General features: G+C 41.7%; 4 protein-coding genes across 32 annotated transcripts in view; 3 read left to right on the top strand and 1 right to left on the bottom strand.

Annotated features, from left to right (window-relative positions):
* CAMTA1 (calmodulin binding transcription activator 1) overlaps positions 1-45,265 on the top strand; it is a 975,709-nt gene extending 930,444 nt beyond the window's left edge. For 5 of the 21 annotated variants that reach the window (XM_032758772.2, XM_058443998.1, XM_058443999.1 and 2 more), the window contains 13 exons: positions 8,040-8,191; positions 12,245-12,441; positions 12,834-12,912; positions 13,157-13,472; positions 13,861-14,384; positions 20,425-20,612; positions 21,437-21,683; positions 23,299-23,370; positions 25,368-25,388; positions 26,793-26,986; positions 28,053-28,127; positions 31,246-31,276; positions 42,026-45,265. In XM_032758772.2, the coding sequence (XP_032614663.1) occupies positions 8,040-8,191; positions 12,245-12,441; positions 12,834-12,912; positions 13,157-13,472; positions 13,861-14,384; positions 20,425-20,612; positions 21,437-21,683; positions 23,299-23,370; positions 25,368-25,388; positions 26,793-26,986; positions 28,053-28,127; positions 31,246-31,276; positions 42,026-42,058 (2,129 nt within the window). In that variant the 3' untranslated portion in view covers positions 42,059-45,265. Of the gene's footprint in view, positions 1-8,038; positions 8,192-12,244; positions 12,442-12,833; positions 12,913-13,156; positions 13,473-13,860; positions 14,385-20,424; positions 20,613-21,436; positions 21,684-23,298; positions 23,371-25,367; positions 25,389-26,792; positions 26,987-28,052; positions 28,128-31,245; positions 31,277-42,025 lie in introns of those variants that run through there. The other 16 variants (XM_032758778.2, XM_032758780.2, XM_032758776.2 and 13 more) reach the window with 13 other exon arrangements.
* A 1,556-nt stretch (positions 45,266-46,821) lies between these two features.
* On the top strand, positions 46,822-56,707 carry VAMP3 (vesicle associated membrane protein 3). The gene is made up of 5 exons (XM_032758796.2): positions 46,822-46,927; positions 48,982-49,051; positions 52,687-52,845; positions 53,646-53,697; positions 55,148-56,707. Coding segments are annotated over exons 1-5 (303 nt in total). The 5' UTR covers positions 46,822-46,925; the 3' UTR covers positions 55,168-56,707.
* Positions 56,708-59,734: 3,027 nt separating this feature from the next.
* On the top strand, positions 59,735-121,612 carry PER3 (period circadian regulator 3). 9 transcript variants are annotated; one of them, XM_032758804.2, is made up of 22 exons: positions 59,735-59,892; positions 60,150-60,501; positions 60,943-61,088; positions 62,213-62,328; positions 63,538-63,739; positions 69,440-69,491; positions 74,278-74,426; positions 76,863-76,941; positions 78,839-78,945; positions 79,785-79,941; positions 85,174-85,279; positions 86,174-86,302; positions 86,713-86,863; positions 95,551-95,686; positions 96,375-96,499; positions 96,733-96,906; positions 102,735-102,965; positions 103,378-104,075; positions 106,144-106,363; positions 112,325-112,508; positions 113,566-113,716; positions 116,252-116,863. In XM_032758804.2, exons 2-22 carry the CDS (start codon positions 60,374-60,376, stop codon positions 116,297-116,299), a joined length of 3,489 nt encoding a protein of 1,162 aa, XP_032614695.1. In that variant the 5' UTR covers positions 59,735-59,892; positions 60,150-60,373; the 3' UTR covers positions 116,300-116,863. The 9 variants fall into 9 exon arrangements, with proteins under 9 accessions (XP_032614695.1, XP_058299906.1, XP_032614688.1 ...); XM_032758797.2 differs by lacking the exon at positions 116,252-116,863 and adding an exon at positions 119,188-121,612 and having other exon boundaries at positions 59,738-59,892; XM_032758799.2 differs by lacking the exon at positions 116,252-116,863 and adding an exon at positions 119,188-121,612 and having other exon boundaries at positions 59,738-59,892; positions 106,147-106,363.
* A 2,171-nt stretch (positions 121,613-123,783) lies between these two features.
* The window catches only part of UTS2 (urotensin 2), an 8,274-nt gene continuing 7,444 nt past the window's right edge, over positions 123,784-124,613 (bottom strand). Inside the window, exon 4 of the mRNA XM_032760894.2 lies at positions 123,784-124,202. Coding sequence (XP_032616785.1) covers positions 124,086-124,202 — 117 coding nt within the window. The 3' untranslated portion in view covers positions 123,784-124,085. The remainder of the gene's footprint in view (positions 124,203-124,613) is intronic.

Raw genomic sequence — 124,613 nt, forward strand, 5'->3', positions numbered from 1 at the left:
GCCATATTCCTTCAAAAGATTGCATATATGGGCTGGGCGCGGTGGCTCACGCCTGTAATCCTAGCACTTTGGGAGGCCGAGGTGGGCAGATCACAAGGTCAGGAGATCGAGACCATCCTGGCTAACACGGTGAAACTCCATCTGTATTAAAATACAAAAAATTAGCCGGGCATGGTGGTGGGCGCCTGTATTCCCAGCTACTTGGGAGGCTGAGGTAGGAGAATGGCATGAACCCGGGAGGTGGAGGTTGCAGTGAGCCGAGATGGCACCACTGCACTCCAGCCTGGGCGACAGAGACTCTGTCTCAAAAAAAAAAAAAAAGATTGCATGTATTAGTTTATTTCATCCTCACAAACAAGAAGAGAGAGATATATGTAAATATCCCCATTTTACAGATGAGAAAATTGAGGTGCAAAGTGGGAATTATTTTTCCAAAGTCACACAGTGACAGGATTAAACCTGGGGCTCTTATTTCTACTCCAGTGTTCTTTGCACTGTCTCAGAGCTGCCCAAGCTAAAACTGCTGCTTCCACAAAAAAGGAGTGCAGGGAGAAGAGGTTCATGAAGAGAAGCTTTGAATGAATCATGAGCCAGACGGTTGCTACAAAAGCCATCAGAATGACTGAGTTTTTGTCCGGGGATTTACATACGCGTGCATGTCTGGAAGGTAGCAGGAAGGAACTACTGCATGAAGGTGAATGTGTCCTTCCTCATTCCCTGGAACCATTCAGGAAAATAGACTGCTTTAGAGAAACATGAGAGGCGGAGACAGACACCTGGAAAGACAGCCCATGTTGTCAGCTGAGTAAAGGACAAAGTAATAAAGAGGTCAGATGCAATGGGAATGGCAGAGGAGTACTTGATCCATTGCAGACAGCAGTGCAGGTGGCTAGGTTTTAAATCGTTTTCAAGTATTGCCTGGTCTGAGTTGGTGGGGTGCTTGAGAAGAAAATGTGCACCCAGTTATTGTCGACAGAGCTACTGTGGATGGCTCTGGCACAGTTCACATGAGGTGATGCCTCACGTACCCATGCTGGGTAGGAGTCTCTGCTTCTGTTTGAGCAGGTGGTTCTGGGATCATTCTTTAACAGGCACTTGGGTGAAGGAGAGAGGAGTCATTCTTTTACTGTGGAAACAGGCCAGGGTCTTAGGGCAGCAGTTCTTGAATTGTGGCCCTAGACCAGAAGCATCAGCACTGCCTGGGACCTTGTTAGCAATGCAACTTCTGGGTCTCACTCAGACCTGCTGGACCAAAACTCTGGGAATAGGGCCCAGCAGTCTGTCTTAAGAAGCCCTCCTAAAGTTTGAGAACCTCTGGTCTAGAGGAATGGTCACTGGGATGAGCAGAAGCCCCCATCTAGGGCAGCACACAGCCTCCAGCCAGGAACAGGCAGGTGGGTCACACACACAGACTCACAGCACACAGCCTCCAGCCAGGAACAGGTGGGTGGGTCACACACACAGACTCACAGCACACGGCCTCCAGCCAGGAACAGGCGTGTGGGTCACACACACAGGCTCACGGCACACGGCCTCCAGCCAGGAACAGGCGGGTAGGTCACACACACAGACTCACAGCACACGGCCTCTAGCAGGGAACAGGCAGGTGGGTCACGCGCAGAGACTGCCACTGGAAGGGAAGCTGAGACTCACACCCAGAGGTTCTGCACCAGAAGTAAGACATTATTCAGAGCTCACTTTGCCTGAGTCTTTAGATCCAGGAGTTATGGGACTTACCCAGGGAGGTTAAGAGTTAGGGAGCCTCAGCCCAATTGACACTTTATTTTGTATCATTTGATACTTCCTTGTCTGTCAAAGGATTTTTTTTGCTTTTGCCTTTTCCTACTCTGCCCTGCTCTTCCATGCCCTCAGAAAGTTTATAGTTTCGCTGGGGAGGACATGGCTGATAGCTCAGTGTAGTTCTGGGTCTAACATTCACCTATACACCCCGCAGGACAGAAACTATATGTATTTATTTATAGCCTTCTATGTGGCCGCAAAAGTTCTACCATTTTTCCCACTTGAAGGTAGGGTATCATTGCAACTAACTTTGGTGAAGTTTATATTGATACCTAGAAGGCTCTAAGTAGGTGGCTCTTTATACTGTTTTTTACGAAGCATGTATATGTAGAAATGTTATGTAAATTTTTATTTTCTTGGGTGAAATGCTTAGAGTGGTTGTGTCTGTCTCTGGATTATGTGTCTGTCATCCTCATGTCTTCAACAGGAGGCCAAGCTGTGTTACTACAAACAGGCCTCTGTGCACCTCTTTTCCATACCCTTGCCCAGACTTCACTTGCCGCAGCAAATACAGAGTGTCTGTTCTGTGATGAAGCAGGAACTTGTTCTTCCGGTGCGACGGATATAGCCTAATATTTCAGGATAAGAACTAAAAATCTCAGAACTGCCAGGCAGGAAGCGGAGCTAGAGCAGCTGGCTTTCTTTGCTGGGACCTCTGGAGCCTCCTGTGGCCTTGAGCCACCTCTGAGCCTCATGTGCCCATGGAAACTTACACTTGTAACTTTCCTTCTGTGCAGAATTTTCTCCTGATGGAGTAGTTCAGCTGCTCCACTCAGACTGTCCTAAGGACATCCACTTGGAAGCCCTCAAAGCTGACCCTGTTGTCTTTGTTTTAAGCATCATGGGTGAGAACTAGGACCAAAGTCATCAGCTGCCTAAATCTATGCATTATTCCTACTCGCCTTTCTCTGCATTGTATTACTTTTTTTTTTTTTTTTTTTTTTTTTTTTGAGATGGAGTCTCGCTCTATCGCCTAGGGTGGAGTGCAGTGGTGCGATCTCGGCTCACTGCAAGCTCCACCTCCCGGGTTCTCCTGCCTCAGCCTCCTGAGTAGCTGGGACTACAGGCGCCCGCCACCACGCCCGGCTAATTTTTTGTGTTTTTAGTAGAGACAGGGGTTTCACCATGTTAGCCAGGATGGTCTCGATCTCCTGACCTTTTGATCCACCCGCCTCGGCCTCCCAAAGTGCTGGGATTACAGGTGTGAGCCACCACACCCGGCCTCTGCCTTGTATTAATTTAAAACTCCAGGTTTGTTCGGGCTGCAGAAATTACCTGTTGGTCAACAAAAGAGGGCAAGGATATTTTTACTGCTGTTCTAAGTACTCCCTACTGCCTGGTACATAGTAGGTGCTCCAGTGAATATTTGTGCATGAATAAGTGAATCTTTCAAATGTACTTTTTTACTCTAATATAATCAGAAATTCTTCTTTGCTTCTAAGTAATTATATTCCCTGTATCCCGTAATCACACACAGCATACAGTAAAAGCAATGCACAGCTCTCAATTTGCCAAATATTTCACAGTGTTTTAATTATCCTGATAAAGCTGTAAAACCAAAATAAGCATAAAGGTGTTGCTTTTGGTTTGCTAGTGTGGAGATGTAAAGACCATCATTGTATCCATCTAAGCCTTACAACCCCAAGAGCTGGGCCCTGCCCCTGTGCAGAGCAAAGGACATGTGAGGAGAAAGTCTCTCTGAACTTGAGCAGCACAGTTCAGCTGACCTCAGACCTCACTCCCTGGGTGCCAGCTCAGTCATTTGCATTTGAGATTGGTTTTTTATTTTAATTATCACTCCCTTCCCCTTTGGAATTGAGAGGCTCAGAGATGCCGTTATGCATGATATGATTTTGTTAAGAGGCGCATAATTGCTTCTGAGTATTTTCATGAAGTGCTTCTCAGAGCAGCTTAATATCATGCACTCATGGCATAGCAACAGGGAATGCAGCTGGGGAACAAAAGCCGGTCACCTCTGTGGCACACACAGAGTCACTGTGACTGTTGGAGGGGTTGACCGGGCGATGCCGTGGGCAGGGCCTGACTCAGTGATGTCAGGGAAGGTCTGTTTCTGCAGTGTCTGTGCTTGGCAGGGGGATGGGCAGGGGACAGCTGATGCGGGGACTGCACTGCAGCGCACTGCAGCACAAATCCACCTCCACGGGCAGCAGGCAGGCTCGCTCCAGGCTGACCACAGCTCAGAGAGCGCCTTTGGTGCTTTTCTGCCCCTTTGTCTGCTACAGGATGTTGATCTTGGCCACTCAGTTGCAGATTGGTTCCAGAGTGCTCTGGAACAAGTGAAATGGATACTGAAAACTCGTTAACCAGATGCAAGATTTGTAGACTTGCAGAAGAAATCACAGATCTGTGGCTATGGAGGTTTAAAATTCAGTCAAGTCATTTCAATGGGATGCATGACGGTCTCTGAATAGGTTCCGAGAAAAACGGTTGTCTGGCTTAGCAGCATTAGGAATGAGCAGGGGAGTTTATAATATCCCGCAAAGGGCAACTGCCATGCTGCTTGGAACTGAACTCTAACTGAAGAGTCAACTTCTTAGACTTGAGATGGAAGAGACCTGTGATCTGCAAGATTTCAGGTTTCTAACGGAGAGGCATGGCATCTGGGGTAAGGACACCAGCACCACCTCTGTAATCATCTTGTGTTTTCTGCTGGTGGTCACAGGATGAGAAGGGCCGTGTGCAGGTTACCCCACACAGCGTGTATTCAGTTACTTCCCTGCGGGGAGTTGCCACTGAGTGAGACACTTAGCGGCGGGATCCTCCAAGTCTGCCTGTGTCTGTCCATCCATAGTTGTGCAATTGGAAGGAAGATGTTATTTTTCGCTTTAAAAGAGGAAGTATCTTTCTTGCATCGTTGTTCCTGGAAGTAGTTTGTTAGAAAATAATATGAGGAATCTTTTTTTTTTTTTTTTTTTTGAGACAGAGTCTCACTCTGTCACCCAGGCTGGAGTGCAGTGGTGCCATCTCGGCTCACTGTAACCTCCACCTCCTGAGTTCAAGCGATTTTCCTGCATCAGCCTCCTGAGTAGCTGGGACTACAGGCGTACACCACCACACCCAGCTAGCTTTTTTGTATTTTTAGTAGAGACTGGGTTTCACCATGTTGGCCAGGCTGGTCTTGAACTCCTGACCTCAAGTGATCTGTCTCAGCCTCTCAAAGTGCTGGGATTACAGGTGTGAGCCACCGTGCCCGGTCAGAAAATAATATCAAGATTCTTAAAAAGCAGGCTTCCTCTTGCTTTTGTGTTTTAGTAAAGTAAAATCAGTTTGATCTGAAGTGAGGACTGAACTGCTGACTGTGTATTGACTGTCTTTTGAGTAGAGCTAAGCTTTCTGGAGAGTGAGAATATTGTCTCCTTCTGGTAAGGCTGCCTCATGCCTGTGCATCTTCTCTTCCCATCACCCTTCCTTCTTCTTGGCATATCTGGTTATACTCCCAGCCCTGGGGCCAGACAGATGGGTTATCTCCATGTGCCTTAGTTTTCTCATCTGGAAAATGAGGATAATAACACCTACCTCACATGATGGTTGTGAAGGGTAGATGAGTTAATATATGCACAGTGACGCAGTGGTGCCTGGTGTGCAGGAAGCATTCTGTGAGTGCTATCTCTGCCTGTTGTTTTCTGTCACATGGAACCGCCGTACGCTTTGCTCACTAGTCTTGGAATTTATAGTCAGGATGGTAAGGAGTGGTGATAAAATATTTCTTCTCCAGATTATCCCTTTGCATGATTCAGATGACTGTATTTTGAAAATAGTTATGTTCTCAACAGTTGGAGGAGAAATATGTGGTCACAGCTGTTCAGTCAGCTTCCACAGACATTGACTTCGTTTGTCTAAATATGATGGTGATGGCAAGCACACTAACCTAGGATTTATCATGTTCTGAGCACTTACATAGATTAACAGCCCTCTGAGGTAGGTATAACTACTGTCCCCATTTAAGGGTTGAGGAAACGGAGGCATGAAAGGTTTTGTTCTAAGTTCAAAGCTACACAGCAATTATATGGCAGAGCCAGGGCTCTGCACAGCCATTCACTGTCTGGCTCCTGCACACCTCCAGCTCTGTTGTCTCCTGCTCTCCCTCCCTCTGTGCTCCAGCCACCTGGTCTTCTGCTCCCTGAAAGCCCTGCCCCAGGGCCTTTGCATGTGCTATTACCAGGCCTCAGTTTTGGACATGTTTGGCTCCTTCTCATCATTCTGATTAAACTCGAAGTGTTACCTTTCCTGACTTATGTAAACTCTGTCCCCATCCCATCCCTCCTTATTACATTATCCTGTCTTCTTCACTTACCAAGGTCTGCCTGTGCTAGAGCAGGGAGAGACCTCCCCTCTTTTTTATTGAATATTTGGCACAGTGTTCCTTAAAATTTGTGAAGTGTGGCCAGGCGCGGGGTCTCACGCCTGTAATCCCAGCACTTTGGGAGGCTGAGGCGGGCAGATCACTTGAGGTCAGGAGTTCAAGACCAGCCTGGCCAACATGGTGAAACCCTGTCTCTACTAAAAATGCAAAAAATTTTAGCTGGGCATGGTGGCACGTGCCTGTAGTCCCAGTTACTCGGGTGGCTGTGGAAGGATAATCACTTAAACCCAGGAGGCAGAGGTTGCAGTGAGCCAAGATCATGCCACTGCATTCCAGCCTGGGCAACAGAGTGCGATTCCATCTCAAAGTCTCTCTCTTTCTTTCTCTCTCTCTCTCTCTATATATATAATATTTAACATATATATGATGTATATGTCATATATTATGACATATAAGTATATATATAGATAGATATATGAAGCGAGTATGGGCATGATTGATTTTAACATCGATTTAACTCCTCTTATGTACATGGATAGGTGACCCAGTTCTAACGTGTGTGCTTGTGTGTGCACGCACGTGTGTGTAAATGCAGGAATGTGGAGAGACGTGTTCTAATCTTAGTAAAGTGGTACAGAATCACAACGTGTTTTCTCTTTGAGTTTCAATCCTAGCTCCAACAGTAATTCCTGTTATTTCTCTGATGTAGAAGTGAAGTACCTATTTATGTTTGTCTCTGATGAGACATGTGGGGCTGGGCGCAGTGGTTCATGCCTGTAATCCCAGCAGTTTGGGAGGCTGAGGTGGGCAGATCACGAGGTCAGGAGTTCAAGACCAGCCTGGCCAACATAGTGAAACCCTATCTCTACTAAAAATACAAAAATTAGCCAGGTGTGGCTGCAGGCGTCTGTAGTCCCAGCTACTTGGGAGGCTGAGGCAGGAGAATCGCTTTAACCCAGGAGGCAGAGGTTGCAGTGAGCCGAGATTGCGCCATTGTACTCCAGCCTGGGCGACACCACGAGACTCTGTCTCAAAAAAAAAAAAAAGAAATGTGGCTGGGTGCGGTGGCTCACGCCTGTAATCCCAGCACTTTGATTCCTTGAGCCCAGGAGTTCGAGACCAACCTGGGCAACGTGGTGAAACTCCATCTCTACAAAAACAAAAACAAAAACAAAAATTAGCTGGGCATGGTGGTGCACACCTATGGTTCCACCTACTCGGGGGGCTGAGGTGGGAGGACGGCTTGAACCTGGGAAGTGAAAGTTGCAGGTAAGCCTAGATCACACCACTGCACTCCAGTCTGGGCAACAACGTGAGACTGTCTCAAAACAAAAAAGGGTGTAATAGTCTCAGGCACTGAATGATGCTATTCCTGAAATAAATTATAAAAGCTAGAGCTTGGCTCAGGAAATAAAGTTTTAAGAAAATTTGTTTATAAAAACTCAGTGTTTTGGTAAAAGATAGACTCCCCCTGTTTTTTTTTTTGTTGTTGTTGTTTTTGTCTAACATACCTTCCTTTCTTGCCGTGATTGCTTTCTTCTACTAGTTTAATTTAAATTGTATTTATTTATTTTGCTTGCTCTGGAGGGCTCTCTACCAGATCTCATGTCAGGGTTTCCACTGGGGAATTTGACAAAGAAACTGGGGGCCAGGAACCTGAACCTCTTTTTGATCTTTGACAAAAAGAGATTTTCTGGTCTTTTATCCGAGAACTTTGGGCTGCTGAAGATGCCACCATCCTGTGTGAGGTGACAGACTCACGATCGTGCTGGGGAATTCTGGCCTGCAGAGACCTCTCTGGTTTGGTGAAGTTACGGACAGCATTTGGATGCTGGTCCCGCAAGGCTGGCGAGGCCACATGTTGACTGCTTTTCTTCCAGAACACAACCTCACTCTTCCTCCTGTTCTGCCCTAGATAACCAGTTCAGGATGTCCATCCTGGAACGACTGGAGCAGATGGAGAGGAGGATGGCTGAGATGACGGGGTCCCAGCAGCACAAACAGGCGAGCGGAGGCGGCAGCAGTGGAGGCGGCAGCGGGAGCGGGAATGGAGGGAGCCAGGCGCAGGTACGAGGCGGTGCTGATGGTCAGCTCCCATTTCGCTTCATGTTTATGGATTGGCGAGGCAGTGGATGGATCACAGCCCTCTTCTCTGCTGCTGATGCTATCCCTGGATTCAGGCAGAAGGCCTGAGGGAGTACTTTATGGTACCTGTGCTTTTAAGCATTATAATCTGTGCAGTATGGAAGAAGCCTTGGAATGTGGAGCTTCTCAGTTGTTTACCCCCCTAATCCTTAAGTTATTTCTATTAATCTCAGAATTCGCTACTAAATTACAGGGCAGTGGGAGTTAAGGACAACCAGTTGAAAAATAGAGGCCGGCTGGGCGTGGTGGCTCACGCCTATAATCCCAGCTCTGTAGGAGGCCAAGACGGGAGGATTGCTTGAGCCCAGGAGTTCAAGACCAGCCTGGGCAACATACTGAGACCCTGTCTCTATACAAAAAAAAATTTTTTAATTAGCCAGGCGTGGTGGTACATCCCTGTGGTCCCAGCTACTCAGGAGGCTGAAGTGGGAGGATCACCTGAGCCCGGGAGGTTGAGGCTGCAATGAGCCATGATCACTCCACTGCACTCTGACCTGGTCAACAGAATAAGACCCTGTCTCAAAAAAAAAAAAAAAAAGGCCAGATGGTGACTTAGATCTGCTAGGGTTCAGAGTTAATTTAGAATCTTCCTACTTTCTATTCTGTATTTTATCCCTATCTTAAGTATAGGTATAAAACATAATTGAATTCAGTAATTCATAAGCCTTTTATAAACTCAAGGTCAGTATGAAAAGAGCCCAGAGAAAGTGTTTATGTAATGATTCAGTGTAGAATGACATTATACATTACAATGTCTTTCACAAACTTTCTGTAAGTTCCATGAAGAATGTATGATATTGCCAAGTACAAGTAAATTACCAAACATTGTTTCAGAGTCCCATTGGTCTTGAAGGCTTTATATACATTTCATTTAGGAAGTTCATTTTGGGGAAGTTTCCCAGGGAGAAATTATTTTTCAGGGGACCCTAGAGATAAATTTAAAGGAACTGATGGTATTTCTTATCTCCACTACTCAGTCGTTGCCAAAAAAAACCTCAAATAATGCCCCCTCTTTCTCTTCAAGATAAATGACGATTTCCTTTACACGGTTAAGTTTTTAGGTGAATATTTTTGGTTTTATGAACCTCATAAATATCAAGTTTAGTCATATTTTAAATAATAATAGGTTAAAAGAGCATCATATGCCACACCCAAAAAAGCTAGCCTCCTTCCTCCTCACGTTTTCATATTGCTCCCCTGTCTTCAGAAATCAGCAGGAAAGAAACGACTTGGCACACAGTAAAATATTATTAAGGCTAAGATAGGCTTCTTTTTTTTCTTTTTGACATGAAGTCTTGCTCTGTCGCCCAGGCTGCAGTGCAGTGACACAGTCTCGGCTCACTGCAGCCTCCGCCTCCCGGGTTCAAGCGATTCTCCAGCCTCAGCCTCCTGAGTAGCTGGGATTATAGGCATGGGCCACCACGCCCGGCTAATTTTGTATTTTTAGTAGAGATGGGGTTTCTCCACGTTGGTCAGGCTGGTCTCAAACTCGCGACCTCAGGTGATCTGCCCGCCTCAGCCTCCCAAAGTGCTGGGATTACAGGCATGAGCCACCATGCCCGGCCGATAGTACTGAGTTTTATAAAAGAAGTAATCATTGTTTAATTTACCTCATGGCTCACATAAGAGATCTCCTTAAAATACTTTTCCTTTCACCAACAAAAGTGGCATAAAAGGAATGGTATGTAATGTCATTTTAAAGCTCAACCACTGTGCAACTGGCTCAAACTCTACGCAACTGGCCTAGAATCTCATCCCATATTAACCACTACTGAATATCCTTTCATCAGTTTAAGTTGCCTTCAGTAAACGTCTGTGTTTGCCATGCAGGATAGAGACATGGCTGTTTTTGTTTAATACAAAAAAAAAAAAAATTCCCGTTTCGTTCACTCTGGCCATTTCCATGTGCTCATGAATGTGTCCGGTGCGTGTAGAATGGCTGTGCCTTGGCCTTTTGAGTCAAGGTCAGTTTGCGGCATGTTGGGATCACCTAACTCTGCTCCTGTAGGTGTTTTTTTTGTTTTTTGTTTTCTTGAGACAGAGTCTCGCTCTGTTGCCCAGGATGGAGTCCAGTGGCGCGATCTCAGCTCACTGCAAGCTCCGCCTCCCGGGTTCACGCCATTCTCCTGCCTCAGCCTCCCGAGTAGCTGGGACTACAGGCACCCGCCACCACGCCCGGCTAATTTTTTGTATATGTAGTAGAGACGGGGTTTCACCATGTTAGACAGGATGGTCTTGATCTCCTGACCTCGTGATTCGCCCGTCTCGGCCTCCCAAAGTGCTGAGATTACAGGCGTGAGCCACCGCGCCCGGCCTCCTGTAGGTGTTTTTACAGCTTTGATGAGGCTGAGATAACAATCCCATCATCTGCCTTTTTTATTTTGGGAGGCATTTTTCCACATTTAAAAATAAAAATCAGTGAGGAGCCATAGTATTTCTGTAGTAAGTAAAGCTTATGGAGTTTATTGCCAGAAAAAAAAAAGTGCTTTTTAAATAACACCAGAGATACAAATTAGCCTAGAAGTGCCATTTATTTGGGGGAGTGTTAAACATAAAACTGCTATCACAGAGACTCAGATAAGCTGTTGAAGTTACTTTGATTTTATTTTTCTTCCGTTACAACTGGTTCATAGGAAGTAACCCATGTGGTTAAAATTAGTAAACTTCTCTTTCCTATAGCCCTTATTGTTATTAATACACTTAAATTTCAAGATCTCTAAATGTTTTTCTCAGTATCCTTTTTACTTTACACAAAGGACTGGATTATTATTGGATACTTTTAGTCATTACTTTAAGGAAAAAACAATCCGCATCTAAGTGATCTAATTCTCCTTCAGAAGAAGCAAGAAGCTGGGCGCGGTGGCTCATGCCTGTAAACCTAGCACTTTGGGAGGCTGAGGCGGGCAGATCACTTGAGGTTGGGAGTTTGAGACCGGCCTGGCCAATATGGTGAAACACCATCTCCACTAAAAATACAAAAATTAGCTAGAAATCGCTTGAACCTAGGAGGCAGAGGTTGAAGTGAGCCAAGATCATGCCACTGCACTCCAGCCTGGGTGACAGAGCGAGACTCTGTCTCAAAAAAAAAAAAATTAAAAAAAGAAGAAGAAGCAAGAGAGTGAAAGAGCCGCTATACCCGCCAGTGGAAACATTAGGAAAGCTACTCTGCTCCACTGTCTCACAGCAGTTTACTGCCTACAGGAAGGCTAGAACCACTTTTTTTTTTTAAGGCTGTGTACACTTTCCCCAAGAAGAATTGGCATGAAGTTCCTAATCAGAGTGTCAGCCCTAATAGATAGACTCGTGTCTTCAGAGCGGTGGACTTCAGAGAAGCGCTACTGAGCTGAAGCTAAGCACATTCTAGTCTCAATTTCATGGATGGTTCTTGGGGGCTTGGGTTTTTTTGTTGTTGTTGTTGTTTGAGACAAGGTCTCGCTCTGTCACCCAGGCTGGAGTGCAGTGGCGCGATCACAGCTCACTATAGCCTCGACCTCTCCAGGCTCAGGTGATCTTCCCACCTCAGCCTCCCGAGTAGCTGGGATTATAGGCACCCACCACCACGCCTGGCTAATTTTTGTATTTTTAGTAGACATGGGGTTAGGGTTAGGGTTGGCCAGGCTGGTCCGGAACTCCTGACTGCATGTGATCTGCCCGCCTCAGCCTCCCAAAGTGCTGGGATTTCAGGCATGAGCCACCATGCCCAGCCTAAATTTTGTACTTTTTGTAGAGACAGGGTCTCACCATGTTGCCCAGGCTGGTCTCGAACTCCCGAGCAATCCTCCCACCTCGGCCTCCCAAAGTGCTAGGATTTTAGGCATGAGCCAGCATGCCCAGCCAATGTTTCTTTATTTTCAGTGTTTTATGTTTTCCGTTGTGAGTTTCTGATCGTAAAGCATTTGTTTCCCCTACATCGAAGCGCTGATGGGGTCGAGGGCCTTTAGTCCTGAGGTTGTAACGTGCGCTTTTTCGTGACAGTGTGCTTCTGGGACTGGGGCCTTGGGGAGCTGTTTTGAGAGCCGTGTGGTCGTGGTATGCGAGAAGATGATGAGCCGAGCCTGCTGGGCGAAGTCCAAGCACTTGATCCACTCAAAGACTTTCCGCGGAATGACCCTCCTCCACCTGGCCGCTGCCCAGGGCTATGCCACCCTAATCCAGACCCTCATCAAATGGCGGTAAGGCTGTGGTGCAGCTGGCTAGGGGTCAGCCTCCCACGTCCTCGCTCACATTCTTCCTGAGCACTGCCACCCGTGGAAGAAATCTACCCGTTCAGTCCGCTTTATAGCCAGTGAGCAAAGGGCGTTCTCCTTGGACAGTTTCCAAGGGAGTTTTATGAACTTCTTCCCAAGAAATACCCAGAAAGATAAGAATTAAATGTTGGACTTGTTATTTTCTTTGGACCCTTAGCCAAATGGAGCGTCCACACTGCCCTGGGACTCTCTGTTTCTTCACCATGGGGATCTTGTATGCCCAGCTGGGTTTCATCTTGGTGGGGTTTTATAATATTCTGGTGTTTCCTTTTAACGGTGATGAATAGTGTGGTAATTTCTGGTGCTCTCCCTTATAGTACAAAGCACGCGGATAGCATTGACCTGGAACTGGAAGTTGACCCCTTGAATGTGGACCACTTCTCCTGTACTCCTCTGGTAAGGAATGGGTTCCTGTAGCCCCCCTCACCGTTCTTCCAGTGTGGCATAGGATTTGCCTGGCTCCCACCGTTGTCTCTTGCTGACACATGGCATGTTTTGGAGATACTTTGGGATGGGAATCTTCAGTGGCCCCACTGAGATTGCCAGCAAGGACCAGTTTGTCATTTGGCAGCAATGGCAAAAGTCAGGTCTGGTCTTGACCTCCGATTGAGAACGCTTGCTGTGTCTCCCTGTCTTCTAGATGTGGGCGTGTGCCCTAGGGCACTTGGAAGCTGCCGTCGTGCTGTACAAGTGGGACCGTCGGGCCATCTCAATTCCTGACTCTCTAGGAAGGCTGCCTTTGGGAATTGCCAGGTCACGGGGTCATGTGAAATTAGCAGAGTGTCTGGAGCACCTGCAGAGAGATGAGCAGGCTCAGCTGGGACAGAACCCCAGAATCCACTGTCCTGCAAGTGAAGAGCCCAGCACAGAGAGCTGGATGGCCCAGTGGCACAGCGAAGCTATCAGCTCTCCAGAAATACCCAAGGGAGTCACTGTTATTGCAAGCACCAACCCAGGTAAGAATTCAGAATCATGACATCTCAGAGCTTGACAGAGATCCCGTTTGCTTTCATGCAGCTGCCCTCAGCAAAGTCCATAAGATAGTCACATACAGTTCAGATTTTTTGTTAATGTTTCTGATTTTTCTTTAATAATGCCTAGTGCTCCCCCCTCCCCCAGTACAGAAGAAAGTAGCAAAAGTTCTATGTTCATGAAAGAAGTACATAATTTTGGAGGAGGATGATCTGAATCTGATGTATGCTACTGGGGATATTTAAATGTTAGGGGCGTGTCTTGAGTTCCGGCTTTGCACTTTGTGTCTCTCAGGCATAGAGAAAGTGTTGATTCTTGAGGATTCCTAGTTGTATCTCCTGTCCTGACTATCCTTTCTACTGTACTTTTCAGAGCTGAGAAGACCTCGTTCTGAACCCTCTAATTACTACAGCAGTGAGAGCCACAAAGATTATCCGGCTCCCAAAAAGCATAAATTGAACCCTGAGTACTTCCAGACAAGGCAGGAGAAGCTGCTTCCCACTGCACTGAGTCTGGAAGAGCCAAATATCAGGAAGCAAAGCCCTAGTTCTAAGCAGTCTGTCCCCGAGACACTCAGCCCCAGTGAAGGAGTGAGGGACTTCAGCCGGGAACTCTCCCCTCCCACTCCAGAGACTGCAGCATTTCAAGCCTCTGGATCTCAGCCTGTAGGAAAGTGGAATTCCAAAGATCTTTACATTGGTGTGTCTACAGTACAGGTGACTGGAAATCCGAAGGGGACCAGTGTAGGAAAGGAGGCAGCACCTTCACAGGTGCGTCCACGGGAACCAATGAGTGTCCTGATGATGGCTAACAGAGAGGTGGTGAATACAGAGCTGGGGTCCTACCGTGATAGTGCAGAAAATGAAGAATGCGCCCAGCCCATGGATGACATACAGGTAAAAAGCAGGGACAGGGTAAGCCCGCAGAGGCCGGTGTCTTCCAGTTGCTGTGATCTTTACAGTCCGTTTCCGAAGGTTGTGTCATTTTCTTCCCCGCGAAGGCTTCGAAGTCTGGTCTTGTGCAGAACGTCGTTGGAGTATCTTCTTTCCTTGGGGCCACATTTTCATTCAGTGAATCGGGCACCGGGAATAGGGCCCGAATACCAGTGACCCCGGTCTCAGCAAAGCCTTCCCTCTTTGTACCACCTCCTCAGAACTCACTCAGGACCCTACAGTACGTCATCTGCTTCCTCCTTGCATTTAGGTTGATTGATTTCACTGTCTTAAGTATTAGTTAGAATATAGTCAAGGCCTAAAAATAGCTAGAACAGGAAGCCTGTGGATAGATTTTGAATTATCTGAGTGACCTTGATCAGCATAGCTATCATCTAGCCATTGTTAAGGGCATATATGGCATGAGGCTCTCACTAGGGCAGTGAAATATTCCTAAAGCTGATAACTGATTGCCCTTATAATAAATCTAAAAATTCTAGAATCCTTTTAGGACCTTACACTTGTTACGGACTAAGAGAATATGTACCAAAATAAACTTGACATTAGGCTAATAAGCAAATTCCATCTATTAAAATATGTAGGGGAGGACCATAAAGGCAGCCTAAAAACATGTTTAACTTCCTCTCTTTCCAACTTCCCATTGATGCAACCTAAAACAAACGTAAAAGGGAAAAAAAAACAACTCAGAATTCAACAGGGCACCCGTGCCTGTAGAAGTGATACAAGGAGAGGGAGGTGTGTAGAGGAGATCACATGTCCTGGTCAGCACATCTTGGGAGAGGCCTGGTTTCTGAGCCATTCCTGCTCATTGCATCCCAGGGGCCGCTTCATGCCAGCCCTCTGCTGTTTGCAGAGGATGAGAAAGAAGCTTGCATGCTCACCAATGTGTTCTCATTTCTGGGGAGTTGCTGGGGGCACCACTTCTGACCTACCATATTAGTCCATTCTCATGCTGCTGATAAGGACATACTCCAGACTGGAGAATTTATAAAGAAAAAGAGGTTTAATGGACTTGCAGTTCCACGTGGCTGGGGAGGCCTCACAATCATAGCAGAAGGCAAAAGTCACATCTTATATGGTGGCAGGCAAGAGAGAATGAGAGCTGAGCGAAAGAGGAAACCCCTTATAAAACCATCAGATCTCAAGAGACTTCTTCACCACCACGAGAACAGTATGGAGGAAACCACCCCCGTGATTCAGTTATCTCCCACTGGGTCCCTCCCACAATACGTGGGAATTATGGGAGCTACAGTTCAAGATGAGATTTGGGTGGGGACACAGCCAAACCATATCACCTACCGACCACTGCAGTTTCCCTACCACAACACATGGGAATTATGGGAGCTACAGTTCAAGATGAGATTTGGGTGGGGACACAGCCAAATCATATCACCTACTGACCACTGCAGTTTCCCTCCCACAACACATGGGAATTATGGGAGCTACAGTTCAAGATGAGATTTGGGTGGGGAAACAGCCAAACCATATCACCTACCGACCATCGCAGTCATGGGGAGGACTGACCAGAAAAATCAAATAATGTTTTAGACAAGAGGCTGGTACATTTCTTCTATAAAGAGCCAAGTAGTGAATATTTTTAGGCTCTGTAGGCCATACAGACTTTGTCCTAGCTACTTAATCAGCCCTAATAGCACCAAAGCAGCCTTAGCATTAAACGGAGGAGTGTGCTGTTTCCTAGTAAAACTTTATTTACGCAAACAGGCAGCTGGCTGAATTCAGCCTGCCATCGTTTGCCAAATCCTGTTTTACACAATTCCTGAAGGAACCCACACCAGACACCAAAACTGAGCAATCTAGAACTATATTTATAAATATCTAGGAATAAGTCAGATTACATCGAAAATCAGTAGCTCAAAAGAGGGGAACCAATTGAGCATCAAGAACAGTGCCATCCACTAGACCTTCCCACAGTGGTGGACATGCCCTGTATCCATGCCACCCACCATGGGAGACACTTGGTGCCACATGTGGAATCAGGCACTTGGTCAGCACAGCTGTTGTCTAGCCATTGTAAAGGGCATATATATGAAATATAGCCAGTGCAACTCAGGAACTGGGCTTCTAATTTTATTTCAGTTTAAATAGCCATTGGATAGCACAGCTTTTCAGAAAGTGGCCTTCACTGAAACAGAGTTCATGCAGGAAATAGAAAATAACCTTTAAAAAATCCACTTCCTATTTTCACAGATCTGTAAGAGAATAACATCTTGCCAAATTAAGAGCATGTGTCTATGAAAAAAGCAGCAGTCTAAAGAAAGTTTTGTAGCCAAATGAGAAGATAACACTTAAAAATGATGAAATAATTTTAGAAAATGGCAAAATCATTCATAGAGGAGTGAACAATCAAACCAGTAAAACTGAGCAATTATCGATAGTGTGGTATATGTGAGAGGCATTTTTAGGAAGGGACTCTTTAAATAGAAGACGAAAAATGTTTAATCTCCTAGAACTAAAATTCTAAATTATTTTAACAAAACCAGGGAGGGTAGGGAAATGAAGAGAGTAAAACTGTATTAAAGCTCTCTGGTTCAGGGACAGTAATAGATTTTGTTCCACTCGTGATATAGATAGATGTGCACTGGATAGGCTGAAATATGCTAATTAGAAATGTCAAGTTAGTAGCTAGCATAAAAACGGGCTACAGAAGGGCGGGTGCAGTGGCTCATGCCTGTATTCTTAGCATTTTGGGAGGCCAAGGTGGGAGGATCACCTGAGTTCAGGAGTTTGAGACCAGCCTGGCCAACATGGTGAAACTCTGTCTCTACTAAAAATACAAAAATTAGCCAGGTGTGGTGGCTGGTGCCTGTAATCCCAGCTACTCGGGAGGCTGAGGCACAAGAATTGCTTGAACCTGGGAGGTGAAGGTTGCAGTGAGCCGAGATTGCACCACTGCCTGCCTGGGTGACAGAGTAAGACTCCATCTCAGAAAGAAAACAAACAAACAAAAAACAGGCTACAGAATTTCTAAGTCATTGAAGGGGAAAAAAGAAAAATTTGGCCCATTTGGAAAAAGTTCAGGAATGGTAACAAAGGAAAACGTAACAATAGAAATCACAGGAAACAGAGGAAGGTTTTCCCATGTGATTCATTCACACTTTAGGAAGTGATAATTCTGTTAAACGGCAGATTCTTGGATTTGGTTGTTTTTGGTTTTGTTTTTGTTTTTGTTTGAGACAAAATCTCGCTTTGTCACCCAGGCTCGAGTGCAGTGGTGCCATCTGGGCTCACTGCAACCTCCGCCTCCCGGGTTCACGCCATTCTCCTGCCTCAGCCTCCCAAGTAGCTGGGACTACAGGCGCCCACCACCACGCCCGGCTCATTTTTTGTATTTTTAGTAGAGACGGGGTTTCACCGTGTTAGCCAGGATGGTCTTGATCTCCTGACCTCGTGATCTGCCCGTCTCAGCCTCCCAAAGTGCTGGGATTACAGACGTGAGCCACCATGCCCGGCCTCGGTTTTGTTTTGTTTTGTTTGTTTTGTTTTGTTTTAATAAAAGCAAGATATACTATATGCTACTTGTAAGAAATACAATTGAAAGAAAAACAATGAAAATGAAATGATAGATATAGCTATAACAGATAAACGAGTATAAAAAGAAAGATAAAAAGTACAATTCAAGGCAAATTATATATATGTGTGTGTATATATATACAGTTTATCAAGAAGATAATGACAGTTATAAACTATTGTGTACCTAGCACCATAACCTTGAAACATTACAGCAAATACTAGTAAATACAAAGAAATGTGGACCCACAATCACAGTGTGCTACTAACACACGTTGCTCAGAATTTTTCAGATCAAGCAGATATGAAAAGCATATGAACAAGTTGAACAACAAAATCAGAGGCTTGATTTAATATATATTTACTATATGATAGATTTAATATATGATACATATAACTATATGCATATATGTAGTTAATACACATAGCAACTACGTATGTAATTGTTCTTTTCAGATGTCCAAGGCACGTTTATGAAAACTGCTCATATACTAGGACACAAAGAAAATTTGAATAAAAATCCAAAGCTACTCATTTAAAGGCCATCTTCTCTGAGCACAATCCATGAAATTTAGAAATGAGTGACGTGACTTTTCGGGTCCAACTGCTGAGAATGTTACTGAAGATGTTTTTACATTGTTACATGTTTATAAAATGGAGGATTTAGGAAAGTGATTATAGAGTGATAACCTTTTAGGCTTCAGAAATTCCACCTTTTAATATATTTGATTTACTTTCATGGAAAAAGAATAAAGGCAAGATTTACTTCCTGCCGTTTGAGTCACAAATCAAGAAGGCCAACAGAAAAGGTGAAAGAAAGCTGCAATGTTTTTTTTTTTTTTGAGACAGAGTCTTGCTATGTCACCCAGGCTGGAGTGCAGTGGTGCCATCTTGGCTCACTGCAACTTCCATCTCCCGGGTTCAAGCAATTCTGCCTCGGCCTCTCTAGTATCTGGGATTACAGATACTGTAAGAAAGCGCTAGGCCTGCACCACCATGTCTGGCTAATTTTGGGGTTTTTTTTTGGGTAGAGACAGGGTTTCGCCATATTGCCCAGGCTGGGCTTGAACTCCTGAGCTCAGGCGATCTGCCCGCCTCGGCCTCCCAGAGTGCTGAGATTACAGGCGTGAGCCACCACGCCTGGCCCAATATGTTTTTCTTAAATGTTTTATTTTTATTATTATTACAAAAACTAATTATTGTTCTTTGATGAAAATTTATAAAATTATCCACAATAAACATTTTTAACAGCTTTATTGAGGTATAATTTACATATGATGAAATTGACCCATTTTAGGTGCTCAGGGGATAGCTTCTAGTAAATATATACATCTGAGCAACCATCGCCACAGTCCCTTTCTAGAACACTTCCATCTCATTCCACAGTGCCCTGTGCCCATCTGCAGTCCGTCTCTGCCCAGCCTTAGGCAACCACTGATCTGATTCTATCCCCAGAGGTTTGTTTTTTCTAGACATTTCATATAAGTGGAATCATACACCATGCAGCCTACTGTGGCTGTTTCCACTTAGCAGGATGTTTTTGAGGCTCCTTCATGTTGCAGCAGAAGCATTTTGTCACCTTGTATAGTTCCATCGAGAACATTTTCAGTTCGCTTAAGAACCCGAAGTGCTGTGTTTCCGTTACCACTCCTAAGAGGTATGCACAGACATTTTTAAGAATCAGTCCACATCTCTGATTCTCATAAAGAATATCTTAATCCAGACCAGCTTTGAGGATTCTTTTTTCTTTTTTTTTTTTTTTTTTTTTGAGTTGGAGTCCCGCGCTGTTGCCCAGGCTGGAGTGTAGTGGCGTAATCTCGGTTTGCTGCAACCTCCCACCTCCCGGGTTTAAGCGATTCTCCTGCCTCAGCCTCCCGTGTAGCTAGGATTATAGGCATGCGCCACCATGCCTGGCTAATTTTTGTATTTTTAGTAGAGACGGGGTTTCTCCATGTTGGTCAGGATGGTCTGGAACTCCTGACCTCAAGTGATCCACGCGTCTTGGACTCCCAAAGTGCTGGGATTACAGACATGAGCCACTGTTCCCAGCCTAGACTGGGGTTCTCTAGGCCAAGCAAAAGGGGGTGGTTAGATATTGGTTATGTTACTAATAGTGACACCTCATTAATATTACAGGTTACTCTAGAGCTGCCCAGTGTCATTAATTGGTTGACCCTGAGAGTAGGGAGTACATACAGGCCAGAAGTTCTCCAAGACTGGGCTAAAGGTTTGGGGCCAGACTATGACTTGGAGATAATCAGGTCTCAGGATCTCAGCACATTTCAGTGCTTTATGTTATAACCGTAAAACGATATTTGATTGCATTGGATTGAGGTGGAAGTCTGCCCTCCTGCCTTATTATTTTTTTCTCTCCAAGGCAAGGCAGGGGAGGTGGACCCGGATAACTTCTAAGGTTCCTTTCTAACCTGAGTGTTCTGTGAACTTCTGACTTCAGGTGAACATGATGACCTTGGCAGAACACATTATTGAAGCCACACCTGACCGAATCAAGCAGGAGAATTTTGTGCCCATGGAGTCCTCAGGATTGGAAAGAACAGACCCTGCCACCATTAGCAGTACAATGAGCTGGCTGGCCAGTTACCTAGCGGATGCTGACTGCCTGCCCAGTGCTGCCCAGATCCGGTGAGTAAAGTTACGGAGGTCCCTACCCAGCATAGATTCCCGGATGTAACTGAAGGCAGGGGTGGCTGATTGTATTTGATGAATGCCGTGTCATAGAAGACCATACCAAGGAAGGAAGGAAGCATTAGGACAAGCTCTGTTGCCACTTTCAAGGCCCAGCTCCTATTCCTACCTCTCCCATTATTTTTTTTACTGCTATGAGAGCACAAGAGATCATGTTAAGCTGGGCGCGGTGGCTCATGCCTGTAATCCCAGCACTTTTGGGAGGCCAAGGCGGGTGGATCACCTGAGATCAGGAGTTTGAGACCAGCCTGGCCAACATGGTAAAAGCCCGTCTCTACTAAAAATACAAAATTAGCCGGGCGTGGTGATAGGCGCCTGTAATCCCAGCTACTTGGGAGGCTGAGGCAGGAGAATTGCTTGAACCCAAGAGGTGGAGGTTACAGTCAGCTGAGATTGCACCACTGCACCCCAGTCTGCACAACAGAGCAAGATTCTGTCTCAAAAAAAAAAAAAAAAAAAAAGAGATAATGTAGCACAATGTTTCCCCCTAATTCAGCTGAAGTTTTCTAAGGGCAGTAGAGTGTACTGCTACTAGGTTTTAGTATTTAGCATAGTACTAAAGTCATGATAGCTGCTGAGTATGAACTTACTCAATCGAAGGACACTGGGTGTGTTTAGCAACTTGCCTAACTGAATGAAGGCATGTTCCTAATTGCACACAGTGGCTTCTGGCAGATACCATCTTGGCTCGTTCATTAATATCTAATGGATTGTGCAAATCAATCATTAATCTGTCTCTCCTTTTTCTCCTCTTGTTTCAGAAGTGCATATAACGAGCCTCTAACCCCTTCTTCTAATACCAGCTTGAGCCCTGTTGGCTCTCCCATCAGTGAAATCGCTTTCGAGAAACCTAACCTTCCCTCCGCCGCGGATTGGTCAGAATTCCTGAGTGCATCTACCAGTGAGAAGGTAGAGAACGAGTTTGCTCAGCTCACTCTGTCTGATCATGAACAGAGAGAACTCTATGAGGCTGCCAGGCTTGTCCAGACAGCTTTCCGGAAATACAAGGTAAACTAGAACAGAACCTTCATTTTGTGACATTCTTAAGATCAGGGAGGACAGATGAAAGAATCAAGCAAACGAAAACATTTACCATTTCTTTTTTTTCCTCTGAATTTGTAGAATTTTTTTGGAAGTCTCCAATTTATTAAGATTCACTATATAACATATCTGTGTGTGTATCTGCTTTGTAAACATATTGTGTAAAATATTCATAACAAAGTTTGCCATTTTGTCTATTTTAAAGTATGCAATGTGGGGGCATTAAGTATATTCACAGTGCTGTGCAACCGTCACTGCTGCCCATTTCCAGAACTTTCTCATTCTCCCAAACTGTTTGCTTTTAACCACCAATGTTTAAACAGTTAAACGTGAAATTTTTATCAAATGTTTACAGAGTTCCTAAAGCACCTTCATAGAAGAGTTTCAGAAGCGTGGTCTTCTCAGTTATCTGAGGCATAGAGAATTAACTGGCTGGGACAAGGGCCCATCCATGGTTAGGCCAGGGCAGGAATGGGGCTCTCCCGGCACAGAACAGTGCTGATTTTTCTTTTTCTTTTTTTGAAATGGAGTCTCATTCTGTTGCCCAGGCTGGAGAAGTGCAGTGGTGCAATCTCTGCTCACTGCAACCTCCACCTCCCAGTGCAGGTGATTCTCCTGCCTCAGCCTCCCAAGTAGCTGGAATTACTGGTGCGTGCCACCACACGCACCTAATTCTTGTATTTTTAGTAGAGACAGGTTTTCATAATGTTGGCCAGGCTGGTCTCGAACTCTTGACCTCCAGTGATCCGCCTGCCTTGGCCTCCCAAAGTGCTGGGATTACAGGCATGAGCCACCGCACCCGGCCTTGATTTTTCTATTCTACCTTGCCATCCCAAGTACAATGTCTCTTTATTATTCCTTAAAACAAATTTCATGAGTTTATAGAATTTTTAATTAAAGTTATTAATGTCACATTAAATAATTCTCAGAAGCTTTAGTAAAGTAATATTAGCCAACAATGTAATGGTTATCACCTTGTCAACATACTGTTAGTAGTGATAATGGATGCCTATTATTCAGTTAATATAAAGTAAGGTGACCCCTCTGCTGCTAGGAGGTCATGACCTAAAGCAGGAGTTTTCAACTGGAGGTCTGGGGACTGACTCCAGGCAGCCCCTGAACTCCTAAAATTAAGCAGTAAAGCTTTTTCTATGTGCATTTTTGGTGGGAAGGAGACCCATGGCTTTCTACAGATTCTCAAAGTGGTCTCTAACCGCTCCCAAAAAGGTGTTAAAAGCCATTAATCGTTGATCCAAAAGTAAAGTAGTTGGGGTTATCTTAGGAAAGATAGTTGAGATCTGGCAAGACAAACAGTACGATGCCTAACTTGTTAAATACTTTAAAAAGGAATATATTTTTAGTCTGCTTAACCTTCCAATATCATAGTTTTATTTAGAAGCAAGGATAGTCTGAGGTTTATTCTATAAATTCATTTTTCCTCATTTATAATTAATTACCAATATCTTTTGGTAAACCTGGGATCTCAACTCTGAGAAGGTGCATTAAATGAGTAGTAATAAAAAGCTGGCGTTTCTGGTAGTTAATCATTACTGATTTTTTTTCTCCTTACCTTACCCCTAAGGGCCGACCCTTGCGGGAACAGCAAGAAGTAGCTGCTGCTGTCATTCAGCGTTGTTACAGAAAATACAAACAGGTAAACCTCAGTTTTGCACCACAGAAGGAAACTGTGCCCCACCCAAGGTCGCTGAGGATCCTGGTATGCAGTTTGGCTAAAGAGCACTACATCTAGTACCTCATTACAGAGACTTAATTTGTTTTTTGGTTTTTTTTTTAAAAACGGAATCTGGCTGTGTCGCCCAGGCTGGAGTGCAGTGGCACTATCTGGGCTCACTGCAACCTCCACCTCCCAGGTTCAAGCGATTCTCCTGCCTCAGCCTCCTGAGTAGCTGGGACTACAGGCGTGTGCTACCATGCCCAGCTGATTTTTCTAGTTTTAGTAGAGTCAGGGTTTCACCATGTTGCCAGGCTGGTCTTGAACTCCTGACCTCAAGTGATCTGCCCGCCTTGGCCTCCCAAAGTGCTGGGATTACAAGCATGAGCCACGGTGCCCGGCCAGAGACTTAATTTGAACTGCCGTGATAAAACAAACAAACAAACAAACAAACAAAAAATCCCATGTGTGGGAAGCCACACATGATGGTTTGTGCCTGTAATCCCAGCTCCTCAAGAGGCTGAGGCCGGAGGATCTTCTTGAGCCCAGGTGTTGAAGTCCAGCTTGGGCCTTGTCTCTAAAAAAAAAAAAAAACACAAGAGGAAAACAAATTAAAACCATCTGCAGTTAGACTTGCACCGCAAATGAGTTTTTGTCCAAATTTTTGGCCTTTTAGTAATATTACCTACCTGAGATACTGGTCTGATCTAACACCAGTATCTTTGCAGTGAGGATCCGTGGTCCAATACTTTGATAAACTCACTAGTAATTAGAGAACTGTAGGGAATCCAGTGTGTGATATGGTGACTGGAGAAGGTAAATGCTGGCTATTTATTACCTTTGAGTTTGAATTATATAAGGTATTTAATCTTTGGCCATTTTCCTTTCAGCTTCTTATCCATTTTAAAATGAAGAATTGTTAAAATCTTTGAAAATCAGAAGAAGCTCAGAACATCTTAAACTGCTTTTGTGCACCTTAGTTAAAGGTGCAAGAAGATTATCTAAGTACTCTTTCATGCAGTATTTCTGTTTGCAAACCAACTTGTAGGGTTATGTAACTAGTCAGATGCGAAAGGGAAGTCATATTTTTGGGGCAGCTAGTATGTACTAGATTTTTTAGGTGCCCCATCTCATTTCCTTTTTACAATTATTTGAAGTAAGCAGTATTTATTTCCAGTTTACAGATGAAGAAGCTGAAGCTCAGAGAAATTACATGAATATTAGGCCTTTCTCATCATCAAGGTGGTTATAAAATATTAAAAATTGCCTAATGGAGTTTTGACTGGTTCACACGATAAAATTCAGGCCTGTCAGTAAATTCTAGAACCTTTTATCAGATTGTACTTTAGCTAGTTCTAAATTTTTATTTAAGGAATAATAAATCCTAATATATATAATGGTCACATAGAAACTAGGGATTCTATTACCTTGTCATAATCCAGGACTTGCCTCAATTTCTGATACGGGTTGCCATTTCCTCAAGCTTCTCTAGGATTAAGCCCTATTAATGGGGGTGGGGGGACGTCTTCGGCTTCGAGCCAGTTGAGTTCATGATCCCAGAAAAGGAAGGTTTATTGTGCAAACGCTGACACCACAGTGCCTGTAGCTCTATAGCAGGGAGCCGCACTGGCTTCTGTTTGGTGAGCAGGCTTCCTGGGAGCACAAGTGATACACAGAATGAAGGTTTCAAGTCTGTGATTACAACAGGTATTGATTCCAAAATATAAGTTTGGTTTAAAACAAAACAAAACAAAACAAAACCCTCCCCAGAAACTGTCATCTACAGCTAGGAAGACAGAAGGCATTATTTTTGGAAAGAGTAACAACTATAAAACAAATATTTTGGAAGACGGAAGGCATTAATATAGCCAGGTTGCCTTTTTTTTTTTCTTGGTTGGGAGTTTTATTGATTCTGGTTTTTAATTTCATTATATTCAGCAATGTAACATTAATCTTGTATTTTCTGTTTTTCCCCCAAGCTGACATGGATAGCCTTGAAGGTAATGATACACCCAAGCCCTCTCACAAACCATTCCACCAGAGTCACAAACTTCACACCCATCACCAGCTACAGGGAGGGGCCATTAAGATGGCCCAGTCATGGAGTAAACATAGCCCCCTTGCCAGGCCACCTAAGCACAGTGCATCTGTCCTCTGGGGACCACGTGGTTATTCAGTTGGAGTGGGTTTCGACATTAATAACTGGACATTTTTTGGCTGGTGTTAATCCATCTAAGCCAGTTCCTGTGAGCCCTGTGGCCACTAAGTAAATACCCTTTTTCCCAAAGTGCTTCACTGTGGCCTGATGGGTCTGAGTGTGTAGTGTGCACAGGTGGAGATGATGGAAACCACAGGGGCTCTGCAGGCTACAGCATTTTTGTCTTCAAAGACTTTCAGACCAGTGAAAAGGTAGAGCAGGTCAGATAAGACCAAAGAAGGTTCTTGCAGAAGGGTCCTGGTTCTTGGACAATTCTGAGACGTCAGTTTCCCTCCCTCATTTCACCTCCTCATACATCCAGAGATACAGTTAGGCAGATACAGGGATTTTCTGGGGAATATTTTTCCTTGCAACGGTAAGTTGCCTTCTTCTTATAAGCAAAGGGCTTCATTGCAACTTCTCATCCCCAGAGTCATACTCTGTTTGATTAGAAATTTGGACGTAGCATTTTAAGACCATGGAGAGCTCTGTATTTTTGGTGCCTAGAGACTGATGTTGAGAATTCACCCTGGGCCTTCGTCCCTCACTTCTGTAGCTCTGCAGCAGGCTGGGTGGAGGACTCCTGGCACTGCCTCCTGGGCCGCCCGCAGCTCTGTGACAGCCGTCCAGGTTTCACGGCTTCACCACCGTGTTGGTCTTACGAATGTTCATCTTTTACAGGTTAAAAGGGCTTAAAGGTGTCAGCGTTTCATGATAAGCCTTGTATTTGGGACCTTGCAACTCAGTCAGAAACTTGTCGTGTGGAATAATAGTTAAAAATTGGGCTGAATGCTAAGTAGATTTGTGTATGGTGGGAATTGGAAGGCATAAAAAAAATTATGTGTTTCAAAACTGGATAGAAAATATTAATCCAAAGCATTTAAAATTTTACTGTCGAAATCTTTTTAGATTCATAAACGTCTAAGGGTATTGCTATTAAAATTTTTCTCCAAGAAGGGCAAAATATTTTGATATTTTAGGGAACAAAAGTATGTCTGAAGGCAACCCTTAAAGTAATATTTTACATTTTGGAAAGGTAGGTGTAAAGATTCCTCATCTGCCTCTTTTCTGATTAAACCCCAGACAGAGAATGTGATAATAGAGGGGAAAAGCATTTTCTCTTCTTCCCTTCCCGGTAAGCTCGAAGGATGCTGAGCCCGTGCGGCCCCTGTTGTTACTGTGTCGCTTGTTCTTGTTTCCCCTGCAGTATGCACTTTATAAAAAGATGACACAGGCTGCCATCCTTATCCAGAGCAAATTCCGAAGTTACTATGAACAAAAAAAATTCCAGCAGAGCCGAAGGGCTGCTGTGCTCATCCAAAAGTACTACCGAAGTTATAAGAAATGTGGCAAAAGACGGCAGGCTCGCCGGACGGCTGTGATTGTACAACAGAAACTCAGGTGGGTGGAGAAGAGCTCATGGAGGTAAAGCTCCCTTGGGAAGAGAACTCTGACTTCTTTGAAAGACTTGTCCTGGGCTGACACTGGAGTCTGGGGCGGGCCTAAAGCATTGGCAGTCACTGTGTTCCAGAACGTTCTAGGCGTGGTGGCTGTATATGTACACCTGTGCTGAGTCTGGTTTTGAATAGTTAGCTCTTTCTCTCCACCTCCCACCCAATTATTTTGATATTGCCACCCAATTTTACCTTATATCAGAATTTGGCAGCACCAGTTTCTACTCAGAAAGTTACCACTCAATTATAGTAGTTTAACCCATTTCCTGTTTAGAAAAAAAAAAAAAAGTACAGCCCACTGCCAGCACTCATGTAATTTTACATAAACGTGCTCTTTGAGGCTGGAGGAAATCTGATTTTCAATGTGAACGTAAAATATGAAAACTACTCTTGGAGTTATTTCTATCAGAACTTGTCCCTGATCCTAATGTAACTGAAATGTATATGATGCTAACATTCGGATTAGAGACAAGACCATTCTTGGGACAAATGAGAAATGAGTGAAATTGTAGAATTACTGCATGTGAGACCTTGGAAGAGTAGTTAGGGTTAAGCTGTTCCATTTTAGAGACTGTAATAAAAATGTTGAGCCAAGTAAAATACATTGATCAGTACATTTACCAAATAGCCCAAAGAGTGTATCAACTCCGGTGAATCACCTTGTAAACTAAGAAAGCCTCTCTAATGCCAGAATGCCTTTTGTGGCAAAATGAGCTTATAATAAATTGTGAAAGAATATTTAAGTGACATTTTATTTTCAGTCTTTGTATAGTCTCTCTTGAAGCTGAGAGCACCTATACACACCCTCCTTTCGCCTCTAGTGATGCCCGGACTCGATACTATGGGAACAGCATATGCACTCATCCCCCTTCAGATTGTATACATCTTTAACGTATGCTGTTGGCTTTGCTACGTGAACTGCTTAATTCAGTGTCCTGTGTCGCTGCTGACCAGTTTTCCATATTGGGCTTTACTGTACCCTTCTTGTGACAATAATATTCGGACTTTTTCAGGAGCAGTTTGCTAACCAAAAAGCAGGATCAAGCTGCTCGAAAAATAATGAGGTTTCTACGCCGCTGTCGCCACAGGTACACTAGTCCTCGTTTATACATTCTGTTCAGGGAGAATGATGAAGCAACCCTGACCTTCTTAACCCTCACTAACTCCTATATAAAGCTCATACCCCTGCAGATAATCAGGGCAGACGTCCCAAATTACAATAGGGCTGTAGAGCTCTTTAACTAGGGATCAGGTTGCTACCCTTGGAATGCTGGTAACCATGTCAGACGATGCTGTTTGAACAATGGAGATTCATGCCCGTGTTTTTCTGTTTTAATTTGGGTGTGAGGTCAATTTAGTCGGACTAGCTTTTAATTCTAAGTTTCTCTTTAACCTGCGATTGATATGCCACATTGCAGTATGTTCTTTGCTCTAATCCTTTACTATGCTAGCGCGTGTCCAAACAGAAAACAGTTTCTAGTCTCAAGGAAGGGAAAGAAAACCATGAATTCCAAACAAGTTTTCTGATGTAGAATTTCCACCAAATAGCTGGTGCCCTCTGCTGGTCATGTAATCGCCAACATGCTCTATTATTAAACTATCAATTAAAGCTGGTCCGTGATGAGGAACAGGAGAGATCACTGGAATGCAGCTGTTCAGGAAAAGAAAGACATCTGAGATTTCTGGGCACATCTTCAATTAGTAGGAAATGGGGTCCTGTGACCCCATCCCTGTGGGATGCAGCATCTTCTCATGGAACTAAGCCAGAGGAATTTCTCTTTGTTCCTCAAATTTGAGCTTTCTTTATGAAGACTAGCGTCTCTACTTAGATTTCAGAGGGCTGGTGAAAGTGGTTTGTGTTCTTTATCCAGGTGACTATTCCAGTCTGACGTCTATAACTGCGGCCGTCCGAGCTGGGTGTAGACCACCTTCTGTGTGGCTGTGTGGTTAGGTTGTTGCTCTGTGTGTCAGGAGCTGTGCAGTTTATAATACCAAACATTAAACCAGACTCTCTAATGTCTTACTTCCTCTTCCTATTTAATTATACCAAAAGTCCTAGTATTCATATTTAATTGGATTCCTTGGATGTTTCATTTTGCTTTAGTTTTTCTTACTCCTATAACCATATGATTGCCGGCTTTGAAAATATCTTGCCTTTAAGACTTACTAGGTTTAATGGGTTATTTGTACTCTTACTTAAATTAACAAAAGAATTTATTTTTGTGACCATAGAAGGAAACATGCCCAGCCACTGCATTAACATCATAAAAACTTTAAAAACGGCATTCACTAGGATAGATGGTTTTCCCCAGCTACGATGCCATGCAGAAGCTAATATTCACTCGCCCTGTGCCTCAGCAACATTTACTTTCCACCATGCAAGGATGGGAGATTTTTCACCATGATAGCTAATGAGTAACGTACCAGTGTCAGTACTCTGAAACAGGAAGTCCTGTCAGGAAATGCATCCCCCAAACGGGTATGGCTCTAAGATCATGAAATTAATTCTGCAAGCCTTAACCAAAGGCAGCCTCTTTTCTTTATTATTCAATCATACCTTTTACTTAGCAGGGGACTTAGGACCAAATAGAGTAGCTGACTTTCTGTATTTGGTGAACAGATCAAGGACTCACCTGGACCCTTTTCCTTACATTCTCCAATACGTTCATAGTTCCTTCCTCCCTTTCCCTCTTAGACCTGCAAAATGAAAAACCTGAGCAAGATCCTATCCAGCACTGAAACCAATAGACTTTGGCCACTTTGAGCAGAATCATATCTTCTTTCATGACACTGTGGTTAATACTTTCCAGATAGATTTTATTTTCAAGAAAATTACCTAATACCACTCTTCTTTAGGCCACTTCAGACAAACCAGAATGTCTGCAAGTTAAGTCGTGCTAGACTTTTTCCTCGTTTCTTCTAGTCTGATCCTCAAACTTTGAATGAATGTGTGGGTAACGTAGGAGCAAAATTGCATAAAGTCCTACACTCATCTCCCTTTCGTTTTTGCCAAAGCTGTGTCCCGTGTTTACTTTGGGAGAGTTAAGAGAATGAGATATTTAAACAAAACATAAATTCCTGAAAGGTTGCCCCCACAAAGTAAGCTGAACAAAGGAGTCCTTTCACTTTTGTTTTTAGAGTTCTCTTTCTGTAAACTGGTAGAGAAAAATTTCATGAAGAGTTTTGCTTTTCTTAAGCGTATATTTTAACTGTTAATAACCTTATAAGATGGATAACAAGAAGGTTCATTGTGAAGAGAACATCAGATATGGGCTCTGGATTCCTGTGCATTAATTGGAATGAACTAAAAACTGTTAATGGCTCTTTACTTGACCATTTACAGTTTAGATGTTAGAAAAATAGGCAAATTTTAATAACCTCTGTAATAAGATCAGTATTCACTTCCCATTTCTATATATTCAATTAATACATTCAATTAAGGATCTTGAAGAAATCCTAAAAATCTATCCTGGAAGTTTGTTTTAAACTCATATTTTCCTTAGGATGTGTGTAATCCTGTTTTCATTCTCGGTCGAGTTATTTAATGTTATTTTAAAAGAAACTATCATGTCTGTTGTCCTTAGAAGCATTAAAATCTTATTAAGATAGAAAACCTTGGCCGGGTGCGGTGGCTCACACCTGTAATCCCAGTACTTTGGGAGGCTGAGGCAGGCAGATCACTTGAGGTCAGGAGTTTTGAGACCAGCCTGGCCAACATGGTGAAACCCTGTCTCTACTAAAGATACAAAAAATTAGCTGGGCATGGTGGTACGCACCTGTAATCCCAGCTACTTGGGAGGCTGGGGCAGGAGAATCTCTTGAACTTGGGAAGTGGAGGTTGCAGTGAGCCAAGATTGCACCATTGCACTCCAGCCTGGGCGACAGGGAGAGACTCCGTCTCAAAAAAAAAAAAAAAAAAAAAGGAAAACTTTATATGACACACTCTCAAAAAGGTAGGTAGATAGTAGCTTCAGGAATCAGTCAGAAGTATCCCATTTCTAAGTCATATGACCCCAATTTTTTAAGACTTAAATTGATGAATTTTTTACCTACTCATTTCACGTACCCCACCATCACTCTCCTTTTCTTTCTTTCCAAAAAAGAAACCATGTTATATTCTTTTTTGTTGAAATAAAGCTATTTATAAGATTTCTGTTGTGACCCTCACGTGCTAATAGCTCTCTGGTGTTGTTTTACTGTCTAAAGCCCCCTGGTGGACCATAGGCTGTACAAAAGGGTGAGTTTAGCTGCCTGCTAGCCAGTTTCTCTTCTCTTCCATTTTCAGTATTTTGCTTTTTGCTTGCTTGCATGAGGCTGCAGCCTAGGTATGCCAGTAAGTTTCACATCCATTTTGAATGAAATAAAATCAAGTAAAAACTAACCCTAATTACTAACACTGCTATTTTATATGACAGGAGAACAGTCACATACATTCGATGTACAAATGCATGAGTGAGTGAAAGGGAGGGCCGTTTGAAACCACTGCAGGGCATGCCTAGGATGCGGTGGAGGAAGCCTCGGGATGAAAACAGGGCTGGTGGGCCACGTACACGGCCAAATAAGGCTGCATTCTACGAAAACATTCAGCAAGTGGCTTTTCGTGATTAAGATAATTTGCCACATGAAATTTTCTCAACAATTGCTTTGTCAAAATTTCTAAAGCAAGGAGGCTCACTAGGAGGTGGTACTAGGGTTTTTTGTTTTTTTTTTTAAATGAATCTATTTCTTACTGAGAATGACTGTTTCCCTATACCCTGCTCCTGTGCTTGCATTTTCTAAATCTCTCCCTCCCTGGTGCTGTGAGGTAAGTCACTATACAAGTCTGCCCTTTCAGAACAAACCCAGGACATTCATTATAAAATAGTGAACTGGCCTTCCAGCATTGATGGTAATGCTGAATAATGATAATGTGGTGTGAAATGTCTCAAATATTTATATTCTACACAACAAGAGTAGGGATTCCAATAGGCTTTGAATTTTAAAGAAATTACAATGAATAGTTTTAGTTCCTGAGATTTTAGAATATGATGCTAATTTCTAAGCAGGGCAAAAGGCAAAAGTCTCCCAGAAGCAACTATAATGTGTTTGAATTATAATAAAAGATCTAGTGTCAGAAAACCATTTTTTCAGAGCCAGGAATAGGCCTATAATCTCAGCGCTTTGGGAGGCTGAGGTGGGAGAATTGCTTGAGCCCAGGAGTTCAGTGCCAGCCTGGGCAACATAGGGAGTCTCCATCTCTACAAAAGATAAAAAATTAACCAGGCGTGGTAGGGCATGCCTTTAGTCCCAGCTACTCGGGAGGCTAAGGTGGGAGGATCATGTAAGCCTGGGAGGTTGAGGCCGCAGTGAGCTGTGAATACGCCACTGCACTCCAGCCTGAGCGACAGAGCGAGATCCTGTCTCAAAAAAATAAATAAATAAAAATAAATTTTAAAAAGGCCAGGAATAGAATTCATCAAAATCTAATTAAATGAATTTAGATTAATTTGACAACTTGCTTCTTATATATAATCTTAAGAGAAAAAAATGAGTTGAAATTATAACATGAGAATTATCTCTGTCAACTCAACTATATTCAATGCCCCCTCTTCTTAACCTTACACTAATACTTTATTTAGTCATCTTTAAGATTTCTGAGAAAAGGTCATAGTTCAAAAATCTTAAAACTGCTAATGTTTCTGGAGATATTATTTCCCATCTAACTAGACTTATGTTGATGCTAATCTTTATTTATTATATTTTAACCCAGGAGTTGGCAAATGTTTTTCTGAAAGGCCAGATAGTAAATACCTTAAGCTTTGTGGGCTGTACGGTCTGTCCCAACTACTCAGTTCTTTTAATGTAGCAGGAAAGCAGCCACAGACAACACATAAATGAATGGCTATGGCTGTGTTCTAATACAACTTTATTTATACAAATAGATACTGGACTGGATTTTGGCCCACAGGTTGTAGTATGCCAACTTGATAATAGAAGAATTTAGTTTTTATAAGTTCTTCTTAATAATGACCTTAACCCTAGATTTAAAAGCCTTAAAAGGGCCGGCCATGGTGGCTTATGCCTGTAATCCCAACACTTTGGGAGGCCAAGGCAGCCGGATCACTTGCGGTCAGGAGTTCGAGACCAGCCTGGCCAACATGGTGAAACCGTGTCTCTACTAAAAATACAAAAATTAGCTGGCCATGGTGGCGTGCGCAGGAGAATCTGTTGAACCCGGGAGGCAGAGGTTGCAGTGAGCCAAGATTGTGCCACTGCACTCCAGCCTGGGCGACAGAGCAAGACTCTGTCTCAAAAGAAAAAAAAGAGAAAAGCCTAAAAAGCCTTAAAATTTTAAAGATTTAAAGGCTCATCTGTTTAAAACTATAAATAATTGCCAAAGGAAAAATTTGTTTTTTGGGGGAAAAAAAGCAGCTATACTCTTACGTAAACTTAACTAATTAATCATCTTTAGACTTAGGGAATTGTTCTCAATTAAAATATTTCGGGTCCCTTGTGATAGAGCTGGCTCGGAGACATTTTTTTTGAAATGTAAGAAAAAAAGAGGACAAAAATCTCCATTTTTCCCTCTATTCCCTCTCACCCTCTGCATATATATAGATAATATTTATTTCCATTTTAAAAAAACCTCCAAGAGAATAGATGCATGCCCTAGTGTTCAGTTTAACTACAACTTGTAGTATCATGCATGTTATATGCAATTAATATCACCTGCTGCAAGGACAACATTTTACGGGAGGTGGTTGCTTATGCGTTTTTGAAACTTGTTAGTTTCTGGTATGTTAATGACCGTTTTTAAGAGCACATTTTCAGAAGGTGCTTCTCAATGCAAACCAGAATCCCAACCTCAATTTCTTTAATGCCTGCTGCATTCTATTGTGAACTCCTGAAACTCCTATTCATGCATGGAAAGTTGGAATCTCATGACACCCCTTATGCCTCACGGCGTCTATGCAAGTTTGAGGGATAGGGGCTGAGAAGGTTCCTTCTATCCTGGTGATATTTAGCTAACTGTGAACCGAGGAATAGCGTATATATGGCTTTGTGTGATTACCGATAAGATCTTCTCTCCCTCGTTCTTCCATCAGAGAAGTCACAGTGGCACTCCCTCTAACAATCCCCAAGTTGAAATTAGTCTCGGGAGGCAGAGCATTCTCTGAGGAAGATTTATAGTCCTGGAAATTATGTTAAGATAAAATACTTATTTTGGGGCCGGGCGTGGTGGCTTACGCCTGTAATCCCAGCACTTTGGGAGGCCGAGGTGGGTGGACCACGAGGTCAGGAGATCGAGACCATCCTGGCTAACGCGGTGAAACCCCGTCTCTACTGAAAATACAAAAAATTAGCTGGTTGCGGTGGCGGGCGCCTGTAGTCCCAGCTACTCGGGAGGCTGAGGCAGGAAAATGGCGTGAACCCGGGAGGCGGAGCTTGCAGTGAGCCGAGATAGCGCCACTGCAGTCCGGCCTGGGCAAAAGAGCAAGACTCTGTCTCAAAAAAAAAAAAAAAAAGATAATATACTTATTTTGTTAATTTGTAAAGTATTCCATATTTAAAACATGGTTTATGCATTGAAAAATAATATTTTCCCAGCTACTGGAGGCTGAGGTGGGAGGATTGCTTGAGCCCAGGAGGTTGAGGCTACAGTGTGTCATGATCGTGCCACTGCACTCCAGCCTGCACAACAGAGTGAGACCCTGTCCTAGAAAAGAAAAGAAAAATAATATTTGGAAACACAGAATTAAATTTTATGGGACAGCATTTGTAAAACACTAATACTGACCCAAACTCCTACGTCAGTGGAGCAGGGGGAGATCTAAAAAGGCAGAATTAAGACACGACAGACAAATTCCAGCAGCAGAGCAATCAGAAAATACCATTTGTGTCTTGAAATGTTTAGTCTTTGCTTGGGGAAGGCTAAGGAAAAGCACCAAATATTTTTCACTGAGTACAGCTCATTTTTATCCCCCCTTTCCTTCAGGTCTACCTCTTAATTTATCCAGTAACTTAAAGTGAAGTTAACAAACTCTCGATACTGTCATCAGGGTTTTTGGTGGTTTTTTGTTTTTTTGTTTTTTGTCTTGGACACAATAGCTGTATTTAGGAGAGAACTTTTGTTCTACACAAAGAGATTATTTAAATCAACAAAAGTGATTTCTCAGCAAATGACTGAAGGATTTTTAAGGTTTAAGAAACTTTTAAAGTACATATGCTGAAAAGATACTTTCAGTTGGATTTTGAGTATATCTAACAGGATATTATTCAGTTGCATAGAGAAAAACCAAGATACCTCATATGTTAGCAGATAGTTCAGTTACATAACAGATTTATCCTCAAGGTATTGAGACTTGCTTGACCTAAAAAATAAAAACTAAAATGCCTGTTTTTCTAGACAGAAAATGTCTTTCCACTTCTCTAAGACATTTATTTTTCATGGATAGTAGAAAGTGTTCTCATAGATGAGTGACACCGCTCTCTGAAAAGCAATTTCTAGACAAATTCCTCCTTTCCCGATACGAGACACTATTTCTGTGAGAAGGCTTCATAAACTGTAACAATCACTGTGGGTGTTATTAAAAGCAGTGGGAATGCTAGTATTTAAATAACCTATTTCTTATAAACTGCTGGCCTAGTCACCTGTGTTCAGTAAAGGCAGGTGCAGTTATTTTACTGGAATAAAACCTTAATTGGAGGAAGAAAAAATAACACTTTTTAGTCACATATTTTCAAACAACATATTTTCTTTTTATTCGAGAACCGGGTTTCCAAACACTTTGCCAGAAGCTGGTAAGTAGTGGTCTCAACGGAGCAGCTCTGCCGTGTGCTTCTGAGAACAGCCCCGAGTCATAGCTGCACTGGGTCATTACCAAGTTCTGAAAATTACGCTTACACTTTTGGCTGTGTTATGTACACTTTTATCCAAGGGACAGTTCTCTAACAATGCGGGGAAGTGTGCTGAGAAGTAAACAGTGCTCTAGGGTCAACAAATGTGTTCTCACACTTCCGTAGCTCAATTTGGCATGAGGCATAGTTTCTAAGTGGCCCGATGTGTTCATGAGAAGTAAGACGTGAATGTGGGATGTGTCATCATGGATGTATTTTAAATCTCCAAAGTAATTTTGTCTCACTTGCCTCTTTTAGGAAATGAATATTTTTGGAACACAGTGGTGTGTGTTAAATTGCAGACAGCATGGTCTGTGTCATTCTTATTGGGCCTCTCTGTCTTTTTTGTTTTGCAATCCAAATGAGATTTCTGGAAAATGGCAAGATCTCTCTTTTCCTAAATTCCCCACAAGCTATTGCAGCTCTCAAAGCAACAGGTAATAATCAGAAAGCCGCATCCGCTGCCCTGTCTATTTTTGACGTCCAGCATTGCGAGAATATTCCCGCTGAACTCCACTGACTCATGAGACATTTCTCTGGCTGAGCATCACTGAGTAGATGTAATGAAGCAGCTTTGCCTTACGCTTTACCCATGGAGCCATTGTTTGCTACAAGTTTCTGAAGCAGGCCTACTTCATTGATTCATAAATGATCATTGGACGTCTGATGGAAGTAAACCCTGTGGGCTTTTGCTGGCTTTCAGTGCTGTTGCTTACGACATCACTTCAGTACATTACAATGCAACTTTTTGGGAAGGGGGAATTGAGACTACAACGGTATCCCAGAGTGGTGATTATTCTCAGCCTAGAATGCTTGGGGAAATACTGGGATTGTCTTTAATGTTAATAGCTGAATGGTAACGGGTCAGTCTTGCTATTCTAATTACTGTAAGTCCGAGCCAGTAAGAGTTCTACTTTGCAAGTTACTGATAGGAGTCAGAAATTTGGCCGCACAGCTCTCCTGAGGGCAGCACTGGCGCTGTGGGAACTGTAGCTTCTGTCCTGCATTGCCTCTATGAGCTCAGGGAAGACTGCTTTGCCTGTCTTCTGTGTAAGGGAATTTAGAAGTAAGTGCAATTATAATTTTTTTTTTTTAGGTAGCCTGGACATTTTTAGATTCAGTTCTTTCTTAGCCCTGAATGAGTCTAACAGTTGTAATTCCTTAAGAGAACCGAGCACTCAGTAACCCTTAGCTAAGTTTGTGTAACATAACAAAAGTTTATCATGCACCTGTGTTCCAAGTTCTATAAGATATGGTGACCACAGGTCCTGGATTTTCAAGTCTAATTCCAATTTAAAAAATTCTTGTCTATATTTACCCAGTTTGTATACTGAAAAATTTGCTTACAACATAGGTAATGTTAATGAAACCAGTTCAGTCCATTGATTTTGGTTTCAGTCTCCAAAATTGAGTTTTTTTCCTTCCTCTGAATTTTTTAGTTGTTTTTACATAATATGAACACAGCATTTGTAAGACAGATTAGTAACAGATGGATAGAAAACCATCTAATTCACTTTTTTTTTTTTTTTTTTAAGACTAACAAGCAGCTCATGCCTGTAATCCCAGCACTTTTGGGAGCTGAGGCAGGAGAATTGCTTAAGGCCAGGAGTTCAAGACCAGCTTGGGCAATATATTTAGATCCCCTGTCTAGACAAAAAAATTTTTAAATTAGCCAGGTATGGTGATGTGTACCTGTAGTCCTAGCTACCTAGGAGGCTAAGGCTAAGGATTGCTTGAGCCCAGAAATTCCAGGCCACAGTGAGCTATGACTGTTCCACTGCACTCCAGGCTGGTCAACCCTGTCTCTAAATAAGTGGAGAAAATAAAAGCTAACAAGCAGGAATAATTATTATTACAAAAGCAGCACATACTAATTGTAGTAAATTCTGGAAATACAAATAACCAAGGAGAATCACCCAGAGATAATAATGGTTAAACTTCTATTTTGTATCCCTCTCATTGGTAAAGATTTATTTTTAATTAACATCTGCCTGAATAATCATTCATGTCCTTAACTAATAACAAGGTGATCTTAAATTTAGCCATTTGCAACACTCTGATTTGAAACATCTATTTCTTAAAATTTCTTTTAAAATTCTAGTATATGTTATTCTAAATAACTTTGGTGATATAATTGTTTTCTGTTTCTTTGGAGGCAATATAACATTCAAACATTATTTTATCTAGTTGATGTTTGATTTAAAACAAAACAAAAATTAAGCCCCACTGTCTCATCCTAATAATCTACTCTCAAGTAACATAAAACTTCATTTATGATTTCACTAGGGCAGATAGTAAGCCTCTCAATTTCATGTTAACTTTCAGAGGTAAGTTAACATCTATATGGTCTATAAATTGCAAATTGGAGAATAAGGCTAAAAATCTCCGTTGATGCTTACAAACATTCTTTTCACACGTTTTAGGATGCTAAATAATTGTGTTGTAAAATCAATAAGTACATTTTATATGAGGGTCTTTCCCCACCAAGAATGTTTTTTATTAATAAAATCAATATAGTGTCTTATAAAAGATGACACCTTAGAATTGAGAAAATGTAATTGTTGTTAATTTCATCTCATACCATGGAAATTTTCCAAATGCATATTTCTTATAAAGTCTTTTGGAAAAAACAATAAAATATTATTTTTAAAAAATTTCTGTGTTATCCTGGGAGATATTTTTAGAGGCAGTGGAATGTTGAAACTATAGGTTTGGAAGTCAGACAAACCTGGGCTCAATTCCCTGCTCTGCCATTTATTAACTGTGTGAATTGGGGCAGATTGCTTAATTCCTATAAATCTCAGGTTCTGCATTTACAAATTAGAGCTAATGGCAGTGTTGTGAGGACTACATAAAGTGACAGATATTAAGTAACCTGTATAGCTATTGGAATTTAATACTTTTCTCTCTCATTTTTCCTTTTTTTTTCTAATTCCTCCTTGAACGACTTTCTATAAAAAATGTTTGTGCCATTTAAGTCATTTTGATGTCATGTATAATGCTAGCATACTATGATAACTTTATCACGAAGCTAAGAACTAAATTCTCCACTTTAACTCAGGAGTTGTGAAAGCCTGGAAAATATATCTGAAAATTGCAGTGTTCTCATTTTTCCTGCGTAGATATTGTACGTGGACATGCACCTCTCCTTAACCTAGTGGTCTGTAAGGCCATCACTAATTCATAGAGTATTTACATGACAACTTTAAAACCGTATGAAAACTTAACTTTTTAATTAGTTCTGAAAGAAACTGAAAAAACTGCAAAAACAAATGTGACCATTTTAACTATAAGGAAAATGTTTTAGGGTATACCTACCCTGACCAGCTGATTATAGATTCTTTGGTATGAAACCACATAAAACATTTCTGTTTTATAATTCACTCTCCTTTTTATTTCATCTCAATGATGAACTTAATATTTCTAAAGCATTCCTGTTGATTCTAGAAAAATTGTGAATGTATAACATCTTTGTGTTTATGCGATCAGATTTTGAGTTCAGAATTCCTCAAATTCTAGACATCTCATCAGTGATGGAGTCACTGTCGCATATTTGTGAATGAGTTCTGTGCTAGTGCAGAAAGAAAACGTAGCATTTGAAGCGGCATGCACACGCTGCGGAAATTCAGCAGATAGGTCTGCACAAGTACAGATATTGCATGTCCAGAGCAAAGTTGGCATCAGTGCATGCCTTGCATTTCCAGCCAAAGGGATGTTAGTATAGATATTGCATGTTTAAAAATTGAACAGACTATAGCATGTTTCAATTTTTAAAAAGCCATTTATTTATCAAGTATGCATGTCCAAAATTAGGGACCTATAGTGATGTACAATTCTATACTGTAATATGACCCAAATTAATCCATGGTATATTTAATTATAAAATTTAAAACTAAATGATATTTGGATCTACTCATGAACATAGCAATGTATTCTAACTGTACCTGTTAACAAAAAAAGATTCAACAGTTTTAGAGATACACTGTTTGTCACTGTCATTTATAAAAATCACACTAGGACCAAGCTAGGGCTTGGTATATGTAGTAAGTAAATCAGACAAATACGCAAGTTTTCAAAGATTATAATTCTTTTTAGTATTACTGATAACATCATAAAGCGTTTCTTCTAAAAGAGAGCATCTTCTTTATGAAGAGATTGTATCAACTTTGCAGAATACTCAGAAATGATTCTGCTTGGAAGTGGTAAATATAAATGTTTTCTTAAATTGCTGTTGTACCATATGTGCCATTCCAGACTCTCAACCTATACAATATAGCAATAACTGATTACTGGTTTTTTCACAATATTTTCTTTCTGCCTGAGTATTATCAAGTTTTACTTGAGGCCGGGCCTGGTAGGCTCATGCCTGTAATTCAAGCACTTTGGGAGGCTGAGGTGGGCAGATCACTTGAGCTCAGGAGTTCAAGACCAGCCTGGCCAACATGGCGAAACGTCATCTCTACTAAAAATACAAAAATTAGCTGAGCGTGGTGGTGCGTGCCTGTAATCCCAGCTACTCGGGAGGCTGAGGCAGGAGAATCACTTGAACCCGGGAGGCAGAAGTTGCAGTGAGCTGAGATCGCACTACCGCATCCAGCCTGGGCAACAGAGTTAGACTCCGTCTCAAAGAAAAAAGTTTTACTTTACCGTTATAACTTAAGATAATAGGAGAGCCTCTTAGAGAATCAGAAAAATATATTTGAGATTATGGCCCTCTGTATAGCACCACGACAAATCCACCTTTTCCTGATCATGCTGTTGCGGTAGAGTATGGTGTCCTAAGAAACTGTTGCTCCTATTTGGCTAAATCAGCCTCTCACACCCATTTTTGGGAAACAAATGTTATTATATGGTTTGCAGTACCACAAACTGTGACTTAAACCACATGCATTGCCTTACATTTGATCATTCTGCTATTAAGGCAGGTTCGTAATTGTCAGTATAGAGAAATACTCTTACAGCAGACAGCTGCTTCCCCAGCACCCCATCTATATCAAGTGGCCATAGCCAAAAAAACTGAGACTGATTTTTATATTAAAAATTACAGATTGGCAGTGATAATAAGTAATTTGCTGATGTGAACTTCCCATGACTCAGTCTATAACAATGTTACTTAAATTTGTTTACTACAGTATGTTTGATGAATAGAACAAAGTACCTTATCAGTATCGCACCCTACGGCTGTCCATCTGGGATCACTGGGAGGAGGAACCTGAATGTCTTTTTAAGTTATAATGTGGAATGGGAGGAAAGTAAGGAATTATAAAAATCAAAGTCTCCACAAAACCTGTGTGAAGGAGTAGAGTTGTACAGATGTATGATTAGGTTCAAGAAAGCTAACAATCTTGAGCCTATGAACAAAGCAGTAGTAGCTTAATCCCTAGATATATTAAAAGCTAAATAGGTTGGGCGCGGTGGCTCACGCCTGTAATCCCAGCACTTTAGGAGGCCGAGGTGGGCGGATCATGAGGTCAGGAGATCGAGACCATCCTGGCTAACATGGTGAAACCCTGTCTCTACTAAAAAATACAGAAAATTAGCCGGGCATGGTGGCGGGCCCTGTAGTCCCAGCTACTCAGGAGGCTGAGTCAGGAGAATGGCATGAACCCGGGAGGCGGAGGTTGCAGTGAGCCGAGATGGTGCTGCTGCACTCCAGCCTGGGTAACAGAGCGAGACTCTGTCTAAAAAAAAAAAAAAAGCTAAATAAATGCATGTACAGTTTCCCTAATTTGCATCATACAGAGTGATAGGACATTAATGGTGGTCCACCAGACTAAAAAGAAAGTTATTTGAATAGTTAAATTTTTAAGATAAACATGTGATTGTCACACTTGATTTAACACATTAGACTTTGATTTTGCTCTATTCTTAGAGCACTTGATGTAGAGCAAAGCTTTAGAATGATTTTTTTTTCACCTTAAGTAGGGTCACATCTTTTCTTTGAGTATTTTCTCCAACAATTTCACAGGAGTTTCTTTTGCCGTCAGTCCCCAAAAGGGTTTTAGTCTTGGCTTTTCAGTTCAGAGGGAGTGGTAATACCCCTTTCCTTTACTTGGTCACAATTCGCTATAGAGTTATTGCCTGCTGTTTTGTTTTGTTTCTTTTCCAGAGTGAAAGAATTGAAAAAGGCCAAGGAACTTGAAGACATACAGCAGCATCCCTTAGCAATGTGACATTGCTTTTCAGACTGTTTTCATTTCTGTTTTTAGCAGAGACATGCAACAACAACACACACGCACACACACACACACACGTACACACACATACAAAATCCCTCTGCAGTTTTGGGGAGATCAGCTGCAGGATTTTAACAGGAATGTTTGGTCATTGCATTTGCACTTTCATGGACAACTTTTAATTTGATCAGCAAGACATCTTGGAACTCAATCTTCTGTTGGATCACGGGAAATCAAGACACCCAGGAGGAATTGAAAGAGGCTTCCTCTTCTCAGGAAGAAGCCATTTCCTTCTCATATAGGGCTGTATTCAAACATCGTGTGGAACTGTACAAATATTTATACCAAAAATATAGATAAGAAAAGGTGGGGCTATACTAGCAACAAAAAAAGAATGCTGTTCCTGCACCTGCTGGTTATTTCCAAGAAGCTGAATCTTTGGGACTGATTCTCAGTGGAGGGCTTAGATCATACAAAAATCTTTATTGGGTCCGTGTGTTCTCATTTCCTTCACTGTTTATTTTTGTTTGTTTGTTTGTTTGTTTTAATCTCTACAGCACACTTAATGCAACTTTTGAAATCTGCAGGTTTTTAATGTCTTGTGGAAATTTGCAGAGGGGCAGGTGTGTGGTAAACGGGTAATGCATGGGAAATAATGAGAAGCAGCTCACAGAGTTTAAACTATTTTCTTGTCCCCACCACCTTCCAAGAACCTGCGAGGGTAGTAATCATCTTGTCCCCTTTTTCATGTTCAGCACTTTAATTTTTTTGCCTTACTTTCATGTGCAATGAGAATTACTTAAGAATTGGTAAAGCATGTAGCCTTTTTTAGTAACCTTGGAAGCTGTAGTAATTCTAAGGAATCATGAACCTTGCCTGGACATTTGCCACCTAAACGATCAGTGTGGTGCTGCATTCTGGCCAGTAAATTCCATGTTTTTGGCTATATCTCATCCAAACTGAGCAGTTTCTGTGTATATATAGAAGGTAGAAATGAAAAGTGAGAAAATATTTGAAAGGGATTATATTAATTGCTAAATATTTTATTCACAAAGGTCAATAACATGGCAAGATAAAATTATTTGTATAGTTTTGTCTGAGCGAGAAAAATGTGGATATACTGTTTGTATATATTGTATATATTAAAACAGAGATATGTGCATGAAACCAAGAAAAAAGAAATGAACAAAAGCAAAGCATTAGTGGCTATGGTCTGTAAAATGAAACAAAAAAACTTTATTTCACTATAAGAGTACTTTATTTTAAATGTTCTTTAGAAGAACATTTTGCTAAAGCATGACTAAACTGCAAAAAAAAAGAGCTACTATATTTAGACTTAGGAAAAAAGGCAGAGTAACATTACTTAAAAAAAAAAAGGATATGTTTACATTTAATTTTGGCTACCAGGACTTTAGTTTAGTTTATTTAAAATTTTTTTGCCAATGGTGCCAAGTAATGTGAATGCTAATACTGCTTAAGAAAATTAAGTTACTTTTGCAAAACAGATAATCATAAGATGAATCAGTATGTAGCTTAACACCATCCACTCACTCCAACAAAGAACACTTAGAATGATTTAAAAAAAAAAAAAAACCTGACAAAAGAAATAGTATGAAAAGTAGAAAAATGTCACGTTTCCATATCTCCTGCTGGAAATCAGAAAATGTAATAAAATTGCACAAAAAATATAACAATGAAAAAGATGCAGACTGGTCTTTTAGAGATGGCATGGTATATTACTATTTCCACATAATGAGGAGCCAAAGAAATCTGATGCTTTTAACAATTAAACTACTAATGTTAAATTGAGAGAATAAAGTTCGCATTTGCTGATGCCAGTTTAAAATTCCCAGGTTATGTCTGAGGATCAGTTGGTGTAAAGCTGAGATGTTTTTTCTTGGTTCTGGCTGCCAACTGTGAGTTAAAACTCAAGGCTTGTTGTGAAGCCTAAAAATATTCACAAATAAGCTTTTAAACTGGTGTCTTTGGAAGGAAGGTAGATACAAAAAGATTGTGGTAAAAACTGGGGTCAGTGCTCTTGGTGCCTTTTCTATAATTGTACTTGTTTTTTAATTACTTCCTTTCACTGCCAACCTCGAATTACTGTACAGTATATGTCTTTCTGCTTGTGATCAGCTTTGACAACAGTGACAGCCCCACAACTAGTAGCCACCTGTACATTTGTAAACTGACCTGACTCAATTTTGTTTTTAAATGTGTGGGTTATGTTGCAGCTGTTGCAGTCCCCCAGATACCTATTATTTTACACAATTTGACCTATAGGAGGACACTGAGTAATTTACAAACACAACTGCATTCATAAATGGGAAGAGAACGTGAAAGCCAGCTCTTTCAGAATATCCTCTATTAATACTGAATTTAGATATCTTTATTCCATTTATTATGGTACAAATAACTGATCTTTTAACCAGAGTAATGACCTCAGTGGATTTGCTTTAACCCTCACGTTTTTTTTTTAATGTTTCACATGTTACATTATTAGCTGAATACGTTAGAAAATGACAGATGATAGAGACTTCCATAGAATTAAGAGGGTTCTCATGGAGGGGATAGGAAGTAGGTTTAAAGCCTACCGGTGTAAACTACCGGTACAACTGTGAATCCTAGGTGAGGCAAAAATGCACTTCCACTGAAACGAAGCATTTCTGATCGCTTTTTCTTGGTTATGAATCTTAATTTCGAATATAAGATGATCGGTAAGCGCAGCTTTCTTGGATAATCTGAATTCCCAAGTGCCAGGAGTAGGATTTCATTATAAAATTAATAGCTAATCTTATTCTATCTCCTGAAGATTTAATTGCTATTCTTGTTACCCATTCGAAATCAGCTGTACTGTGTGAACGAAATAAAGACAATAATACGAACCCCTCTCTGGCTGCACGGTCGCTTATGGCAGTTCCACACAGTAGTTGGCGCCCAATGGGGGGTCCCTGAGACTTGCATGTAAAACTAGTCTAGATGTCTTCTTTTTTGTAAGTTTTATTTTTGTAATTGTGCATGTAAAGCATCATTGAATCAATGGATCTGTTGAAGAACTCAGCTGCTGGAAACCATGCAAAATGTTTTGAATTGCCCTTAAAATATGGAAAATGTTTTCTGAATGCTTTATATTCTTTCTGCTGTAAATTAAAAATGAAGAAAATTTCCCCATATTACGTGTGTGTTTTGCTTTAATGTGATCAGGTAGTGAAATCTAAGGTGATGGGCACATGTTTCAAAACATACGTAATAATGTCAAGTATTTCCTTCTGATCCAGATGTAATGTTCTGACATTGAATGTTACATTGTTTCAGCTAGGTCCATGAAAGAAAAATGTCTTCCAGCTACCATTCAGAGAGCTTTTCCCCTATCTTTCCAGACACCTCTCAACATATCAATCATTTGTGTAAGGCAGTGCAGTTATTTGAAAGATAAAGACATTAATTTAATTCACCTTTTCAGTTACAATCCTCTGAAGTCTTCTAAAAGGCATTTTCCAGCAGATTATGAACGTCATCCTTTCTGAGTATTGTGTCATCGCTGCTCCATTCCCTTTCACTGCAGAGCCTCTCCTTATCTTCCTAGTGCTCCCTCTTCCATCTAATCCATCTGGCCGCTACTGCCAGATAAATTTTTATCATGGATCTCCCACGTCCGTGACTCAATGGTTTCCAGGGCCCATTACAATTAAATGACATTTTTCTTGTTTGTTTATCCTCTTTATTCAGTCTTTTCACTTGTACCCAACTTGCACCCTCTAGGTGGTCTGCGCACACTGCGTCCATTTTCACTGCTGTCTTTGTTCATGGTGTTTGTCCAACCCTTACTTGGAAAGTTCTTTTCCACTAGTACCCAGCTCAAATCCCACCGCCTTTGTGACACTCTCGTTTATTCGAATATATACTAACGTTTCCCTTTTCAAAGTATTCTGTTTAGAGTTGGAAAAAACAGCATAGTATTTAAGTACTGTATTTTTCACTTTTCATCTAAGAGACCCACCAATGACCTATTAGTGTTTTATTTTTTGATGTAGGTAACTGTGTTGGTAGGAATATTTCAGTAACAAATATATACAAGGTAACTCACTGCGTTCAGATTTGTGCTTCCCTCCCTTCGACCAAAACCTGAGGACCTATTCTGTGCTAGGGCCTGAAAATACAGAAATGAAGGAACTATGCCAAGGCTCTCGTAAGCAGATTATAGTATGATCTGCAGTGACAAATATTTGTGTCACCGATGAAAACATGAGCAGGAACCTAACCCAACCCCATGTGACAAATACCCGAAATGGACTTCTATTTCAACTACTTTCTTAGAGAAACATGGTGCCCTCCGGATCACTAGGTTAATCTGGAACATTCAGCAGAAGCCAATCATCTGTCTCTAATACTGTTAGAAATGGTCCCGAGCCCAGAATAACATGAGTTGCCCCCACCCTCACTTATCCACACAGTCCCTCGCCGGTGGCTAATGCACCACGTTTACAGACTACGTCCCCAAGCGCCAGCGCGGACAGCGGTGCGGAGAGGGAGCTGTATTGACCTGCATTCTGCGTTTCAGAGCCCGGACCGCCCTGGGACCCCGGTGGCCCTCAAGTTCCCAAGTGACCTCGTCCGGGGAGGGGACGTCTCGCTCTGACCCCGCCCTGGACGCGCCCACCCACGACGGCCCCGTCCACTTCCGGCGCGCCTCCTCTGTGCCCCGCCCACTCCCGCCGGCCCCGCCTAGTGACGTCTTTGCCCCGCGCCGCGCCGTCCCGCCCATCTCCCTGGCCTCCGGTCCCAACTTCGTTTCTCTACTGACCCTCGCTCATCGCCGCCGCCGCCGCCAAAATGTGAGTGACGCTACGCGACGCGGGCGGCTTCGGGACCCGCAGGCGGCAGCTCGCGCTGGGACCGCCATACTGCCCAGTTGCCGCCGGCCGCCACTCGGACGCAGACCGGGGCTGCGCGGGGATCCCGAGGCCTGGGGGTGGGCGGTGGCCCTTGGGTCGCGGGCTGCAGACGGGCCGGGCGGGTCCCGCGTCCATCGGGCGGACGCGGAAGGGGCAAGGGCGGGGCGGTGAGGCGCTTCCCGGAGGAAGTGAGCTGCCAGCCCGCAGCCCGCTCCTCGCCCCTTCCACTTCTAGTCCCCGAGGTCCCTGAGAGGAACGGGGACGACAGCCCTGGTTCGGGAGCGCCTGCTCTCGGCCCGGTGCTGCACTGGGCCCCGGAAGTTGCGAAAGAAAGGACCTCGGCCCTGTCCTGAGCCCCTATGGGCCGAAGGGCTCCTTGCCTAGCTAGGGGCATCTGCACTGGAAAGATCACTTAACCGTGGGCCTTCGCTCTCTTAAGCGAAAGCACCTTGCAAACCCGTGCTTCCAGTGGTAAGACTCAGAGAATGCTAATGGTTAAGAATCACAAGGACTCCCTCTTCCACCTCCATTCTGCTCATTGCTCACCGTCGGAGGAAGCCCCGGGTTTCTTCCAGGAGCTGGGGACCCCCCTCGAAATGTTCCTGCTGAGGCTGCTGTGCCAATAGATCACAGTGGTTAAGATCTAGATCCAAGGTACACAGGACCTGATCTAAAAACAAGCTGTCCTGCAGCCAGCTGTGTTGACTTTCTAAACCTCACTTTAACTCATCTGTAAAATGGGAGTAATATTCCCCTCAGAGAGTTGTGAGGGTTAAAGGAGAAAACGCATGGAAAGAGTCTAGCACCACGGCATGGTCCTTACTTATCTACCAGACACTAAACTCTGTGAGGACGGTGATGAGAGCTGTTGTAGCCCTGGTCATTGACACATGACAGATGTAAAGTGACTGTTCAAACAGTCCATCAGACTGTTGTATACCAAGGCACATGCTAGGTGCTATCTAGGATACAGAGAAGAGAGTAAGAAGACCCAGGAACCTGTGATCTATTCGAGGAGGCGGGATTTTATACCTGAAAAACCGAAGTGATACTTTCCAAGTAATGGAGCCAATAATGACTTCAGAGTCAGAGTGGTTAAGAAAGATCTGCATGGGGAGAAATAAAGCCTTTGATGAAGATTTTAAAAGATGAGTACCTTCCTGGGCCGGGCGCGGTGGCTCATGCCTGTAATCCCAGCACTTTGGGAGGCCGAGGCGGACGGATCACCTGAGGTCAGGAGTTCGAGACCAGCTTGACCAACATGGTGAAACCCCGTCTCTACTAAAAAATACAAAATTAGCCGGGCGTGGTGGCACATGCCTGTAATCCCAGCTACTTGGGAGACTGAGGCAAGAGAATTGCTTGAACCCAGGAAGCGGAGGTTACAGTGAGCTGAGATCGCGCCATTGCACTCCAGCCTGGGCAACAGGAGCAAAACTCCCTCTCTCAAAAGAGGGGGAAAAAAAAGAGTACCTTCCTAAAAGAGGAGGCATTTCTTCAGCACACCTTTCCACTCACATCACCCGCTCCCTGCATCCCAGTTTTCCTGACTCTGTTTCTGTAAATTAATCTATTTTTCCATATTGGAAAAAGGGCATTCTATAACTGTTTGTAACTATGAAAACAGTTCCTGCCACAGTGAAAAGATGAGAGTACTGAGTACATTCAAGCAGATGTGTGCCTTAGAACAAGTTTCAAAAATGGACAGTAGAGCTTACCTATCGTGGGATCAGATACTTCAGGGATACAAAGTAGGTCCTATTAAACCTTAACGTTTGTCCCTTTAGTAGGTGGTACAGTCTTGGAAATTATAGAGAAATTAGAAGAAATGCAATTAAAACTTTCGTTCATTGCTTCGAGAAGAATTTCTTTTTCTGCTTTAGTTCTAATGTAAGAGATTGTTAACAGTGAGAGTCCCGGAGTAACATCTTTATACTTAAGAAAATGTATTTGGAATTGTAATTTACTCATGCTCCTGCCTTTACATGTTCCAGGTCTACAGGTCCAACTGCTGCCACTGGCAGTAATCGAAGACTTCAGCAGACACAAAATCAAGTAGATGAGGTATTGCTCTGAAATGTTGGAAATATGAATTTTAAACAAGTATGAGTACTCTGGAAATCTGTTTAGAAAAAGTATCATCAAAGTGTGAATGTAAAGCAAATTCTGACTGTATCATAATTGTAACAAAACTTTGCTCCCTGCTGTGCTGGAAGATCTAAGCAAAAGTCAGACTTCCTAGGTTTCATGCTTGTTTTCCTGTGATAGAAACCTGCTCATAACATTTAGCTCAGGAAAAATAAAAAATCATATGCCTAAAATATGAACACCACTCCCTGAGTGCATTCCCCAAGAACCACTTTATAAAATAGGATAATACAATGTTAAGGATTAGGTCTTTAGATTGCTCAAGCCAAGACCAATTCTGATCAGATTTTTTATCAGAATGCTTTGTCTACTTACTAATTGTCCAGCCTGAGCAAGCTTCTCTGTAGAATTCATCTCTAATGGTTGTCCATTGACACACACAAAGTAGATACTGTCAAACTCCATTAGCTCAGCAAATCTCTATTTGTAGAATTCTTGAGCTAGAGGACCTTCGTCTTTTGTTCTGCGCTGTATGTGGAGAACCACAGCAAAAGATTGAGAATTTCAGACTAGTATTTCCACATTCCTAAAAGCTGTCACTGTCCGACAAATATATTTCGGTCTTTCTGCATTTAGCTGCCCTAAAAAAACAGTTAAAGTTATGTCAGATACTGTTGTTAAATAATATAGTAATGTTTTGATCTGATGGTTTTGTTCATGAACTTAAAAACATTTTAGATTTTCACAGTAAGAAACCCATTGTAATTCTGTCCTGCCTGAAACTTCTGTTTACTTACAAAATCAAATTGGATTTTTTTTTAACCAAAGGAATTTTAAGGAGAGTTGTTTTTTTACTGAGGCAAAATTACCATAACATACAACTAAACATTTTAAACTGTATATAATTGAGTGTTATTTAGTATATTCATAATATTTTGCAACCATTACCTCTTTCTATTTTCAAAACTTTTTCATCACCCCATAACACCTCATACCCATTTAGTAATCATTCACTATTTTCCCTTCCTCCCATTCTCTGGTTACCTCTAATCAGCTCTCTCTTTCTGTGGATTTGCCTGTTCTGGGTATGTCGTATAAAAGGAATCATACAATTTGTGGCCTTTTGCATCTGTCTTCTTTCACTTAGCACAAAGTTTTTCAATTCATTCAAGTTGTAACGTGTTGTACCATGTTCCTTTTTCCCGTTGAGTAATCCATTGTATGTGTATACACAATTTGTTGAGCCATTCGTTTGTTAGTCTTTGAGTTGTTTCCACCTTTCAGCAATTATGAATAATGCTGTTATAAATATTCACAGGAAAGATTTTGTTTAGACATAGGCTTTCATTTCTCTTGAATATATACCTAGGAGTAGCATTGCTAGGTCTTAGTAACTGTATGTTTAATTTCACGAGGAACTGCCAAATTGTTTTCCACAATAGCTGCACCATTTTATTTTCCCACCAGTAATGTCCAAGAGTTCCTGTTTCTCCACATCCTTGCCAACACTTGTTTTCCATTTTGATTATAACCGTCCTACTGAGCTCTTTGGGTTTTCATTTGCGTTTCTCTCTCTAATGATTAGTGATGTTAAGCATCTTCTCATGTGCTTATTGGCCATTTGTATGTCTTTGAAGAAATGTCTGTTCAGGCTTTGCCCATTTTTTAATTGGGTTGTTTGAGTTATGAGAGTTTTTTATGTATTTTGGATATTAAATCTTTCTTCATCAGACGTGATTTGCAAATACTTTCTCCCATTCTGTGGCTTGTCTTTTACATCCTTTTTTATTTATTTTTATTTATTTATTTTTTTTTTTTGAGACGGAGTCTTGCTGTGTCGCCGAGGCTGGAGTGCAGTGGTGCAATCTCAGCTCACTGCAGCCTCCAAGCCCCAGGTTCAAGTGATTCTCCTGCCTCAGCCCCCAGAGTAGCTGGGATTACAGGCGCCCGCCACTTTGCCCGGCTAATTTTTTGTATTTTTAGTAGAGACAGTGGTTCACCATGTTGGTCAGGCTGGTCTCAAACTCTTGATCTCAGGTGATCCACCTGCCTGGGCCTCCCAAAGTGCTGGGAATATAGGCATGAGCCACCGCACCTGGCCTGATAATGTTCTTTGATGCACAAAAGTTTTTGATTTTTATGAAGTCCAATGTATCTGCTTTTCCTTTTGTTGTTCTTGATTTTGGTATCAAATCTAAGAATCCACAGTCAAATCCAAAGTAATGAAGATTTACCCTTATGTTTTCTTCTAAGAGTTGTATGGCTTTAGCTCTTACACTTAGATTATTGATCCATTTTGAGTTACTTTTTGTATATAGGGTGAGGTGGGGATTCAGCTTCATTCTTTTGCATGTTGGCTCTTCAGTTGGCCCAGACTGTTTATTGAAAAGACTGTTGGATGGCCTTGGCACTCTTGTCAAAAATTAGTTGGCCATAGATGCTTGGGTTGATTTCTAGACTCTCAGTTCTATTCCATCAGTCTGTATGTTTGTCCTTATGCCAGTACCACACTGTTTTGATTACTGTAGCTTCGTAGTAAGTTTTGAAATTGGGAGGTGACTTTGGGGAGTACTGCCCCCTTAGCAGTATTAAGTCTTCCAGTGTGTGAACATAGGATGTTTCCCCATTTAATGATGTCTCTTAGCAATTTCTCTTAGCAATTTTTTCTAGTTTCATTGTCCAAGTTGTTCACCTTTTGGTTAAATTTATTCCTAGGTATTTTATTCTGTTAGATGCTATTGTAAACACAATTGTTTCCTTAATTTCCTTTTCAGATTGTTGCTGGTGTATAGAAACACAACTGATTTCTATGTGTTGTTGTTGTACCCTGCAACTTTGCTGAATTTGTTAGCTCTAGCAGTTTGTTGTGGATTCTTTGGTATTTTTTATATAGAGAGAATCATCTGCAAATACAGATAGGTTTATTCTTCTTTTCCAATTTGGATGCCTTTTCTTTCTCTTGACTAATTGCTCTATTCAGAACTTCCAGTACAGTATTGAGTGGCAGTGTGAAACTGAGCATCCTTGCCTCGTTCCTGATCTTAGGGGGGAAGTCTTTCACCACTGAGCATGATATTAGTTGTGGATTTTCCCATAAATGCCCTTTATCATATTAAGGAAATTCCCTTCTATCCTTAATATGCTGATTGTTTTGATCATGAAAGAGTGAGCCCATTTTTTTTAAAGTGAAAGTTTGGCTCAAAGTAATGAAGTGCTGACCTGAAAGAACAATGTGCCCGTAGACAGTCTTTGAAGTCTCTGTGCCTCCATTTTTTTGAGGCGGAGTCTCATTCTGTCGCCCAGGTTGAAGTGCAATGGTGCAATCTCACCTCACTGCAACCTCCTCCTCCTGGGTTTAAGCGAGTCTCCTGCCTCAGCCTCCTGAGTAGTTGGGATTACAAGCACCCAGCACCCCTCCCGGCTAATTTTCTTATATTTTTAGTACTGAGACAGAGTTTCCCCATGTTGGCCAGGTTGGTCTTGAACTCCTGACCACAGGTGATCCACCCGCCTCAGCCTCCCAAAGTGCTAGGATTACAGGCGTGAGCCACCGCACCTGGCCCTGTTCCTCCATTCTTTGTGCATTACTTGCTGTGATCACACTCATCTAGGTGGTGGACATAATGCGAGTTAACGTGGACAAGGTTCTGGAAAGAGACCAGAAGCTCTCTGAGTTAGACGACCGTGCAGACGCACTGCAGGCAGGCGCTTCTCAATTTGAAACGAGCGCAGCCAAGTTGAAGAGGAAATATTGGTGGAAGAATTGCAAGGTAATTATCTTTTAAGTCACCTTTACATTTAAGCCCCCTTCTCCATTCTCAGAGAATTAACAGGCTACAGATAATGGACTTTCATGACTCTGGGAGGTGGGTTTGACTTCCTCCACATGGAAATGTGGGTCCACTGTGAATCTGAAACATTGACTGCGTACCCTTTCCTAGCCCCACACTAGGAATCCTCTACGTGCTGTGGCTGATCTTCAGAAGATGCAGGTAGAACAGGAATATCCAAAATCACTCACAGTCATCAGCCCCTCCCAACCCTCTACCCCAGCAGGGCACCAAACAGATAGGAGAGGGCTGGAATTGGTCAGTTTTCTTATAGTTCTGTGAATGGTTCCAAGGTCAAGGGAAAGAAATGCTAGAAAGCCACAGTGTGCCCAACAGAAGAGTAGAAAGCAGCTCTCCCAGGAGCACGAGCCAAAGCAGATTTTATACAGTTAGCGTGCTGGGACCAGATCCAGATGTATCCTGTCCTCTACCTTGTTTACAGGTGACACTTTGAGACACAGGGCAAGCTGAGCAGCCTTTCCATATGTGGAAAACTTGTATACACAAACAAATGCCTAGCTAGAGGCCACACATCATTTGAACATCCTTTAAAAAGCAGATAAGTTACCTTCAGGCCCTAATTGAGAACATTTAATTTAGGCTTTAGAAATTATGAATTATTCCAGACTGTATGCACCTGAATTTCCCTTTCTGTGACTAGACGAATATTATATGATACTCTTCAACAAGCATGTTACGTCTGCATTTGAAATGTGATATGGACATATGTTTTGTTACAGATGTGGGCAATCGGGATTACTGTTCTGGTTATCATCATCATCATCATCATTGGTGAGTTACCCTTTTCTAAACTGATTGGAAAAGTCTTCTCCATGTGTTCACAGACCATTGATTTTGTGTACAAGAACTCAGATTAAAATTTCCCTCCGAAATGTTAGTTTTGGTTAGGTGCGGTGACTCATACCTGTAATCCCAAAGCTTTGGGAGGCCAGGAGTTTGAGACCAGCCTGGGCAACATAGCGTCTCTACAAACAATTGTTAATTAACCAGGCATGGTAGTGCACACCGGTAAGTCCCAGCTACTCAGGAGGCTGAGACAGGAGGATTGCTTGAGCCCAGGAATTCAAGGCTGCAGTGAGCCATGATCATGCCACTGCACTCTAGTCTGGGTGACAGAGTAAGACCTTTTCTCAAAAAAAATAAAGGTTCGTTTATTCTAAGGTTTTCAGTTTTCTTTAATAAATGTTTTAAGTGCTTGAGTTTTGTATAAGTCTGAGATTTGATATAAACATTAATCCTTTGAAGTTAGAGAAAATTTATTCATTTCCACTTCTTTTCTCTGAATATATTTTTTTCATATATTTCCTTTTATGTAATGTAGTGGTTAAAAGCATGGAGTACCTGTGATCCATCCTGGTTCCACCACCATCCAGCTGTATGGCTGTGGACAAGTGGACAAGCAATTTAATATCTCTGGGTTTCTGTTTCCTCATTTGTAAAATGGGGATAATAATAGTACCTGCCTTGTTTGTTTGTTTGTTAAAGGACAGATCTGGTAAATATATAAAAATTGGCCGGGCTTGGTGGCTCACGCCTGTAATGCCAGCACTTTGGGAGGCTGAGGCAGGCAGATCACGAGGTCAGGAGATCAAGACCATCCTGGCTAACACGGTGAAACCCCGTCTCTACTAAAAATACAAAAAATTAGTCAGGCGTGGTCGTGGGCGCCTGTAGTCCCAGCTACTTGGGAGGCTGAGGCAGGAGAATGGCACGAACCTGGGAGGCGGAGCTTGCAGTGAGCCAAGATCGTGCCACTGCACTCCAGCCTGGGCGACAGAGCAAGACTCTGTCTCAAAAAAATAAATAAAATAAATAAAGATTGCTTAGGTTGGTGCCTGGCATATAATAATAAAAATAATAGCTATATAAATAAATAATATATGTATACACACACACATACAACTATTATTATATAATATTCAAACAGCTCATTGCCATCTGTAGCCCAGTACATGAGAACCAAAACATGACTTCTTTCATTGATAGATGGATGTTAGTGGATGTTTCCTTTTAGCAGGAAGGTACAGTTACTTGGATCCTTTTGACTCTAGTCTCCTTCCTCTAGCCCTCTATAGAATGGAGAGAAGCCAGTAGTAGGAAATCAGCCCAGTCTAATTTCTGATCACATTTAGACTGCAGCAATTGGATGTTGGCTTGGGATTCACACTGAGAGACTAACCTGCTGTTTCTCCTGCCTTTTTGCATCTCTCCTCCTTCTTAGTGTGGGTTGTCTCTTCATGAAGAACCAGCGGAACTCAAAAGTGCTGTTCAAGAAACCTCTTCAAGACTTTTGACTTAGAACCTGCTATATTATCAAGCTTACCTACTGTTATCTCTAAAATATTTTTTTGTTAATGTAAAGTTGAATTTCTAGGAAACATGCCTTTGTTTTTTAATATGCACTCCAAATTAGAAGTAAGGCCAGCCCCGTCCACATTTTGCACAGTGCCTTTACAGATTTACGTATGGGCTGATGAAGAGGCCTTCGTAAGTTCCAGAGTGCTATAATCTAGATGTAATGTTGTCACTAATTAATTGCCATTACTCCCAGTTAGTTACCCTTGTCATTCGGCATTATTTTCAGAACCACATTTTAAACCTTTGGGTAATCAGATTTCCAACTTGTGCCTTCCAGAAAAAAAACACTACTGCCTAACACAAGTCTGTGATAACAACAGGCTGTGCCTTATTTTGATAATTTTCTGATTCCCTAGAAGAGAACCCTCTACTTTTTGTAAGCACTACTGACTCTTGCTGTATTTAAGATAAGATGCTGGTGAAGAGCTTTTGCTCTTGCATTAGATTTGAAGATGTTTACGTTGTTGTTATTGTTATGTATCACTTGCTAAAAATATTGTTTTAATCAGAAATAACCTCTTTAAAAAATTTTTGAAAGAACTATGGCTATGACCAAAGCTTCTATTTTGCCAAAAAGTTAAATACCGATAAAATGGCCTTCAGTGTATTCCTGACAGTTAAATTCAGAAACGTGCCAAATGGAACTCAAGGTGCCCCTTCAGAATTAAAATCATTACCTTGTGTGTGAACCTTCTACATCTTAATAGGCCTTTCTTCTTTTTGAAAGGCTGTAGACAGTGTGGCTCCCCTTCTGATTCAGTATTTTGCATGCGGGTTAGAGGTTTGAGGTAGACTCTGACCGTCTCCTAAAAGAGTTTTACCCAGCAGTTGGCAGATTATCAGCTGTGGACTCCAACATGTTTCTGATAATTATGCAAGCAACAATTCTGTAGCCTCAAGTAAGACCACCTGTGAACTTGATCATTATCTGGCCCAAATATGAAGATAAACTATAACTTTTTGGAGTTTGTTTCCTATTTGTATTCACATTCTGCTTCCTAAATCAGTTTTCTAAATTAGGCCTGCAATTAGGCATTGGTCAGGGGTGAATGGCTCTTTTCACAGAGAGTAGCCAACCAGAGACCTTTGCTTTGATATCATCAGCTGCAGAGAATGTTGTTGATGGGATGCTGGAAGCAGAAACTTTGTCATCGGAGAAACTTTCCTTGTATGCATGAGACTCAACATCAGGATACACAGCTTAAAGGTGGGAATTCAGGTATGAAAGAAAACAGGCAAGGAGGCACTGAGGGAGAAAGACACAGACTTTATCGCTCTGTGGCTCATCGTTACTGGAATATTCTAAAACTCTTGTTCACATGCTATTATGACTTACAAAGCAGCAACAGCTGAGGCGCACCAGGACCCAGCTTCCATTTCTCTAACGTCTGTTCCCTTAACACCGCTGAAATGATTTACTGTTGAAGACATGCCTTGCGGTGTGGCCAGCTGTGAGGAGAAAGCAGCTGGCAGTGTTAGGACATTAGCCCACCCTCAGCGCAGGGTCTCTGGCCGGGTCTGACTCTGAAACCTTGGTACTCGCCCCTTGGCCACAGTGCTCAGACCCATGTAACCCACTGGCTCCTGCATTAACCCAGAAATACCTCGCTTGTATCTGTGCACTTAGCTGGGAACTTACCCACTGTAATCACCTAAATAAAGTGTTTATAAACATGATTGTGGCACCTGTGCTCCTTGTAGAGGAATAGCTGCGCCTGGTCCAAGTCCTAAAACTGCCATTCCTTGCTGCTCCCCATACCTGTCCCTTAGAAGCCCTGAAACTGTGTCTCCCCTTTTCTCACCAGCCCCTCTCTAGGTACTCTACCTTTTAGTACCCAGCATTTCCCCATACCCCAGTGAACAGAAGAAAACCACTTCCCCTTGTGAAAAGTGCTTTTTAGTATAGGCGATGAGGAGGAAACTGGCTTTTACGCAATTACCAAAATTCAGGATTTGGCTTTGGAGTTCCCTAAATAGATGGTCTTTCAAAAGTGATGTGCAGAGCTGACCCTGTATGTGGTAGACTAGATGGCTGCTGACATGGACCCTGGGATAGATAAGTCTGGATAGGTGAGGGACATCCCCAGACACATGGCTCTGTTCCTGTAGATCCTTTTTTCCTCATGAATGTATTTCCATTCTTATTGTAGAACCCCTAGGAAACAATATAATATGGGTGGAAGAGGACTTTTGCTTATGTTTACAACAGGAAAATCCAAGTCCCTTTCCCGAATTACAGGTCCCACGATGATCTGGTCCTTTCTAATTTTCTGACCTCATGTCACACGACTCTCCAGCTCTCTTCTCCAAGCAAGATACTCCGCCAAAGTATAGCTGTTGATATTGGAGAGACTTGTGCCCGTGAGACTTTAAACATCAGGGTGTGGCTTGAAGGCCAGAGTTAAGCTATGAATGAAAACAGGCAAGGAAGCCCTGAGGGAGAAACGGACCTGATAAAGTTTGTTTCGGTTTCTCATAAGCAAACTGACTTCTTTCCAAAGGTCTTCTGCAGGTACTTTCAGCTCTGCCGGGTCTGCTTCCTCACCCGCGGCAGGCGCCTCTCATCTCAGGTTGAAATCCGCCTTCCCCACCCGCGGCAGGCGCCTCTCATCTCAGGTTGAAATCCGCCTTCCCAGAGGCCTGCCGTGCTGATCTGACTAAGGAGGCTCTGGCCTCCCCCCTCCACCTTTCTCCCAGTTACTCTTCCTTCCAGTAGCTTGTTTTCTACACATCGCTTTAGGCTTTATGAACTTGTTTATGGGGTTGTTTGCATGGCTTTCTCAATAAAACGTCAACTCCCTGGGTGGCAGGGACTTTGGGCCACTGTTCTATCCCCTGGGATTCCAAGCGTCCCTACCCAGATCTGCACGCAATAATTGCTTGCTGAACGAATGCAGTTTGACAAAACCCAGCTTCTGAGGAGAGCAAGCCAACCTAGAGTATCGCTTGGAAGAATATGGTTTATTCAATACCTAACATGAACACTCACTTCACTTTTCCCCTCTTCCTTTACATACAATTTCATCCATCCAACAAATACTGAATATTTTTTTCTGTACCAGGCAGCAGAGAGGGGCGGCACTCTGCGCTGTACCTTTCATTTCTAACGTGTTGAGATACAATCTAAACTGAAATTTCAAGACATTTTTTTTAAAGGGCTCTACACCTTCCTTTTCTGAAACAGAGTGTCTTTTACGTTTGTCTTCCTCCAGTTGCCAAATGAATCTAATTTTAGGAAGTGCAGGGAAGTGTTTTAAGTTCTACCGTCAAAATTCTGTTTCTGGGCCGGTGCCGTGGCTCACGCCAGTAATCCCAACATTTTGGGAGACCGAGGCCAGCAGATCACTGGAGCTTAGGAGTTTGAGACCAGCCTGGCCAACACAGACCATCTTTACCAAAAATACAAAAATTAGCCAGGTGTGGTGGCTGCACCTGCAGTTCCAGCTACTCGGGAGGCTGAAGCAGGAAACTGGCTTGAGCCCAGAAGACGGAGGTTGCAGTGAGCCGAAATCGCGCCACTGCACTCCAGCCTGGACGACAGAGCAAAACTCTGTCTCAAAAAATAAAAAATCTGTTTCTAAAAATCGGGTGGGCTTTTACCAGGGCTGCTTTATGGCCGGGTTCCTCCAAGTCTACCCCACTCACCTAAAGAGTTAGCGGAGAATGGGGGCGGTTGGGGTGGGCTCGGTAGGTCACGGGCGGTGAAAACCGTGTGAACCCAGAAAGACGCCCAAAGCACGATGAGGACCGCTGCCGGCAGCCCGCCCCACCCTGGGCTCCTCCCCACACCCACTCGGGCAGCCGGGAGCCGGGACCCCAGAGAGCTGGCCTGGGCCGCCCCTGCCCGCCCCTAGTCCACGCCTCTCCCTCCCCCTTCTGCCCCCGCCCTCGACACCCTCGCCCCCCCGCCCCTGCCTCTCGCTCCCCACGTCTCTCGGCTCCTCCGCTCCCATCAGCCACCCCCGTCCCCGCCTCTCGCCCCCATCCGTCCCCATTTCCAGCCTCCCCCTGGCCCCGACTCAAGCCCCGCCCCCACCCCGCCTCTCGCCCCTCGCCCCTCTCTGCCCCCCCCTCCCCTCTCCTTCCCCGCCCGCCTCTCACGTAGAGGTTGGGCCGGACCTGCCCCGCCCCACAGAGCCCGGGTCCCGCCCCCACGTGGCTGGCAGCTTCCTGGCCCTATCATTTCTGCGCTGGCTTCAGCGGCTCCGCCCCGGCGCCGTGCCAGGGGGCCGGACACTCCAGTCGCGCGGCACAGGCCCTAGGCCGCTCAGGGCCATCCCGCCCCCTGCCCGCGCGCCGGCCTGCCGGGATTGGCCGAGCGCCGGCCTCCGCCCGAACCAGCGCGTTATGTAACGCGCCCCGGGGGCCCCGCCCCCTCGCCCTGGCTTATATAACCCGGGCGCACCGGCTCTCGCCCCGCCCCAGGGCCAATGGAGGCCTGCGGAGTCGGCCCCGACGGCCAATCGCGCGGCCCGGGGGCGGGGCCGGTCACGCGGCGGCGGGGGGCGCGGTGCCGGCTGCTGACCGGCACGCGGCGGGCCTCGAGACTGCGCGCGGGCGGCCCAGAGAGCGAGCGGCTGCGCGCGGGGCCGAGGGCGGGGGCAGCAGGTGAGTGCGCGGCCGGGCGGCAGTTCTGGGCACCCGGGCGCGGCGAAGGAGCCCCGCGAGCCCTGCCCTCGGTATTGGGGGGCCCCCGGAGCGTGGCGCTTCCTAGCCACCCGCCTCCCCGGGCCCCAGCCCTCGGCGCGCGGGAAAGTTGGGGCAGGGGTGAGGACCGCGCGGTTGGGGCGCCCCAGCCAGCCGGGCCGCTGGCGTCGGACTGTCTGTTCCACTTGTCCCTTGTTACCCTTGTCTCCTCCCCTTAGGCTGGACTCCTGAAAGTCGGGCGAGCTCCGGGTTTTGGAAATGCTGGAGGGAAAAGCTCCTCGGAGATGAGCGTGATCCCCTGGCTCGTGGTGGCCGCCTGTTCTCACTAACGCCATGGCGCGGACCAGAGTGAGAAACCGGTGTCTGTCGCTGACTGCAAAGTGAGCGAGAAGCAGGCTGCGGGCCGTCCCAGCACGACGTGGAGCCCCGCGGAGACCTCGAGATGCCCCGCGGGGAGGCTCCTGGCCCCGGGAGACGGGGAGCTGAGGACGAGGCCCTGGGCGAAGAATCGGGGGAGCGGTGGAGCCCCGAGTTCCATCTGCAGAGAAAATTGGCGGACAGCAGCCACAGGTGACGCGCTGGCTTCAGGCCCAAGGCCCCATGCGTTCGTTGTCCTTCCCCGGAGCAGGGAAAGGGGGACCTAAATCTTTTTATTCTTTTGCTTTGAAGCCCGGGGGAAAGTGTAAGTGGGAGACTTGGGCAGTGTAGGATGAAGTGATCCGTGACACTGAAGAAAATTACCGAAGAGTATCAGGAGGGAAAAGTGGTTACAAAAGTTAGCTGAGTTGGGGCTCAAGTGGATTAAGGGAAAGTAAGTGGAGAATGTTTGTCATTCACAAGTTGCTTTGCCTCGAGTTCCCCACCTGGAGGAAGAGGGGTCACCACCCTGTGGACTGAATGAACTGATGTAGAGCACTTAGAAACTTACCTGGTTTGCAGTTTGTGTTCCCTAAACTGCAAGATGCTGTTGTCTTCACGGGATGAAGTTGTAATTTTTTTTTTATCTTCCAGTGAACAGCAAGATCGAAACAGAGTTTCTGAAGAACTTATCATGGTTGTCCAAGAAATGAAAAAATACTTCCCCTCGGAGAGACGCAATAAAGCAAGCACTCTGGATGCCCTCAACTATGCCCTCCGCTGTGTCCACAGCGTGCAAGGTAAACAAGCCGGAGAGAAATTTGGTCCTACCAGTGCACCAGGACTCACACAAGCAGCCAAAGGAGTGGTCAGTGGGGTCTTAGACAAATAATTTGAGCTTTTTCTGGTGCGTTGTGGAAGATGAGCAGATCTACGCCGATTCCATTCGTGTCTTAATTGTTCACATGTGAAAGACCAGGAAAACTTTATAATAGTGTATAGTAACTATGCAATGTTTTGCTCATTTGTTGCAAGAGAGTAGAGTTTAGCATAAGCACATTTTGAAGGCTGACCTTTTAAAGAAACATTGTCTTCTATGGAAGTTATGGGAAAAAAATGCATTCCACGAAATAGTTACCTTTACATGCCATACACATACTTTCAAAATGTGGTAATGAGGCCGGGCGCGGTGGCTCACGTCTGTAATCCCAGCACTTTGGGAGGCCGAGGCGGGCAGATCACAAGGTCAGGAGATCCAGACCATCCTGGCTAATACGGTGAAACCACGTCTCTACTAAAAATACAAAAATTAGCCTGGTGTGGTGGCGGGCACTTGTAGTCCCGCTACTCGGGAGGCTGAGACAGGAGAATGGCGTGAACCCGGGAGGCGGAGCTTGCGGTGGGCCGAGATCGCGCCACTGCACTCCCGCCTGGGCGACAGAGCGAGACTCCGTCTCTAAAAAATAATAATAATAAAAATGCAGTAATGATATATCAGGAATTTGCCAAACTAAAAATGAACCATTGTAAACACTTCTCTCTGACATTTCAAGGGATTTCATTAAAGCCATATTCTGTCTAGCACAAAGCTCAGTGCTTCATATATGATACGTTCCTGAATGATGGAGTACTGTTTCTGCTCCCCCCCCCCCCAAAAAAATTGTGTATGCATCTGAAATTTTTAGTTAGTACCTTAAATGTATCTTGCTTCCTGTGATCCAGAACATGCAGAATTCATAAAATCAAATCTTAAGTTTGCACAACTATCAGTATTTTAGGTAAAAGCAGAAAATGATCTGTTTTTGAGAAAAATGCACTGAGGTGTTCTCATCTGAAAAAAATAATCCAGCTTGATAGTGATAAAATGGTTTCCTAAAGATACTGTTGTCACTGGACTACCTGTTTATCTCCCTGTGTTTCTTAGCAAACAGTGAGTTTTTCCAGATTCTCAGTCAAAATGGAGCACCTCAGGCAGATGTGACCATGTACAGTCTTGAGGAGCTGGCCACTATTGCTTCAGAACACACTTCCAAAAACACAGTAAGAATTCATGCATTTTGCCATATCAACCTGGGTGACTTTTCCTAAGGGCCTGCTCTAGATGTAGGTTTTAAGAAGAATAACAACGTTTCAGCAACCACAATTTGAAAGAAGCAAAGGAGGAACTGCTAAAGAGGCATGGTGTAGCTTCTCCGCCCTTGCCAAAGAAAACATCTAAAAGCAGAAGCAGCCCATTCTGTGTGCTGTGCAGTTCAGTGACTTTGGTTATGAGGTGCTTTTAGCTCCTTAGCATTCCTGAGCTTCTCTTGCATTAAGAGAAAACAAAAATTACACTGCAGAGTAATTTTCTGCATCTTATTCTAATCTCCAAATTGTTAATTTATATTTATATCATTCTTAGTTCCAATACCTACTACTTCAAGTTGTAACAACTGGATGTTATAGAACAGGTGAGTTGAGATGCTGTCATTGTTCCTAAAATTTTGGAAGAGACCTTCAGTATATCTTTTTAATCTCTCTTCTTGTTTGACAGAGTAATTGAGCCTCATGTTTGTTTGATACAGTGGAGATTACTTATTTTTATGTACAGACCTCAACATAATTGTTACTTAAAGATTTTGTAATAGTGGAACGTGAGCTATCCCTACTATTGTAACAGTGCTTATTTTATGTGCTGCAGGAGGTGCTATGGAGATTTTTTAAAATAGCTTAAGAAAATATTTGTCTTGTAAGATATTTAAAATAAAGCTAGAGAGGAAAGTATGCCAATGCTAGCAAACACAAACTGCTGATTATAAGTAAGTTTCATTTATGTGTAATGGAAGAAATTAGAGCAGTGATGCTTATGTAATGAGGTTTGTCAAGGACAGCTTCTTGAAGAAGGTGAATCTTCAGCATGTCTTAAAGCATAGAATCTGCGTTGATGACGAGAACACCGTCCACCCAGGTGTATGGCACAGTTTGCAGAGAAGTTATGTGCCATACATACGTATGTTTAGTCTGCATAGAATAAGCTAGTATATTTTTTGGCATAGAAATTGAACCTTCAGTAGGTGAAGTGCAGGTCTTAGGAGAATATTTAAGAAGGATGTTGGAGAAAATTATTTGAGGAGTTTTGTTGCATTTGTAGGTTGTGCCTGTGTATTTTAAGATACTGATCATGTTAGAGATCCAGAAGAAATTTACCTTTCAGGGAATATTGCTAGTGAGTATCTCAATATTTGCATTTATTTTAAATGTTTTTCATAGGATACCTTTGTGGCAGTATTTTCATTTCTGTCTGGAAGGTTAGTGCACATTTCTGAACAGGCTGCTTTGATCCTGAATCGTAAGAAAGATGTCCTGGCATCTTCTCACTTTGTTGACCTGCTGGCACCTCAGGACGTGAGGGTATTCTACGCGCACACTGCCAGAGCTCAGCTTCCTTTCTGGAACAACTGGACCCAGAGAGGTAACAGGACCAATGTTCAGATGTCTATCTTTCCTCATCAAGATCAGCTTCATTCTTAAAGGAATAGTACAGAAATTAACATTATTTAGAACATGCACACTATCTGGTTTTTCTTATTCCTGTTATAGAAAGTCATGTGATGAAAACAGCATTTTAAAAGCTTCTGATAACATAAAGACTCAATACATTTGTTTCCATTTTGTCATGTCTGTTTCACAGATTATATGTCATAAATATTATTTCATTCCCAGCATATTGTATAGTGGTTTAGTTGCTATGAAGGCTCTGTTTCCTTTAAGTTAAAATTAAATGTTTTTCCTCCTTCATGATTTCCTTGTATGAGAAATTTTACTTTGGAGATAAAATTCGAATCATTAAGCTGGGCATGGTGGCTCACGCCTATAATCCCAGCACTTTGGGAGGTTGAGGCAGATGGATCACCTGAGGTCAGGAGTTCCAGACCAGCCTGGCCAACCTGGTGAAACCCCATCTCTACTAAAAGTACAAAAATTAGTCAGGTATGGTAGTGCATGCCTGTAATCCCAGCTACTCAGGAGGTTGAGGCACAAGAAGTGCTTGAACCCGGGAGGCAGAGGTTGCAGTGAACCAAGATCACACCGTTGCACTCCAGCTTGGGCGACAAGAGTGAAACTCTGTTTCTGGAAAAAAAAAAAAAAAAAAAAAAATTCAGATCATTAGCTCTCTTACAGTTTTTCTTGCCCCGAAACTTATGAGTCTTATTACTTTGTTTTCCTTGTGGAATGCTTTTTTTCCTAATTCAGAGATGCCTGTTGCAGTTTTCTTTGTGACATTCAGTCTCGTGTGATCTTAGTTTATTTCTTTTTAGTCATCCTTTATTATTTTATATTTTTCGTGAAGTGTCTCTTAAAGAGCTTTAAATATATATATATATATATATATCAGCCTTCTCTTTGATTCCAAGCCTTTCTCTCTAATAAAAAAAAAATTCATTGTAGTAAAAAACACACACAGTTTACCATCTGTTATGGTTTGGCTGTGTCCCCACCCAAATCTCATGTTGAATTGTAACTCCCACAATTCCCCTGTGTTGTGGGAGGAACGCTGTGGGAGATAATTGCATCATGAGGGCATCTTTCCCATGCTCTTATGGTAGTGGATAAGTCTCATGAGATCTGATTGCTTTAAAAATGGGAGTTTCTCTGCACAAGCGCTCTCTCTTTTCCTGCTGCCATCCATGTAAGATGTAACTTGCCCCTCCTTGCCTTCTGCCATGATTGTGAGGCCTCCCCAGCCATGTGGAACTGTAAGTCCATTAAACCTCTTTCTTTTGTAAATTGCCCAGTCTTGGGTATGTCTTTATCAGCAGCATGCAAACGGACCTAATACACCATCTTAATCATTTTTAGGCATTCACTCCATTACTGTGAAGGATGTTTACATTGTTGTGAAACAGATCTCCATAACTTTTTCATCTTCATATCTGAAATTCTATCTACTATTTCTAATTTTTTACCCAGTAGTTAATTTAATGAAGGATAGCTTTGCATGTTTCTTCTTCCAATTATAGATTGCCCCATCTTTTAAAAATATTTTTACATAAGCTCCAGAAAACATGCGTGTTATCCTTGCTTGCTTCTAGCTCATCTCTTTTCCCATCTTTCAAAAATATTGATTTTATTTCTCATCCTCTTTCCTAAATACACATTTTCAACCTTTGTCTGTATTTGTTTCTCTGCTTTTGTTAGCTGTTCATTCCATAAACATGTATTTAATAATCACTGTGGGTCAAGAACTAGTCCGGATGCAGATACAGCTGTGAACAGGACATACACAATATTGTCTGCCAGGTCTTTCCCATTTTTTCCCCCAGGTATTTTTCCTTCAGCACTGCCTGTGTCTTTTCAACCTTTTCATTTCTGCTGATTACTGGGATATTTCCCTTCTGTATTAGTCCATTCTTACGCTGCTATAAAGAACTACCTGAGATTGGGTAATTAATAAAGGAGAGAAGTTTAATTGACTCACAATTCCACGTGACTGGGGAGGCCTCGGGAAACTTACAATCATGGCAGAAGGGGAAGCAAACATGTCTTTCTACACATGATGGCAGGAAGGAGAACAATGGGAGCCAAGTGAAGGAGGAAGCCCCTTATAAAACCCATCAGATCTCATGAGAACTTACTATCATGAGAACAGCATGGGGGAAACTGCCCCCATGATTCAATTACCTCCCACCGGGTTCCTCCCACCACACATGGGGATTATGGGAACTACAATTCAAGATGAGATTTGGGTGGGGACACAGCCAAACCGTATCATTCTGCTCTTGAGCCCTCCCAAATCTCATGTCCTAACATTTCAAAACACAATCATGCTTTTCCAACAGTCCCCCAAAGTCTTAGCTCATTCCAGCATTAGACCAAAAGTCCAAAGTCTCATATGTGACAAAGCAAGTCCCTTTCACCTATGAGCCTGTAAAATCCAGAGCAAGTTAGTTACCTCCTACGTACAATAGAGGTACAGGCATTGGGTAAATACACCCATTTCAAATGGGAGAAATTGGCCAAAACAAAGGGGCTACAGGCCCCTTGTAAGTCTGAAATCTGCTGAAGCAATAATTAAATACTAAAGCTCCAAAATAATCTTTGACTCCATGTCTCACATCCAGGTCATGCTGGTGCAAGAGGTGGGCTCCTACAGCCTTGGGCAGCTCTGCCCCTGTGGCTTTGCAGGGTACAGACTCCCTTATGGCTGGTTTCATGGGCTGGCATTGAGTGTCTATGGCTTTTCTGGGCACACAGTGCAAGCTGTCGGTGGATCTACCATTCTTAGATCTGGAGGATGGTGGCCCTCTTCTCACAGCTCCACTAGGCAGTGCCCCAGTGAAGACTGTGAGGGCTCCAAACCCAAATTTCCCTTACACATCTGTCTTAGCAGAGGTTCTATATGAGGGCTTCGCCCCTGTAGCAAACTTCTGCTTGGACATCCAGGTATTTCCATACATCCTCTGAAATCTAGGCAGAGGTTTCCAAACCTCAGTTCTTGTCTTCTGCACACCTGCAGGACCAACACCATATGGAAGCTGACAAGGAATAGGGCTTGCACCCTCTGAAGCTATGGCCTGAGCTGTACCTTGGTCCCTTTTAGCCATGGCTGGAGCTGAAGCAGCTGGAATGGAGGGCACCACGTCCCAAGGCTGCACAGAGTAGTGGGGGCCTGGACAGGCCCAGAAAACCATTTTTTCCATCGTAGGCCTCAGCCTGTGATGGGGGGGGCTGCTGTGAAGTCTTTGACATGCCCTGAAGACATTTACCCCATTGTCTTGGTGATTAACATTTGGCTTCTTGTTACTTCTGCAAATTTCTGTAGCAGGCTTGAATTTCTCCTCAGAAAATGGGTTTTTCTTTTCCATTGCATCTTCAGGCTACAAATTTTCCAAGTTCTTAGGCTCTGCTTCCTCTTTAATGCTTTGCCATTTAGAAATTTCCTCTGTCAGATACCTAAGTCATCTCTCTCAGGTTCAAAGTTCACAGATCTCTAGGCCAGAAGCAAAAATTGCCAGTCTCTTTGCATAGCAGAAGTGTCCTTTACTCCAGTCCCAGCAAGTTCCTCATCTCTATCTGAGACCACCTCAGCTTGCACTTCATTGTCCGTATCACTATCAGCATTTTGCTCAAAGCCATTCAACAAGTCTCTAGGAAGTTCCAGACTTTCCCACATTTTCTTGTCTTCTTCTGAGCCCTCCAGACTGTTCCAGTGTCTGCCTGTTACCCAGTTCCAAAGTCACTTCCACATTTTTGGGTATCTATGGCAGCACCCCACTCTTTGCAGTACAAGTTTACTGTATTAGTCCATTTTCATGCTGCTAATAAAGACATACCCAAGACTGGCTAATTTATAAAGGAAAGAGTTTTAATTGACTCAGTTCAGCATGGCTGGGGAGGCCTCAGGGAACTTAACAATCATGGCAGAAGGGGACATGTCCTTCACATGGCAGCAGCAAGGAGAAGCGCCAAGCAAAAGAGGGGAAAGCCTCTTATAAAACCATCAGGGCTCATGAGAACTCACTATCACGAGAACAGGATGATGGCAGCCACCCCCATGATTCAGTTATCTCCCACCAGGTCCCTCCCTTGACGTGGTCATTATGGGAACTACAATTCAAGGTGAGATTTGGGTGGGGACACAGCCAAACCATATCACCTTTTATGTAAAATCTTAATATGCCCTGAAATAATTCTTTTGGATCTCAAAATTCACTTATGCCATAAGGCACGATGTAATTCTAGTTTACTCTTTATATTGTACTTTTGCCTTATGAATCTCAAGGATTGATACTCTTACTGAGAGCAGTTGGTTAATGCCACCCCCTTTCTAGGCTATGCCTGTGTTACCCCCTTCGATTCCTTACTTTGAGCACATAGAACATCAAGAGGACTTAGGAAGCCATCCACTCAGCTGTTGTCAACCTCTGGTCCTGTATTAGAATATGTTTCTATTTAACATGTCTTGTACAAACCTGTTAGAGGGATCTGACCATTACTTCTTCAGAGCATGCTTTTAGAAACAAGCATCACATATTTACAGCCTGGGAATGGAAATACATTGTGGACTCATGTCTGCTGTCTTAGATCACGTAGTCTGGCTTTCAGTGGTCCAGGACTTCTAGTGAGTGCAGTTTGAGTTCAGGTGTCTGGTGTGTTGAATAAATGGTATAAGCAAACTGACCTCACAGTAGAGGCTGTTTTCTGTAGAAGATTATACCAATCTTCAGTGCTTTATTAATGCTTTCTGATTCTTCGGTGATCGTCCCTTAGAAGTATCAAGACCTGGGCTGCTTATTCAATATTTTAGTTCTTTTGGATTTTCACTGTTTATGCCACCTTCAGTGTATATTTTTTGAACTTCTCACAGTTTCCATGGTTCCTATAACTGAAGACTTCTTGTTTCAGTGAACAAATGCCCAAAAGATATTCAGGAAGCTCTAATTAGAGGAAATACATATAGTCAACAAACACTGGGCAGAAATTTCAGTCTCCTCATCTCCTAAGGCAAGTTTAGACATTTCTGAATTGTCACCTCATAAATCAGTAAAACTGGTGCAGAAATCAAAAGAATTGCTAGCAAATGATTGCCATGAGGGTTGTGAGAAAACATTAATAAAACTCTGAAGATTGGTACAGTTTTCTGGAGGTTTATCCATACACAATAAAGTCATAAAATGATTCTATCATTTAACCTAGGAACACAACTTTTTGAAATTTATCCAAAGAGCTTAAAGAAAAAAAGAAAATTGTATATCGTATAGCTAAGAAGCTGAAAATAGTCTGAATTCCCAATTTTTTAGAAAGGTCCAGACTATTACAATGGGATGGAATATTACCACCAGAATAATTGTGTCCAAGGATCATTACATTGACCTTTGAGATGATGAACATGGGCAGTTTGGGAACTATGAAAAGTAGTAAGGGGAAGAGATAAAGCCGATTCTCACTGTTATACCTGAGGCTCACAGTTCCAGTACGAAAACCAATACTAGTATTTCCCAATTCTAGTATTGTGACTGGATCTCAAAATGAAGGAAGAGGGTTCTATTTTAATCAAGGAGGCCTCTCTCTTTTTTAAAAAATAGTTTGTTGTTCGGTAATGGTACAACATTGTTTCACTGAGAAAGACTTGGCTAAGAGGGAGTGACTGACTAGGCATCTTTCTTTCTAGCAGCTCCACGTTATGAATGTGCTCCGGTGAAACCTTTTTTCTGCAGGATCCGGTAAGTATAGTGGCTCGTGGAAGCCAGCAACAGTAGATTATGCTCTGAGTTTATTTTGCAGTTAGTTTGATTCTTGTGTATTCAGCTCACTTCTGTTGTGAGATACAAAAAATAAGACTTGGTTCTTGCCACAAGGAGTTCGTATTTTGATTGAGAAGAGACATACTCATGAGAAAACTAGATAATAATGCAATAGGAGGCTGGGCACAGTGGCTCATGCCTGTAATCCTAGCACTTTGGGAGGCGGAGGCGGGCGGATCACAAGGTCAAGGGGTCGAGACCATCCTGAGCAACATGGTGAAACGGCGTTTCTACTAAAAATACAAAAATTAGTTAGGCGTGGTAATGCACACCTGTAGTCCCAGCTACTCGGGAGGCTGAGGCAAGAGAATAGCTTGAACTTGGGAGGTGGAGGTTGCAGTGAGCTGAGATGGCGCCATTGCACTCCAGCCTGGCGACAGAGCGAGACTCTGTCTCAAAAAAAATAAAAATAAATAATAATAATAATAATAAATGCGATAGGAAAAAAGTCTAGAAAAATCTTAACTCTAGGAGCGTATAAGAATCACTAGATGTGAAGTACACTTTAAAGTGACCATTGTTTTGGGCGCTTTTTTGTTTAGCTTTTTGTTTTTCAGTCACATTTTTTTTTTTTTTTTGAGACGGAGTCTTGGTCTGTCGCCCAGGCTGGAGTGCAGTGGCGCAATCTCGGCTCACTGCAAGCTCCGCCTCCCGGGTTCACGCCATTCTCCTGCCTCAGCCTCTCCAAGTAGCTGGGACTACAGGCGTCTGCCACCACGCCCGGCTAATTTTTTGTATTTTTAGTAGAGACGGGGTTTCACCGTGGTCTCGATCTCCTGACCTCGTGATCCGCCCGCCTCGGCCTCCCAAGTGCTGGGATTACAAGCGTGAGCCACCGCGCCCGGCTTTCAGTCACATTTAAAATTAATTTTTGAAATTTTTAATAGCTTTAAAGAAAGCAAGAGATTTATATTTGTGAGAAGGATTTAAAAGATCTAGAGACAGTGAATCAGAAGAAAATAGATGAAAATTTTAACAGTAGTTGATTGCTGGTAGGAATTACTACTGAATTTTTTATCTTCTAAATTTGCTGCAATATATTATTAGTGTTCCTTTTATGTTATATACATAATATATGTAATATATATATTCCGTTATGTTATATATTACGTATATAAGATGACATAATATATTATGTTCTTTCATAATAAAACAAATATTTTAAAATGACATCGTGATTGCCAGTTTTAGTATTGAAGTTACTAAATGCTCAAGATGTTTAGAGAGAAGAAAAACCCTCATGATGAAATAGTCTAATATTCCAGTGCTCCATGGAATTGGGGGACTTGAGCTCATAGGCTCTGGATGCTTGGGAGGGACGGCCTGAGGAAGGGCGCAGCGGTGGGAGGGGCTGTCTTGTTCCAGTGGGTCATTCACAAGTGAGTTGTATGAAGATCTTAGAACAGCTCCTGCCTCCTAATAAGTGCTATATGTGTTTCTGATGTTAATAAATATTTTGGGGTGCTTTCTCTGAGCCAGGCACTTTATCAGTGCTGGGATCCAAACAGAGTTCTTGCCTCATGTACCTTAAATTCTGTGAGGAGGAGACCAATAATAAACACATATTCAAATGCCTGTGTTGGCTGGTGATAAGTTGTGTGTAGAGACAGTAAAGCAAAGAGCGGGAGTTCTGGGAAGTGGGAGATTGCTGTTGTATTCAGGGAGATCCAGGAACTCTTAGGAAGCCTAATTGGAAACAGTGACCAGAAGGAGGGCAGGGGGTGAGCCACACCAGTATCTGAGGGGTGGCAAGTGTCTGAGAAAGTGTGTTCCAGGCAGAGGGAGCAGCAGGCGCAGAGGCCCTGGGGTGGGCCATGCCTGGCCTGTGGGAGGAGTGACACGCAGCTGCTGTGGCCCGAGTGGAGGAAGGAACGAGGATGGAAGAAGACGGGCAAGCATGGCCACACCACAGGAAGCAGTGACTTCTGCACGAAGTGTTTAATTTCAGTTCATCACTTACTTATTTTCAAAGCGTTTTACTTTGGGAATTTTCAAACATAACACAAAAGAAGAGAAGATAATGTAATGAACTGCTACGGTCTCATCACCCAGCTTTTTAAGAACTTGAACCCTGGCCAGTCTGGCGTCATATCTGCCAGCACCAGTTCTTTAACCCCCTCTTCCCAGGTTATCAGGCAGCATAGCTCAGATCTCGTCTGATTTCCTGCATCAGTATTTCAGAATGTCATTCTAAGAGACACAGTTCTCATTCACGTTTGTGAGGTTCAAAATGGTCCCATCTTTGGCCAGTAGGAATCCCTTCGGGTTGGCCCCTGTACCCTTGTGAGAGTGCCCCATGGTCTTTGACAGTTTCCATTGTTTTAAGCATGAGACGCCCCAGACTCATTTTAGACATTCCTTAACCCAGACTTGGCATCAGTCATTTCTCTAAGGATCCCTGGTTCTTTGTGGTGGGAAATGGCATTCACATTTGGAGGCCAAATCTGGATGGTAGGGATGGTTATTGCTACAGGGTTATCATTGCTTCTAGAAATTTTCAGTGAACGGAGGTAGGAAATGTTCATTTCAGTTTCTTTTTTTTTTTTTTTTTTTTGAGACAGGATCTCACTGTGTCCCCCAAGCTGGAGTGCAGTGGCACGATCTTGGCTCACTGCAGCCTCCACCTCCTGGATTCCAACAGTTCTCCCACCTCAGCCTCCCGAGTAGCTGGGACTACAGGCATGCACCGCCACAGCTAATTTTTATATTTTTTGTAGAGACGGGGTTTCTCCATGTTGGCCAGGCTGGTCTCGAACTCCTGACCTCAAGTGATCCAACCTCCTCGGCCTCCCAAAGTGTTGGGATTACAGGCGTGAGCCACCATGCCTGGCCCGGAAACAGTTTCCATTATGAAAGGCTGGTGTTGGCTGCAGTGTTGAAGATACTTTGGAGGGGGAAGAGGGAAGGCAGGGAGGGCAGTTGGAGGCTGTCACAGAGGTACAGGGTATAGGCCAGCGTTCCGGGGGAAGGTATAAATATTTGTATATTCTGGATATTTTTTACACTTGATCTTAGCCAAAAGGCCAAGAAGCGATAATTCTGGATATTTTTAAAGAAATTACCAGAATTTATTAATGGGTTATATTTGGAGTGAGTGTGAAGGAAGAGGAGTTTTGGGCTGGAGTTATTTTTTGAAGCAGACGAAATTCTAGGAAAAGCAACTTCCTGGAGGTGGAGGGAAAGAATGTGGTGCTTAGTTTTAGATGAGTTAAGTTTGAGATACCTGTTGAATATCCAAGTGGAGACTCTGTGAGAGTCTGGAGTTAAGGAAAATTTCCAGGCTAGGGGTAGATATTTGGGTCATCAGCGTGTAAATGGCATTTAAAACCTTTGGACTGGATGAGCCGGGAAAATGCATTCGTGGATGTGGAGGGAAGCTGGAAGATGTGAGCATGGATGTGGGTCGGCAGCACCGGGACACAGCTCACTTCCCGATGATTCTGTTTTCTTGGTGAAATGGGAAGCAAGGTCATCAGTTGAGGGTGCAGAGTGGGAGAAGATTCTGGAGTGTGTGGTAGAAGAGAAAGAGCAAGGTGGGGCCAGGCACGGTGGCTCACGCCTGTAATCCCAGCACTTTGGGAGGCCAAGGCGGGCTGATCACCTGAGGTCAGGAGTTTGAGACCAGCCTGACCAACATGGTGAAACCCCATCTCTACTAAAAATACAAAAATCACCTGGGCATGGTGGCACGCACCTGTAATCCCAGCTACTCAGGAGGCTGAGGCAGGAGAATCAGCTTGCACCTGGGAGGTGGAGGTTGCAGTGAGCCAAGATTGTGCCATTGCACTCCAGCCTGGGCGACAGAGTGAGACTCCGTCTGTTAAAAAAAAAAAAAGAAAAAAGCGAGGTGGAAATAGGAACAGACTACAGAATCTCTGGCAGCACTAAAGACCCCCTTAGGATTGGCAGTCACACCTTTACGTGCTGGCGAGAGAGTAAACGGGTGATTGGTAAAAGTTGGGGAGTGTGAATTCAATCTTGGGCTTTTTGGCTTCTAGGTGAAGTGGCATCTCCCAGTAGAAGCATCCGCTGGGCAGCTGCAGTGGTAACACAGGGTGGTGATCTTTGAAGTCATCAATCAGAGCCGCCCCTGCCGAGAGGTTCTTTGTGAGGAGTGGAAAGGGGTGCGCCCTCTGGGCCAGGGGCAGGGCTTGCTGAGCTCGGTTTTAGCCTCAACTTTTTCTTTCCTCCTCAGCCAGATGCCTTTATAGATGGAGCGCCTGACCTCATGCAAGGGCCCTCATCACTGAAGCTGGAGATGAAATTGGTTCTTAGAGAGTGTAGAAAGGGACAACTGAGAACTAGCCCTGGGGCATGATTGCAGGGGACCCTGTTTTCTCTCTTGTGACATCTGATGTAGATATGTGAAATTAGACAGTTATGCTTGTCCCTCTTCACAGAAGAAGGGGAAAAGTCAAACTGGGAATTCAGCACATGGAGGCCAGGAGAAAAGTCATGGAACCGCTAATTCTGTTTTTACAGTCACAGTAATCTAAGCCAGTTCTTTACACAACCTCTTACTCGTTGAATAATATCGAAAATTTAAGCTAACATATTCTTTCTTTTGAAAACAAACATGTTTAAACATTTTAGATGTGGGTATGTCTCTCTTGGAAATTACCAGTAAAATATTTCTCCCAGCCTTGTTTCGCCATGGGCTAGTAGGATGCGTCAGGACCAGCACTAATATCTTTAATCTCCTCAGCGGAGGTGAAGACAGAAAGCAAGAGAAGCGTCACTCTCCATTCCGGATCATCCCCTATCTGATTCATGTACATCACCCTGCCCAGCCAGAATCGGAATCGGAACCTTGCTGTCTCACTGTGGTTGAAAAGATTCACTCTGGTTATGAAGGTAAGTCACTAGATAAGATGCAGAAATGTCAGCAGTCAGATGGGAACATGGGAAAGTCTGTTTACATCAGTCATAGAACAAAAAAAGAGCTCTTGGGTCTCCAATTTGACCCTTAAACTCTTCAGGCATTTGAAGCTGGTTTTCATTGGTGTCTCTGTTTACTGACTTTTGGCTTCTTGTACGGTCATTGCCTTCATGGTCAGCATGGCTGAACGAATGGTCTCAGCACAGGACTTGGTGACAGATACAGTTTTCTAGTCCTCTCTCTGCTGGTGACCCATTCAGTGTAGCCTTTTGCTTGTGTTGTGTGAAATAAGAGTGCTGAAATTGTTTCCCAGAGAGGCCACAAGAGTGATTTTATGTTTTTGAAGTCTGAAACTCCCCGAGTAAAACGTGTATTTTATCTTTTACGAGCAGAACTGTATTTCTAAATGCATATATCAATACATAGGCAGCTTCCATGTATTACTGAAAAGTCAGTTCAGATGTAAAATGACATATGCTTTCCTGCAAATTACCATCCTATGCAACAGTCACACAATAAAAACCACAGGGCTTATGGGAAAAATGGGTTTAGGAGCACAAAACTCAAAAGCTTAGTTGCATATTAAAAATAAGACAGGAATCAAATAAAAATGATAATCGTGCTGGGCGCGGTGGCTCACACCTGTAATCCCAGCACTTTGGGAGGCCGAGGCGGGTGGATCACGAGGTCAGGTGTTCGAGACCAGCCTGGCCAATGTGATGAAACCCCGTCTCTACTAAAAAATAGAAAAATTAGCTGGGTGTGGTGGTGTGTGCCTGTAATCCCAGCTACTCAGGAGGCTGAGGCAGGAGAACTGCTTGAACCGGGACCTGGGAGGCGGAGGTTGCGGTGAGCTGAGATCACACCATTGCACTCCAGCCTGGGCAACAAGTGAAACTCTGTCTCAAAAAAAAAAAAAAAAAAAAGATAATAATTTCATACATGTTAAATGATTAGGAAATATACAAACACTACAATAAATATGGCTCATACCACAGGACGGACTGAGGTAGCAGGTAGATGTTTGAGGTGTGTATGCATGTTTTTGTGTATTCTTTTTTTGTTGTTGTTTTGCTTTGTTTTGAGACAGGGTTTTGCTCTGTCACTCAGGCTGGAGTGCAGTGTGTGATCATGGCTCATTGCAGCCTCAGACTCCCGGGCTTCAGTGATCCTCCCACCCCAGCCTCCAGGGTATGTAGGACCACAGGCACACACCATCACGCCTGACTAATTTTATTTATTTATTTATTTATTTTTAGAGACAGGGTCACACTATGTTGCCCAGGCTGGTCTCAAACTCCTGGGCTCTAGTGATCCTCCTGCCTTGGCCTCCTAAAGTGCTGGGATTATAGATGTGAGCCATCACACTTGTTTTTGTGTATTTGTAAGTGGTTCCTTTCAACTGGATGCGTTTTCTGCATTCCCTTAAGGTTTCTTGAAAATGAAATAGTGCACAAGCAAATGAGATATTAGCATTTGCTCATATTGTTCCCTAATATATCAATCACTTCATTTTTTTTTTCTTGAGTCTTGCTCTGTTACCCAGGCTGGAGTGCAGTGGCACGATCTCAGCTCACTGCAACCTCCGCCTCCCGGGTTCAAGCAATTCTCATGCTTCAGCCTCCCGAGTACCTGGGATTACAGGCGCCCACCACCACACCCTGCTAATTTTTGTATTTTTAGTAGAGACAGGGTTTTATCATGTTGGCCAAGCTCGTCTCAAATTCCTGACCTCAAGTGATCGGCCTCCCAAAGTGCTGGGATTACAGGCGTGAGCCACCGAGCCCAGCCACACTTCATTTTTAAAGCAAGCATTAGAATAGAACTGACCATACCAATTTTATTACACAAAGAATATCCATATGGTACTAAATAACATTTGTAGTATTTTCGTTTGTTTAGTTATATGCAGCTACTAAATCTGATTAAACTTTTTAATTACTCCAGTTTTAACTATTAAATTATTTATGATGAGCCAGGTGTGATGGCAGGTGCCTGTAATCCCAGCTACTCAGGAGGCTGAGGCATGAGAATCGCTTGAACCTGGGAGGCGGAGGTTGCAATGAGCTGAGATCATGCCATTGCCCTCCAACCTGGGGGATAGAGCAAGACTCTGTCTCCAAAAAAAAAAAAAAAAAAAAAGAGAGAAAACTATTTAATGTGCACATTCTTTCTCTCTCTGTTTAAAATTGATTTTAATAGGCTTCACATTTTTACCTAATTAAAATGTAGTTAGTAATGAAATTATTATCATTTAACTGTAGCTTTGGCTGCTTGAAGGCCAGGCCCCTAAATGAGATTTCTACCATTTCATATAGATTTGGTTCTCTTTTTAATATGTTAAGTGGTTAGTTAGGTGGATAATTAATTGGATATTTGCCTTTAAATGGGTCTTTGTTTTTTTTCCATAGCTCCTCGGATCCCAGTGAATAAAAGAATCTTCACCACAACACACACCCCAGGGTGTGTTTTTCTTGAAGTAGATGAAAGGTATGTACTTCTTTAAGCCTAAAAGAAATTTGTTTCTGAAAATAAATATAAATGTGAAGTTTACATTATGTTTGTATGTTTATACATTATATAATTGAAATCTGTCCATTTGCCTATTTGATTTTTGTTACATGGAAATGTATGTTGTCTAAATTTTTAATATAAATATCTTGCATATTATAAAGTGATTACAAGTTGTATTTGATTTCTCAACAGTATGCTTTAGGTAGGCCAAGAATTATTTCATTTTACAGAGAAGACAATGAACCCATGGGCCAGTTTGCTGAGAACAGATGTATAGTATCTGATTGCGCTCAAACTGGGACCAAGACTCTGGTCTTCTAGCACTTATTCTGGTGTTATTTCCACTTGCCAAGTGCTTCTCAAATCAGTTTATGATGAAATTTCAGTTAGTCCAAAGTGGGGGCAAAGGTGGGGAGAACAGATTATTTTTTGTAAAGAATTGTTCTTTATTTTGAACTTCTGTCCTTCCTACCTTTGAGGGATGTTGAAATAGTCTTTGTTATTTAAAGGATAGTGATAGTAGGTAGTAGTTATTGCTTAATGCTGTTTTTTAATATCTTTATTTGGAAAAAGTAAATATCAGTATCACTACATCAGTATCCCACATTTTTTCCCCACATTTATTTTAACATTTTACTTACTCATGAAATTCAAAAATCTGGGAACCAACGCACTACACCACACATAAGTGTAAAGCAAAAATGTCTGTAAAGCAAAAACATTTTCTTGATAATAACAAAAAACTGTAAAACAAAAACATTTTCTTGATAACTTTTATTTAAAAAATTTAACATCTGAAAATCAGTGTATTTGATAGTTTACCCTGAAACCAAATAGTAATGTGTGAGATACTTAATCTGTATAAAGTAAGAAAATTCAGCTAAATATAATGCTAAAAATAGCTTATATCTCTTGTATTAGAAAATATTTGTGGGTTTCTACACAGGGAAAATATTTATGGAATCCAGTTTTTTCTGAGGCATCCTTAGTCTTACCATTGTAAGTTTCCCATGAACCTTTATCCTGAAACTATTTCTGTGTACTAGCTGTCTGTCTATCTGATACTACCTTTTGAGTGACATTGTTTTTTTGTTTTATTTTTGAGATGGAGTCTCACTCTGTTGCCCAGGCTGGAATGCAGTGGTGCGGTCTTGGCTCACTGCAACCTCCACCTCCCTGGTTCAAGCAATTCACCTGCCTCAGCCTCCCAAGTAACTGAGATTACAGGCACACGCCACCACGCCTGGATAATTTTTTTATATTTTCAGTAGAGATGGAGCTTCACCATGTTGGCCAGACTGGTCTCGAACTCCTGACCTCAGGCAGTCTGCCCGCCTCAGCCTCCCAAAGTGCTGGGATTACAGGCGTGAGCCACTGTGCCTGGCCTAGGTGACATTGTTTTTATGTAATTTTAATTATGCTGTATGAATCAGCAACCTGCATTATTCATTTAACATCATCAGCATCTTTCTACGTTACGATATGCTTTTTGTAGACTTTTTAAATGGCAACATAAACATAATTATGGAGGGCATCAGAGTCCTCTAAGGAACTTGCTAAAAATACAGATGCCTGGTCTTATTTCCAGAGCTGCTGATTTAGTAAGCTTACAGCGAGACTGTGGATCTGTATTTTAGCAAGTTCGCTAGATGATTTTGATGCAGTGTCAGATAACCAACATGTGTTACATTATACAGCCATTTCCCCCAGGATGGGCACTTGGGTTCTTTGCGGTTTTTATAAATGCTAAGATAAACAGCTTTGCATAAAATTGTCTCACATTTAGAATGAAATACAGAAGTATTTTTAGAAGTATATAAGAATTACCCTGATGAGTATAACATGCCACCTGTGTTCTGTATCTGTATCCCAGAGCAGTGCCTTTGCTGGGTTACCTACCTCAGGACCTGATCGGAACATCGATCCTAAGCTACCTGCACCCTGAAGATCGTTCTCTGATGGTTGCCATACACCAAAAAGGTCAGGACCTACTCCTTTATAGGAGGAAATGTTTTTCTCTAATTGATTTGTTCTAATTTTTCTTTTCATCTCATTAGAGCACAACCTTTAACCAGAGAGGCATTATATTGAAGCTGCTAAAGCAATTGTTTTCTATTTAAACATACTAAAACAGGCCAGGCGCAGTGGCTGACACCTGTAATCCCAGCACTTTGGGAGGCCGAGGTAGGCAAATCACCTGAGGTCAGGAGTTGGAGACCAGGCTGGCCAACATGGTGAAACCCATCTATACTAAAAGTACAAAAATTAGCCAGGCATGGTGGTGCATGCCTGTAATCTCAGCTACTCAGGAGGCTGAGGCACAAGAATTGCTTGAACCTGGGAGGCGGAAGGTGCAGTGAGCCAATATCGTGCCACTGCACTCCAGCCTGGGCAACAGAGCGAGACTCAATCTCAAAAAAACCACTAAAACATTTACAAATAAATGGCTTTTTTTTTTTTTTTTTTTGAGACGGAGTCTCGCTCTGTCACCCAGGCTGGAGTGCAGTGGCGCGATCTCGGCTCACTGCAAGCTCCGCCTCCCGGGTTCACACCATTCTCCTGCCTCAGCCTCTCCGAATAGCTGGGACTACAGGCGCCCGCCACCATGCCCGGCTAATTTTTTTTGTATGTTTAGTAGAGACGGGGTTTCACCGTGGTCTCAATCTCCTGACCTCGTGATCCACCCGCCTCAGCCTTCCCAAAGTGCTGGGATTACAAGCGTGAGCCACCGCGCCCGGCCAATAAATGGCTTAAAAAGGACATTTGTAATCAGTATCTGTGTTAAGTAAATCCTATTTTTGTCTTCTTATTTTATATAGTCTTGAAGTATGCAGGGCATCCTCCCTTTGAACATTCTCCCATTCGATTTTGTACTCAAAATGGAGACTACATCATACTGGATTCCAGTTGGTCCAGCTTTGTGAATCCCTGGAGCCGGAAGGTTTCTTTCATCATCGGTCGGCATAAAGTTCGAACGTAAGCCAGCAGTTTTCATATTTTCTAAAACATCTCTTGTATCAAATAATATTCCTTAGCTTATTGACTGCCCTCTGACTCAGTTGACACATAAACTAAAAAAGCACAGATTTGTTTTCGGTGCTTTGGGGAGATAGTTTGACAGTGTGTACCGTGAGCCTTAAAACAAGTCATAATATCACCTGAGGTCAGGAGTTGGAGACCAGCCTGGCCAACATGGTGACACCCATCTATACTAAAAGTACAAAAATTAGCCAGGCATGGTGGTGCATGCCTGTAATCTCAGCAACTCAGGAGGCTGAGGCACAAGAATTGCTTGAACCTGGGAGGCGGAAGGTGCAGTGAGCCAATATCGTGCCACTGCACTCCATCCTGGGCAACAGAGCGAGACTCAATCTCAAAAACACCACTAAAACAAGTCATAATATCAGCCTTAAAGTAGCTTAAATGTCCATCATTAAGTAAACTCTAGAATATTTGCTTGATGTATTATTATATTGGTCAATGAAAATTTTTGCAGATATCACATAACATGGAAAAATATTTGATTTTTAAATATAAAAATCGCATACAAAATTATTTATACCTATGATTATAATTATGTTTGAAACAAACATACTATGAAATAAGGAAAAGAGAATTGAAAGGAAATAAAATATGAATTTTGGTTAAGTGTAGGTACTAGGACCTACAGGTGTTTTTTTTCTTTTTTTTTTTTTTTTTAAAGATGTCTTTAGTGAGCATGTAAAACTTTTTATATCAGCCTTCTGCCATCAAATTCCACTTGTTTGTGTCTTTTTTTTTTTTTTTTTTTTTTTTTGAGACAGTTCTTCTCTGTTGCCCGGGGTGGATCAGGGTATTCTTCATGCCACCTCAACCTCCCTGGCCGTGATCCTCCCCTTCAGCCTCCCAATACTGGCCCACAGGTGGCTCCAACACTTCACCCATTCTTGTGTTCTTTGTAGAGATAGGCTGGTCTCAAACTCCTGCGCTCAAGCATCCTCCTGCCTCAGCCTTCCAGAGTGCTGGAATTTTGAAGGTGCGAGCCACTGTGCCCGGCCTGTGTCCATTTTTTAATACTTCTTTTCCTGCCAGCATAGCTGACACCAGCTTGTTTGCTTGCTGTTGCCCATCCACATAACAGCATCATGTGGAATGGAACAAGACCAACCTGGCCCACGACTTCTTGTAGGCTATAGTACCCCCAGGCCCTTGAATCTTTAGTCCTGTTTTTTTTTGTGTTTTTTTTTTTTTTTTTTGAGACAGGATCTCACTGTGTCACCCAGGCTGGAGTACAGTGGCATGATCACAGCTCACTGCAACTTCCGCCTCCTGGGTTCAAACGTTTCTCCTGCCTCAGCCTATCCAGTAGCTGGGATTACAGGCACACGCCACCACACCCAGCTCATTTTTTGTATTTTTAATAGAGACAGGTTTCATCATGTTGGCCAGGCTGGTCTCGAACTCCTGACCTCAAATGATCCGCCCGCCTTGGCCTCCCAAAGTGCTGGGCTTACAGGTGTGAGCCATCACGCCCAACCCTTTGGTCCATTTTTAATTGAACTCTAGGCCTTTTGACCTGGCTCTAGGTTTCCCTTTGATGTCTATCTTTTTTAAGCATGGAAATTTTACTTCAGTATCATGCTGAGATCGAGAAGTTACGTTTTTTGGTATCTTGTTATACAGCATTGTCTACATGAACATGAAACTGAGAACAGTAGATCTACCAGTAAGACGTATTTGATCACCTGTTAATATTACAGTAGAGATGATGCAGAGCCATGGTGAGAAGAGGTCTCAAGGTTGCTCTTACCTCTTTCTACTCCAGGGTTTGGCCTCTCTGCAGAGCACGTCTAGAACTTAATGGAAGAAATGGGCTCCTGGCCGCCCTAACTCATGAGACTGATTTGTGCTAGAAAACGAATTTGATTATTAAGAAATACAGCTGCCAAGTAATTACCATTGGTATTGCTCAGAAAGGACTTTGTCCCTTCTCCCCACCCCATACCCCCCAAGTATGGAAACCTATTGGGAAATGAACATGAAGTCCAATGGTTGCTTGGCATGAATGTAGGAAACCGCAGCCAGTAAGATGCCTTCATGAGGCTTCCATATGGGGCTCGTTGATGGTCTGTGTTCCCCTGCCCCAGTCAGGGTTAAAGATATGGCCTAGATTTCTGAAGCTCTCTTTTCAGTTCTTTGATGAAATATATGTGAAATTACCCAACATATAATGAATATTCAGAATGTTTTCAGTATTTTAAAAAATTACACCAGTATTTACATCTTAACGACAAAGATTATGTGAGGGAAGGGATTTAAGGTTAGTACGTATTAATCTTTCTCATAAAATAATAATTATTCATTATATTTATAAAGTATAAAGCTCTGTGTAAGACAGTGTGCCGGGCCTTGAGAATGTGATGGTAATCAAAACGTTCTCTTTACCATCAGGAAACCCACACTGTAATGGGAGAGACAGTAAATAAAAATGGCACTGTCATGTATAACTAGAGTTTGGTAAGTGTGACAGTTGAAATGGGAAGGGGGCTGCGAGACTGTTCAGCAAGGGACCCTGCCTGTATCTCTCTCAGTCCTTCCCAGCAGCACTGCCGGCAGGCAGGTCAGGTGTCCTCAGCTCTCATTTTACAGGTAAAATCCATACTCGGTAAACTAGAGTAGCCTTCCCAGGGATCAATCACTTCGGGAGGAGTGAAAGTGGAGACTGCAGCCAAGTTTTCTCTCTTACTCCTACTTCACTTCACATACACAGCAACATAATAAATACTTCATGGCATTTTTGTTGCTATTTCATGAAGGCTGTCTCCTTATTGCCTGCAGATTAATCAGTTTTGCATTACATAATTACTGATTTAAAATACATTTTAGTGTCTCATGCTTATAATCCCAGCACTTTGGGAGGCTGAGACAGGAGGATCACTTGAGGCCAGGAGTTCAAGACTGGCCTGGGCAACATAGTAAGACCCCATCTCTACAAAAAATTTAAAAGCAAAAATTAGTTGGGCATGGTGGTACATACCTGTAGTCCCAGCTACTTAGGAGGCTGAGGCAAGAGGGTTGCTTGAGTCCAGGTGTTCAAGGCAGTAGTGAGCCAGAATTGCACCACTGCACTCCAGGCTGGGCAACAGAGCAAGACCCTGTCTCTTAAAACAAAAAAAATATATATATATATATTACATACACACAAACATACACATATATACACAATTTAGTTTTGTAGAAATTTTCACAACTAGGAATATGTAAATCTCATAAAGCAATCTATTCTATTTCCATTTCACTCAAAAAACAAATTCCAAATACCTCTGAAAGGTTTTCAAGCTCACAATGTGTTTATATTAGGAACCAGGTGTACTTTTATTCCCAGATCAATCAATAATGTATTTGTTCCTTTAGCAAATATGTAGTGAGTGCCTGCTATGGACCAGACACTGTTCTAGGTACTGAAGATCCAGGAGTGAACAAAATAGACAAAATACCTCACCCCGTGGCACTTAACCTGGCAGTGGCATGTAGGGAGAGACAGTTACATAAAACGTATAGTGTGTTAGGTTGTGAAATAAGGTTATATATTCAGGTACTGCTTGCCACAGACATATGGTGTACCTGACGCCATGCAGATAGATATTGATCTAGATACAGTCTAGATGCTAAGGGAGAGAAAGGCAATTGGTGCAGCTGTTCCACTGTGATGGGAATGTGCAGGGTGAGTGAATAGTCCCTACACGTGGAGATATTCCTGACTGCTTTTATGACACTGTCAGCATCCTATGATTTTCTTGATAATTTCTGCCTTTGGGAAACTGTTTCAGTTTTTAGGTAACTGAGCTGCATGTATCAGTTGAGAAACGGCAGGCTGGCATAATGGAAAAAGGACAGCCCAGGCTTGGGGGTCAGACATAGGCGGATTCAAATCCTAACTGCTGCTTCTCGGTTATGTGAGCTTGGGCCGGTTCCTCAGACTATCTCATTCCCTGACTTTGTGTATCGGGGATAATTCCTACTTTCTGGTTGTTGTGAGAACTCCGTGAGCTGATGCAGCTGATTCAGTATGCCTCATGAATGGGACTTGCTTTACCAAGGTACCCACAGGCAGTACAGTGTGGTGGCACACAGGGTGGACTCTGGAGCCCAGACTCTGGTCCCTTCGTGAACACCTGCTTCCCCCTTACCTGCCAGGCCACCTGGAAAAGGTATTTAATCAGGTGAAGGAGAAAATACGTGTAAAGCACTTGGAATAATAAGGATTTTCAAAATGTTAGGTATTCTTGTGTGTTATAAAAACTAGTACAGGCTGGGTGTGGTGGCACACTCCTGTAATGCCAGCACTTTGGGAGGCCGAGGTGGGTGGATCACTTGAGGTCAGGAGTTCAAGACCAGCCTGGCCAACATGGCGAAACCCCGTCTCTACTAAAAATACAAAAATTAGCTGGGCATGGTGGTGTGCGCCTGTAATCCCAGCTACTCGGGAGGCTGAGGCAGGAGGATCTCCTGAACCTGGGCGGCAAAGATTGCAGTGAGCCAAGATTATGCCACTGCACTCCAGCCTGGGTGACAGAGCAAGACTCCGTCTCCAAAAAAAAAAAAAAAAAAATAGTACAGTGCCTGTCACATAGAAGGTCCAAGTAAACATCAGTTCCTTCCCTTCTTTGTGATCCTCTCTGTTGGCATGTGTGCCATTCACTGTATTCAGGTCATAGATTGAAGATGCTCTAAACTTTGAGTATAAGTAAGACCGAAGGTATTGTAATAGCTACATTTTCACCACTAGGGTGGGTTGCAGAACCGTCTTAATTAGATAGCTTAAGTGTTAGGTGCAGTAAACATTAAATGTTTGGAAAACTTGGGGTCTTTAAAATTCTTACAGTAAGTTACTCAGTTACTGTCAAATTTTGAAACCAGTTATTTGCTGAAGATATTTTAGTAGCTAAGGAGGTTACTTGTCCCTGATTTTAAATTTGTACATATATATCACTGAAACCATTACAGAAAGATGAATGCTTTAGAGAAACTTAAGGGGCCTGTTAATGTCTCATTTGTTTCTTATTATTTTCTGTACCTTCATGAATAGAATTCTAGCCTCATATTTTCTCTTTGGAGTCAAATAATTGTTTTGTAAAAGCATAGATCTACTCTTGGAATAGTCTATTAAAAATCATTTTTGACTTCATTTAAATTGTTTGACTCAGTCTCTCACTGGGCATTTTCTAGGAGCCCACTAAATGAGGATGTTTTTGCTACCAAAATTAAAAAGATGAACAATAATGACAAAGACATAACAGAATTACAAGAACAAATTTACAAACTTCTCTTACAGGTAAGGTGAGATTTTTAAAAATGCAAAATTCCCTGAATTGTGTTTTGTTTTAATGCTCAGTAAAGTCACTTCACAAAAATAAACTGTAAAGGGAGACAAATCTTTGCCCTCTACATTCCATAAATTTTTGTCTTTCTCTTTTCGTTTTTAAATTAAATTTTATCCTTTGTTCCTTATTCTGTGTTACACAGAATATTTTTTAAGAACCCATTGTAAGACAGCAAACCATGTGACTGAGAGAATTATTGCATTCCAGAGGCACCAGCGTGCTCAGCCTTTGGGTTTTGGCATCAGGATTTTTTTAAATAATTTCAGTTTTAAAGATGGGAAGAGAGGGATGGTAGGTCTCAGTTTCTCTTAACTATTGTAAGGTAAAAGTGGGAAAATGTATGTGCTGAAATAACCAAAGGTGTTTTCTACAAGAGATTCAATGAATAAGTGGTAAATAGAACTAATGGTGTCACGTAGAGTAACTGTCCTCGGCGGTTTTCAGAATGTCTCCCATAAAATCTCTAGGGTGCATGAAACACCTGCCACATTCTTGGAAAAAGTATAATATATATTTAGTTTGTTCTCTCTATTCTAAACTGGGCATAAAGAACTAGAGTTTATTTTCCTGTTTTAAAAAATTAATTATACTGTGGCTTTTTAACAATGTGTTGTCCTGGAAATACCTACCTAGACTAGAACATAAGACCTTGCCCTTGAGAATTACCGAAATGACAGAGGAGTGCCTTTTGTGTCAGCGTCAGCATTAAAAGAACCAACCTGCACACACCTAATTTAGGATTTCAGGAATTGTCATCTTAATTTTTACATGATTCTAGGTGAGCTCTGAGGTGGCTGCATTTTAACACCCAGCAATTCTGGACTTGTTCCTCTTTGTCCTTCCAGCCAGTTCACGTGAGTGTGTCCAGCGGCTACGGGAGCCTGGGGAGCAGCGGGTCACAGGAGCAGCTTGTCAGCATCGCCTCCTCCAGTGAGGCCAGCGGGCACTGCGTGGAGGAGACGAAGGCGGAGCAGGTGCATGGGCTTATGTCACATTCTTATCGTGTTTTCTGTACTACCTCGGTTCTGCATGTGGTGACATCTTAGTATATATTCCTGACTTGAAGACCTCATCTGATAACAGATATTTTCATCCATTTTGGTTTGGAAAAAAAAAGTCTGTAAAAAAGAAAATATCACCTTTGGAAAGTGACATTTGAATTAATTGTATGCGTTCTAAAAATCTGCATATTGTGAACAGATTTATTTAGAATTTGTTGGTACCAGTATACTGTGGCATGGTGCAGGAAACTGAATTAAAGTGATTACTGTGCTTCAGTTATTATATCTTCAAAGAAACAGAAGCTAAGTGTGTTTTCTTTATGTATCTTTTAGTGGACATTTTTATAATTTTTGAAACATATTTTATCATTCCTTTCCCTAAGATGACCTTGCAGCAGGTCTATGCCAGTGTGAACAAAATTAAGAATCTGGGTCAGCAGCTCTACATTGAATCAATGACCAAATCATCATTCAAGCCAGTGACGGGGACACGCACAGAACCGAATGGTGGTGGTGAGTCAGCGAATGGTGGTGGTGAGTCAGTGAATGGTGGTGGTGAGTCAGCCGGCAGCCCCAAGGGTCTCCTCCCATGGGCTGTCACTCTCTGCATAGACGTCACGTATGTGATTCGTGAGCATAAAGTCATGACCCTGTGTTGCTGCTTTTCATATTTCTTGATTTGCCTAGATAGCAATAGTAATAGTAATAGTAGTAATAATAATGGCAGCAGCAAATACTGTTCTGAAAGGAAATGGTATTAGAATGTATTTGTAATAGTTGCAGTTCACTTTTACTGAAGAATTAACTTTTCTGTAAATACCAACAAATTATAGATTTCCCTCCCTACATGGGCATCTCTTTAAACAAAAAGAGTGGATTTTAGAATGCATTTTAAATAATGAAGTATATTAAAATGAAAATCCCTTTCTGTCATTTCAAACAAAATCTTTGTGACCTAAATTCAGTGAAAAAGTTTGGCTCTTTTCTTGACATGTATTTACTTTTCTCAAATACGAGGTAAGGAGCACTCAAAAAGAGCTGGATCACTAGTAAAACTGGCATCATATTGAAAAGTTAACCTAGTTGCATTGTGTGGCATAGAGGAAGTTCAATAATATAGAAATCAAATTAGATTGACATTTAAATTTAGCTAACTTTGCCTTCATTTTTCTTCCTGAATGTTAATATAATTTGGAAGTTGTGATGGATCTTGGTCACTAAATGTTAATAACCTCTATCATTTTCAAATGTAGACGTTTTACACAGTGGGGTGAAATTTCTAAGATCAATAATGATAACAGCTATATGCTTCAGGACTTGACATGATTTACACCACAAAAAGTCAAACTGCTGCTCCCATAGGTGACATCACTGGGAACCTTCTTAGTTTGTACTGCTGTAACAAAATACCTGTGACTAGATAATGGATAAAGAACAGAAACCTATTTCTTACAGTTTTGGAGGCGAGGAAGTCCAAGATCAGGGCACCGGCAGGTTCAGTGTCTAGTGAGGGCCAGGTCTGTGCTTCTCAGAGAACATAACTTCCTTGAAGGGGACAAATGCTGCGTCCTCACATGGCACAAGGGACAGAAAGGCAGAAAGAGACTTAGCTAGTTCCTTCTAGCCCTTTTGAAAGGTTGCAAATCCCATTCATGAGAACAGAGTCCTCATGACTTTGTCACTTCCTAAAGGCTGTGGCTGTTCACTGTCACATTGGGTTTTAAGTTGCAACATAGGAATCATGGAGGACACACACATTCAAACCATAGTAGAGCCCATAGGACTCCCCAGATAGAGCAAGTCCTGTTCTTTCTTTTTTTTTCTTTTCACCTCGATAGGAAGTTGAGCATTCCATTGGTTTCTTCTGCTGTTACATGTAAGGGCACAAGATAGGAATAACAGCTGCTTTTTTTATTGTCCCTTGAAACCCCTACATTTCTCCTCTGCAAAAGAATTTATCTTAAATACAATTTTTACTATATAGATTATTATTCCATGTCCTAGCAGAGAGAATTCTTTTAGGAGGTTTTTAAAGCTAAAGTGTCTAAATGTTTTTCTCATTGTCTGGTCCTGCTAGTCCTGCTCACAGCTGCCTGGGCCTAGGATCTCATGGTAGTATCACAGTTTCACACACTGACCTCTGTCCTCATCTCGGTATAGCTTCCTTTCTCACTTGCTGCATTATTCAATTTCTTATCATCTACCATGGATCTTGTAATGCCATCGGTACTATTTTTTTTTTTTGAAGGCTATATCTTTAAGTAGACAGCAATATTCCATCATTGACTTTTTATAAAATTGAAGCTGCAGGTGGCCAGGCGCAGTGGCTCACACCTGTAATCCCAGCACTTTGGGAGGCCGAGGCGGGCGGATCACGAGGTCAGGAGATCGAGACCATCCTGGCTAACATGGTGAAACCCCATCTCTACTAAAAATACAAAAAATTAGCTGGGCGTGGTGGCAGGCACCTGTAGTCCCAGCTACCCGGGAGGCTGAGGCAGGAGAATGGCGTGAACCCGGGAGGTGGAGCTTGCAGTGAGCCGAGATCGCGCCACTGCACTCCAGCCTGGGCAACAGAGCGAGACTCCATCTCAAAAAAAAAAAAATTGAAGCTGCAGGTAACTCCGTTTGCTTATGCAGCTACTTTAGAAACTGAAATGTTCCCACTCCTTAGATAGATTCTTACATTTGGCTCTAATAGCACACACAGGATGTGACTTTGGAGAAGAAAGATCTCTTGCCATTTGGCACAGCTTTGGAGAACCAATGTTTCTGGGAGATCTTGATTTTATTAACATTTGGAGACCTACAAGTTTAAAGAGCTACAGAAACCTTTATACTCTTTGCTTGAGAGACATGAGGATGCAACTTAAAAATGTTATAATATAAATGTTAGAAATTGACTAGAGATATATACCAATGAAAAGGAAAATGCTTAGTTAAGCACGATCATTGTTTACATGTATTATAGGAACTTAAGTTTAAAATTTATATTTACCTTTCTTACAACATAAGAGCAAATAATGCTTTAAAGAGAGATTTTAAAAGTTAGTATGAGTTAATATGGGAGGGCAAGGAATAACAGGGATATGTAAAGCCCCTTCAGCTACATGTACAGAGGCCAACTGCAAGAGACATCATTGAGGAAATCTGGGAAAAGTAAGTGTCCGTGTCTAGGGTGATGTAATGTCTGAGTGAGAGAAGATGACCCATAAGTTGAACAGGTTCAGAGTGAGATTGCTTCCAGTTTCTGCTCAGGGATGTAGAGAGCCAGAAACAGCATCACCCCAAACTTAACAGAAAAATCTAGATGAAAGGCAAGTTCAAGACCTTTCTTGACTTCAGAGTGCTGAGGTTACAGAGCAGCCAGCAGGCCTAAAATCTAAGGAGAGAAACATATTTGCAGGGAGGAGCAAGATCCAGCACTGGATTCCAGTGCACTGACAGCCTGAGTCAAGTAACTTGCAAAAGACAGACCCTCTCCAAGGCACAATGCCAAGGAAAGACCAAAAGCTGAAAGTGGAGCAGATATTGAGAAAAAACAAAAAAATTATCCACCAAACCAGCCACCAGCTGAGGCAAGAAGTATAATTAGAGGAATTTGAAAGCTGTTGTACACGCTGTAAAACCATTACAATACTCAAACCTGGTCTAAAAAATAGATTAATTCAGAGGTCTAAAAGAAGGAAAGGCATGCCCAGTCTCTGTGTCCTACAGAAGTTACGCAGTTCTCAACAAGAAATTATGTAGCATATGATGGGCAAGAAGGGAAGAAAGAAACCTCCCAAGAGACAAAACCATCATCAGAACAAGACTCAGAGAGGACACAGAAGTTGGAACTATCTGACAGGGAACGTAAAATAATTATGAATGATGTATTAAAGGCTAGTGGACAAAGTGGGCACCATGCAGGACTGGGTGGGTAATCGCAGCATAGAGATGGGCATGAAAGAAACCCTCAAATGGAAATGTAACATCTGTAACATCAATGCCAGAGACGAGGAACGCATTTGATAGCACTCAACACAGCCTGGAAAAGAATCATTATTCAAGCTGAAACAGAGAAAGAAGAATGAAGCAAACAGAATAGAGCATTCTAAGAATTTGGAGACAGCCTCAAACTATCCAACATAGGTGTAGTTGGAATCTCAGAAGAAACATTTGAAGAAATAACAGTCAGGAATTTTCTACTGAGCCAAAGACCATCAAGTAAGTTAAATACAGAACAAGTACAAAACACTTGGGCATATCATATTCAAACTGATGGAAAAAAGAAAATCTTGAATTACATACAGAGAAACAAAGATAAGAATTATAACAGACATTTCTTCAGAAACCATGCACACTAAAAAGACAATAGAGTAGCATCCTCAACCAGAAAAACTGTCAGCACAGAATTCTATACCTAGTGAAAACGATCTTTAAGAAAATAAAGGTGATATAAAGATTTTCTCAAACAAAAATCATGGGAATTTATTTCCAGCACACTTATTCCATAAGAAATGCTAAAGGAATTTCTTAAGACAGAAAGATTATGATACCAGACCAAAAACTTGGATCTACACAAAGAAGTGAAAAGCACTGGAAAGGGAATAAATGAAGATAAAAGAAATTCTATTTTTTAATTTTTAAAATTACTCATAAAGATAATGGACTAAAGTAAAACCAGCAAACTGGATTTATAGCATATATAAAAGTAATCTTTGTGACAACAATACTACAGAGAGTGGGAGGAAGGTATTGGGAATATACTGTTATTAGGTCGTTACACTGTATTTGAAACAGTATTTTATAATTTGGAAGTAGACACTAAGTACGCAAGAATATATATTGGAAACTTTAGGAAAACAATTCGAAAATATTTTTTAAGTATAAATAATAAGTTAATAGAGGAGGTAAAATGGAATTTAAGACACTTAACCCAAAATGGTGGTCAGAAACCAAATGGACTGAAGCTGGGAGTGGTGCCATGTGCCAGCTACTAAGAACACTGAGGTGAGAGGATCACTTGAGCCCAGGAGTTCGAGTCCAGCCTGGGCAACGTAGCCATACCTCATCTCTAAAAATACACTTAAAAATAAATAGCAAATGGAACAAATAGAAAACAGCTAGTGGCTGGCATATTTTAATCCAGCAACATCAACAATCACTGAATGTACTGAATATGATATGAATCATATTCAATTCAATTATTCATATTCAATATTAATCTCAGGACACTAATTTACAAGACTGAAATTGTCAAATTGGATGAAAAAATCTAGCTACATACTATCTACAAGAACCCATTGTGAAGATAAACATAGGTTAAAAGCAAAAGTAGAAAAGATATACCATGGTAACACAAAAGAAAGTGGGAAGCTGTATTATTACACAAAGTGAACTTCAGAACAAGGAATGTTAGCAAAGTTAGAAAGAGAGACTGTATAACAGATAAAGGAGTTGATTCCTTAATGTAAGACAGAACAGTCTTACGTGTTTGTGTATCTAATATCAGAGCTGTTTATTCTCTAACCATAATGGATTAAACTAGAAATCAGTAACAGAGGTATCTAGAAAATCCTCAAATGTTCAGAAATGAAATAACTTCGTACTTGCAAATAATCCACAGGTCAGAGAGGAAGTTTCAAGGGAAATAAAAACATTTTGGGCCGGGCGCGGTGGCTCACGCCTGTAATCCCAGCACTTTGGGGGGCCGAGGTGGGCAGATCACGAGGTAAGGAAATCGAGACCATCCTGGCTAACACAGTGAAACTCTGTCTCTACAAAAAAAAAAAAAAAAAAAAAAAGAAATTAGCCAGGTGTGGTGGCACACGCCTGTAGTCCCAGCTACTCAGGAGGCTGAGGCAGAAGAATTGAGTGAACCTAGGAGGCGGAACTTGCAGTGAGCCAAGATTCCGCCACTGCACTCCAGCCTGGGTGACAGAGCGAGACTCCGTCTCAAAAAAAAAAAAAAAAAAAATTGAACAAAATGAAAAGAGAACATAAAATATGTGGGATATACCTAAAACACTGCTTAAAGGGAAATTTACAGCATTGAGTGTTTATATGGAAAAAAGAAGAATGGTCTCGACTCAGTAATCTAAGCTTCCTCCTTAAAAATAAGAGAAAGAAGAACAAATTGTATCTCAAGCAACAAGAAGGAAATAATAAAGACCAGATATCAATGGAATTGAAGAGAAACTAAGTTAAAGGGTAATAAAATTAATAAGTCTTTAGCCATACTGAACAAAAGAAAAGAAAGGAAGGACAGGTTGGGCTTTATCAAAATTTAAAACTTCTCCTTTTTGAAAGAGCTGATAACTATGGCCATACCACCCTGAACGCACCCAATCTTATCTGAAAGACACTGATAAGACAATGAAAAGACAAAATAGTTGCAAATGATATATACAATAATGAAGTTATATCCAGTGTACATAAAGAACGCTCAAAACTCAAGAAGACAACCCAATTAGAAACATTTTTCCAAAGAAGATACATAAACAGCAGATAGCATATGAAAAGATGCTGAACCTAAGTCATTAGACGAAGAAAGTGTAAACCATATGAGATAACACCACACATTTGTGAGAATGGCTAAGGTTTTTTTAAAAAACAGTACCAAGTGTTGGCAAGGACACAGTGACCGGAGCACTCACCTATTGTTGGAGGTAATGCCAAATTGTACAGCCACTTTGGGAAAGTTTGACATTTCCCATAAAGTTAGACATACTCTTACCACTGTAACTTAGCAATTCTATTCCTAGTGATGTACCCAACTGAAATAGAAACTTAAGTTCACGCAAAAACTTGTACGTGAATATTTATTACACTGTTACTCTCCAAACACAGAAACCCAAATGTCATTCAGCAGGAGAATGGATAAGCTATGTATATCCACACAGTGAAATGCTACTTAACGGTGAAGAGAAATGAAGTTGATTCACAGACCATTGTGTATATATAAATCTTAAATACGTTTCGTTAAGTGAAAGAAGGCAGAACCAAAAGGTTACATATTGTACAATTCCATTCTGGAAAAGTGTTCTTTCTGGAATGCTGTAGCTCTGGAAAACAGATCAGTATTTACTATGATTGGGTAAAGGAGGAGGTGACTACAGAGGGACAGCTGTAAGAACATTTTTAAGTCATCGAAATGTTCTTTTGGTTACTGTGGTGATGGATACACACCTTTCCGTGCATTTGCCAAAACCCACAGATTGGTGCACTCCATCAACCCCAAAATGCAGAGAGAACCCAAGATGAGATGCAGGCATTGACAACTGAGTCCAACTGCATTACAGATGACGGGCCTAAACACACGGGGTGGGGAAGAACGGAGCTCAGTAGCTTTGGAAAACAGTGCTTCAACTGGATCTCCTAGGGCTAAATACAAAATTATGAATGTGCACAAACACTATACTCAAGTTGGTGTATTCGTTTCCCACCAGAGTACGGGTTAGCAATTCCAAAGCGACTTTATACTAGGGTTGAACAAATTGTGGAAGCCGCTATAGATAATGATAACCAGACTCCTCACTATCAGAGGAAAGCCACACAAAGTGGAAGGGAAGGAACTCCATGGTGCTGGATTGGCGAGAACAGTTTCAGTGTGGACTCATGCCCCTTTTGTTTAATATACAGAGAGATGGATAGACACGGGTCAGTATACTATACCAAATAAATAAAGAATAAAACAGATGGTTCAGGCAAAGATTATCAAGGAATGAAACTAGAGGTGAAAGGTTAATGGGGAACTTAAACTTTGAGAAGTTTAAAAGAAACAGAATACTTGCGTGATCTCAAAGTATTCCTCCAAAACCTATTATTTGTTTATTACATTGTAAAATAGTAACTTTACACAGGACAAACAAACCTGAGAGACACCATGTTAACCAATGAACAAGGTAACAAAACATACTGACATCATGTACCCTAGGATGATGCACAAGGAAGGACACTGCACCTCCACCGCGTTCTTTCCCCAAATGCATAACCTCGATCTAATCATGAGAAGACATCAGAGAAACTCAAATCGAAGGCCATCCCACTAAAGTTCTGACCCTGAACGGAAAAACAACATTGAGTGGTAAACTGATAAAATCCAAAGAAGGTCTGTTTTCCAGTTAGTAGAATGGTACCACTGTTCATTTCCTAGTTCGGGTCATTTTATTATGGTTGTAGACCATGGTAACATTAGTGGAAGCTGGGTGATGGGCATATAGGAACTCTATTGTACTATTTTTGCAACTCTTCAAGTCTAAAATTATTTCAAAATTAAAAGTTAAAAATCATTAATGAGTGAAAGGTAATAGAGTCATTTTTCCATAATACCCTCTGAAAATAGAGAAGCCTCTTCCAAGCCAGCTAAAAATGACCAGTGTCTAACACTTCTACAAAACTTCTCAGTAGTACGTGACATAATTGGTTACTCCTTCCTTGAGAAAGTTTTCATTCTTGGTCACTGTGAGGCCGAACCTTGCAGGATTTTCTGTTATCTTTCCAGCTGCCCTTTTTCAGTCTCCTTTATTGGCTCAATGTCCTTTATAGGAAGTTTTTAGTGCTGAAGCCTGGAGGTTTTTTCTCCTCTCTGTACCTACATCTACGATGATGTCCACTTGCCACATTTGGCAATTTAAATTCAAATTCAATACAATTAAAGGTAATACAATTAACATTTAGTTTCTTAGTTGCTCTAGCCATATTCCAAGTGCTTAATAGGTACGTTAGCACATACAATACTAGTCAGCACAAATAATCCATCAGTCATCACAGAAAGTTCTGTTGGACACAGGCTCCATGTGGGAGATGCCGTGTACTTCACACAGCATCACGTAAGACCCGCAGGTCTTCCCACATTCCACCCTTAGTGATTGCCAGGGTTGATCAGTTGTACAGGCAGCGTCAGCTTAACATTGGAAAGTTCCCTATCAACCTTAAACCTATGGTTTCATTCCTTGATAATCTTTGTTGGAAATTTTTGTTTCATTCCTTATTTTTCTAAATACAGTTGTAGCCATCCTATGTGTAATGTGCTGTGCACCTTATTTTATTCACATTATTTGTTGTGGATATCTTTCTATTAGTGCATTTTAGATCTGCACTCATTTTTAATAGCTGCATAATATTCTATTGATATATACATGATAAAGTGCCATGATTTAATTTTGGTAAGAAAGTATATGTTCTTAATTACATGCTGGGTACTTTTAGTTGCACATCCCTTTATTCTGTTTCAGGTGAATGTAAGACCTTTACTTCCTTCCACCAAACACTGAAAAATAATAGTGTGTACACTGAGCCCTGTGAGGATTTGAGGAACGATGAGCACAGCCCATCCTATCAACAGATCAACTGTATCGACAGTGTCATCAGGTATGAGACCGCAAGTTTGGATACCATGTAAGTCTGTTCCAGAAGCATACACTGTCACTGTAGAGACTTCATAGAATTTTTAATAGCTGCTCTGACTTGGTTTTTCATTATAAATCAGTAGATGTTTATGGCGTGCCTAACACATACGCTGAACATTTCAGAAGGCACAAAAAGCTAAAAGATGCATCCCTTCTTTGAAAGAACTGTGGTATAGTTCAGAAGACAAGACCTAATTTTGTCAAAATTAAATGGTGTAAGGCAAGCTTGTCCAACCCATGGCCCACAGGCTACATGTGGCACAGGATGGCTTTGAATGCAGCCCAACACAAGTATGTAAACTTTCTTAAAACGTTATGAGATTTTTTTTGTGTGATTTTTTTTAGTTCATCAGTTATGATTAGTATTAGTGTATTTTATGTGTGGCCCAAGACAATTATTCTTCTTCCATTGTGGCCCAGGAAAGCCAAAAGATTGGACGCCCGTGGTATAAGATATGAAGGTTAATTCAAGACTACAGTAAAAGAAATGTTAGAATCCAGTGATTGAGGTTGGGATGGTCAGGGAAGACTTTATCAAAGAGGAAAGTAGAAAGTATCCCAAACACAAGTGGCATGAGAAAAGCAAAGAGGTGGGAAATGGCACAGTTAGGGAACAGGTAAGAATGTGTGGCCTAATTATGTTGTTACAGATACCTGAAGAGCTACAACATTCCAGCTTTGAAAAGAAAGTGTATCTCCTGTACAAATACAACTTCTTCCTCCTCAGAAGAAGACAGGCAGAACCACAAGGCAGATGATGTCCAAGCCTTACAAGGTAACAAGAATGCCCCTCAGAGTTAAATTCAAAGAACTGTAAATACATCCTTCTTGTTTCTCTTTAATGGCTTACATTTATTTTGTTGTAAGCATAAAATTCTGGTTTCATATTACCTCTTTATGGCCAGTAAGGTTTAATTTCTCAGTTACAAACTTCTGCAAACTGGGTCTTTTATATAAATTTCTCGTTGGAATTTTTCTTTTCACTGTCGGTTTCTCTTACACCACCAGCTGGTTTGCAAATCCCAGCCATACCTAAATCAGAAATGCCAACAAATGGACGGTCCGTAGACACAGGAGGAGGAGCTCCACAGATCCTGTCCACGGCGATGCTGAGCTTGGGGTCGGGCATAAGCCAGTGCAGTTACAGCAGCACCATTGTCCACGTCCCACCCCCAGAGACAGGTACCACACTCACCTCTTACTTTGAAAATATACTCAACTTTAACTACATTGTGATGAGAAAACAAAAGTCATGAATACCATTTGCTCAGTTATAACTTCTAAACTACACATTTTTTCCTTTCTTTAGTTCAGTTAAAGTATTTCTGGAAACATTATCATGTTTATGTTGGTTACATATTTTGGACAGTATTTCTCAGTTACGTTATTTGTCAGTGAAATCAGTTGACACATATAAAGCACTTAATACAGTACCTAGTAGGTAGGTATTAGTAAGCCCTCAATTAGTGTTAGCCATTATTAATGCAATTATTGATGGGACTGTGTTAGGTTACTTCCTTGCTGACTTTTAAAGAATGTGTTCCTTTCACCTGCATTTCACCATCCTGTATTGCTGTGATGAGCTCAGTCACACATACATTCAGATTTTTGTATTGGTGTGATGGCAATGAATAGAGGACTTTAAAACTCTTCATTAAACACTATAATTTCTTGGTAAATTATTCTACTGTCTTCTTATTCCTCTTTATTGCCACTTGTCCTTTTGACATTTTCATCACTCATAACAATTTGGGTAGATGAAGGAATGGTGACGAATATGTTAAATTGGATTTTCACATGATCTCTGCTTTATCTTTGCTAGTCTTCAGTGGCCTATCAGCTAATATGTGTTGAGCCATTTCTGTGTGCCACTGTCTGCTTTTAGTTCTTCACTGGTATGATCTCATGAAATCTTTCCAACAACCTGTGAGATGGAGAGCGTGGTACTGACAGATCTGTGGATTGGTGAAGAAAGATCAGAGAGCATTACGTTTCTAATTAGTCAAAAGTAGAATTTCACTGGAACTGAGCTAGCCCCTCCACAGAGGAGCATATGCATATTTTTTAGTGTGCCTTTTAATATTTTGCATTCCTGTGTGGGCATGTAGCTGTTCATAATACAGCCCATACAGGAAGGGAGGGTATCACCCAATATGAAAAGCTCTTTTTTTTATATTCTGCCACTCTGCTTTCTATACTCTGCTCTTGTATTACCATTTTTAATGAATTTATACTAAAGTCTGTATGCTTTAGGAAATTTTTACTGCTGTTAGTTTCTTCTGATCTTAAATCAGCCTCAACATTTACAGGGCCACATCTTTATTCCATGGAGAAAAAGCAGAATCAGAGCCCAGATAGTCCTTAAAACATATCTCTATGTCTTTTGCTTTCTGAAAAGCTTATATTCATTAGCTCAGTTTGCATCCTGACTCAGATGAGTTGTGTCTAAGGACGATGGTCACAAATGCATTTCCTTGCAAGTTAATATCTTCATTTTATGTGTGGAACAATTAAGCCACAAATAGGCAAAGTAACTTAACTTGCCCAATATCACACAGCCCTGAGTAGTAGAGTAGGGAATCAAGTATTGACCATTAGTCTCTAGGAGTCATTGCCATTACAGATATTTTGAACCTAAAGCAGGGTGTAATTAAGATGGAATGTAGGCCAGGCACAGTGGCTCATGCCTGTAACCCCAGCATTTTGGGAGACCAACACAGGAGGATTGTTTGAATGCAGGAGTTTGAGACCAGCTTGGGCAACATAGTGAGACTGTCTACAAAAAAATTAAATTTTTTTTTTTTTTTGAGAAGGAGTCACCCAGGCTGGAGTGCAGTGGTGCGATCTCAATTCACTGCAGCCTCCACCTCCGGGATTCAAGCAATTCTCCTGCCTCAGCCTCCCGAATAGCTGGGATTACGGGTACCTGCCACCACGCCCAGCTAGTTTTTGTATTTTTAGTAGAGACAGGGTTTCACCATGTTGGCCAGGCTGGTCTCGAACTCCTGACCTCAGGTGATCCGCCTGCCTTGGCCTCCCAAAGTGCTGGGATTACAGGCATGAGCCACAGCGCCCAGCCCTAAAATAATTTTTTAAAAGATGGGATATGAGATACAATGACTAAGCCAATCAATAAAATGAAATTTTAAAATATACTCAATCCCAAAGAAGGGCAGGAAAGGAGGAATAGATTAACAAAAAAGAAGCAGAGAGAACAAACCAAATAAGATAATAGCTCTATATCCAGCTGTGTCAATACTGACATAAAATTGACTCAACACTTCAATTAAAAGGCAAAAATTGGGCCAAGCATAGTGGTTCACACCTGTAATCCCAGGGACTCAGGAGGCCAAGGAGGTAAGACTGCTTGAGGCCGGGAGTTTGAGACCAGCCTGGGCAATACAGTGAAACCCCATCTCTACAAAAAATGTTTAAATTAGCCAGGTGTGGTGAACCACACCTGTTGTCCCAGCTACTTGGGAGGCTGAGGCAGGAGGATCAGTTGAGCCTAGCTTGAGCCCATCTTGGGTTCGTTGCTACAGTGAGCTCTGATCACATTACTGTACTCCAGCCTGAGTGACAGAGCAAGACCCTGTCTCTAAAAATAAGTAAATACATGAAAGGCAAAAATTCTCAAAACAGATTTTAAAAAATCAAGAGCTAACTATATGCAAAATACAAATGAAATTCACAAATGGATTGAAAGTAAATGAATGGAAAAAGATGCACAAGTGAAACAGTAAGCATCAGAAGGCTGCAGTGCCTTATTAATATATGTAAAATAGATTCCAGGACATCTTTTCATAATGACAAGGCGGTCAATTCATCAGGAAGACATAACAGTCATAAATGTATATTCACTAATAACAGCTTTGAAAGCTGTGAAGCAGCCGGGCACGGTGGTTCACGCCTGTAATCCCAGCACTTTGGGAGGCCCAGGCAGTCAGATCACCTGAGGTCAGGCGTTCAAGACCAGCCTGACCAACATGGAGAAACCCCATCTTTACTGAAAATGCAAAATTAGCTGGGCATGGTGACGCATGCCTGTAATCCCAGCTACTCAGGAGGCTGAGGCAGGAGAATCGCTTGAACCTGGGAGATGGAGGTTGCAGTGAACCAAGATCATGCCATTGCACTCTACACTCCAGCCTGGGCAACAACAGCAAAACTCCGTCTCAAAAAAAAAAAAAAAAACTATGAAGCAAAAATAAGGAAATAGACTTTCCATAATTATATTTGGAAAATTGTACACTCCCTCTCTGCAACTGATAAAAACATAGAGAAAAAATAAGAAACAGATGATCCATACAACACTATCAACCACCTTGATCTAATTGACACTTAGAGAACGTGAGACCCAGTAACTGCATAATCCACAACCTTTTCAAGTACACACAGTATGTTCACTGAGAAATACAACATGTTGGGCTATAGTATGTCTCAGATTTAAAAGGATTGATGGTGTGTGAACTGTGTTCTCTGGCTAGTGAATTAAATTAAAAATCAGTAATAAGATGTTTCAACCCAAATGTTTATAAATCAGACAACACATTTCTAAGTGTGATTCAAAAAAGAAATCACAAAGAGAATTAGAAAATATTTCCAAATCAATGATACTGAAAGTATAGCATACTAAAATGTATGGAATACAGCTAAAAACGGGGCTTGTAAGAAGATCAATAGCCTTAAAAATGCTGTTAGAGAAGAAATGTCTCAAATCAGTGATCTAAAGTTACAGTTTAAAAAGTCAGCAAAAGAAGAGTGAAATAAGTCCAAGACAGAATGAAGGAAATAATAAAGACAAAAGCAAGAATCGACAAAATAGAAAACAGACAATAGAGAAAATTAAAGCTAAAAGTTGGTTCTTTGAAAAGATGAACACAATTGATAAACTTATACCAGTACAGAGTGGTCTTGGTTCATGTAGCTGTACAGTAAGTCTTGAAATCAGGTTAAATCCTTCAGCTTTATTCTTCAAGATTGCTTTGACTGTTAGGTCTTCTGTCTGTATAAACTGTAGACTCAGTTTCTCGGTGCCTTTTTTCCTTATTATGGGGTTGTATTTTCCTGCTTCTTTGCATGCCTGGTGATTCTTTCTAATTGGATGCCAGATACTGTGAATGGGTACCAAATATATCTGTATTCCTATAAATATTCTTGATCTTTATTCTGGGTCCCAGTGAAGTTACCTGTAAACAGATTGATCCTTTCAGGCTTTGCTTTTTAAATTTGCTAGGCAGGACAAATAGTGTGTGGTCTAGGCCTATTTTTCCTCTGCTACCAAGGCAAGACCTTCCTGAGTGCTCCTTGTGGTGCCTCAGGAGTTAGGAGAGTCTCTAGTCTGGTGGATGGGAACTGGCACTACTCCGCAGCTTGCGTGAGCTTCAGCTCTTATTCCTGCTAATCCTCTCAGATGTTTTTTTCCTCCCATGAATGCCCTGGTGAGTCCTTGGAAACCCTCCAGGCTGCACGCTGGGGCAGTCCTCGGGCTCACCTCCCTTGTTTCTTATCCTCGGGGGTCACTTTCCTTCAGTGTCTGAAACCTATTATTTTATATATTTTGGCTTTTTTTTTTTTTTTTTTTTTTTAATCTCAGGAAGGTAAGTTTGGTCCCTGTTACTCCAACTTGGCCGGAAGCAAAGCCCTCTGTGGTGCTTGCTGATTTAGTCACAGGCCACTTCTGGATGTGGAGTGGGCCAAACCCACCCAAACCACCCAGATAACTGCACCACAGGGGTGAGACGGAATGGGTATTGGGGGAGCCCTCTACAGTGTCCACCACAAAATCTTTTGTTGTTAGAAGTAATTTTTTAGAAGCAACCCCAAAATAGATATAACTATTCTATATCAATAAAAGTAATTTTAATGTACAACTATTATATATCAATAATAAATAAAAAAGAGGCAACCCAAAATCCATCCACAGGTGTTCACTTTAGTAAACTGTGCTATTCATATAAACTGGAACTCTGCAGCAGTGTAGAAGTACAAGACAACTGTCTAGCCACTGGTAAAGTTCTCCAAGGGATATGGTAAAGTGAAAAAGGTGCGTTGATGGCTAATGTACATATGTGCCTTTGGGTAAAGATGGAGTCAGAGAGGAAGATAATCTATATTCATCCTTGTTCATATGTAATAAACTGGAAGGGCCGGGTACGGTGGCTCATGCCTGTAATCCCAGCACTTTGGGAGGCCAAGGCAGATGGATCACCTGAGGTCAAGAGTTTGAGACCAGCCTGGCCAACACGGTGAAACCCCGTCTCTACTAAAAATATAAAATTAGCCCGGTGTGGTGGCACATGCCTGTAATTCCAGCTACTTGGGAGGCTGAAGCAGGAGAATCACTTGAACTCAGGAAGCAGAGGTTGCAGTGAGCCAAGATCATGCCATTGCACTCTAGCCTGGGCAACAAGAGTGAAACTCCATCTCAAAAAAAAAAAATTAATAAATACAAAATTTAGCCAGGCGTGGTGTGGCGCACGCTTATAGTCCCAGCTGCTTGGGAGGCTAAGGCAGAATCGCTTGAACCTGGGAGGCAGAGGTTGCAGTGAGCCATGATGGTGCCACTGCACTCCAGCGGAATGGTCTTCTGCAGGGGAAACAAATGAGAACTAGACAGAGCGTGGACAGGGATGAGGGGAATTTACTACATGTCTTTATTAATACTTCCTGATTTTTGAACCACATGAATATATTACCTATTTAAAAGGTAAGTTCAAAGATAAAAAGAAATTTTGAAGAATTCAGGGAGAGAGAAAAACGTTTCCAATAAAAGCAAGATTTAAATAAATGTGTGCATATTATTACAACTGTAAAATGTATGTGCATTGGTGCAAAGAATATAAAGGAAGACAGAAAATCAAGAATTTCTGTGCTAGGCTAATGAAGATTTTTTGTATTCCAGCAGTTATAATAATGTTTGTAAAAATGAAAGGCAGTTAACAAAGTAAAATAAATAAATACAAATAATTGATAGGAATTAAAATTAAATATGTCTTCTTCCACCTCAGCCAGGGATGCCACCCTCTTCTGTGAGCCCTGGACCCTGAATATGCAGCCAGCCCCTTTGACTTCGGAAGAATTTAAACACGTGGGGCTCACAGCAGCTGTTCTGTCAGCGCACACCCAGAAGGAAGAGCAGAATTATGTTGATAAATTCCGAGAAAAGATCCTGTCATCACCCTACAGCTCCTATCTTCAGCAAGAAAGCAGGAGCAAAGCCAAATATTCATATTTTCAAGGTACGTAAGTTTTTAAAAATAAATGCCATTAATCTTTGTAAATGTTACAAACTATATCTAAGGACTAGGAGATAAGGAGTGAACAATAGGAATTTTACTTGTAAGAAACTGATGGAGAGATGCTGAAACAATCCATTTACATCAACAATTTAGGTAAGTTCTTTCTTAGATCCTATATCTGAGAAACTTTTTTTGTGAGAAACTGATCGAGAGATGCTGAAATAAGTTTATTCGATAGCAACTATTTTTATCCGGAATTTTGTTCATCTTTTTAGAGCCACTTTTTGCCACTCTGGTAGTATTGGCAAATGCGCATTCATTTGTCAGCTACCTATAACTACCTGTGAGTGGCATCCTTCTCTTCTTTTTGGGTTTAATTTTCCATAATTTGTCGCTACCTTTATCCTTCCAGGAGATTCTACTTCCGAGCAGACACGGTCGGCCGGCTGCAGGAAAGGGAAGCACAAGCGGAAGAAGCTGCCGGAGCCGCCGGACAGCAGCAGCTCGAACTCGGGCTCTGGTCCCCGCAGGGGAGCGCATCAGAACGCACAGCCCTGCTGCCCCTCCGCGGCCTCCTCTCCGCACACCTCGAGCCCGACCTTCCCACCTGCCGCCATGGTGCCCAGCCAGGCCCCTTACCTGGTCCCAGCTTTTCCCCTCCCAGCCACGGCCTCTCCCGGAAGAGAATACGCAGCCCCCGGAACTGCACCGGAAGGCCTGCATGGGCCGCCCTTGTCCGAGGGCCTGCAGCCTTATCCAGCTTTCCCTTTTCCTTACTTGGATACTTTTATGACCGTTTTCCTGCCTGACCCCCCTGTCTGTCCTCTGTTGTCGCCATCGTTCTTTCCATGTCCATTTCTGGGGGCGACAGCCTCTTCTGCGATATCACCCTCAATGTCCTCAGCAATGAGTCCAACCCTGAACCCACCCCCTTCAGTCACCAACCAAAGGAGAGAGGAGGAAAAGTGGGAGGCACAAAGCCAGGGGCACCCGTTCATTACTTCGAGAAGCAGCTCACCCTTGCAGTTAAACTTACTTCAGGAAGAGATGCCCAGACCCTCTGAATCTGCAGATCAGATGAGAAGGAACATGTGCCCACAAGCTGAGTATGTAAGTGATGCTCATTTTCAACACTCAAGTGGGAAAGTGAATATCTTACTAAAGTTGAGGTGGTCGCGTTGGGACTCAGCGCTGACATCCTCAATAGGTAATCTGCATGGCTACTGTGAGTGATCCTGTTAGCCTAATTCTGTGTAAACACGAAACACATCTGCCTGGCTCTGTTTGGAAAGTAGACACGAAAGAATCATCTATATTCTAGTTTCTTACATACTTTGTGAGGTTTTTTCCAAAGTGCTGTCTTTTAAGTTTTCATGTGAACTGGATTCCCTCCACTCTAAAATTCGATCCGGGTATTACGTGTAAGTGTTCATTGCCTATAATACGTATTTGTTTACTTACAACCGGGGTTATGGTCTGGTAAGATAGGAATAAGCCATATTGACAATTTAACGATTGTACTTCTTCATGCACAGTCACAGGACAACAGGTGTGTATGAAGAGGTAGGAGCTATTTTATTTGTTGTTATCAGTAGAGTAGGCAGTTCATAGTTTCACACTTAAACATGTCATTTTTTCAAAACCAAAAGCTTTTTTGGTCTGCTCCCTTTAACTTTTCTTCCCTTTACCTAAAAAGCCATTCTCAGGTTTATTTAGCAGGTTAAACTTTGGAATCTGATGTTCCTGTATTTAGGTATAGAATCCAAGGCAAGTGTGAATATTTACACAGATTTTTCTTTGACCTTCTCTTTAAGGTGTAATACCCTTCTTTAACAGATATTCAAAATCTAGTGATACAAATCAAGAAAATGTGCTCACTTTTGAAAGCCTGGTATTAGTGTGCTTGCTAAAAATCGAAGGCAAGGCAGTATATTACAGTGAGTAAAGCCTGGGCTATGGAATAAGACATGGAGTCAAATCCCAGCTCAGTCACTAGTTAGGAGGATTCACTTAGACAAGTTACTTAGATAAGTTATTTAACCTTTCTTTGCCTCTGTTTCCTTATTAGGAAAATGGAAAGATGAATCCCTCATAGCTTACTCTGAGGGCTAAATGATGTATTTATATAGTACTTCTCCCTATGCAGTAGGTGCTCCTGGAGAGCTGGAACTTTGTTTTGTTCATTATTATATTCCTAGTGTTTGACGCAGTGCCTAGAACATATAAAATGTTCAATATGTATTTGCTGAGTGACAAAAAAACTACTTGTGCAGTGCCTGGCATGTAGCAGGTACTGAGAAAGTAGTAGAGCCTTAATATTACTTACAAACGAACTTATTTCTTAGGGATAGGCTGGAAAGTTTTTACTTCTTAGTTATATATGTAAATTTTATTCTGTTTAACATATGGAGTTGAAGATCTGCCAGTTACAGTAGTCTCTCCCTTACCCAGGGGATATGTTTCAAACCCCTGGTGGATGCCGGAAACCGTGGATAGTTCTGAACCCTATATACAGTATGTTTTTTCCTAAACATACTATACATATCTGTGGTAAAGTTTAATTGATAAATTAAGAACAGTAAGAGATTAACAGCAGTAACTAATAACATAGAAGAGTAATAACAATATACTCATCACAGTTTCACCGATAGAAGATTCATTCTTGCCTAAAATTGTAGCACTCTCAGCATATGGGTTTTTCCTTTCCTTCTTGAGAACTTTCACCTTTTCACTTAAATGAAGCACTTTATGACTTCTCTTTGGCATATCCCAATTGCTGGCATCACTCCTCTTGCACTTTGGGGCCATTATTAAGTAAAATAAGTGTTACTTGAACACAAGCACTATGACAGCACAACAGTAGATCTGATAACCAAGACGGCTACTGAGCGACTAACAAGTGGGTAGCACATACAGTGTGGAGGTGTGAAATAAAGGAATGATTCCTATCACAGGCTGGAAGCAATGAGACAGCTCAAAATTTTATGACACTACCAGAATGGCTCACAATTTTAAACTTAAGAACTGTTTATTTCTGGAATTTTCCATTTACTATTTTTGGACCTCAGTTGACCACAGGTAACTGAAACTACAGAAAGCAAAACTATGAATAAAGGAGGACTACTGTATTTTGTGATAAGAAGATTAAAGTGTCTTTTCATGTGCCCTTACTTTCTAGCAGTGTGTTACAGGCAACAATGGCAGTGAGAGCAGTCCTGCCACTACTGGTGCACTGTCCACGGGGTCACCTCCCAGGGAGAATCCATCCCATCCTACTGCCAGCACATTGTCCACGGGATTGCCTCCCAGTGGGGCTCCATCCCATCCTACTGCCAGTGTTCTGCCCACGGGGTCACCTCCCAGCGAATCTCCATCCGGAACTGGTTCAGCAGCATCAGGTAGTGGATCAGGACAACTAATGTTTCAAACTCCATTGCCAGGCATTCACTATGTGATGAGCTCTCATTGTGTAACCCAGGCACTGATGTGGAAGTACAGGGTTTTTTTTCTTTTTCCCTTTTTCCTTTTTGTCAGGTATATTGGGGTATATTTATACACAATAAAATTCACCAATTTTAGGGGGTACAAACAAGAATTCTGACAGATGTGTACCTTAGTGTAAGCACTACCACAATCACCATATAGAATATTTCTGTCACCCCAAACAGTTCTGTGACCCTCACCAGTCCATCTCTGCCCTGCCCGTTCGTCTCCTGGCAGCCACTGGTTTGCTTTCTGTCACTTTAGTTTTGCTTTTCCTATGATTTATGTATAGAATCAGACAGTATGCTGTCTTTCGTATTAGGATTCTTTCAGTTAGCATGATGCTGTTGAGATGCACCCTCAATAGCATTTATAGCTTAGATCTGTGATCCATTTTGAGTTAATTTTTGTGTATGGTATGAGGAAGGGTTAATATATTTTCTTTACATTGGGATATCTAACTGTTCCTGCCTTGTTTGTTCAAAGGATTAATCTTTCCCCCATTAAGTTGCCGTGACACCTTTGTTGAAAATAACTTGACCATATACATGTGGGTCTATTTCTGGACTGTCTTTTCTGTTCCACTGATCTGTATGGCTAGCTTTAGGCCAATACCACACTCGAGTAATGTAACTTTCAAGTAAGTCTTGAAGCCTGGTGAAGTAAGTCCTTCAACTTAATTCTTCTTTTCAAAATGATTTTGAATATTCTAGGTCCTTTGTCCATGTAAATTATAGACTCCATTTCTCAGTTTCTACAAAAAAGTCTTCTGGTGTTTGGATTGAAATTGTGTTGAATCTGTAGATGATCAATTTGTGAATAATTATCTTCCTGATGATATTGAGTATTTTGATCCACAAGTACAATTTCTCTATGTAGGTCTTTAATTCTTCTCAGCAGTGTTTTATAGTTTTCAGCCTGCAATTCTTACACATATTTTGCTAAATTTATCTCTAAGGATTTTATAATTGTTGATGCTACTGAAAATGGCATTTAAAATTTTCAGTTTGCAATTGTTTGTTGTTAGCATATAGAAATTTAATCAAATTGTGTATTTTTAACTTGTATTCTGCAGTCTTGCTAAACTCATTGATTAGTTTTAGTAGCTCTTTTGTAGATTCTGCAGGACTTTTCCACATAGTCTTTATTATCTGCAAATATAATTTTACTTCTTTTTTTCCGTCTGTATGTATGTATTTATTTGTCTTGCCTCATTGAACTGGCTAGGACCCACAGTGAAGTGTTTAATAGAAATAGGAAAATAGACACTCTTGCCTGGTTCACAGTCTTAATGGGAAAGCAGTCAGTGTTTCACCATTAAGTATGATGTTAAATATAAGTTTTCCTTGAATGCCCTTATCAGATTGAGGAAGTTCCCTTCTATTGCTGCTCCACTGAGTTGACTTTTCTGCGTCTGTTGAGATAATCATGTGGTTTTCCTCCGTTACTCTATTAATAGGGTGAATTACATCAGTTTTCTGATAATAAATTAACCTTGCATTTGGTCATGCTCTTTTATCCTTTTTTATGTATTGTTGGATTAGCTTCCTAATATTTTTTTTTTTTTTTTTTTTGAGACGGAGTCTTGCTCTGTCGCCCAGGCTGGAGTGCAGTGGCACGATCTCGGCTCACTGCAAGCTCTGCCTCCTGGGTTCACACCATTCTCCTGCCTCAGCCTCCCGCGTATCTGGGACTACAGGCGCCCGCCATCACGCCCGGCTAATTTTTTGTATTTTTTTAGTAGAGACGGGGTTTCACCATGTTAGCCAGGATGGTCTCGATCTCCTGACCTTGTGATCCACCCGCCTCGGCCTCCCAAAGCTTCCTAATATTTTGTTACCCATTATTGCGTCTCTGTGCAGAATATTGGTCCATTTACTTTCTTTACTTGTCTTTGGTTTTGGTATCGGAGTAATTCTGGCCTCAAAAAATGAGCTAGGAACTATTCTTTGCTATTCTGTTTCCTGGAAGAGTTTGTGTTGAACTGATATTATTTCTCCTTTGTATGTTTGGTAGAATTTACCAGTGAATCTTTCTGGGCCTGGAGTTTTCTTGGTGAGAAGGATTTTAACAACAAATTTAAATTCTTTAATAGATATGGGTCTAATCAGGTTATCAGTTTCTTAGTGATCTTTGGCAATTTGTATCTTTTAAGAAATGTATCTGTTTTATCTAATTTGTTGAACATATTGGCATAAAGTTTTTAATATTCCCTTTTCCTTTTAATGTCTGTAGGTTTTACAGTAATGTACCCCTCTTATTGCTGGTATTAATATTTTTCCTGATCAATCTGACTGTATGTTTATCAATTTTAATAACTTTTCAAAGAACTTTTGATCTCATTGGGGTTTTGTTTCCTATTTTTTTTTTTTTTTTGGTTTTTTATTTTATTGATTTATGCTCTAATTTTTTTTTTTTTTTTTTTTCTGAGACGGAGTCTGGCACTGTCGCCTGGGCTGGAGTGCAGTGGCACGATCTCGGCTCACTGCAACCTCCACCTCCCAGGATCAAGCGATTCTCCTGCCTTAGCCTCCTGAGTATCTGGGATTATGGGTGCCCGCCACTGCACCCAGTTGATTTTTTGTATTTTTAGTAGAGACGGGGTTTCACCATGTTGGCCAGGCTGGTCTTGAACTCCTGATCTCATGATTCACCCGCCTCGGCCTTCCAAAGTGCTGAGATTACAAGCATCAGCCACCGTGTCCAGCCTATGCTCTAATTTTTATTACTTCTTTTCTTTTTACTTTGGATTTTGTTTTTTTTCTTATTTCTTAACTTACTTGTTAGATCTTTGAATTGAGATTTTTTCTCCCCAATATAAACATTTAATGCTATTGAATGCTCTAATCATTGCATCCCTCAAATTTTGGTATGTTGTATTTTTATTTTCATTCAGCTTAAATAGTTCTTTTTTTTTTTTTTTTTTTTTTTTTTTTTGGAACCAAGGTCTCACTCTGTTGCCCAGGCTGGAGTGCAGTGGCATGATCCCAGCTCACTGCACCCTTAAACTCCTGGGCTCAACAATCCTCTGGCCTCAGCTTCCTGAGTAGCTGGAACTGCAGGCATATGCCACTGTGCCTGGCCAGTCTAAAATATTTCTAATTTCACTTGTATTTTCTTTGATCTTTTGGTTATTTTAGAAAGGCTTAATTTCCTAATATTTGGAGATTTTTTTAGATATTTTTATTTTATTTCTAATTTAAATGCAGTCAGAGAACATTGTTTTGTATTTTTTAAATTTACCAAGACATTGTGTAATGATCTGGAATTTGGTCCATCATGATAAATGTTTCATGTGCATTTGAAAAGAATATGCTTTTTGCTGTTGTTGAGTCATGTGTTCTGTAAATTAGATCAAGTTTTAATTAGATCTGTAAATTAGATCAAGTTGTTCTGTAAATTAGATCAAGTTGGTTGATAATGTTGATCCATCCTTCTCTATTCTGATTTTCTGTCTGTTTTATAAGTTATTATGATACAGCTCTTATATGTCCAGGTATAAATGCGAATTTATTTTTTCTTATAGTGCAGTGAGTTTTTGCTTCATGTATTTTGAAGCTCTTTTATTAGATGCATATACACTTTAGATTATTATATCCTCTTGATGAATTGCTCTCTTTATCCTGAAATATGTCTTGCTTTGAAGTCTGCTTTGTCTGATATCAGTATATCCAGTCCAGCTTTATTTTGATTAGTGTTTGCATGGTAAATTTTTTTCATCTTTTTACTTTTAACTTATCTGTGTCTTTGTATTTAAAGTAAGTTTCTCGTAACCACCATATAGTTGGGTATTGCTTTTTATTCATGTGACAGTCTCAGCCTCTTAACTGCAATGCTTGCTTACACTATTTACATTTAACGTGAATATTGATATGGTTAGGTTTAAGTTAAATCTTTCATCCTGCTACTAATTTTCTGTTCGTCTCATCTGCCCTTCTTTTTTTCCTCCTACCCTCCTCCTTTTGGGTTGCGTATTGGCTTCTAAGCATACCTCTTTTTTTTTTTTTTTTTTTAAGTTTTTGCTCTAGGATTAACTTTTTATTTATTTTTATTTTATCTTATTTTTTTCTTTGAGACTGAGTCTCACTCTGTCACCCAGGCTGGAGTGCAGTGGTGCCATCTTGGCTCACTGCACCCTCCACCTCCCAGATTCAAGCAATTCTCCTGCCTCCGTCTCCCAAGTAGCCGGTACTACAGGCGTGCACCACCACGCCTGACTAATTTTTTGTATTTTTAGTATAGACGGAGTTTCACCATGTTGGCCAGACTGAACTCAACCTCCTGACCTCAGGCAATCTGCCAGCCTCGGCCTCCCAAAGTGCTGGCATTACAAGTGTGAGCCACCATGCCCAGCCTGCTCTAGGTTTTACAGTGCACATCTTTTACTTATCACAGTTTACCTTCAAATATTATACCTATTGTATCACTTTATATATTAGAACCTTAAGACAGAGTACTTCCATATCCCCTTTGTCTTTCGTGCTATTTTTGTCATACATTTTAACGTGTAAAAAAACCCACAATAACATTGTTATTATTTTTGCTTTAAACAGTAACAACCTCTTAAAGTTGTTCTGTGTGGGTGGTGTTGTTTTGACACAAAGTCTCACTCTGTTACCCAGGCTAGAGTGCACTGATGCAATCATAGCTCACTGTAGCCTCAAACTCCTGGGCTCAAGCAATCCTCCAACCTTAGCCTCCTGAGTAGCTAGAACTACAGGCATGTACCACCACACTCAGCTAATTTTTTATTTTTGTGGAGATGATGGAACCTCATTGCGTTGCCCAGGCTGGTTTCAGACTCCTGGCCTCAAGCAGTCCTCTCATCTTGGCTTCACAAAGTGCCAGGATTACAGGTGTGAGCCACCACGCCCGACCTAAAGATATTTTTTAATGAGGAAAATGTTTGTATTACTTTTTTATTTACATACTTACTTTTTTAAAAAAAAATTAGACAAATATTTGTGTTTTGTATGTTTAATTCCTTCAAAGTCAGTGAGAAGGATCTAGAAGGGTCAAATGCAAGATAGGAAAAGAATGATCCATAAAGCTTCATAGCAGCCATAAAGGGATGGTCCTTGGGATGAACAATTTCTCTGTTGTGACAGGAGGAAGGTGAGGAGGGGGTACGTATGTCATTAATTGTGTATGTTTGGTATCATAAAGGTGATTAATTTGCTTTCTGATGGCTTCTTTTTTCCTTAAAAAATAGGTGAGATTGAGGCAGGAAATAGGTTGAAAATAGTCATTGCTGGGGGTAGGTTAGTGCGTGACCAGAGAACTGTAGCAGGATTCCCAGGCATTTTGATGGTGCATTTGGGGTTGGTGATGATGAGTTTATTGTAGAAACACTGTACCCTGTTATATGTGACTTTCTGTATGTATTTGGCGACTTGGGTTTAGGTAAGAACAAAGTCAATAACTGGCTTTATTGGAGTTGGCATTTTGACAGTTATGAAAAGTCAGAGGGGAAAAGAAGTCTAAGGTATTGCAAGGTGTGTTACTGAATGATGAACTGAGGACTCCACTACAGGAAGACTAAGACGCCATTAACACATTTATAGTTGAAATAATAGAACAAGCCAATGAGAGAGTGAAGCTGAGATGTTAATGATTTTGGAGATGGAACAGTTATGGGTGATGATAAAGGACAGTATGTGTAGCTTTGAGAGTGACAGCTCATTAGGAATGGAAAAAGAGATCTCAGGAAGACCAAAGAACCAGGAGGCTGTCCACAGGGAGGAGGAAGTTTCCCGGAAATAATGGTTGGGCTGGCTGAGGAGGATTGTCCAAGGCAAGAGTCTGAAGAATGAGAGCCAGTTTGGCAAATCAGTCAGACAGGTCTTTTCTAATTATTTGTTGTTGATTTTTGACAGGAAGCAGCGACAGCAGTATATACTTTACTAGTAGTGTTTACTCTTCTAAAATCTCCCAAAATGGGCAGCAATCTCAGGATGTACAGAAAAAAGAAACATTTCCTAATGTCGCCGAAGAGCCCATCTGGAGAATGATACGGCAGACACCTGAGCGCATTCTCATGACGTATCAGGTACCTGAGAGGTAAGAAAGCACTTTCGAAGACCCACTTCTTATATTTTTATGGTTTCTTTTTTCCTTTTTCTTTCTTTTTTGAGACGGAGTCTCACCCTGTCACCCAGGCTGGAGTGCAGTGGCGCGATCTCGGCTCACTGCAACCTCCACCTCCTGGGTTCAAGCGATTCTTCTGCCTCAGCCTCCCGAGTAGCTGGAATTACAGGTGCACACCACCACGCCTAATTTTTGTAATTTTTGTAGAGATAGGGTTTGTTTGTTTGTGAGAGAGTCTCACTCTGTCGCCCAGGCTGGAGTGCCGTGGTGCCATCTCGGCTCACTACAACCTCCGCCTCCCAGGTTCAAGATTCGCCTGCCTCATCCTCCCAAGTAGTTGGGATTACAGGTATGCACCACCACACCCAGCTCGTTTTTTTTATTTTTAGTAGAGATGGAATTTCCTCATGTTGGCCAGGTTGATCTTGAACTCCTGGCCTCAGGTGATCTGCCCACCTCGTCCTCCCAAAGTGCTGGGATTACAGACATGAGCCACTGCGCCCAGCCTATGGTTTCTTAATGTGTTTTTAAAGACAAAATAATTATTGAATGTTTTATAAATTCCCTTTGAGAAATGTATTTTCAAATTTATTCATTTGAAGTCGTGATGAATGATTTCTTAAAATAAGGGTGGCAGTGGTAGTGTCACCTATATTCAGATCCAGACTAAACAGATCTTACACATGAGACAAAGAAACAAAGTCTGTGCTTTCCAAGATGGCACACAAGTACAAGAACTTTTTGTTTTAGACTCTTGATTTTTTTGCCCCTTCTAAAAGAAAAGAGCTAAGGGAAATCTCTTTCTTCCATACACCTCATTAAAACATCACATAGATATTTTCCACCAAGAAAAAAGCCTTTACCAACTTGACAAGGAAATGATCTAGTTATTTTTTTAATGTATGCCTCATGTGTTAGAAAATGTAAGGGGTATTACCAGCCAAAAAGAAGTGCTATTCCTAGATGACAGGAAAAGAACCCTGTGTCTTATTCAGGACTATTAAGATTCTGTTTGTTTGTTTGTTTTCAGGGTTAAAGAAGTTGTACTAAAAGAAGACCTAGAAAAGCTAGAAAGTATGAGGCAGCAGCAGCCCCAGTTTTCTCATGGGCAAAAGGAGGAGCTGGCTAAGGTGTATAATTGGATTCAAAGCCAGACTATCACTCAAGAAATCGACATTCAAGTAAGCACAGTAATAATGGCTGTCATGTACTCATGTAGTTTGGCCAGGTAGTGCTTTTAATATAGGTCATGCTCTTGCATGATCCCACTAAAAACTGTAATCCTCACAGTTTGCCTCTATGGTAGGTGTTATTATTCCCTCGTTACCAATAAGCAACAAGTAAGGTATACACCTGTTAAATAACATACAAGGCCATGCAGTTCACTGGGTTTTGAATACAGGTCTTTTTGCCTCCAGGTGGTTTTTTCTTCTACCAGTTGGAATGTTATAGGATGATAAAGAGTAAAAACACCTGCTTTGATGTGTGATTGACTGCATTTGATAGGTCATTTGTTATGTATTTCAAATATGTCTGCATTGTTTGAAAAGAGTTAAAAAAGATGTAAGATTCACACCAGAGGTAGTATTCATACCAAGCAGAAACTGTAATGGGACCTAAGTGTCTTTTTGCTGTTATGAGTGCTTCTCAATGAGATTATTTGTGAATAGCCTGAACAGTAAAGCTTTGATTTACCAATGGTCCCAACCAGTGTTGGTGGCAGCTGTGGTAATGGTAGTGATGGTTGTACTAGTAGTGAGATCTTTATTCCCACAAGTATCAAGATATGGGAGGTTGAAGAGTCAAGTTAACAACAATAACAAGTAGGCCTAGTCCAGTGGCTCACGTCTGTAATCCCAGCACTTTGGGAGGCCAAGGTGAGAGGATCAGGAGTTGGAGACCAGGAGCTGGAGACCATGCTGGGCAGCATAGCCAAACCTCGTCTCTAATAAAAATCAAAACAATTAGCCAGGTGTGGTGGCGTGCACCTGTAGTCCCAACTACCCTGGAGGTTGAGGCAGGAGGATTGCTTGAGCCTGGGAAGTTGAGGCTACAGTGAGCTATGATCTCGCCACTGCATTCCAGCCAGTCTCAAAAAAGACAATTTGTGTGTGTGTGTAAAAATATTTTTAAAAAAGAGAGTAAAGTTAGGTGTTAAAAAAAAGTATGATGTTAACGCTTATGAAGTAAGCAAGGCAATGAAATTCTACTACCCCCTCTTTCTAAAAATTAACACTTTTATTGTGGTATAATACACATAACATGAAATTTACCTTCTGAACTATTTTTAAGTGTATAATTCAAGAATATTAAATATTTTCACATTATGCAACCATCACCACCATCCATCTCCAGAACTCTCTTCATTTTGCAAAACTGAAACTCTGTACCCATTTAACAATAACTTCCCCATTCCTCCTTCTCCCAACCCTTTGCAACCACTGGTCTACTTTCTCTTTTTTCTTTTTTTTTGAGACAGGGTCTTGCTCTCTTGCCCACGCTGGAGTGCAATGGCGTGATCTTGGCTCACTGCAACCTCTGCCTCCTAGGTTCAAGTGATTCTCCTGCCTCAGCCTCCAGAGTAGCTGGGATTGCAGGTGCACACCACCATGCCCAGCTAATTTTTTGTAGAAATGGGGTTTCACCATGTTGGCCAGGCTGGTCTCAAACTCCTGACCTCAAGTGATCTGTCCGCCTCAGCCTCTCAAAGTGCTGGGATTACAGGCAAGAGCCATATGAATTTGACTACTCTGCACAGCTCATATGAGTGGAATCATACATTATTTGTCTTGGTGTGACTGACAGACACACCTACTCTCTTGGTTACTGTTTGCATGTAGTAACTTTTTACATCCTTTCACTTTTGACCTATTTGTGTCTACATTTAAAGTGAGTAGACAGCATATATCTGAATAGTGCCTTTCAAAATCAGTTCAGTCGATCCCTGTCTTTTGATTGGAGAATTTAGCCCATTTACATTTAATTACTGGTAAAGAAGGACTTACTTGTGTCATTTTGCTATTTGTTTTCTATGTGCCTTAAAAGATTCTTTTTCCCTCATTTCCTGCATTACTGTCATCTTTTGTGTTTAGTTGGTTTTTTGAAGTGAAATGTAATGCCCTGCTCATTTCCTGTTGTGTATATTGTGTAGCTATTTTCATTGTGATAACCATGGGGATTACATTTAGCATTCTAACATATCACTCCAGTTTGAATTTATACCAGCTTAATTTTGATAACCTACAAAAACTCGCTTCTATAGAGCTCCATCTCCATCTTTTTCAGTTACTGAAGTTATAAAATTAGGTTTTTATACATTGTGTTTCCAAAAACAATTATTTTTATGCATTAATCTATTAAATAATATAGGAAGCAAAATATGAGATTACAAATCAAAGTTAAAATACTGGATTTTATAGACTACTAGTTTTCTTTGAATGTATTAGTTTCTTAAATCATGTAGAAAACAAAAAGTGGAATTGCGCATGTGTTGTTGCAATCATAATACTTACCTTCACTGAGATCTCTATTTCTTCACACAGCTTCAGGTTAGTCAGTGTCCTTTCATTTCAACCCCACAGGACTCCTGTTAGCATTTCTTGGATGGTAGGTCTAGTGGTATCATACTCCCTGGCTTTTGTTTGTCTGGGAATGTCTTCACTTCTCCCTTACTTTTGGCCAAAGGATTTCTTAGTTGACAGTTTTTTTTCTTTAAGCACTTTGAATACACTAGGACACTGCCCTCTGGCCTCCACAGTTTCTGACAAGATATCTGCTGATAATCTTATCGAGAATCTCCTAGCATGTGTGAGTTGCTTCTCCCTTGCTGCTTTTAAGATTATCTTTGCACAGTATTTAATTATAGTGTGGATCTCCGAGTTCTGAGTACATCCTAGTTGGAATTCATTTAGCCTCTTGGACGTTTACATTCATGTTTTTCATCAAACTTGGGGAGTTTTCAGCCATTATGTTTTTGAATAATCTTTCTGCCTCTTTCTCTTTTCCTTCCTCTGGGGCCCCCATAGTGCTTATGTTGGTCCACTTGATGGTTTCCCACACGTCCTCCAGGCTCTGTTGACTTTTCTTCAGTCTTTTTTCTTTCTGTTGGTCAGACTTGACAATTTCAATTGTCTGGTCTTCGTACATGTATTCTTTCTTCTGCCTGCTCAGATCGGCTTTTGAATCCCTCTAGTGAATTTTTCATTTCAGTTTTGTACTTTTTATGTATGGAATTTCTTTCTGGCTTCTTTTTAGGTTTTCTGTCTCTTTGTTGATATTTGCATTGTTTGTACATTGTTTTCTTGATTTTTCTCCATGTTTTTCTTTAATTCTTTTTTTTTTTTTTTTTAGACAAGGTCTCACTCTGTCACCCAGGCTGGAGTGCAGTGGCATGATCATGGCTCACTGCAGCCTCAGTCTCCTGGGCTCGAGCAATCCTCCCACCTCAGCCTCCCAAGTAGCTAGCACACACCACCATGCCCAGCTAATTTTTTAATTTTTGTAGAGATGGGGTTTTGCCACATTGCCCAGGCTGGTCTTGAACTCTTGAGTTCAAGCAATCCACCTGCCTCAGCTACCCAGAGTGCTGGGATTATAGGTATGAGCCACTGCACCCAGCTTTTTCTTTTTTTTTTTTTTTTAAGACAGTCTCACCTTGTCACCCAGGCTGGAGTGCAGTGGCATGATCACGGCTCACTGTAGCCTCTACCTCCTGGTCTCAAGCGATCCTCTCAAGTGTGTACCACCATGCCTGGCTAATTTTTTTTTTTTTTTTTCCAGAGATGGGGCCTCAGTCTGTTGCCCAGGCTGGTCTTGAACACCTGGACTCAAGCCGTCCACCTGCCTCAGCCTTCCAAAGTGCTGGGATTACAGGCATGAGCCACTGTGCCCTACCAGTTCTTTGATCATCTTTCAGTTGTTTTAAAATCTTTGTCTTCCAATTCTTTTATCTGGTCTTTCTCAGAGACTTTTACTATTGGTTTATTTTTTTCCCTTCGAATAGCCTATACCAGAGGTGTCCAATCTTTTGGCTTCCCTGGACCACATTGTAAGAAGAAGAATTGTCTTGGGCCACACATAAAGTATACTAACACTAACAATAGTTGATGAGCTAAAAAATAAGAAATCACCAAAAAAAAAATCATGTTTTAAGAAAGTTTACGAATTTGTGTTGGGCCACATTCAAAGCCATCCTGGGCCACGTGTGGCCCATGGGCAGCAGGGGGTTGGACAAGCTGGGGCTGTATTTTGGCGTTTCTTTGTATGCCTTAATGATTTTTTTTTTTTTTTATTGAAAACTAGACATTTGAATCGAATAACATAGTAATTCTGGAAACCAGCTTCTCCCCTTTCCCAGGGCTTATTGATTCTTGTTTTTTGATTGTTGGAAGACAGGGTCCTTATTACCCATGCTGATTCCCACAAGCTTTGTGCAAGCTGCTCCAGGAATACGTGCCTTGCCCAGAGTCAGGGATGGGTAGTTGCTGCTGTGCTTCAAGCTGAAATTGACCACAGGCAACCACAGCTTACCCTCTAAGCATTTCCCAGAAAGTTGCAGGCCTTCAGATAGACTCGAGTTCCAAATAGTTACCTCGGACTGATTTTGTCAGTCCAGTTGTTGTCTAGGTGAGGAGACAGGGTCCTAGTCTTCCTACTCTGCCATGTTCTCAGAATAATCTCTCCATCTCCATTTTCAAAGAAAAGAATGAGTGTCTGTCATATAAGAATGGCTGGGTAGGGTCTCACCACAAAGCATGAGCTGGGCTGGTTATTGTAAGTGTCTTTGTTTTTTTCAGTGTTGTTCTGGTTGTAAATAAACAGGTATATGAAAAATGAGCCCCACAGCAATTTAAACAAAAGCACAGTCCTTTCGCCACTTAGTAATGGCGATGTTTTGTGCAAGCATCCTAGAGTGTACTCACACAAGCCTCGGTGGAGTAGCTTGCTACAATCACTCCTAGGCTCTGTGGGACAGCCTTTTGATCCTAGGCTACAAACCTGTACAGCTGTTACTGTCCTGAATACTGTAGGCAGTTGTAACACAGTGGTACTTGTGTATCTAAACATAGAAAAGGTACCATAAAAATGTGGTAGGATAATCTTACAAGACCACCATCATATATGCAGTTTTGACCGAAACATCATGTGGCACATGACTGTATTTAAACAATTTGTCATTTGCCTTTTAATAATTAAGAATGAGGCTGGGTGCGGTGGCTACTACCTGTAATCCCAGCACTTTGGGAGGCCAAGGCGGGCGGATCACGAGGTCAGGGGTTCAAAGACCAGCCTGGCCAACATAATGAAACCCCATCTCTACTAAAAAACAAAAATTAGCTGGGCGCAGTGGTGGGCACCTGTAGTCCCAGCTACTTGGGAGGCTGAGGCAGGAGAATCACTTGAACCCGGGAGGCAGAGGTTGCAGTGAGCTGAGATCACACCACTGCATTCCAGCCTGGGTGACATAGCAAGACTGTCTCAAAAAAAAAAAAAAAAATAGTTATATTAATAATAAAGAATGAACTATAATGAAATATTTTCAGACGTGAACAAGTTAGGGAGTTAGAAACATGTGACCAGCCTTTTACTGTTTTAAAACTGTTTAGGTGACATTGACATCAAGTAACTCGCCTGCTTTTGTTCTTTTTTGGAGGCCTGTGTCACTTGCGAAAATGAAGATTCAGCTGATGGTGCGGCCACATCCTGTGATCAGGTTCTGGCAGAAGACAGCAGTTGAGTGACTGTGAGGATGAACCTTCATACCCTTTCCAAGACATGTTACACATAGAGACCTTTTTAAGTCCCAGACTTTTAAATGACCATGAAGTTATCATTGAATATTAAGATTTCTTCTTGATTTTTAAATACACATAATCTTTTTGAAGCAGACATTGTATACAAAATCTTCTCTTTGTTCCTGATATGTTAAAATGGCCAGTTAGGCTCTTTTTGTAGTTGAATTGTCTTCTAAAGAGATTGGATGGCCTCTAAAGAGGTATGTGTATCTGTATTTCAAATGTCACCCAGCGTAAATTATAATTAGAAGTATAGCTAGAGTGAGCCCCAAACCTTAGCCTCATTTATTTTGTTCTGTTCATAAGTCATTTTCCTCTTAGAGTGCTTGAAGAAATCCCACCTACAGGTTGTATACTTTTCATAATGGTTTCCATGAATGTAGTACGTTCATATAGGCTTCATTCAACCTGGCGTTCCCCTCCATAATTAAGATAAAACATTCCGGTTTTCTCACAACACATTAGCACATATTGTCCATTAGCATATCTGGGATAACCAGATTTTGGGGGTTGAGTTTTGACCTTCATCCTTGTAGATCCCTTTCCTATTGATTTCCCACCTTCCAGTGAAATTCTGAAAGTCTTATCTTAAAAATCGATCGATCAGCTTACCATGGGCCTATTCTTGTGAGAGTTTCAATTAGCATTTGCATGTGTAATATTGAAATGAAAGAGCTTCTTACCCAGTGCTGTTGCCCTTTGGAATGTTTTTAAAATAATGAATGTAAAAAGTTTTACAAGTAAGGTAAAAAAGCTAGTATTCTGTGTTTAAATTTTCATTCTTACCAAAACTGTTAACTCTTTCCAATCAATTTATACAAAAAAGTCTGATTGGCACTGCCTTTTGTTTGCCCTTGAACAGGGGTCAGTGTCTTGGGGACTGCAAAAGAGAAAACGTCCAGGCGAGCCCAGTTGTCCTCGCCCACGGGGCCCTGCAGGCTCCATCAGTCACTGCTTTCTATGGCATTTATAGTTGTGTCTTTTAAGAAGTGAGTGTGATTGTTTACTTGATAAATCAGCTCACTCTCTGGTGCTCTTTAGAGAAGTCCCTGATTCCTTCTTAAACTTGGAATGATACATGAAATTCACACCCCTGCAGGTCAGAAAAAACAAATAGAAGAAAATGAAGGTTACAGTAACCTTTTGTCTTTATATAACTTGCAACAAACTAACTTATTTTTTTTTCCTTTTTTTTATGGTTTTTTAAGGAAAATAAATACTTCTTTCTCCTTTGAAGTTTTACAGCTTTTTGTAAATGCGTCCTGATAATGGTTAGGAAAATCGACCTTTTTATCCATGATGACCATCCTTGTAGCTCAGATTTCCTTTCGAAGTAGTGGTTTTCTGGATGGTAATTCCATCTTAAGGTGTCAGAACTATTTTCAAATGCTGCCTTTGACAGTTCTTGGAATTTTCTAATATTAAGCAGTTCCATGCAAATATTCCTGTTTTATAAATAGCTGTCATAGTCTCCTCCATCTTGATAGTTAGTTAAGTGATTTCTGAAGCGTTTGTGTGTGTGTTGATCAGGTTGTGTGATATTTTTGCTTGATAAAGAATCAAATTTGAAACAGTTAACCAGCCAGTAGATTGTCAGTGACCTTCTGTAGTAATAAAGTTTTTGCCAATGTAAATAAAAACGGTATCTGTAGCTATCAATCAGGATCATTGCGCATTCATATATGCTAAGCCTTATGTTCTCTAATAGAAGCCTTTCTTTTCCATTGTTTCTGGATATTTGTATTATCCAAATGTGCTTATTTCTTTGCCTTAGCACACATTTTATGGAGTACTTGTTATACTAGGTTTGATTTGAAACTGGTGCTTGTCACAGAACTGTCAGAGCATGAGCGCTCCTCCTGTGGGTGGACGCGTTCACTCACTCACAGGTTGCACCTGCTGCTGGCAGTGAGCAGGGGGCTCAGCAGCTTGACCGCTGCCCCCTGAGGGGGCTCTCCCCAGCTTAAACTTTGTTGTTCAAATTTATTAACTTTTTATATTAAAGGCTTCAGTGTTTACATGAATGTTACCCAAAAAGCTGTGTTTTCTTTGGTCAGAGGTCAAAATTTATGAAAAACAAGATGCTGTATGAATGGAAATCATTTTGCAATTGAGTGAAACTTCATTGTAATTCACAGTGTAAATTTAATCCAAACTGAAATTTTGTTTCAACTAAGTTTATAATTAACTCTGAATTTGTTTTTAATCATTAGTAATATTTCAGTTGGGTATCTTTTTAAGTAAAAACAACAAATAAACTCCGTACATGTAAAACGTGAGAAATTGTCCTGCCCTGTGTCAACAACAAATCTTTGAATGTGTATTCTGTATCATTTAGAACTGTTTCTTATGATCTATTGAAGGGCCCTCATATTAGTTAACCTTGCGTTTCTCAGCCACATTCTGTGTTTGCCTTAGCCAATGTGTCCGAGCACCTACTATGTGGAGGATGAAGATGCAGGCACTTTGAAATGTATTGGCTTATTTAGCCCATTTACACCTAGTGTTCCATTTTTGGAACGCTAAGCATGTGGGAGCTAGGGTGAACCTGTGTACAAGATCTGACTGTGTAACTGGTGGCAACAAAATCTAGAAATTAAAATAGGGAACAAGATCCTGAAGCCAACAGAGCTTTTTAAAGTTTACACCTTTCAGACCATGTGCACCTTTCTTTTCTATAACAAAAACCATAATAAGAGCAAGAAGAAAAATAGCTAAGTATACTTTGTGTGTATACTACTCTGACAGGTGCTGGTCTAAGTGTTTGACATGAATTATTTAATCCTCACAACTGCCCTGTGAAATAAGCATTGTTATTGTTCTCATTTTACAGAGAAGTAAACTGAGGCAGGGGGCGTCAAGTAACTGGATCAGAGACTCACAGCTGGTGTGCACTGGGAGTAGGAATCTGACCCTAGAAACCTGATGCAGAGCCCCAATCTGTATGAATCATCACCTGATACACTAAAATAAGTAGGGATTTCAGAATTCTGCAGTGGAATTCCACTTCTAAGTTCTGATACAGGAACAGTTTTATGGTGCCAACATTCTGTTCCAGAGAACTAGTACTGGTTTAATTTCAACACAGAGACACACCACAGTGTTATCATAGCTATCCTCAATGTTAGCATGTTTCTGAGCTTGTGTATTCATTCGTTTAAAACATCTCTCCCTTAGATTTGTTCTTGATGAGACAGAGTTTGTTTTGCCAGGTGAGGGGGGTGGGATCTCCTCATATAGTCCGCCTCCTGGTTCAGCCTTCTCCTGCCTCATTTTTTTTTTTTTTTTGTATTTTTAGTAGAGACGGGGTTTCACCATGTTAGTCAGGATGGTCTCGATCTCCTGACCTCTGATCCGCCCGCCTCAGCCTCCCAAAGTGCTGGGATTGCAGGCATGAGCCACCGCACCCGGCCAAGTTCTTGATGTCTTTAGGGTAAACTCTCTCAGACCTGTACTCTCTAGGAAACTTGTGATGGTCAGTGACAAGATTGACACAAGTTGCGTGTTGCTGTTTGGTTGGTGCAGACCCCTCTGGAATGTGGTGGGATGTCAGTTCAATGAGAGAAACGAGTTTCTCATAAACATCCAGGCCTCCCCTATACATGGTTCTGTGTGAGAACCACACACAACTCTCAGGAGTTCACACTGTGTATTCTATACATATACAAACCACATTTATACAGATGTATTCACGGAATAGAAGTCAGTACTTACACACATAGTTTTCAAAAATTCGTAAGCCAGGCTCTTTCTTCCACAATTAAATCTTGCCTCAGCTTTCTTCTCTCTGTAAGAGACAAGGTGTTTTTCCCAGTGTAAGAAACTGTGATCCTTGAGCTCACAGAAACTGAGATCATACAAGTTTCAATGTTAAAATATTAAAATTGTCAAGTGTTCAGGACTTTGGTCAGCCAAGAGAAAGAATCTCAGCACATGAACTTCCTCCACAAACTTCAGAAACTAAGGAGCATCAGACGCTCCCACCCTTCATCTCAGACACCCGTAACTAGAGATTTTTCCAAGCTAAGATACTGGCTTCTTTTTATTTTATTTTTTATTTTATTTTTTATTTTCGAGACAGTCTTCCTCTGTTGCCCAGGCTGGAGTGCAGCAGTGCAATCTCGGCTCACTGCAAGCTCCGCCCCAAAGATTCGAGTGATTCTCATGCCTCAGCCTCCTGAGCAGTTGGGACTACAGGCACCCGCCACCATGCCCAGCTAATCGTTGTATTTTTGGTAGAGACAGGGTTTCATCATGTTGCCCAGGATGATCTCAAACTCCTGGTCTCAAGTGATCCACCCATTTCAGCTTCCCAAAGGGCTAGGATTACAGGCGTGAGCTACTGTGCCTGGCCATGATTTATTTTTTAAGTAATATGTTGTCTTTTTAAAAGGTTGAGAGGACATCATAGCTACGATAATGTAGTTTATTTAAATGATTTGCCATTTAACAAGTTTAACTTTCGTGACTTTTTCTTAGTGTTTGCTTCTGTTCATTCATTAGCTTTGCTTCTGAATTTTCAAAGAATTTTCTAAGGATAAATGGAAGAAAAGAATAATTATAAATTTTCAGGACACGTTTATAGGGAAAATAACCACTCATGATATGTGCAAAACATAGAGGACTTATTTTCCAGGTAATAATGAACAGGGTGTAGTTTGCCTAGTTTTTCTCCACGCTGTTTTCAAATCAAGCATTGTGTTATTTTTCATGTTCTAAGGTGGGTGTTTCTGAGCTAACAGATGCTCATTTCACTTCAGACACAGTATTTCCAGAAGCAATCAGGAGTCTCACGTTTCTTGTATGGTTTCCAGGTTCTGGCCAAAAGATGACTCAGTAAAATGTTGGGATCTTGTCCAGAGAAATCCTGAAACTAAAACAACCCAAAAAAAAAAAAAAAAAAAGAAAAACAGGTAAGTTACCAATGAGTGAAGATTCCTGTAAGAAAAAGGAATCTTGAGTCAAGACATTGGACTTCTTAAAAGTATTTGCATTTTTCCCTGGACTGTAATTGTAACAAGAGTGTCCCGGGCCTGTGGGGCTCCTGTGCCCACCTCCCCACCTCTAATGAGTGTCCTTCCAGTCTGTTCAGCCCAGTGATTGTCCTGAATTTTCCTAAACCCTCATTGACCGATTTCTATTTAAATCATTTCAGCGGCTGGGCAGGTGGCTCACGCCTATAATCCTAGCACTTTAGGAGGCTGAGGCGGGCAGATCACTTGAGCCTAGGAGTTTGAGACCAGCCTGGGCAACATGGTGAAACCCTGTCTCTACAAAAATTAGC

Source organism: Hylobates moloch, unplaced genomic scaffold (assembly GCF_009828535.3).
Source record: "Hylobates moloch isolate HMO894 unplaced genomic scaffold, HMol_V3 SCAFFOLD_9, whole genome shotgun sequence".
Classification (NCBI taxonomy): Eukaryota; Metazoa; Chordata; class Mammalia; order Primates; family Hylobatidae; genus Hylobates; species Hylobates moloch.

Coding starts and splice junctions, on each gene's coding strand:
- VAMP3 (XM_032758796.2), top strand. Junction 52,846..53,645: donor ATTGGTGGAAGAATTGCAAG/GTAATTATCTTT, acceptor GTTTTGTTACAG/ATGTGGGCAATCGGGATTAC. Junction 53,698..55,147: donor CATCATCATCATCATCATTG/GTGAGTTACCCT, acceptor CCTCCTTCTTAG/TGTGGGTTGTCTCTTCATGA.
- PER3 (XM_032758797.2), top strand. CDS start 60,374: ATGCCCCGCGGGGAGGCTCCTGGCCCCGGGAGACGGGGAGCTGAGGAC. Junction 86,303..86,712: donor AGGAGACGAAGGCGGAGCAG/GTGCATGGGCTT, acceptor CCTTTCCCTAAG/ATGACCTTGCAGCAGGTCTA. Junction 96,500..96,732: donor TGATGTCCAAGCCTTACAAG/GTAACAAGAATG, acceptor TTACACCACCAG/CTGGTTTGCAAATCCCAGCC.